This window comes from Amblyomma americanum, chromosome 8 (assembly GCF_052857255.1).
Source record: "Amblyomma americanum isolate KBUSLIRL-KWMA chromosome 8, ASM5285725v1, whole genome shotgun sequence".
NCBI lineage: Eukaryota > Metazoa > Arthropoda > Arachnida > Ixodida > Ixodidae > Amblyomma > Amblyomma americanum.
Genome location: NC_135504.1, coordinates 93497584 through 93641762, shown reverse-complemented (window position 1 = coordinate 93641762; position 144179 = coordinate 93497584). Strand labels below are relative to the sequence as shown.

Here is a 144179-nt window from a genome sequence, read left to right as displayed (position 1 = left end):
TCCTTGGCCGTACCTCACCCCTCTACCATCAAACTATAAGGAACGGCTGGAGATGCTTAGATTAGATCGTAGAATATATCCCCCTCCCCATATTAAACTCACCACAGAAGAAGCCACATTTTAGAGGCGAATACAAACAAATACCTTCCCTAACCTGTACTTGTACAGCTTCATTCACCCTTCCAAACACCGCCCCTTCTGTCCATGGTGCGGAGAAAAGCCTACGCTGTTTCACATTTCCTGGAATTGTCCCCAAAAACCACCTCATCTAAAACATTACAGACATCATATGAGCAGCGGGAGGAAGCCCTGACCAGCAATGGTCTGGAGGACCAGTGTCGCATCATCATACTGGTCCACAAATGTAGGTCACAAATGTATCCACGGCGCTTTGTAATAGAAGAGGTAATGTGAATAAAGCGGGATTTGGGTTCAATTGAAAATAAGCAACAGCAGTTGTGAACAACTTGCTAATTCATTACGGCGTGAAGAGGCAGTAGACGACAAAGAAAATCGAGATTTTGCTCAGGTTAAAAAATACGCAGAAATTCATGAAGCCACAAAGAAACGGTGGCTAGCTTTTCTAATGCGGTAAATTTTTTAAGTACTTCACTGTGCTTTTGAATATTTTGTATTCATGGCCCTTGCTTACGTTTTTACTGATAAACGTTGCCCTTTTTTAATGCATACCGTACAATTCAGGACGAAATCACTTTTGAATGGGAAACCATTTAGTAATGCAAATTTTTCATCTAATGTAAGATTTCACTTTAACAATCAACATATCTGCAGATCACCCGACGGCAGTCTTGAATTTTTTTGTATTAACATTTTTGCTATCGTCAAAAGCATTCCCTATTGGCTTTCAATCCGGACTTTAAACTGTTCGATGCGACCGATGGAAACACCTAAAAAAAGACTTTGCTACTTATCATAAATCACCTTCAATATTGCCGTACAAGTCTCACAATATTCCAATTTTCAAATATTTTGTCCGAATTGCTGATTATGGAAATATCGAAAGTCGTTTTGAATCTTTGAATCGCAATTATACTCTTTTTTAAACTTTCTTTCTGCTAAGCTTTAGTGGCAATATATCGGAGTAGGTGCATTGCTCAGTAGTGTTTCGCGTCATTTCAAGCTAGCGCAGACAAGCACGGACGGGCCACATGACCATTGTACAGGCTGTCCTCTTTAGCATTGTTGTGCACAATAAATATACAGGATTCTTCGCTCTACCAGCGAATTATTGGATGCATACATCAAAGGTGTTGCTTGGACGTGTGTTATCCTATTTTGTTTGCTACATGTAATATATAAAAGACTCGAAGAGCAAGAATTTTGCACGCTAACTTTAGCTACTGTTTTCTATTAGTATTTTCGTAGTAAAGCTTATATACCACCTTGAACAAAACAAGCACACGATCGCTTTGGTGAAATCGATGTGGAGGTTCCACGGTTTTCGTTTCCAACGTTTCGAGCAAAGAAAATAAGACTGGCTCTTAACACTTGCTTTTCTTCTGGCAATTAGGCAATAGCTTGACATCTTCGCGCTGTCTTTTCCTTTCCTCTTTTATCCTTCACAACTGCCTATGACACATTCCCCAAGCATTCCAGAAGTATATCACTCGGCTCACCCATCCCCTTCTCACTGAAGTCCCATATAGTCGCCTTTTGCACTGGCCCAGCACCTTTCTAAGTAGAGCGCTGGCCCCCATCGCGCAAGGCGCTATTTTGTTGTTTTTGATTTTCGTGTGTATTCACCTGATCTAACCTCTTTCTCTCGCGCAGGGCCACTCATCCAGCCTCTCTAGATTACTCTGTACCCATTTTTCAGCTGCTCTTTATCCGCAAAAAAAAACAAAATTTACTAAAACATTGCCGTATACATCCCCTCCTCCACTTCTCTCCCCGCAAGTCGGTCATCGCGTACGGCCTGTGGCTGGCACAGCGGTGAACAGCCATACAGCCAGTGCGCCGAGGAGGAATGCACGCTCAAGATGACGCCCTTCAGTCTACGCATTCGAAAATCCACATCTGATACGTTATGAGCTCTATGACGTAATTGTCTCAAAATTCGGCGCATATTCGAAACAAAAACCGCGCTACGCATAAGCAATCGCGCCCGCGCGCGGTAAAATGAAACAAAAAAAAAGCAGCGAGGAAGGATCCCCGGAGAGCATGTAACTTTGCGTGTGCTGCTCGCCTTTCCACTCAGCTCGCCGGCGCGGCGCCAAAGGAAACATGGCCACTCGCGGCGTCGATTTCTCTAGAATGTCCGAGTAGTTTCTACTCATAGTCGATGGAGAGGGCGTAACCTTGACCGCGCTAAGGTGATACCCTCTCCCCTTCGCTCTCGCGCCGGCGGTTTCGCATCGCGAGCAGGCCCCAGAAAGTTCTCGAAGGCTGTCTCCGCGCTCGACTTATGCGGTCGCGCGCCCGGTGCGAGAAGGAGAAGGAGCTTGTGCAGTTGATACTGCGTGTATGTGCGCGCCTATCTTGGGGCAAAAGACGAACAGACGCGGACCGCGCCTATAAATGAGGGCTTTAACCGCTGTGTGTCAGCCCAAGCCACCGTTTAAGCTTCCGAGAAGCGCACCCGCTCGACTCCCGGGAGAACACCACTCGCCCAGCCACGGACCAGCGAGGCTACGTACGCCAGTCTGCGGATCGGCCCCGTCGTGCTCCTCAGGTCGTCGGACAGTCGCAGTTCCCGGTGAAAAAATTGTGTTTTGGTTGATTGTCTCTCTCTGTGTCAGTGAACTTTAGGTGCAAAGATTCTGTTGAATTGTAATCTTTCTCAAGTGTTACTTTGCACGAGTTGCATTGTATTTGTAAATCACTTTGTATGGGCTCGTACGAGTGATTGTGAAAGCCTCTGTATCGTCTCTTTGCTGTATAAACTTTGTTTTGTTTAGTGAACCTTTGGCTCCGACCCATTCCCTGGCTTGCGACCGGCGAAAGCTTGGCACCAAACGACCAACCCCCTTGTCACTTGGTAGCTGGTCTCCGGCTGAGCTTGCCAAGCTGAGTCGAGGGCATCGCCTTTGTGCCCGAGACCGCTACCCCACACGCTCTAAGGGTGTCTGGGAGTGCACGCAAAATTGCGCGAATTTATGACAGTAATTAAGTAGCTTCGCCTACAAAATTGTATTAGTGACTACCACTGTTCTTTATTCTTGAGACGCGTTCGGAAATTAATATGCTTATCGGAGTAATTGTTCTTATGAATAAGCGCCAACATTTTTTCTCCAAAAGGAAAAGAGAGAGTGACCTTGTCGGGACGCGAATATCAGGGCTATTTTCTATATAAACTTGGTGCCCATGGGCTTAGTCCTGGTGCGAACGTTCGGGCAATGTTGACAGCCTGGCTGAGCATTGACATTGTCTTGGCACGAATATCGGGCCATAGTGCATATATTTGCTGCACATGGCATCATCTTGGCACGGAATTTCAGCCACTTTCGACAGACTGGCTGAACAGAGGCACTGCCCGGGCGTGGACGACGGGCCGTAGCCGATAGACTGGCTGAGCATAAGCTATATCTTGATATCTTGGGTTTATCCTTTTGTGTTAATCGTCTCTCAGTTTTTGTGGAAAATATTTTGTCATGGTTGGCAGAATCCATGAGTAAAAATTGCTTTCTTCTGTTAGCGAGTAACCAGAATTTTTTTCAGCCAAGTAAAGCTTCTCTCTTTAGCCTGCATTTTAGTTCGGTTGTTGTAGTGAAAAAAGCCTTTTCTTTTTACTGTTAAGATGCTTCAGCGGGGTGTCGAGCGATGCTTATGATTCATTTGTGCTTACAGTGATATTGGGAACCAGTTTTATTACCACCTCATGCAATTTTAGTCAAAAAGTAGGTAGCTAATTTCTATGCAGTGTTTTCAAGTCCTCAAGAAGCCAGATGTAAAAATTGCACGATTGCATTCCCAATTATACTCCATTCACATAAGGCGATGTTTTCTTTTTTTCCAGTAGACAGGAACCATGAATATATATGTAACCATGTAAAAAAGCGACATCATTAAGCACCGGCATGTGTTTCAGTGCAGAAAGCTATTTAAGATAAAGCACCACAACGATTCGTTTGCTCTGAAAGGTTTTTTATTATTTCAAAGCTTATGTGTGTCTTCACAAAGTTACTAGTATTGTTTGATTAAATTGAAGAGAGATTGTACGAGGTTCTTACGATCAAGTTAGTCACCGAACTCCGGCATAACTGAATTGTTCTATGCATGGCATAGCGCAGGCAGATAGGAGGCGTTACTAACCACAAATATAATTTATAAAGAACGTAAATCTTAATATTGAGTGCATTGAACGCTTCGATGGGTGGCGATTAGCCCGACACTATCCAGTATGTTCGTTTGGTTCTGATGAAAAACCTTTAAGTGAGAAGAAGAAGAAATAATTTCACAGTCAATGATTGACGAATTGCGCTAGGCTTCAGTAAGAATGATCGGATTAGATTCTGCTATGAGAAATAATTTGCGGAGCTCATCATGTTAAGTAAAAAAGGCTTGTGGCATTAGTGCAAGTGTACAAGCTGCAGCCGCTCGAAAGCAAACGGTTAGCTTTGGTGATATTCAATTACAGCTTGGGACGACCTCTTAAACGCTTATATCAAAATGACAAGTTTTCTTTCCGATGATCAGGTTATCATGCTCGAGATCAATATTTTCGTTTTGTGCCTTGTCCTAGCTAGTAGTCCTCAGAAATGCAGTACTCTGTACCTATATTACTCTTCATACAAAAAAAACAACTGTTTCTTTTATTTTGAAAGCCGAAACTAAATATTTGTCGAGTTGCGATCCGTCCCAAACATTTTTAATATGTGGGGTCTTTCAGTGGCACGAAGTGCACTCGTGACTTTTAAATATGAGCTGCAGAGTTCAAGTCTTAGGGCTTCCGGTGTAGCCCACGTCCCGAGTTCAAATTATTTCTTGCCAAAAACAAGTACATTCGATCGACCTGACCTGCCCTCTGTGCCATATATCCTTGCTATGACAACGGCAATTTTTTCGCGTTTTGTATGGACAACTGGTTTATGTCATCTACTTGGTCGTTTAGTGTTATTATTGATGGGTAGTCATATTAAATTTTAGTTAGTCGGGTTCTACTTTTAAAATTCTTGGTTGCTCCCTCTCAGCTTAAAGAGAATGGTTTCATTCAATTGAGAAGTGATGCTTGGCTAGGCCGCATTTTCTTGAGTGCTCGTCAGAACGACCGCAACAGTTAGAACGAGTGTTAGGGCCAGAATTTGGTTCATTACCACCTGGCAGATTTTGCAGTTGCTCGTTAACATTGTAGCAATAAACGGGAATGTGAACAGAACACCTTTGGTCTCACTAGCACCAGCCAGGGAGCATAACCTGTGCGTTGTGCAGTTAAGAACTGTCATGTGTTTAGCTACAGAAGAAACAAACGTCACAGCTGAGTAATGACTGTCATGGCTGCGGAGTTACCGAGACCATAGAAGTCGGTGCAGGATGTTGTCACATTTACGTACCTCTAAAGTGGCCAGCAGGTTGACTTCCGGTGATTAACTACCACCATAGCCTATAAGAGTGGCGCTAACTTCTATAAACATGAGCTGGAGTAGCTATAAGGGACCGCTTTGCCGATGGGGTCCAAGAGAAGTGTCATGGATAGTGAACAGAAATGGAAGCACAACGTTAAAACCAGAAAAACTTTCAATATATCTCTTGCTCGAAAGACATACGAGCATATTAATCATTTCTGATTCAAAACACTAATGAAAGCAAAATGTTAACTTGCAACAGAGGCAAATGGTCTCCGTTCACAGCAGCATACGTTAGAAAATTTAACTGGCCAAGAATCTGTACGTTACTTTGATGAATCTTACTTAGACATGCCCGCAGTTTTTCGCGCAGCTAACTTCATATTACTGTTGTATTCAGCCAAAGGGACCATTTGTGAATGGCTGTGAAATAGAGGATGTTAAGATAAATGAAATGTTTTATCTCTTTTTCTCACAGCCAAGTACCTTACTCTGAAGTTTTTGGGTGAAAACTCGGAGATTTGCTTCGATGCAGCAATCTAACAGCAGGAGCGTGCACTAGCATATATTGCGCTCTCTGGGAGAGCTCAATTTTGCAATGAAATCTGCACCCAGGACAAGCTGTCCACTTTTGTTACCGGCATGTCATTAACACACAACCCTCTCGATGCACTTTCCCATTATGACATACGTTTACCCAAAAGATAGTCCTCATGTGTTTGTGGGCATGCCTGGATCTACGACAGTCACGTGGTGGCCCGAAAACTATCCTTCCGGGTCCCGGAAAATCGCACTCCCAGACTATCGCAGGAAACCTTACGGACTGCACCCACAAACATACAAATCACTGCTCATAACAAAAACAGTCGCTACACCCTCCCAGCGGCTCAACGTACGCCTAATACAAAATAGAGCGCGGTCTGGAGGCAACTGCAGACAAACTGCTACTTCCCTTCTATCTCCTGCATTTCTGCCACCCCAATTAGACTTTTTCTGCTCAACATGTGGGTCGTCCAAGGCCACCCTGATACACTACCTGTGGTAGTGGCAGTACTGCGTTGATCCTCCTCGACAAGGGAGGCCGCTCTGAGAGTTGCGCCCAAAGCTGGCCAAACATGACTATAGCACAGAGCTTTCCGTGAAGCCCAGTCCCGTGAATCCTTGGACGCGTAGGAGCCCATTTTTGAGGACCTTCTATTTTTGCTTCAAAATAAGTGGTTACTACTACCATCAATCTCGCATCAACTGTTGCTCTTTTCCAGTGTTCAGTTTCTAGAAAAGATAAAAATTAATCATTCGATTCAATTACCATGCTTGAAATGCCGTCACGGAATACAAAAGCTCCATAAATCCAGATATTTGACCTGTCTTCATGTCTGAGTCTGCACAAAGAAAGGACCAATGAATTTATTGGGATTAAATTTAGAATTCAAAGTGAGTGTAAATCAAGCAAGTGTGAATTTACAGCTACAAATCAGTAGTTTTGATAACTATTTACTCTCAAAATAGCTCACATATGGCCACATCTTACCATTTTCCCAGTTAACTAATAAATCTTCGGCAAGAACCTGGTAAACGCTGTAAGACGGTTCATTTAAAAATATTGATACTACTGCCCCTGAACTTGTTTTGAGACACATTTTAAAATCCGTTTGCTCCATAAAATAAAAGTACAACCGCGGTAGTCGGTCGTTTCCTCTATTTTACTTATTGTTCTCAACATGACATGAACTATACAAGATCTATAAATTTTTATTTTTTGTCTGCAACGGCGATGTAAAACGTGTTTCGTTTCTTCCCGCGACTAGGCTAAGCCTTGAGTCGAATAACTTCTTCATATTTTGTAGAACATCGTGAAAACAATCAATGCGTCCTAAACTGGACTACAGTTTTCTCAAAACATTTGTCGACAGCCGCAATGTCCCTCCTTGTTGTCTCCGTTTTTCAAATGTTCAGCATTCTTTGTTTTGCTTCTCATTTTCTGTGTCTATGTTAAAATGTTTAATTAGCAGAAGAAATCACGTATAGTTGCGTGCGTCCTTATTCCAGGAGGCCAATGGCTTGCGCCGCCGCTCTTGCCCGGTTCACCAGCCAAAGCTGGTCGCCCAGGTGCGTGCTGGCTAGCGCCGCCGTCTATCCTCTGTTTTTCTTGCACTATCTTGATTCTTGCACTATCTTGATTTTTTGTTGCAAGCCAATACCACGTGATAGAAATTATCCACTTCGTCGCAGAAGGCGAAATGCGGGTCGTAGGCGTTTGGAAACATATAGCTAAATTTGACTGGGTAATATATGTATTTGACTACAATTTTCTTAGGATCACCACTGGCTCTCTGTTTATTTTGCTGTCCTGTTTGACGTATACTTCGCTTTTTAATTTCAAATGTTTGAGCAGTACTTCAAAGGGTAATTCTGGTCTGAATAATTGTGTTTCAGCGCACGTTGGGGGACGCAGCATAATAGAGCTTGTGCAGATACGTGAGTGCCTTCGTTAACTAAATCCGCAGAGTGTCCTCGTTTCCATATTACTATGGACTCAAAGTCTTTGTCTTCTCAGCTATTGAGTATTCGTCTTGCGTGCTTACCAAAACTCCCCCTGAAATGGTTGCCACACGAAGTCTAGAAGCCTTTAATTATATATAAGAGCTAGCGTAAAACCGTTTCCAAAGCAGCAGCCGCCTGCTACACCGAGGCGATTCCCTGGCATCGAATTTATTCCCCATTTAATAATTTTCCATCCGCATCAGAACATGCTATGTTATTATCCCGTTGACCGGTCTCGCCGCGTCTACGTAAACTGCCTCTTGAATCGGAAGCCAGGTTCCCCTTACGACATTCGCCTTAGCCTCTATTTTCTCACCATTTCTGTTGTGCTCTTCTTCTAGACTCCTTTCTTCTCTTCCTCTTCCTACATATCGACCACTTGACTTTCCTCTTTATGTCCCGCACCCGTCGCTAAGCTATAGCACTGCTTTCCTTGATGGCCATCTGCTTGTGCGCCAACTAAGGCAAAGGAAAACTTACTACTGTCAGTTGAACAACGGGCTTCATCTACACAACGACTCTACTTTGGCTTTCATTAACGACTCTTGTCGTAAAAACAGCTAGCCATGGAGAAAGGTGGTTGGTCGATTTCTGCGTATTTTAATGAGTGGCCGCCGTCAAGTGGGTGATGCTCCCTTCCGTGTGACTATTTCCTTTCCTTCGATGCTCTGAAGCTAGTACACGTTTTACTAAAATTATTTCCAAGACTACTGAGTGACACTGCTAAAATAAATTGCGCTCTTGCTATGATGTCCGTTCTGTGTTTGCTGATTGAAGCCCGTGCGCAGGACATGTGTCATCCGGCATTCTCGTTTTCAGAAACGTCGGCTCTATTATCGGTGCTTGTGTTTCGTCTGCGGATACCCCATGATAGAGGTAAAAGCATTTATCTTAACACACACACGCGCACTCGTGTTGCTATGTTTAGGAGAAAATGCAAGAGAACGGTCTCTCGGCGCGCGGAGCGGCCAGGAAGTGTGCGGTCAGTGAAACAGAAAGACAGCCGGAAGCGAGCAAGTCGCATGCGATCGCCCAATAACGAACATTCAGGGTTCCAACCAACGAAAAGGTGGAAAATATAAGCACCCCGATATTGCAGTTTTACACTGGATGTCGATACGTACCAGTTCTTCCCATTTGTCGAACCACTCATTTTCCTGAGAGGCGCTCATTGTATGAAAATGACTCTTTTAGGTCTTAGTGCTAATTCGTGGATTACTGCACAAGTTTAGGTTGACCAATTCTTCGTAGTACAATCAGCAGCAATGAGAGATACTGTTTTAAAAAAGTGTGAAAAACACCTGTGATATATTGATGCCCTGTATTAATACATGCTTAATACATTTCATTATTACTTCATCATTTATGTTTTTGTTTACGTAATATCTTCAACGCAATGTTATTTATCAGAGAAATGGTTAGGGAGAAATGCTCCAAAATAAAAGACTACAACAAACGATCGGGAAAGCGAGACAACCGGTAAATAGAAATATAATTGTGACTTATAAATGTTTCCTAGAGGGCTGTAATACTGTTTGTGAAACAAAATGACCAATTTTTATGCAAGACGGTTCCATTCTTTTCATGTTAGAAAAAAACGGTAAAACGCAATTACTTGCGTGCAGTGAATTTCCGAGCTTTAGATGTTTGAATGTGTAAAGGAGATAGTGGATTGAGCCGATGTGACTACAATATCCAAGAAAAAGACATTTCTTCGCAACCACTGATGTTATCATGAGTGTTAAGTTATAATAAAAAACTTTTGTAGGTTATTTCCAGAGAATAAGCGTTTCGAGATGCAGCAAATTTAGCGAGAACGTTTAAAGCGATTGGTTAGGAAAGATGTGCCCACGATTGAGTTATGTTGCCTAACTATCTGTGAACTTTGCATTCCTTTTTTTAATAGACTCGGCTATACAACTTTAACGAATCTCTTCCTATCAGTTTCAGCATGTCTACGGTGCCAGGCTACGTGCAGTGGCTACATGCAGGTGGACGAGGTACACTCGATAGACGCAGCCTTCAAGCAACCTGGATCACGGCTTGCTCAGCCGCCTTGAAGCCCGTAGGCTGTAGGAGCAGACTGGTGGAGGCCAGTCTAGATGATCGCGGCGCAACTTTTGTATGTAGCTGACTTACTGGCAGACAACGCCAGCCCGAGCTCGGCACACCGAAGCATTGGTTGCTTTAGTTCTCAGCCAATTGTATTGTGCAGCCGCAGCAATACTCTCTTCTAACGTGCCAATTTCGTAACACTAGTGCGAAACATCAAACGGTTTGCTTTATGGTTTATGGGGGCCTAATGTCCCAAAGCGACGAAGGCTGTTTGGGATGCTAAACATCAAACGCAATCCTGCAGTGTTGTAACATAATGAAAACCTCTCCCTTCGGACGTTTACCAGCCAGTAAAGGGAATGTATGAAGAGAAGCTGTGATGTTACTTAAAAAAATTTTAAATATAGCCGAAAGGCCCAGAGATTGGTGTAGAGAGCGTCGTAAACTCATTGTTACTGTGGCTCAAACAACAGGATCTTCAACGTCTACGTCGTTTGCTACTACTTCTGTCGCCTGAACTGCAGGCATTCGCGTCTAGGCCTCTTTGCTCGTGCTTTTCCAACGTTCACAGATGCGTGTTCTCGCTTACGTCGCTTTGCTGCTGCCAGCACGTCGCTTTGCTGCTGCCAGCATAGCACGTAGAAAGGGACATGTGTTGGCGGGCTTGACATTTTAGCTCCCAATTTCGAGCTTGCCGAATCGGTTGAGTGGTAGGAAGATCTTGCTTCCAAAATGGCTTTTCAGTGACTATCAACATAAGTTGTAAAAGGAATGTAATTTCTTCCGTTTAACTGTTTCCTCACTTCGTTTGCTCGTCTCGTGCATGGGAGATCAGAGAGGACGAAGAAGTGGGGTGGCCTCGTACGCGGACGCCGAGGCAACTAAACTTCAGAACAAGGTAAGAGGAACTAGCGTTCTTAAACTTTTTGGGGACAATAGGCTGCGGCTTAGTGCTAACTGTCGACTAGACCCGCCATTGGTCGCAAATTTTATGCAGAGGCAGTAGCTGCTTGGTAGTGGCGTTTCCTACACTCTCCTTGCTGCACAGCCTTCCCAGCACGAACATCATCCGAGTTGGCATTTCAAGGTCCTACTCATTCGACGCAGAAGCCATGGTCTGTGTGTGCGTTTTTGTATATATGAACAATATAAAGAGAGGGAGGGGAAGAACGGCAGGGATGTTAACCAGAAAGACTTCCGGTTGGCTACCCGACACTGGAAAATGGAAAGAGGGGATTAAAAGGGAAGAGAGGAGGAACGGGAAATACAGTCACAATCTGTCAATCAAGGCACTCGTTCTTGAACATCAAAACAGTGTCTTTTAAGCCTTGACAGCAGTCGACTGTTGTGGCCACAGACCGAGGATCTTGTCCTCTATGAAAGGGCGAGGATCAACACGGTCCAGAGCGCAACGCAGCTTACGTCTTTGGTTCACAAAGACAGGACACTCACACAGGAGATGACTGATTGTTTCTTTGCAGACACAGTTTACACAGGAAGGGCTGTCGGCAATCATGATCCGGAAAGCATATTGATTTGTGACGGCAATTCCGAGCCATAGACGGCACAGCAATGTTGCTTCGCGACGCGCTATGTCACATGATATAAGAATTCACCGAACCAAGCAGTGAAGCTGTTATTGATTGGATGTTGTTAGCTATTCTGAAGAATGCTGGTTGGTGCGTGGGTAGCACACCCAGCGACCTTAGGGGATCGCAGTGAATCCAGCAAACGTCCGAGCACCTACCAGGCACGGAAGATACCTCCAGCGGAGAAACTATACGGTGAGAGCTCCTCCAGGCGCCTGCCAAAATCTACGAACGACGGCTCCACAAAAATTCAGGTTGGTCTCTCTGTAATGGCTCTCGACGTAAAGTGTCGTAAATGCCAACACAGTTGCTACCGCATTGATGCTCTGTTTGAATCGCTGCTTGTTTCTAAGTGCTCGTCGTGTGTTCATTGAAGTGTCTCGTCTGTTTCTGTGCTGTCTTTCAATCAAGATGAACCAGTATCAACATGCCCATGTTCTCGCTCTGCTTCCCTGCTTGCTTGTGGCTTTAGCCTCCCGCATACGTGCAGCGTTCAGAATACAATCCACCTCCTCGGCTGTGTCCATTGCCAACGAGACCCATGTGCCGCGTAGCAGCCGGCATGCTTGCATGAACAATTGCGGCTTCCGCCCCTCAGGAACGCATACTGCTACGCCATTCAGTCAGTAAAACATATGATACCATACTACGGTCGTTTGTTTTGTCTATCCACCTTGGCGGACATCAAACTTTTCACACTTTCGATACGTCCGTCCAGTTAGCAACAATGCTTATGGCAAACCAACAGCTGGTGACTACGCTGCTGCTCTGTTGAAAAACCTACTCTTAGATTTGAAATGAGGTAATTTTTTACTGCCGAAACATAAAATTCCAAAGTTGTGATTAGTACCTGGCACAAATGAAATCCTGCGTTTTTTTGTAAGTTTAAATTTTCATTGCACTATCAGCGTAGCTATTACATAAATTCGGTTGTACTTAAAATTATAATATAACTTTAAACGTAGTTATTTTTTCTTTTTACTTAAAGCGTCATGCATGGCGTCAACCATGGTCACTCATCCATCTTATAAAGCGGTAGTCCGGCGCGACAAGTGCTCAGAGGCGGCGCGATGGAGAGTGGAGTGAAGTATAAGGTGCGCCGGGTGCGCTGCACGTAAACAGCTACCACACAGTTTCAAAAACGTTTGCCAATTACAGCATTCGCTGTAATAAAGAAATGAGGAAGTATGCATCTCAGTGCAAACTAATACATTTATAACAGCGAATGCTCTCGTAAGGAACCTTTACCATGAGATCACAGCGTAGCACATCACAAGCACGTCACATCTGCTGCTATTCTTTTCGCTTAACGGTCACCTTAAACAAGTGTGCGGCTCCATGAAATTGGCTTTCGATTGTCATACGCTCATTCAGGCCAGATATTACTTTAATCACAATGAATCGCGCTTCTTCTACTTCTCTCGTTCTGCTGTTCAAATATCAGTTATTTTCGAGAATCTGGGCATAAACATTCGAAATTCACTTATCGCTTTACTCCGGTTCCAAAACCGGGCATTAACTGTTACCAATCCTAATTTCGATCATTTTTAAAGTAAAATTTTAATCATGCGCTATTTTCCGGTCCTTGTGCAACTTCAAATTTTCACTTTTCATAAACAACGTAATAAAGTCCACTCATTCCTCTTCATATGCCTCTGAGCCCTACCTTCTCGCAGTACAAGGCACTATCTAATTGCAGTTTAACCTTCCCAAACGTAGCAGCGTATACGGTGAACGCCTGATAGTGTTCAATATTGCTAATTTTGCAGATCTATAATTGCAGATCGAAATCAAAGTACCCATGTACTGTAAATGGACCTGTAATCTGCATTCGAAATGAATGAAATTCTGCCTGAAACACTCGCTTTGTGATTTCTGCTTTGACACTACGTTTATATGATTACGTGCAAATTTTTTTCATTTTCTGGGTGCATTTTGTAAGCTTGTACTCTTGTATATGTGTACTATTGTTATCGTCTGCAGCTGAAACTGCTGTAATTTTTGCAGTCGAACAGACACTAGCCTTCGAAGCGATTGGTACAAATAATGTTGCACATATTTCTTGTTTGACCACAATAATGTTTCTCTTTAAAATAGTTTCAATCCTAAGCCAAAATTATACATGGTCTTGCCCTGATCAAAAGAGTTTAAGAAGTAAAGCTTTCTACGTACCTTAGGAAAACAACGAAAAGTGAACCTGCCCTCCATTCGTCAAAAAGAATGCATATTTGAAAACCGCCCGGATGTTGTTCTCCTTGCAAGAGGTTTGACGATTGCTTGTGGTTAATCAAGAAAAAAAAATGCTTTACATTGTTTTCACCCTAAAACATACGTTCCGCTAATTTGATACTTATTTAACCTCTGCTGCGGTAACAATTCAATCAATGCACTAACATTCCGCACAATGCGTGCACAAAAAAACTCAGCAGAGACTACCGGAGACAAGAAGAAGCACAAAGCGTCTTTGGGGCTCTTCTTGCTCTGGTCGTCTTTGCGAAGTTTTTTGGCAATCACTATCAATTGACCAGCCCAACATGATCTCTTTTCCGTGAAAAGTTGCGAGTTCATTTTGCAATCAGGGAAATATTTTTATTGTCCTGATAATGGCTCTATAAAAGAGGAATAATTGTCGGAAAAAATCAGAGCCTCCTGGTTAATTTGTTGGGTAGAAAATGGGCTAGGGTAGCTCAGGTTATCACAAGGTCTGAGGCTTTACTATAAGCCTTAGGGATTGCTAGAAGCCAAACAGGAATATGGCGAAGAGTTTTGCTCGCGTAGGGCTGTTATCCAGTGGAGCACAAACACATGGTAAGTTTATTTTATCCTTTAATGTGCCATAAGAAACTGTCTAAGTCTGCATTTTGAAGATATTACACGCGCTTTTTGCCTATTTCACACCGTGTTGTATATACTTCCATTTTCGGCCCATCACACTTCGAGTTGAATGCCGACATACAATCTTCGTTTGGGTTTTTCATGGTGGTTACTGTAGTCCACAAAGCGCACGATGTCATAGTATCTGCGAAAGATATGAATGAAATGTAATCTGAGACTGGCCAAATGCATTCATTTATTACCGATCTGCACGACTTAACATGCCTGTTTAGGACAAAAAACCTTGGCTGCGCTGATAGCAATTTCTCTGAAATTTGCAAAGAATGGTTGCAATAGATTTTCAGTTATTATTGTTTTCGCAACGGTCTGTGCTACATTCGCTACAACAAAACAGTAGTCAGACATAAGTTGTTAGACAACACTTCTGTTTTCAACTGGTTGTAATATCCAAGGAAACGTAGTCTCTGTACACACTCCGGCTTTTCTTCTTTCGTATGAAATTATTCCCCAGAGGTGCTATTATACGCTCTCCGCCTTAGATGTAGATTTGAAAAAGCGCGTAATAATCTAGGCTAAACAACTGAGGAGTAATCTTATATGAATGAATAAAATGCAATTTTTGCAACTACGCCATTAACTTTCCATTCAGTTCCATGACAAAATACTTTTTTTGGCAACACGAAGCCCTTCCCGTGCTCTAGCCCGGTTTGTTATCCCCGCCAAATTGCCCCATGCCTGCTCAGATGCAATGATACCAGCATATCTTTTATAACCTCACCTTAAATAAGGTTTCAATGCCAGGCTGTGGGTCGTTCCTTAAAGAAAAAAAAGCCTATTGATGCAATGCAAATAGATTTCGACATTCCTACGTTCAGCCCGTCGCCCAGAAGAGCAGGCCGCCTTTGTGGCTGAGTCGTTTGGGCGCGCTCGGTTCCTTATATGACATCGAGCTGGTACAGATGACTCTGTACATTTCTCTTCACTCAAAATTTTTCTATCCTGGCTCCTACAGCAGCCAACGCCGACATTTCGGTGCAAGTGACAGAGGCACACGACTTATCTGACTCTACCTCACTTCTTAGATATTTCGGCCTTGTATACCGTTTAGGAAGTGCCTGTCGGCCTTTTATTTCCAGTCCAGGGACCGCGGCATTTCAATTTTGTTTTATTTCTGTACGCACACTCTCTTCCTGACCAGGCTGCTGAGCCCCATGACGCGCATGATATGCCGAACCCTTCGGACGCGTCAGGAGTATTAAACTTTCGATACGCTTCACTGTCCGTCAGCTTCAGACGTGATTTTCACCCATGGCAGACAGAATAAACCCAACTGCAGCGCTGTATCGTTGTCATGGTAACGGTATCCAGAAGAAAAAATCGTCTTTCCCGCTCGAGTTTCAACCCCTGCCAGCTAAACTTAGCAGCTTCACTTTGCGGTGCTTCAGACAATCTAGCCAATGCCACAATCTCTCGCGTTCCGTGCTTCTATAGGAATTATTGTTATTCACACATCTGTTACCCTCCTCTCACCAGGTTCGCTGATGCAGTTAAAACCGAAATTAGCCTGAGATTCCTACCCCTGCCATCTGTGTTTTGATGCCAGCGAAGCACGGAATAGCATGCGCGCTAATAAGAAGCCCTCCGATGGAGCTCTTCCTTTTTGTCCTGTTTGCATTCCTCCATCTTCCCCTGCTTCTAGGGGCAGTTCGGGTGTGGCGCGAGAAATGAGCCGAATACGGCGCCCTGAAATCTTGATAACTCTACTCGAATACGGCGCCCCTGAAATCTTGATAACTCTACTTGATAACAGATCTGCATATTATATACTCAAAGATTATAATGAGTGTGCAGTGTGTTTTAAGCGAGAATGTTACTGGAGTGCCCCAATCATACGAAGAAGTTGTAATTTATTTATGTATTTTTAAATACTGCAATCATCAGACGGTGATTTTAGCAGGGTGGTAACAGCATGATTTCAAATAATGGAATATACAGAAAAAAATCCACTGAGCACTTGTTATACAATACAAAGCGCAATAAACACTCAATGCACAACGGGCTCAACAAGAATAAATAAATAAAAAGGTTAAATTATCACACACGCGTTTAAAAAAGCGAGCTAGCAAAAATACATGAAATAGCATTATTGTGAACTTGATCAAATCGCAGTTAACGTTGGTGCAGAGACGGCATTGCTGATTCAAGTGCGGGGGAAGAATGAAAACTTTAAACTGTTGTTACGCGAGGAAAGCGGGGCAAGAGTTAGATTATGCCTTTGGCGAGTCGCGTACCCGGAAGAGAAAGATGTGATATTAGTTATGTCAGTTTACAGGAGCCATTAATTAATTTGTACAAAAATTCCAGTAATTAGTAACGATTTCTTGGCGCCAAGAAAGAAAGATTCGCCCTCTTTAAATGGTCTGTAACAGAAGTTCTTGTAGATATGTTGTAAGAAGTGTCATACTAATAAGCAGAATTGAACTTTTGACGTTCTTCTCATACATTGTAAGCTTTGAAAAAGCGCCGCGGTTTAGTGGTCGCCTCATCAGAAAGAATGCGCGTTGGTAAGACGCCGGTGCACGTTTCAAAATGCCTCTGAAATATTCAGTTTGGTCTCTGTAAGATTTAGAAGTGTGCGTACATTACACAGATACTATCCTAAGAGGCGCTTCAGGTAAGCTAATCACTAATTTTTAAAAGTAGCGTGACAAGCAGTTTGCGGCATGGTTACAGCAGCCTTTTGATGGGTGTCAAAAAACAGACGAATCATGCTAAATAATGATGTTATTACCTAAGTTATGACTGCTAAATGTTGATTTGTAGCCATTTGTATGTAGATTTGTAGCCACCTGGTTAGCAATAGTCATATAAGTTTTTAGGATTTAAAAAACGCGATTACCGCAGACACTTGTCACGGCTCTCTCTGTCTCTCTGTCTTTCTCTCTCTCTCTCTCTCTCTCTATATATATATATATATATATATATATATATATATATATATATATATATATATATATATATATATATATATATATATATATAAAAAGGAAACAAGGTAAATGAAATGAGCGGCTCGTTTGACAAATATGAAAGGAGCCAACCGTCAGAAAAACCAAGGTGAGCAGGGGAAAGTTTCCATATTTTTATTTGTATCGTTGTTCAGTGGGAGATTAATACTTCCATTAATATATATGTATATATATATATATATATATATATATATATATATATATATGTGAAAACATGAGGTACCTGACTGCTTAAAATAATATACATCGATGTGTACGCTTCATTTAAGGAAACATTTTTATTTGACTCGACGTTTCGATCGGAGGATCGATCTTTTTCAAGAGTGACCATACAGTGCATGGGCGCGTGTTCTTATAGCATGGGACTTGACACAGAGAAGGCTTAAGAAGAAAAGAAATAAAGAAAAGTAAAGAAAAAAAAGGGGAGGGGGCGGCCGGCGTGCACCCAAGTTTTGGGGGAGTTTCGTTGCTCGCCTGGAATGTCTTCAACATTATCCTCAGTGCTCGCCGGCAATACTTGGCCCCATGGCAAGATCACCTACCATCAGAGAAGATTCACCGACCCACCATAGAGCACATCACCCGAATAGCTGCCAGCGATTTTGAGGTCACAAGCGAAACCAATGAAGAAGCCGGGGCACCCACAACGGCGGATTTCCCGACCATTGCGGAAGCTGAACAGATAATTAAAAATAAACGAACAGCTGGGTTGCAGAACCGCCGTCAGAAGTGTCATCCGAAAAACACGTCAAGAATTTCATGTGATGCCGGACGCACGACCGAAAATGCGACCACTTACCAAGCACTTCTACCCACGCCATCACAAAGATCACCGCACTGCACCATGTCAAGAATTTCAAGTGATGCCGGACGCACGAGCGAAAATACGACCACTTACCAAGCTTTTCTACCCACGCCATCACAAAGATCACCGCACTGCACCATGTCTGCAAGCGCCACCGAACCATCAAGAGTTCCGGCACCAGACACTACCACCAGGAACCCATACTCAGCACCAAACCACCCGACACCCGCTGTGGTGGGCGATACGTCACCGGATGCCACTCTGACAAGCTCAGAATCACGGAGGATTCCCATATCAACAGCAACAGAACCAACTCTGGGCTCCCAACAAGCTTCCGTCACCCTGCAGAACTTCGGTCACGAGGTCGCCACGCCGAAACAAAGGTATGACCTCAGACGACGCTGTGGCTCAGCCCAACGGCTGAAGTTAAAGCAAAACTGACAGGCCGACCAGGCTCACGCGACCACCATTTCTCATTCTGCTAATGTCACATGCTCTAGAAATTTTTTAAATTAAGAAAAATTACTGACAAGCTAATCAGGCACGAGCTCCACATAAAATCTCTTCAAATATATCATAAATCAGAAATTGTACCGAAGGGACTTCTCGTATCCCTATCGCCATCCATGAGTAACCTTTCAGAATCCCATCGAGAAGCATGGAGCAAAGAACTACTTAAGGCTTCTTTAAACCTCCTGAAAATAACAATTGAGCACTTTAGACAGATGTTAGCATCAATAATACTCGAGGAGAGGCGGGCGCGTCACAGCATGATACTCTCAGCATCCGAGACAGATGAGCTTGAGGTCTTTCAGTTGAGCAAAATTAAGCAAATTTGGACGAAGAAACTTAAAAAGTTCTCTCGTGATGGCATCGTTGTTTAGGCAGGTATGGAGCGCACAATGGTATTGCAACTGGCAACGCACATATCCCCACACGACAATAACAACGAAACGATAAACGAACATACAACCACATTAGACCGAACACCTGGAGAGCCACACCTTCGGGAAAATATAATCAACCTATCAAGCTCACAACTCACTCCCGATGAAAAGTCCCTTTTATCACGCGGCCTAAAATTCTGCCCGAATAATGGGCAGTATAATGAATACCAATTACTCAAGGATCTGAATGACTTTTCCCGAACACTTAGACTACGGGAATACTTTTTCGACAAACCAAGCCAAAATAATGCTTGGTGCCCGATATCTCAGGAACAGTGGACACCCAAAATTGGCAGAGATAAATATCTAGACCTATATATTAAAGCGGTACAGAAGGACATATTGCAGGCTTTCGGAACACGAAAATCTCGTCCACCCAACCTCACAAAAAAACAACGTAACGCTTTAGACTCACTCGGGGAACGAACCGACATCGTCATTAAGCCCGCCGACAAGGGTAGAGGTATAGTTATTTTGGACAAAGATGATTATATTCAGGAGGCCAACCGCCAACTCAACGACTCAAAATTTTATAAGAAACTATCATCTGACCCCACCTCTGAACACCAGAGGATCATAGCAAAAACTCTGAATGAACTAACCGATGAAGGTGATTTACCATGGCGAATAGGTAAGGCGCTGACGCCAAAAAATGCCTCCACGGGGCGCTTTTATATGCTTCCGAAAATACACAAAGAGAACCATCCGGGCCGCCCTATTTTTTCTGGTGTCGGCACACTGACAGAACCGATCTCCGATTGCATCGATTCCCTCATCAAACATATACCTCCGAAACATCCATATTACATACGAGATACTAGCCACTTCCTGAGAGAATTATCCGATGTCACCTTCCCTCATGGCGCTTTCCTAGTTACCATGGACGTGGTGTCACTTTACACTAATATCCCCCATGACGATGGAATACAGGCCATGGTCGGAGCCTATAAAGAACACAGAATCCTAGACTCTCCCAGTCCAAGTGCCATCGAAACGCTTGCAAATTTGGTCCTTAAACATAACACTTTCGAGTTCAATAACTCATATTATCTTCAAACCAGTGGTACGGCTATGGGCACAAAAATGGCACCAAATTACGTCAACATATTTATGAACAAAATTGAATCAGACTTCCTTTCCTCATATCCAACCAAACCGGCTTTTTACAAACGTTTTCTTGATGACATATTCATAATTTGGGCAGAGACAGAGGAAAAACTAATTCAGTTTATCACCTCATTCAGCAACATACATCCAAATATCTCTTTCATACACACGGACTCAACTAATAGGATTAACTTCCTTGATGTGCTTGTTCGTGTTGACAGGGGTGCATTAATCATTAGCGTTTATAAAAATCCCACAGACAGACAACAGTATCTTCATTTCAACAGTTGGCACCCACGTCATTGCAAAACTTCAATTCCGTACTCACAGGCTATCCGATTCAAACGCATTTGCTCTCGAGCAGAAGATTTTCAAAAAAATGCTAAACATATGGGCGAAATTGTAAAGAAACAGCGCTACCCGCCTTCAATCATCGACGATGCCATTAAAAGGGCGGAAGTTACTAACCGTAATCACATCCCTGCGGAATCCCCGCCAACACCGCATCGCTCTAATTTAGTACTGACATTCACAGACAACCTACCGAATATTAACAAAATCCTTCAAAAACACTTCAATATCATAGAACAAAGTGAGCGGCTCTCAAAAATTTTTTCATTGGTCCCCCGGGTAATATACAGAAGGCCAAAAAATTTGCAAAATCACCTTGTGCACTCAACGGTTAATAAACCGAGGCCGGTGGGTTGCACACCTTGCGGAAAGAGCAGATGCCAAGTTTGCAAACACATGCAAACCACAGCACTGACTAAAAGTACCCATTCAGATTTCAAACATGTTATCAGAGAGGACTTAAACTGCGATTCCAGTAATGTTGTTTACATGCTCGAGTGTGGCGAATGTCAGATGCAGTACATAAGCCAAACAGACAATTCCTTCCGATTAAGATTTAATAACCGCCGCTCACATAATCTCTCCCTGGCCTCCCACTATCGAGACACCTCCGCGAAAAAGGCCACGAGTTTGACAAACTTAAAGTAACGATATTGCAGAGTAGCTTTAAAAACACCCGGGAGCGCGAACAACGCGAATCATACTTTATTTTCAAATTTAACACAGTGCAAAAGGGCATCAACGAAAACCACGGCACCCTATCGTCTCTTTCGATGGCAGAAACCAAAGAAAATTTCAGCCCTAATAGACAAAGTACCACCACTGACTGAGTCGTCTGAGGTCATACCCCTGTTGCATGCCAGTTTCGGCTTGTTTCCAACTGCCGTTCAACTCATTCTTTGGTCCCGCGAGGGCCATATGTCCCCTTCCCTTTCTTCTTTTTTTGTCATTATAAATTTCTATATATTTTTTATTTTTTGAAATTTCTCTGTGCTATATCTCTTATTTTTTTTGCATTCCTGTCAACAAGCCTTTCCATCTGGTCCTCCTATGGGAAGCTCATCTGGTTTTAGCGGCTCGCGTGTCACCATGTGGAGCCACTTTGGGCGGTCTCAACCTGTTCCGCCTCGTCCGGGCCATCTTTCGGAGCCGCTCGGGGCCGCACATACGCGGACAGAGGCATACCGAAATCCACAATTGGCGGACGCATCCCTTCTTTTGTTAAGCCCCACCACGTTTCTTCTTTGCTTTCCCCCTTTTCTCTGCTTTTGCTTCTCTCTCTCTTTTTCTTTTTTTCTTTTTTCTTGTCGCAGTAGCCGCGTGCGCACCCAGCCCGGCCTCCCTCTTTCGCTTCGTGTGTGCGTGTGTGTGTGTGTGTGTGTGTGCAGTGAGTTCACATGTACGCAACGCGCTGCCTTTGATTCCCTAATATGCCATAGGTGTCAGCTGTGTTCCGTTCTCCCGGCCGCCCCCTCCCCTTTTTTTTTCTTTACTTTTCTTTATTTCTTTTCTTTTTAAGCCTTCCGTGTGTCAAGTCCCATGCTATAAGAACGCGCGCCCATGCACTGTTTGGTCACTCTTGAAAAAGATCGGTCCTCCGATCGAAACGTCGAGTGAAATAAAAATGTTTCCTTAAATGAAGCGTATACTTCGATATGTATGTATATATATATATATATATATATATATATATATATATATATATATATATATATATATATATATATATATATATATATATATATATATATATATATATATAATGCCGCAGCGCTGAAGTTCTGCCGGCGCCACCTGGTGGCCGAACCTTGTCTCCCAGCGCGGCGTGGTCGAACGTCTACTCTGTCTTCAATGAGCGCGGCGGTTCGGCAAGCCTCGCTGCAGTAAACGGATGTGCTTCCTCCTACGTTTGCCGGTGACATTTGGTGGAGATGCGAGGCCTGCAACCCGAGTTTGAGCCTCTGACAAGGCCTGTGCGAGCTATGACGTCCACCACTGGCAGCCAGACAGGTCAGTACTCCGGCAGTGCCCCGCCGGTCGTCTTTCTCGCACCTCGGTCGCCAACACCCTTCCACAGCGACCAGTTCGAGGATGTAGAAGATCGGGTGGCCAGTTTTAACCATGTAGCCACATTCAATCAATGGGACGACGAGCGGAAGCTGATGAATGTGTATTTCGCACTGTAAGACTCGGCGTAAACGTGGTTCGAGAGCCACCAGGCGTCCGCCAACTGGGCAGCTTTTCGCCGTGGGTTGCTCGCCACATTCAGCTCGAGCGAGCGAAATGGAAATGCCGAAATTGCCCTTCGCTCCAGGTCACAGCAGTCCAAGGAGAGCGTGGCCATGTTTATTGAGGACATGACCCGCCTCTTCAACCGGGCCGACAAGGCCATGCCCGAAGCTACAAAAGTGCTGCACCTTATGCGTGGAGTAAAGGAGCAGCTGTTTGCTGGCCTCATGGGCGACCCTCCGAGAACCGTCTCCGCCTTCGAAAAGGAAGCTACGTGCATGGAAGGTTCATTAAAGGAACGGATTGCCCAATACAGTCGTCAGGCAAATGTAGCAGCCGCTCCCTACTGCACGTCCTTGTTGCCAGCCCCCGGTGATGAAGCTATGCGAGAGCTTGTGCGGAGCATTGTCCGCGAATAACTGCTACACCTCCGCTTGGATGCTCCGTCGCCAAGCATAGCTTCTAGAGGCGATGTCCTCCGGGACGAAATCCGGCGAGCGGTGCAGCCACCACCAGCCCCATTTATCGGAGCCGCACGTCATGTCTTATAGCGATGTCCCGCGCCGACCTGTCCTCGCGCCGCAAGCGTTGCGCCCCGTTGTCGGACCACGAACCCTCCATCGTTACCTGCGCCCCGTCGAGCAGCAACAGGACCTGTTCCTTCGTTTCAGCGAAGCGCACATATGGCGAACATCTAACAATCTCCCGCTTTGCTACCACACCTTGGAGCCCGGCCATATTCTGCAGAATTGCCCGTACCGGCGAATGGGTTTGAGAGGATTCCCACCGGACGCGCCTCGACCGCCCTATAGTTAAAGACCGCAGAACATAGCGGAGTACCTGGCCGCTCAGGTGCTGCCCTCGACCTCGCAGCGGCGACCGTCGCGATCGCCATCCCCGAGGCGCTTTGCTTCGCCCAGTCGGCACTCATCCTCCGGTCAGTTCAGAGGCACGTCTCCTCGTCGGGAAAACTAGACGGCGTCCTCGGAAGTAGGGCCGCCTATGTTTGTCAAACGATCCTTTCATTTCCTTTACCTTTTCTGCTAATATCTTAACGAGGGTCTTGGTTCTGGTGGTCTTGATGCCATAGGTAGCGCAAGAGGGCTCTTGCACAGTTTCCGCCCTCCCCGTTAGATGACGTTTCACGTCACACTCGCGGTAATATAGGACGTACTGCGTCCGCCGCTATGGACGAGGGTGGCGCCGGTGAACGCTCTCAAGGTTAGCTTGCACGTAATAAACATAAATACCCACGAGAGCAGCATATTGGGCAGCCGTCACCGTAGCTCAGTTGGTAGAGCACCAGACGCGATATTCCGAGGGGTGAGTTCGGATCCCACCGGCGGCATGGTTGTTTTTTCTGTTGCTTCATAAGTACTTTTTTTATCCAACTGATTAATTGAAGTATTATTCTAACACTAACCAACCCTTCAAATATAAAAATAAACACTTTCCCCTATGCACCTTGGTTTCGATGGCTGTTGGCTTCTTTCATAAGTTTGTCAAACGAGCCCCTCGTTTCATTGTCCTTGTCTGCTATATATATATATATATATATATATATAGAACTGTGCGTGAGCCCTCTTATGCTACTTATGGCATCAAGACTGCCAGAACCGAGACCCCCGTTAAGCTATTAGCTTCCGCCATCGCCGTTACATGACGTTCTACGTCACACTTGCGGTATTACAGGACGTGCTACGTCCACCGCTATGGACGAGGGTGGCGCTGGTGAACACTCTCAAGGTTCGCTTACACGCAAAACATAAATACCCACGAAAGCAGCAGATTGGACAGCCGTCGCCGTAGCTCAGTTGGTAAGAGCACAGGACGCGATATTCGGAGGTCGTGGGTTCGGATCCCACCGACGGCATGGCTGTTTTTTCTGCTGGTTTATAAGTAATTTTCTTTAAACAAATTGATTGGCATTAGAAATTAAAAAGAAAAGAAAACATTGCCCTATGCACCTTGGTTTCGGTGACTGTTGGCTCCCTTAATATGTTTGTCAAACGAGCCCCTCATTTCATTTGCCTTGTCTGCATATATATATATATATATATATATATATATATATATATATATATATATATATATATATATATATATATATATATATATATATATATATATATATATATATATATATATATATATATATACTACACCAGAGAAGAAGGCCGCACCAGCGAAAACGTCGATCAATTTCTGATGTTTCGGCCAAGGCCCGGTCTTTGTCTGGGACCTTTAACTTTCAAGACCTTCCCAGACGAAGTACGGGCCCCAGCCGAAACGCCGAAAATTAATGACCATTTTTTTGTGCGGGCCTTTTCTTTCCTAAATATTTCTGGACCCGGCGTACCTATATTATACTTTAGTAAAAGGAACAATATAAGATGTATATTGCGTACAGCACAATTTGTACTACTTTAGCGCTGATAATGAGGACGCTCGCACGAGGGGTGTTTGGCTCAGGCGATGGCGATGGCGCACTATTCTAATGCACGAGGCAGAGAAGCTAACCTGATCGTGTAACCCCAAATGAAAGTTGATGAAAACGACGGCACCCAAACCCGTCGCGAGAGACTGGCACCATAGTTCCAGGGGTATTTGGATGCAGTGATGATGGGTAAATCGGCCCCAGGCCGAGGTCTTCTTATGGCCTTTGCCGTCAGTACTTCTTATCGCACTGCTTTGCTCGTCGTGCCTGCTGGTAAGCTGAGTTTCAACTCTATTTTTCTGCATATAGGACGCTAATGGCCGTCGCTATCTAGCCCACGACTTTAGAGATGGCTTGCATGATGTCATCGACCAAAGTGAAATCGGTTCCATGGGACTCTTCCAGACGTTAAACGTGTAGACGGTAACTTTCATAAAAACGTTAACAAAAGCTGAGCTCGTTATCTCTGGAGAGTTACTGTTGAAAAACCATCGTAGTCTGGTATTTTACCCAGAGCACAAGTCTGCAGTGTCGAGCTCCAGTTTCTTTCGCTACTAGGATGCCTAGAAGTTTTTTTTAAATTAGTGATGCCCTTCTAGCTTGTGTAAAGGTTCCTTCCATCTAAGTGGAACACTGCGGAGTATCATTAAATGAGGCGATGTGTACATTGAATAGAGTCTTTGCTTTGACTCTTGCTTGTGGCGTCACTGTTAACAAAGTGTCTCATCTTTCGGCAGTTTATAGTCTACAGAGCCTGATTTTAGTTCTCGGAAGGCCAGCCTTGCGTCGCCTTTGCCACAAGGTTGGGTATCTGCGCCGTCACTATCGTAATCCCTCGTGCGACGACTGTCAGGGTGTCGGTCAAACTACAGAACAGTGAGAAGTGGCTTAATATGCCGATAAGCTCCGTTTTGGCACCCATGCCGTAGACGGTATCCAGGGGGAGCATTTGATGAATGCGAAAGAGGTTTTCGATACTTCTGCTGACATCTCAACCATTGTTTCTAATGGGTCTGCAACTATAGGCTCAGTACCTGGTCCAGAGGTCAGTGTATTGAATTTCCAGCTCCGCAGCTTGAGCCTACCCAGCCTTTTCGGGCGTATCAGCTGCATTCAGATGTCGACCATTAATGGCTGGGGGAACACTGAACGGTAATACACAGGGTCAATGATGACACTACTGACGCCCGTGGCTGCGCGGCGCTTTAGCCGGAGGAAGAAAAGTATAGTGTTGCGGCTGCGGCCCCGAATGTCTGCACTTCTTGGATTCCTCATGCCATTCGGAGGTTGCATATACAGGCTGCTGATTCTCACCATGGCATTTCACGGCCCGGCGGTAATACAAATGCGCATGTACGATGTTCAAATACGGCCCTGAAGCCTGGTGTGCCGCCGTGTTCTGCCACTCTAAGGACGGCATCATCCCTGCCAAGTACAAGTCACGCCGTCAAACGTTTAAGTGCAAGAAATCTCCTCGGTCCTACAGATCGAGGAGAAATGGTGTCAGCTTCAGGGAGGTCACACCCTCCGAATTGGCTCCAGACATCACGGGTAGTTGACTTAAGTGCACGTTGGTTTCCGTGACTGACGTTCAGCTGTGATCGTTGCAACATTCAGTATCTGCGGGATGAGGCCCAGGCAGAAATAGGTACAGTGGCGCCTATTGCTTTCTGGCAATTTGAGAGACATTGTTGCAGTTCAAGAGACTTAGATAGTGAATTGGACTCAGAGGGGGCCTTGCCGCCCTTCTTAACACGTCACAATGCATGTTTGTCTCACTCGATATGCCTTTATGTAGGTTGCTTTCTGTTCTTTAAAAAAACTGTTTCTGGCTTTATGTATCACGTCGTCACAAGTCGGCGCCTGTTACCTTGAAGCTTCCGGCTCCTTGACGAATCGCGAAGGTTCTTCAAGATTAATGCGTAATAATATCGAGTTCAATAAGTTGTTTTCTTTCAGCGTACGGCAATTCTCGTATAGTGTGATTGGTATGGGGTATTAATGGGTAACTTCAATTGCGTGTTAGACCCAGCCAACAGTAGAGGGCCTTGAAAAAACTGCAATAACAGCCCTGGTCTTTTTAGCTATAACTGTAACCATAGACTTAATCGGTGCAGGATTATCACCCTCTGTCACATATATTATAGAATCCTCACATTCACGTCTGTATCGAAATTACGTTTTCAAAGATCTCCTTAAATGAGCATCACGTGCAATGTCACTGCCGTTACTTTATATGATCTTACCATGATCATTGCAGGGAATGGAGAATGTGCCCTTCCCAAGCTTCAAGCGCAGTCTGCTCTGTGGAAGAATAAATCTTTGTGGCTAAACGAGAAGGACTTGCACCAGCGAGTGAGAATAGCTTAGGAGTTTTTCTTGACCATGAGAATGCCATCATTTGCAGCTTGGAAACTGTTTAAGAAAGAAGTTTGTGGCATAGCTTTCAAGTTCGAACCCATAAGGCCTTACTTTGCGCATGCGGAGGAGAAACGGCATGCTTAAAAGCCTTTTTGATTTCCATGAACATGAATGCGACGCTCCAGGACTGTACAAAAAGAAAATTGCAGCTTAAACTGTCACCTTCGGAAGTTCGATACAGAACGCTTTCGGGCGGTCCGTGGATGATCCTGCAGCAATTGTGTTTCTCAGTCTAAAGTGCTAACAAAACAAGCCTAGCTTGATGGGTGTTGCCACGTCAGTGCCAATTGGGTCTCGAAGTTCTACTCTGATGGCACCCTGGTCACAAGGGAAGAAGAAATAGCCACAGAGTTTGCTTTTCAATACATACGACTGGATTGCTACCACTGGAAGCATTACTCACGATGTTCTTGCAGTGCGCTTTATGTCAGTGATTAAGCCGCTCTCTGAGAATGAATGTGCGGTAAAAACTGGTCCTTTCAAATTGGGTGAATTTTAAGCTACAACTGATCGATTGCCACTTTCGAGAATCCCTGAACCTGCAGCCTCTCACAAGAATTTTACAAGAAAATTAAACCTGCTTTATCTCCTCTTACTACAAAATTTTAGACAATTATTGACATTGGATATTTGCCACACTCATTTACCAGAAGTCATATTGTCTAATTACCAAAACCTGACGAGAAGGAAAGCTACAATTTACAGTTAACTACAGACCAATTACTTTATATAATTTTGATTCATAAAATTTCCGCTAAAGCTCTGTCAAATCTACTACAGCTTGCAATGTCTGCTTTGATTGGACATCACAAAAACGCAGCTTCAGGAGATGGTCAGCAGTCAAATCTACATGCAGCACGAATAGTGTTGAGGTACCGCAGTGACGCTGAAGAATAATTAGCGGCACTACAAGCTGGCCTCGCTAAGGCGATTGATCGAGTGTCTATTTTATCCCCTCTTCTATTCTAAATCACGTCAATCATGGTCCTATTCTTTCTACTGGAATATGACTTTGTTAAAAAACTGTTATACGCGCTTGAAGTAAATCGCTCTCGCTCACAACGAGCCCACATTCAGTCATCTGTAAAACATAGTTACACACTGTCCCCGCTCAACTTCCCTCTATATCTGGAACTACATTACATAAGTGTAATCAACAGTTGAGTCGTCCGTGGTTTTCCTATTACGGGTAACGAACTGACGGTACTAGCTTAAGCAGATGATCTTGCATTTTTCTATGCTGATAAGTCAACCATAAATGAAGTTATCAATTTAGCGGAAGTCTTCGGTTCAGTGCCAACCGCACGAATTAATTGTTCTAATAGTTGCGTTCTCTGGATCGGTGTTTGGGGCATGACGCCTGGTGAATGTACTGGCATGCAATAGACATGTAGGCCACCCAAGTACATTCGCGTCCTTTTGAGTGCCCACAAGCATAGTGCACATTACTGGAAACATCTCTTTCCAACTCTCGAGCGCTAAACACTGACTTTTGTCCTGCGTGGTCGCATGGTTTTAGACCTATACCTCTACTAGACGCAAAAGTTGATCTTTTCCAGGACTGTGTGACCTGTCACGCTGACTGACTTTGACAATCCGCTTAGCAACAGCCTTAAAGCCAAACGTTAGATCACAAAGCATAGTTTACCGTGTCCGACATGATGGCCTCTTAGTTTGGCCTGCGCCATTGTTCAAATTTGGCCCAGCCACTCCTGCAATTTTACCTGCGCAAATTTCTACCAAATCGATGCCCAACGACAACTGAGAGTGCCCGACACTATGGCAACCTACAAATTTGACCCAGGCAATTTCCAAAAATTTCGCCAGAGCCATCCGAAAATGTGACCTCGGCCGATATGCAAAATAATCGATGTCCAATCATAACTGATAGTACCCGCCATAATGGCGACTTCAAAATTTGGCCCGGGTCACTTCCAAAATTTAGCCCGAGCCGCCCCTGAAACTTTCTCTTGGCCGATTTGGACCAAAAATGATTTTAAACCTTACCAGAACGTGAGCGGCAAGTTGGGTAACCCCAAATTGCCGCGGGCCAATGTAAAACTTGGACCTTGGCGATGTGAGAACACTTTCGAACTATCCTAGGTTTAACCAACTTAAAACCCTGATGTGTACCATGTCTACCAAAGGTACACCATGGTTCCACATGTCCGCCGTGGTGCCTTGTCCTATGATGCTTGACCTTTGATCTTTCACGTTGACGTTCGACCTTTGACATTTAATCCTATATGAGTTTCGTTCAGGCGGCGCTACTGTCATGTCACATGACATATCGTCAACGTATGACGCGTATATAAACGACAGGTAGCCATGCTTTAATCATTATTCAAAGAAGAAGAATCGGAAACATATGTTTAGCAATACCATAGCTATCGCTCAACCTTTGCGTGGTTAAACCCTGCCGAACTCTATGGTAGGGAGACTGTATGTAATCTCTTTCTTGCGATTAAAATTAATTATGTGCTCCAAATCATTCATTGCACAAACCTTATAGCCAGTGTTTTCGCTGAGTTTTCTCTACTTTTTGTGGAGTTCGTCTTTTGAGTCACTGGAGCGTGATAGCCTTTCCGCCCCTGTAATAACTGGGGGCGTTCGTGTAGTCCACCTGTGTGTGCGAAAGGCACTGTCACGTTTCGGTTTTTAAAGCGAAAGCTTTAATGGCTGCGAACTTGCGATTTCTCTGTGGCGGTGCTCCGGGGAGGCACAGACACAGACCTTGAGCCGTTGCCTAGCATCCCGAGCAGCTGGGCGGACGCCGCGCGCTCGCCGCGCCATCTGGCATGACGTCACACCGCGCGCCTCAACTACAAACCGGTTCCTACCCTCACCTGCACAAATTACACAAGATTTTCCCTGCACAATATGTAGACGAATGTCCTTGGTGCCAGGGTAAACCTACACTAGAGCATGTCACAAGGACCTGCCTTAAGGCAGAGTTAGAGCCTTAAATAGACCACCCAAGTGTGACGCAGTGGGAGCACTAGCGCTGGCCAGCCAGGACGAGGAAGCGCAACGATTTCTCGTACGCCGAGCTACGCTGGCAGTGTCAAGTGCGGCATCCTGGACAGAGCATCGACCACTGCGCTCAGTGACGCGTAAGGGTCAAGAACACTTAAAATTTGTCGGAAATAAATTTTTTCCATCTATTCGTCGCCGCAGAGCCGAACCAGAATGGCCAGGCCGGCAACGCCTGAAGCACTCGTCGCGAAATAGAGCCATGATCCAAGTCTCTGCCAGTGCGGCCAGAGTGTGTCGAAGCCGCCGAACGCGTCGGCGGTCAAGCGCAGTTGGAGTATAGAGGGTCTCGCTTTGGCCGACGTGACGTCGCCGTGCAGAGCGCACGCGTTACGTCGGAGTTTAAAGGCGCGTTAACCGAGCCAGCGCTTGTATCATATCAGATGAAAGCACGCAAGCTATCTCTCTAGGCTTCCTTACCACGTGCTTATCCCTCGCCCTCTATTTTCACTAACCCCTTTCCACCTCCGGCTATAAGTATCAGCGCGGAATAAACAAGCACGTTCTTTGTTATCCAGACACACTGGCTGTCCATTCCTGTCGTCCCGCTCGAGGACGATACAGCGCTTAACCGCTAACCAGCGTATTCGGTGGTGGCATCCATGGGCGCCACTGAAGCCCCCGCGTACGCACTTAATAAAAAAACTGTGTCGAGACTGGGAATCGAATCAGGGCCTTTGGCGTTTGAGGCGGAGACGCTACCACTCCGCCACGACGGCTCAAGGCTTTTAAGAGACACTACACACACAGTAGTGCGGGCAGTCTTGCAAATCACTTTAGCACATGTTTTACAGAGCCTCATTCTGTTTTGCAATGTTTCTGAGGTGTATTTGGCTGCTCGTTTCCTACATGTTCGTTTTTCCTTTGAGCTGCTGTTGTCACGTCGAGGAAACGGTTGTAGAAGGGTTTAATTTTTATGAGGTTCCCTTCGCTTGTGTTCCGTTCGCTGTATTCTGGGTTACCTCTACATGACGTACTGAGCATAGTATGTAAAGTGCCACTCTTGCCATGTGCAAAAAAATTTTTTTCTGGGCTACGCATCAGGACATCGCCCATTAAAACAAGAATACAGAAAAGGGGTGTTTTTGGGTTTACGGTAAACTGACTTCATGAAGCTCCCGAAACGATTAAGGATTGTTCCGTCCATTTCAAGGACTCAATACTTTTCTGGCATATCATGCAGCCCACATTGAGAAAAAGACAACTTTACACTGCAATTTAATGATCTCACTGCATAACCATTGGTTTATTAACACTAAATAATGTCTTTATAATTGGATTATACAGCTGCTTCAAAACACTCCTGATGAACCGGAACTGTAAATCTCCTGTTTCTGCAAAGTACCACGTCAGTCGAATGACTGTCCGCCTAAAATAAGTGCGTCCAACGAACGAGTTCGAACCGAAACAGAGTGGCACTGATTCTTAGCGTTGTGGGCTTCTTTCGCTTTTTACTAGCCCATTCTTCCTTAGGTGTTTCGCATTATGATGTATTAGTTATGTGCTCAGCGCTACCTCTTTCGCGTGTTTGGTTGCTTATGTGTGTCTTGTGCATTGTGTTGATTTCTCACTTTTTCCTAATCTTCGTACATTATTCATGTACATAAAACATCGCATCAGTGTAAGAGGTAAATACCACGCTGAACAAAAAGCGCTCGGGGCGTGGTGCTCTAACGAAGTGGCTAGCCGAAATTATCTGTTCGAAGCGGCCTGGATCCAAAATCTACATCGCGCGAAATTTTACTTATATTTCTTTGTTCCTTATTTCTTGATGTAGTTGAGGTCACGTCGGTTTTCGAACAGTCTGGCGTGAACGAGTAAAACGCCGGGTTTGCCGACTCACAAGCCATTTAATTCATTCGCAATTATAAAAAGGGGGCAAACAAATAAAATTGAAGAACACACTGAGACTTTCCTTTAATGTCGTTTGTGACTTCAGCAACTTTGGGCCTAAAGTTTTGTCTTTTTTTCCATTTACAATAAAATTTTGCAAAACCTTCACTCAGCATTTTTGTGCCTTGTAGGCGTGAGTGGAAAGAAGGCCTGCTGATTTTGTTTTCTTACAGCGGGCTTGGTTCCATTTGTAGAGTCTTTTTCATCCAAAGGTGTATGCCCAATTCGCCTGTGTACGTATAGAAAGATTGCAGCAGATAAAATTTATCAGTGTTAATTGTATACAGGGCTTGACCTGGAAAGTTGAAGCAACAGGTCCCAGAGTCCCAACTCGACTTTGAACTTTTTAATCTTTTAGTTTTTGGCGTTCTACTCGAAATAGTGTATAATTGCATTATTTACCAATTCGCACACACCGTAGTTGCCTTGCTATTGCCGCAATAGACAGCAGACAAAAGGATGTAACTCTTGGCAACAGCAAACAAAACCAACTGGAGTCAACCCTCAGTCCGCCATCCAAAATTTCGAGAAGGCTACTCCAGAAGAACATTTACCCTCCTGTCGGAAAGTCGTCAAGCGCACTGAAGCTCTCGGTCGACCTGTGTAGACTCTCTTTTCTGTCATCTGCTGCTCGAAGGTTGATTATTATTGCACGATAATCAAAGGGAGATGCTTCGTCGTGGAGCTGATGTGAGTCTTCTAACGATGATGGTAACATGCGTATTGTTATCAATATCGCCATCAGCTTCACCCATATGATACCTCTGGATATATGGTTGTGAAAAACTACCCTGGTAGGCTAATATCTCGCGATGTAATAGTATTAATTGCCCGTACGTTTACCTATATACATACCAATGGACCCGAACCTCAAACGAAGACTGAACTGTTTAGGTCGAAGGAAACTGAACGCGTGCAGCTCATAATTTTATTTTATCTGCAAAAGAGAAGATTGATGCTCCAGCTGGTTTGTGACTCAAGCCAGAAAACGGCACCAAGACCGGGACAAGACAGAGAAGCATAACACACAGCACCGAATTTACAACTGAGTGTATTTCATGCGAAAGCGCAATCAAGACAGGAGATACACATAAAAACTAAAAGAACACCATGATATAATATTGATAATATTGCAGATCAATATCTAAACAGGCTATCTCTTTTCTTGATAAGTGAAGAGACGGCACGCTCAAGCACTTGTCACCTCTCGTGTGGATGACGAAAGCTTCGCACAGTTCTCGTTTTTGTTGGCTTGCTTACGTGCGCAACACTTTGCTTTTGTTGAACTGGGGAGTGCATTTGCATGTTGCCACTTGCTTGGCGAGTGTGATCCCTCTGTCTACTCTGACATCATTAGCGTGATCACTTAATCTGTCATTTAAGCAGCGGCCAGTCGGGCCAACATAAGTGGCACCGCATGAAAGAGGGAATTCATAGATAACCTTGCTTTGGCAGTCAACATATTGCATCACGTGCTGAGTGCTGCAGGATTTTCGCTTTTTCTCTGCCCCGTTTACTTGCGTGCACAACCTGCGCAATTTGTTGGGTGCCGAAAACACTACACGCACACCGCCTCGTCCGGAAATCTTATTCAGCCGGTGCCTGACGCCATGGACATAAGGGATGGCCGCTGTCTTGACCGAACTTCGCTCAGGCTGTTTGGAGTCGGCTGGTCTACGCAGTTCATTCAAACGATGGTGGGCAATGCTGTTGATGATGGCCTTCGAATAACCAGCAGCACTGAGTCTTTGAGCTTGCGTCTCTACACTTTCGAAAATGCAGTGGTGACAGAACCTGTTCAGGGCATTCCTTAAAGCACTCACAGCTATTCCATGCTTCACTCCTTTGTACTGCGCCAAAGAATAGGGTAGAAAGCCGTTTTGAAAACGTGGAGCATACTTCCAAAAGAGGTGCCTGTCGTCCAAAATGAGCCTTGTATCGAAGAACTGCCGTTGGTTCTCCTCGGGAACTTATTTGGCTACTTCAAATTCACCCAAGATGCTAGTAAACAAGGTATGAAGGTCCTCAACTTCCTTTGAGAAGCCACCGCTTGAATGCCTGAAGATTTTTAAGTAGTCGTCAACGAACCGAAAAACCCGCTCGACATTTCTGTCATGAAGGGCCTCGTTCAATCTTATGTCAGCTCGTGCAAGCAAAAGGTCACTTAGCAAGGGCGCAATATAGGATCCTATGCAGACCCCTTTTCTCTGGACGTACAGGTCTCCCTCAAACTCAACGAAGGTAGTACGCAGGCAGAAGGACAGCAGCTCGAGAAAGTTTTCAGTGCTGACGCCGCGGGAATTTGGAAAGCGAATGGCTCCTTCCTCTTCAATGCATTCTCTGACATCACACAGAGCGGCGTGTGGCCGTGAGTAATACATATCCTTCAGGTAATACATACGCTAAAAGATCACTCAGTTTTGTGGGTTTTTCTTGGCTTCGCGATTTTCTTTTCCGAAAAAACCAACAGGGCACTCTCTCTGAGCACGGCACATGGCAGCACTCTGTCTGGCTATTCTTGCAACGATCGTTATTAATGCTAAATGTGAACGACTCGTTTCTCGTTCGAAATAGTCGTGAAGTCACAGATTTCCTCAGAATCATGTCTCTGAAGGGAGTAGGTGCTTTTCCGGTTGACCTGAAGGATATCTATCACTCACTGCCACACGACGCCCTGTGTGATGTTGTCAGAGAATGCATTGAAGAGGAAGGAGCCATTCGCTTTCAAAATTCCTGCGGCGTCAGCACTGATAGCTTTCTCGAGTGGCTGTCCTTCTACCTGCGTTCTACCTTCGTTGAGTTTGAGGGAGAGATGTACGTCCAGAGAAAAGGGGTCTGCATAGGATCCTGTATTGCGCCCTTCCTAAGTGACCTTTTCCATGCACGAGCTGACAGAAGATTGAACGAGGCCCTTAATGACAGAAATGTCGAGCGGGTTTTTCGGTTCGTTGTTGAATACTTTATAATCTTCAGGCATTCAAGCGGTGGCTTCTCAAAAGAAGTTGAGGACCTTTATACCCTGTTTACTAGCATCTTGGGTGACTTTGAGTCACCAAAGAACTTCCTGAGGAGAACCAACGGCAGTTCTTCGATACAAGGCTCATTTTGGACGACAGGCACCTCTGTTGGAAGTACGCTCCACGTTCTCAGAAGGGCTTTCTACCCTATTCTTTGGCGCACTACAAAGGGGTAAAGCGTGGAATAGCTGTGAGTGCTTTAAGGAATGCCCTGAACAGGTCCTGTCACCACCGCGTTTGCGAAAGTGTAGAGGTGCAATCTCAAAGACTCAGTGCTGCTGGTTATCCGAATGCCATCAACAGCATTGCCCGCCATCTTTCGAATGAACTGCGTAGACCAGCCGACTCCATACAGCCTGAGCGAAGTTCGGTCAAATCAGCGGCCATCCCTTATGTCCATGGCGTCCGCCACCGCCTGAATAAGATTTCCGGACAAGGCGGTGTTGCTTGTAGTGTTTTCGGCACGCAACAAATTGCGCAGGTTGTGCAAGACAGTAAACGGGGCAGAGAAAAAGCGAGAATCCTGCAGCACTAAGCACGTGACGCAATATGTTGACTGCCAAAGCAAGGTGATCTATGAAATCCCTCTGTCATGCAGTGGCACTTATGTTGGCCAGAATGGCCGCTGCTTAAATGACAGATTATGAGAGCATGCTAATGATGTCCGAATAGGCAGAGGAATCTCGCCAAGCATATGACAACATGCAAATGCACTCCCCAGTTCAACAGAAGCAAAGTGTTGCGCACGTACGCAAGCCATCAAAAACGAGAACTGCACTTAGATTTCGTCATCCACACAAGAGGTGACAAGTGCTTGAGCGTGCCCTCTCTTCGCTTATCGAGAAAAGAGACAGCCTTTTTAGATATTGACCTGCAATAGTATCAATCTTCTATCATGGTGTCCTTTTAGATTTATGTGTATCTCCTGTATTTATTGCGCTTTCGCATGAAATTCACTCAGTTGGAAGTTCGGTGCTGTGTGTGTTTCTTCTCTCTACCTTGTCCTGTTTTTCGCGCCGTTTTCAGTCTTGATTCATTTTATGTAAATGCACGCTCTGTATGATTACTGGCATGCCGCACTCGAAGGTGATTTAAACGTAAGTACTTACCTGCCGTTTTTCCCATTAAAGCCAAAACAAAACACGTTTTGTTAGCGTAAACAATAGTGTAAATATCGTTTATTTTTTGCTTTCTCAATTTATCTGCAAAAATTGGAAAGTATTTGCTAAGTGTGCGAAACATATAACATCTGCCTTGATCTTTGTTCAGGTGGCAGACACTTGCATAACGAACTGTTAGAGCTCCAAAAAGGTTGCATTGAATGCAAACTCCCCTAAGCCAGAGTAAATGCATGCTTTAATGCGCAAATTTTCGTGCCTGCATGGTAATATTCTGCCAGTGTGAAACAATTCCACAAAGAAAGGATACACGAGACCAACAAAGGTGCACCAGCAATATTTTATTTTAGCGAAAGTTGCTGCTTCTCATGCAGAAAAGTCAGTATATTGAGTGCCTTAGACAAAGTGCTTGCTAACAGCATTGCACAATGATTTGTTTACACAACTAATACTTACGTTATGTGCGTATAAAATCTTTTACAAAAGTACGGGCATAGTACCGAGTACTTGCAGTATTTTTTTTGTGTTCCTGCTGTTGACATAACAGGCGGTTTTGCCGAAATCTGGCTTGCCTACACAAGGTCCTCAAGTAAAATCATTTACCTGAAGCCTAAGAATATTGGCGAAAAAGATATCAAGAAGTAAGTACAATTTTGGTGAGATGACAGTAGTATTTTTTAAATTATATACTCGGTGAATAGAAAAATGCACTAATTCGTTTTTCTTTATTACAATCTGGAAATTAGCCGCCGGGTTGGCTCAGTGGTTATGGCGGTCGGCTGCTGGGCCGAAAGACGCGGCTTCGATCCGGGATCCGGAGGTCTAATTATGATTGAGCCGAAATGATAGAGGAGTTCCGTGCACTGTGCGATGTCAGTGCACGTCAAAGAACCCCAGGTGGTTGATATTTCTGGAGCCCTTCACTAAGCATTCCTCATGGCCTGAGTCGCTTTGGCACGTTAAACCGCATAAACCCAAACCAAACCACAAAACAAGCACTCTGGCATTTGTAGGTAGTGGCGAGTTTGTAGCTCCGTGCAAGACGATGCCGCATGAATTTCACATTATAATTGCGCCCCTATGACTTGATGTCCAATGGAATCTCCGCGAAAAAAATAAAATCCTCCGCATGGTGCACAAGCAATGCTATGCTGACCAACTGTCCACTGATGACGCGTCCAAATGTCCAAGGGTGGCAGTTTCATCCATCAACGATAGTTCACAGTGACATGTGCAACGGTCTGTTGCCTGTTCTCTAAGCGCAAAAAACAAGCGCTACACACGATTAGTCTTTAGAGAGTTAATTTGTTGTCAACTCTATCGCGCCTTCCCTAGCAAGCTCCTAAAGGTCTTACAGTTGTTTCCGATGTTTGGGATTGAAACATTGTCATTGTTGATCTACATTTCTGCAAAGGGGCACGCGCTTTAGAGCATAGTCTCAACAATCATGGGCCGCTGGCTCATGGACACATAATAGCTTGCTTCCTGAATTACTCTCATGATTTCATTCTGGATGCTCTTTTGAAAAGCCCGGGTTTAGTCCACCCATTACTTTTTGAGCTCATGTCACACTGAGAGAGGCGGCCGGGCGGCGATACATACTGCATTTGTTTATGGCGTGAGTTAGCACGTTAATCCTACCGCGAGCTTTCAAAGAAGCAGACGATACGATCAGTGCCCAATTTTCTATTAAGTGCTGGTGTACAAAATACTAAATTGCCGTTCTCGATAACAATCTCATTTTGAGTAGTCCCGCGAGAAGTCTTTCCGTGACAAAGTACTTCTGCGCTTCTGGTGTATTCGAGTAGCTAGAGTGTGCCGTTGCTTGGCATGCTCTCATGAGCCGCTGCCCAAGACGTTCGTTTGGTCGTCGTCGATTAGTAAACGTGAGAGTGCGTTTTTTCCGACTTCATAAAACCAATGCGATCTGCTCACAATTTTCGCATTAGTATTATGCCGTGAAAGAATACCCATCATATACTCAGTTTCACCTTATCTGAACATTGACTGTTTTTTAATAAATGCCGTCGAGGGTTCAAACTATGCGCCGCTGATATTAAAATGGATTCTTAGGAGATGTTGTCACATATATTAAAGAGCCTAAATTAAATTTTAAAGGAAATAGTTGTGAAGAAGACGACGTGAATTAACCGAATAAAGAAGAGGAAGAAGAAGCATTCGGTGAGGTGGAGAGAGATGCTTGGTGGAGAAGAGAAGAAAACGACGACAAGGCTCACGTCGACTAACACCGAGGCTATAAAAGGGCTAGTGAGAGCGAGGCACTGGGGGAAACAGCAGAGAAGCGGAGGCTCCGGCGGGTCAGGGACACATCGGCTGAAAGAGAGCGACGCCGGCTACTGCTCCGGTGAGCTCGCGTTCTATGGCATCGCATCGTGGACTTCCTGCCGTGCCTGAGCCCGTTCCGGGGAGTCAACGGAGGACGCTACCACCTGCTAAGGCCAGGTGTATCTCCAGCGCTATTGCCACCCATCCGTGTGGTGCCCTCAACGCCAATAACACCGGCATCACCTCCAGGGGCGCTTGGACCCGGAGCTTGTACGGCACTGCCAGCGACGCCGCCAGCGACGCCAGCCCAAGAACGTCGAACGCCGCCAGCAACGCCAGCCCAAGCACGCCGAACGGTGCCTCGACGCCGGCTACGGGAGCCATACAACGCCCCAGCCGCACCGAACCAACCGTGAGCACGAACGCCGACCACGAATAGTAGAACGCTTGTAGTAGACGCTGGTGGCAGTGTGCCCGGGTCGTCTGTATTTATAGCCTTTGTGTGTTGTGTTAGTTTTGTTAGTTTTGTGTTCTAGTGTGTGTGTCACGTAGGGTGTATTAAATGTGCGTTTGTGTGGGTACACCCGTCGCCTAGTCCATTCTTTCAGTCCGAGTGTTATCCGGAGAGATTCGTGACAGATGTTACACATCAAAATAAATTCACGCCCAGATAAAGCACTTTTTTTCTATTTTCTGTCTAACAAAGCACAAGGTTTGATCGCACTGCAGGAGTTTTTTTTAATTGTGAGAGTGTGCCTGCAGGCAATACATATTACCTTAAAATGCAGATACGCACAAAACTCTCGAGGAAGTGCAGTAACGTCCGGTGGTGCTGTCCAAAATCCCAGGTGGTCGGCCTGGGGGAGGTCAGTGCCGGTGCACTTGCATCTGCCGTATGGCACGCAAAAAGGGTCGGGTCCGAAGCAAGTGTTTAGTGTCCTCCTAGCAGACAGGAGCTGACAGAAGGGGCAGGAGACGCAGACTGGGGCATGAGATTTTGCCGCCCACGACCAGATTACCTCTTGGGTGAGGACAACATGGAGCCGTAACCATCGAAGCAAGACTTCTTCCAAGCGCGCAAGGCCTCCATGGAAGTCGGTGCCACACGGTGGGAGGAGTACTCGCGTGGCGCGCCAGAGATTTCTGATTGAAGAGTACGGAGAGGAGCTGATTCGTGACTTGCTCTATGCACCAGTGCTTGTGTGGGGTGGACATCTCGACTAATCTATTGTTCACATACCATGAGTGAGAGTTTTTTAATTATAACCTGAATTTCCGGTGCCAATACGTCAGTGCTCAGAACGCGCCGCAGACTGCGGACGGCGCGTGAGGAGTCTGTGAGGAAGTCAAGAAGGCTTCTAGATTACAGAAGTTGACAGAGGATGCTTAAAGCATCCCGAATGGCCAACAGAGCCGCCTGTATCGACTGGCACGCAGAGAAGCAAGCGTATGAGCATGTTGCAATTTCTGTTAACAATTCAGGAGAAGCGATAGCCGAGGTCAAGTGATCTGCACTCAACACAAGCGCCGACATACGCCACGTGGCGCCGTAGTGAGGTTTCAATCGCGGACGAGACTCCATCTGCCCTTACATTAGAATAACTCAGGTGGCCAACAGACCGTGAGTGTATGCGAGTCATGGGCCGATAGTGCTAAACTTGCTGGTAAAGCCGTGGTGGTCGTGACGGGCACGAAACGATAGGCAATACAGACCCGTCTTCCATATATTTTTCGAGAGCTGTTGCTTCAGGGATAGTGCGGCCTTTTCGTGCATCATGGTTGGCGACGCTGCTGAATGAGTTCGTCAAGTGTATTTATTTGCGCCTCGCAGTGGGGGTGTGAATCGGTGTAATTTGTGGGCTATTACGCATTGCTCCCCACCTTATAGGTTACAAGTCATCCCAGCCTGCGCGTGTCATGTGGCCACGTTTTTCTCTGAAATCACCAATTCGGCAATGACCTAACCATGAAGATGCAATTTTTAAAGCATAATTGCGACATTTTAGCCTCATAAAGCAAATTTGGTTTTATATGTCGAAGAACTTCACGCTATGCCAGAGCATAGTATGTGCCCGACATTATTTTCTTTTCTTTCTTCGACCAAGCTTGAGTTTAGAAATTCTTACAGGGCTTATTTTAAATCTGATTTTTGGGCTACTCAAAGAAGAACAGCAGCTTCTTAACGATTTTTTTATTTCAGCTCAGAAGGTAGTTTTCTTAAAATTTTGAATTTGATATTCGTGAATGTATTTTTCCGTGGCAAAATATACGTATTGCGCAGGTTCTACACAGAGAGCGGTGTTACCAAGAACACCTGGGTGCGTGGTCAAGTGCCGGAGTATGGTCCACGTTTTGGGGAGGCTCATTTGTTTCTCCATGTCGTCACATATCTGGAGCCAATTCGGTTTGCATGCTTGGAAAGCGTGGTTTTCAATTTCCTTGTCGCGTCTCTGCATTCGCCTCCTAAGGTCCCTGTTCCATCTGTGTCCCTTCAGTCTCTTTTCTGTGCTCTTCTTGGCTTCCCACATATGGAGGAGGCGCGAGTCCATCGGGATGGGGGCACCTTCGTCCTCGAACATTTTAGCGTTATTCTTGACTTTCGTTCGTATTTATTCGCTCCATTTCTGAATGGCTTGGATCTCGTCTTCTGGTTGTGACTTAATGCCCGCGTATCGGAGTTTGTCCCAATCCCTGATTTGTTGCGACCGTTTCCTGTTCGATTCGAGTGTTTTGGTGAGGAAGAGAGAGTGACTCAGTACGTATTGATCGCTACCCAGGATACATCCGGTATTCCCCCTGTAAACTTTTAGGTTTCTTGTGAAGGTGAGGTCCGGCGAAGTGTCCTTAGTGACACTGTTGCCGTCCCTGGTTGGGGAAGTTGGGCCTGTGTGGAGAGTGAGATTGAGGGCGTGTGCATCCTCCCACAGCCTTCTGCCCTTCGCGTCTAGTTTGTCGCATCCCCAGTCTGGATGCTTGGCGTGAGTCTCCCATACTAAGTAGTGGACACTCGCCAGTGGCTTGAATTGCGCTCTTAAAGACGGGCTTGAAACGGTCCCTGTAGTTCTTTGGTGGGCTTTATACGTTAAGTTGGTTTGGTTTGTGGTGGTTTAACGTCCCAAAGCGACTCCGGCTATGAGGGACGCCGTAGTGAAGGGCTCCGGAAATTTCGACCACATGGGGTTCATTTACGTGCACTGACATCGCACAGTACACGGGCCTCTAGAATTTCGCCTCCATCGAAATTCGACCGCCGCGGCCGGGATCAAACCCGCGTCTTACGGGCCAGCAGCCCAGAGCCATAACCACTGAGCCACCGTGGCGGCTGTGTATATGTTAAGTATAAAGATGCTGGGTGTGTGTTGGTCCCCAGTGACGATTTCCACCAAGACGGATTCTACGCTTTCGCATCATGCCATTTAGCAGTGACTTCTTTTTGTATTAGTGTTCCTACCCTGGTGTCGTCCCCTCTGTTGCTTCCATAGGCCCTGAAGTTTCTGCTTTGGCCATTCTATATTGGTTTCTTGAAGTGCGATGGCTAAAGCAACCTCGCCAAGTAAACTCATGCACCAAGAGGCTGCTGTAGCAGGAATCGTCGTATTTGGTGCGATAATGATATGAAGCCCGCGAGACTGTGCTCAAGGGATATGGTGCACAGTGAATGGCGTGCAATAATGCCTGCACTCAAGCATCTACCTAGTAGTTAAGACCAGAAACTAAATATATTCTTTGCTGTCGCTCAAGCATTCGCGTTACACGTAACCAAGCTTTAAGATATTTTCAACATGTGTTTATAGATTCGACAGTTAGTAGTCCTAACAATGCATTTCATTTTGTGGCGAAAAAAAATTCAGAGAGCCCAGATGGCGTAGACCTGAGTTATCGTCGCTGCTGAGTTTGGCTATTACTACAGTCAATAAATGAGCGCATTATACATACGGCGTAAGGCCGCGCAAACCGCTTGCTTTGACTCTATGCATAATTGCGGACGCTATTCTAAATCACCTTGTTTTCGCCATGGGAGCATTAACGTGGCCGCAAAACGTTAGAAGCATTAGTGCGTCTCACTCGTGCGCATTGCCGCCCGCACCGATGACATTAGGGAGCGGCCTACCGCCCAGCGGGCATATTTAGCTAGGCTGGATTAACTAAGAACCACTGGTTTATTGATGTAGGCTGTCTCACGATTGCCGCCGGATGCTATTGGCCGTTCCTTCTTCAGGAAACTGTTTTATGCGAATAGGACTGAAGGCGCTGAGTTCAAGAACTTTTCATATCCCGTGACGAAGCCGAATTTTTCTAATCAGAAGCTCGAGCGCACTTCCTGGGAGTGCGTGAAGTTGATCACCGGCTGCTGAGACATATCTATATTTATATGGCTCGCATGTAATAGGCAACGGTATTCAACGACTCTACTTATAGCGACGCCCTCGAGGTCGACAACATCACTGTGATACCTAAAAGTATATTCCAAGTTCGGCGATGCCAAATGCTGCAAAACTGACTGAGGTGATGCAGAGTTTTATAAATTTCTTCTCAGTTTTGGGTCTCAGTCTATTATAAAAAATTCACGCAGGGAGAGGGTCTGCTAGGAACCGACGTATGAATGCATAACATTCATACCTCTCCTTATTTCTTCTCAGTAGTAGCAATACCCACGTTTTCCGATTCAGTGTGTAGTGGGCAACTGTGCAGCTTACGGTTTGTTTTTGCTAATCAGTTTTGCTTTTCGTAGCAACCCGATGCACGAATCTGACTACAGTCGGCGAACAATCTGTAAAGCTTTGCTGCTACGATTTTGCTACCGAATATTTGTACTTTTCTTTGTAAAGTTAATTTTTCCTTTATCTTATAACTGAGTGCCTGTTCTAAACTTTAAAAACTTTTTTTTACATTTGGTGAAGTTACTTGAGCTAGGAGAAAAACATTTTGTATTCTTGAAACACGAATTGCATGTCAAACAAATTTCCAGTGATTACAATATAATATAGTAAAGAATTATAAATATCTGGGTGCTGCTGCATGATAACAATATAAAATTCAATGAAGATGTAACTTTTTATTTTTGCCTGCTTTTTTAAGGCATACAAGGCGTGATGATGTGCTCCAATTTAATTCTGTCAATAAAATATTCATTCACGCCTGTCGGCTGGTAATTTGCATAAATGAATAAATAAATTATTGGTTGGGTTTAGTTTATGGGGGTTTAACGTCTCAAAGCGACTCAGGCTGAGAGACACCGTAGTGAAGCGCTCCGGAAATTTCGACCACCTGGGGTTCTTTAACGTGCACTGACATCGCACAGTACACGGGCCTCTAGAATTTTGTCTCCATCGAAATTCGACCGCCGCGGCCGGAATCGAACCCGCGTCTTTCGCGCCAGCAGCCGAGCGCCATAACCACTCAGCTACCGCGGCGGCCGAATAAATAAATTAAAATATAAATCAATCTTTTTATTTTCCTTTTTAAGTACGAATGCGGGCTTCCCAAAGCCGCAGAAGGCTTGAGTGGCAGCGCCCGGTAGCAGACAGCACACAAGGCACATATTGACATGGAAAATTTGAATAGAAAATAAAAAATAGAACGGAAAGAAAAACCCAAAATTCAAGTACTCACAGAAGGGGACAGCAAAACATGAAAATAACCAGCATCTACCAGAATACCGAAGCCAGCAAAGTAAATAAACTAAACAGGTTTTAATTTTCCTCCTCTGTTTCAAAACTCTTATTTGCCCGATTAGTTACTGGCGCCGTTGCTGTTTTTCTCTTCCATCTGCTTTGATGACTACTGGTAGCTTGTAGCAGCATTAACATGCTAGTTTATCGCATTGCCATTTACCTTGAAATCGCGTTGCTGATTGCTGCTGCTCGCGATTCTTCAGAAGTAACCAGTTAACATACCTCTCACCGTTACTAACCAAGCTGCGTTAGCAGCAAGAAATGCACATATACTCACTGTAGGCGTGGACTACAACCGATGGAGTTTTGTTCCGTGGTCCCACATAATAGTAGGCGTCCCATGTAAACAGTTGCTTTATGCAGCGGATCCTGAACAAAGATTCTAGGCGTAAATTATTAGGTAACGGGTTCTAATCAGCAGCACATTGGCCACCAGGCAGATATTCCTCTACTGATATTAGCACAAATGAATGACACGAAGAAATATTGTTTCCAGATACACATTGTGGAAACCTGTTTCCCCCCTCCATTTCGATGCGGCCCATCTGCATCGTCGGCCGTCGGGACGGACAGCCCGGCTGGGCGAGGTGGGAATTCTCCCTCATGGGGGAAAGGGAACGGCGACGGGAGTGCCACCTCGTAAGTTACGCGGAATTCTGCCGGTCCGGTGAGAGGCGCTTGGGGATCCGGCCAGCGTCGTGACCGGTTGCAGCGGCACGCTCTCGTCACCTTCCGCGGCAAGCGCACGGGGATCCGTTGTGCCTTGCCGCTGGACTTTTGGTTCCTGGCAGCGAAGCGAGCGCAGCAAACGCGCGCTCTGGTCGCCTTCCCCGGCAAATGCTAGGGAATGGCTTTGCCCCAAGAATGCGGCGCGCACGGGAAAACCCGGCCGCCATTATCGGCGCATACAAACGTTCGCCGCCGATACCTACGAAGTCGCGCCCCTGCCCCAGCCGGTAAGTCGGAAGACCTTCTTACGTTGCCTTCTACTTCCGAGGAATGCCTCGTTAATGTTTTGTAGCTAGCTGGCCCGCTCTGTGCATTAATTGCAAGTGTAATAAATAGCATACGAGTGTTAACGCTGTGTCATCCCTTCCCTTTATCCCTCGAGCACGAACCCCATCCGCGGTTAGCGAGCGGGAACGCTGCATCCGCGGAGCGGGAGTGCGGGCAGGGGCGAAAGGCTGTCCCCCGCTATATTTCCACAACATGTTGCAGTTTTTTGTCGGCTCCTTACAGGAAGTAATATTAATCAATTGCTGTGTGATGACTCATATTTCCGAACATCATCTACGTTTTACAAAACTAAATAGTTAAATGTACCCGGTAATTTTTAAAATGACTGCTTATATCAGAACTCGAATAATGCTCACGAAAGTGAGTTACGACTGGAGCCTGAGGACAAGGGTGCACTGGGGCTGATTTTCACCCACAGAGAAGTGAACAAATGTGCTCGGCGGTCGTCGAAGTAAAGAATCACCGCCGCTCTCGGTCGCGGTCATCTAAAACCTGTCAAAGAAATTTTCAGATAAAATCTGAAGAGCATCTATGATAGTCTCGAACAACACGCAATCAGTTGCACACCGCTGCTGTCATCAAACATAAATTTGGACTGATCTCTCTTCACACGGAAAGTGATAATGCCATGCTCCGGCGGATTCAAGCAGAAACAAACACGACTAGGAGAGTCTAGCGCCATAACCACCCTGTTAAGAAATATTAGCCCGATGCCCGAAAAAAAAATAGACAGAAAACAAACACTGCAAATGGAAACACTAATTTCCATTACCACGCGCAATAATGTTTCAAGCACTAAAAATGCAAGATTACAGAGCACGTTAGCTATAGCGCATTATTACAAAGTTCAGATCACAGACAATGATCAAGAACCAACCAGTCCCTGTTTTAGCACTCCAAAGCACGATCGGCGTCATTCGTGTGCTATCGCTCAATCAGAAACAACTTCACAGTTCAGTTACCTAGTCGACGTGTGACCTCGTAAGGGCCTAAATAACACCGCAAACGTTTCTCCCTACTGAGTAGATCGAGGAGCCAAAGCTCCGCTGAACAAATATGCCTTCAAAACTTCAGGCGTGCTTCTTAAAATTCAGGAAGCAGACATACGACGTGACAGGCATTCATATTTCTCATATCGACGTCATTTCTTTATCCCCGGCCGTGCGCAGTAGTTTCGCTTCCAACACTACCCTTGCCTGGCTCATAACACGATTTTGCCGCAGCTTTAAGCTGATTGCCCAGCCGGTACACACGCACACACTGGTTTCCGTTGTAGCCTGCCCGGGTGCGTTTGGCCGTGCGTTCACTGCAATTTCTAGGCCGTATTTCTTCGTTTTGGGGGTCAACACTTTCGTTGGAAAAGATCACAGGAGATTCGACAAACTACTTGGTCTATGCCAGACTGGGGAGCTCGCCGTTTTCGACTTCCGGGGCGAGTACACGTTACCTATTATTGTGTTATAACGGTGTGCTGCGTCCAAGGGTAATCACTTTATCTGTGACGTAGCGCATAGCCTGAATACATATTAATGGGAAAACATTTCATGCCTTATGAGTAGCGTGGAGACGATGTGTCACGCTTTCACCAATCGATATCCAACCCACAATCCACTGCATAGCCATCCAACAAGCCACTCCATAATTAAATCTATTATCCGACAAACCAAACCATTATACAGCAGGGTGCGAACTGTCAATGAAGGAAATTAGAAAAGACAAAATGCGGCCTAGAAGGGAATCGAACCCGGGTCTGCGCCTTGCGAGGCAGGGTTAGATGCACTGCGTCACAACAAGTACTTTTTGCAACATTTTATTTATTACAATGATGCGATGTTTTATGTACATGAGCTATCTACAAACATTAAGAAAGCAGTGGAAAATCAACACACACACAAGCAAGGAGGCACGAGAAAAGAGTCAATTCGAAGCACATAACTCATACATCATAACACGGCACATCTATGCAGCAAAAAGCTAGAAAACAGGCAATGAACAACACAGCACAAAGAGTGAGTATCATTATGGTTCAAACTCGTTCTGTGCGTACAATTTTTCTAGGTGCACAATCATTCTAAAGAAATTTTCTTTAGCAGGAACAACAGATTCGCAATTTCAGTCCACCATGCGTGTTTACCATGGGCTGCGCAATCAAATGAAAAATAATATATGTAAGTGTTCATCAGGAAATGGTAGAGAAGTGAGAAATCGTGCACCACTAAAGTTGCAGCTGCAGATAGTGGCCTGCCGGACTAGGCAACCACTCCCGCCACTTCTCAGTACACCTCCTTTTTTGTAAATAAAATTTTACTCACTGCCATACTGACTGCGAGCTCGGCCACTTACCCATGCGCCAAGACACAAATTCCGAACCCAAACCGCGCAGAGCTTTCGCATTTCCGTGAGCAAGGAGACCGATGCGCACCTCATAATTTTTTGACGCTAACAGCGCCTTCGCTTGTAAGAAGTACGCAGTTGTTATAACGGCTGATGTCATAAGTGGCGTAGACTGTATATGCTGAATGCAAGAAGTTTAGCAATGTCAGAATAGAAATTAGACTTTCATGCTAGTAGGCGCTGATTAAGAACTGCGTAGAAAAAACTGTTGTAATGCTTTGTGACGGTGTAATTGAAATGACCTGTAATATTGAAGCTCAATATTGGTATGGTAATTTAAGGAGGAGCAGGAAAGGACCGAACATGCTTTCGATTCGCCTTCGGCGCTAATGGACTGTTTTGTTATTACTTCATTTCCACTGCCATTCAATACGCATACCATTGCTCGCGAGGACGCATTTATCCTAACACATTCATCTGAAGTACTGTCGAAGCTAATAGAAGGAATGAAGTCATTTTTGGGAGACCTATTTTCGTATCGAATAACTGAAATCGGCGGAGAGTCCCTTCTGAATAACGCCTCTAAAATTTACAAAGGAGGCAACACTGCTAAAATAGAGCGCCCCTCCCATTTCTAGATGCAGAAATAAACTGACTAGAATAACCAAGTTGTTTTAGGAATCCATGTAAGTCTTCAGAAACTTTAAGTATAAAAAATTTTCACTTGTACTTTGTAGCGATAGCTACATTACGGTAGCATTTCGAGCCTTCGGCGTGGCTGGTCACGGGGTGCGGAGCAGCTGCCGGCGGCGCCGCGCGCCGGCGAAACCGAGCGAGGGGGGGGGGGGGGGGGGTAGAGAGTGAATCCACGTCCAGGGACGACGATGAAGAAGGAACACCCAGCGAAACGCAGCGGGTAAAGACGGACTTTGCAATTCGACTGAGCGAGTTGCACGCGGCCAGCTAAACCACACCTATTTTTCTCCTTTTTTTTATAACATTCAAGCTACGTATTGAAAGGGAACGAAGAGCTTCATAAAAAACTTCCTCACTGTGAAGATATTTTTCCGTTTATTCTTATATAGCTTGCGAGTACACCTGGCTAGTTCACTGTTGATTAAACTAAATTTTCCTGTATTATATGTCCGGCTGTTCACTGAGCACTTTTGAAAATTCCTGAATAGAAGAAGTGCAGAATAGAAAAGATGAGTTTTCAGGGACGCACTCTGTTGTGCGGTGAGTATCAGCTGTCTAAAAAGTTGTAGTAATTAGCTGGTTCACGTACAATAATCTAGCAATGCATTTGTAATTAACGCAGTGCAGCGGTTGGAGCCAATGTCGAGTTGATGTTCAAAAAGAAGACTATGCGAGATGAATTTTTGAAAAGAAAATAAATTTGTTCTCTATAACACCCAAGTGCGAAGGTATCCGCTGATTTTATTCTGATAAAACCCGAAAAAAATGCGTCAGGCACCCAAGAAACCCGCTGTAATTGCTACGTTGGCTGGACACACAACACTGAAGCAGCCGGCACAATTGCACCAAGCTATGCACTTTGTTTTGTTTTGTTGTTCGGTACAAGGAAACGTATATATACTCATCTTTAACATAGTGACCGAGTGTGACGAGGCAAAAGGGTGTGCATACGGTGGTACAATAAAGCAGGCAAATCAAATATGGCGCCATATTTACTGTAACCTTCTCCAGGTTTCGTTGCATTTTGAACTATGCTTTCATATAGTGTAGAGCGCAGAGCTACTATTTTGTGCAGAAAAAAAAACAGTTTAGATTACGCCGCTCCAGGGCTTCAAAGAACCACCTCTGATTGGCGTCGTTTCATTAGAGCCTACAAACTCGGTACTCGCACCCAGCGCCAGAGTAATGAAGAGAACTATGTATAAATCCAATTTTGAAGAGATGGCTAATTAGTATCAATTAGTACAATCTCCGTTGCATCTAAGAATATTCTTGTAACTATAATTATTCATCGAACATCCCCTTTTTAATTTTTTGTAAGGAAGAGAGGAGATATATTTATACTTACCATATAGCCAGTCTTTTGTTTCCTTTTCCGGGCCTTTCCGTCTCCTGAAACGGGAATGCACTTTAATTTGGAAACAATGCACGAGACTCCGCGTCATTTCGCTGTAATTTGTAGCGGTATTTGATGTTTAAAACAGTGCAGCAAAAAGGCCATTTAAGGACGGACGGATGCTTGTGCTATAATACTCGTCACCCTGTATACTCAATGCTGTATGAGCTCGAGCACCCTGAAAGCTTGAAAGAAAGCTAACGCCATGTTGATCAACAAGAAAGGAGACATCAAGAACTTGAAAACTTGCAGACCGATCGACGTACTAACTATTGCCTCTAAGGCAACCGTAATGGCACCCTAATGGCAGCCTTAAACTTCAGTCAACCAAATGATCAGGCAGACTTTAGTAAAGGCCACTCGGCAATAAGCCATATTCACCCTATCAATCAAGAGACAGAGAAATTCGTTGAACAACAACACTTAAGTATAGCCTTCAAGGATTACAAGGAAACATTGGACTGAGTCGAAACCTCAGCAGTCATACAGGCATTACAGGCTCAGGGTGTAGATGTGCCGTGTGTAAAAATACTGTGCTATATTTTTAGCAGTTGCGGAGGCATCATATGGTCAAGAAAGTAAGCAATAAGATTCTAATAAGCAAGGGTATCCGTCTGGAAGACTAAATGTCATCGATGCTATTGGCAGCCTGTTCACTGCGGTCATTCAGAGGCCTGGATTCGGAACAGCAAAGAATGCTAAACAATCGACAATATTCAGAGTAACAAACAGGTGATAGAGAAATGTGCTGAATACAACACACCTCTATATATAGCCTTACGAGAAAACAATATACGAGAAAGCAGTTGACTCAGTGGGAACCTCGGCAGTAATGCAGGCATTGCAGAACCAGGGTGTAGAATAGTGGTAGTGAAAATGCTGGATGATATCTATACAGACTGCAAAGCTACCATAGTCCTCCATAAGATCAGCAATACAATTAGGAAATTAAAGGTGTCTCGAATAGAAGCACAACCTGGCCAATGCTATTAACCGCCTGTTTACAAGAGCTGTTCGCGTGTGAATTTGCTACGATGTGTAAAACGAACAGTGGAGTTCACGAAATTTGGGGCGCATAGCTCACGTGTACCATACCGGTCACATTCCCAGCAGTGGTCAGGCGGGTTAGAGTGCTCTTTGTTAAAAGATATTGCATGCTCCATAAGGAGCAGTTTATGCAGCGGCCGGCTTGGCTGACGTAAGCATGGCTTCACGTCGTCGGGATTTTGTAGATATTTTTAAAATTCACACGCGAGTTAAAGGAAAATTATTACATCGCAAATAAATTGACACGTGTATTAGCGCCCCTTCAGTCGCTCTAACATGCCATGAAATGGATTTCCTTCATGACACTTGGTTTTGGCTCGAGTAGTTCTTTTTTTGTGCCCATATTCACTGCTTTGCTTTAGGTCTCATGTTGATGCGCGTGTTACCCTTTGCTGATTAGGTCCCATGGTGTGGCGTCATAGAATTTTAGTTTATTGTTTCTTTGTATCTTCGCCTTCTTTGTGCATATGTTGCATTTTTTTCGAATAAACGTTCATTTGCGAGTGAGCGATTGTGTCGTGTTATCGTCGTCTTCTCTCCGTCTTCGGCTTTTTTGCGCTCGTTAACCGGGAATAATGAGTGAGTTAGACAGACAGAGCATAACGACGGGTCTAAAGTTAACATGTGGAAAATCAAAGTAATGTTCAACTGTATCGCAAGAAAACACCCTTTCAAAATTGCTAGTCAGGTGCTGGATGTGTTAAGGGAATACATCTACGCAGACCAAGTAGTGACCGCTGATCTGAATCATGAAAGGGTACTAACTAGAAGAATAAGAATTTGGTGGAGCGCATATGACATGTTCTCTCAAATCATGAATGGCAGTTTTCCAATATGCCTCAAGAGGAAAGTATACAACGGCTGCATCTTGCATGCTATCACGTAAGGGGCAGAAACGTGGAGTCTGAAGAAAAGGGTTTGGCTTAAGTTAAGGACAACGCAGTGAGCTAGGGAAGGGTATAACATTAAGAGACAGAAATAGACACAGCAGGTCCGGGAACAAAAGTGGGTTATGACACCCTAGCTGCAGTAAAAAAGAAATGGGCTTAGGTAGGGGGTGTATTGCGAAGGAAAAATAACCACAGGCCCTTAAAGGTGCACTAAAGAGGAATCTGAACTCGTCTTCTTACCGCGGTATCTCGATCTATACGTTCCGAGCATGCTTAGAAAGTTCCAATCATTGTCCTGAGCGACGCATTTCTCTAAATTTGATTCGGATTTGGAGTCCTGGCTCCCGCCTTTTTGAATTCAACGCTGAAGGTAAGGGGAGTTAACCAACGAAAGGAGTGCCTTTCAGCCAGTCGCGTGGCGGCTTCGCTTTCGCTTTTATTTTGTTTTTTAGGTTTCTGTGGGCAAATATTTTCTGTCGCAGACAACAAAGCCGAAAATTAGGCACACGGAAATAAAAATACGCGTGAACGTTTTGTTTTACGTATCACTCCGCCGATGGCAGAGCGGCAAGCCGCCACGGGACTGGCTGAGAGGCAACCCACGCGTTGGTTGACCCCTCCTACCTTCAGCCTTGAGTTCAAGGAACAAAGGCGGGAACCGGGACGTTTGATCCAATAATCCTATTTATTTAGGAAAACCGGCCGCACAGGACAATAATTGAAAGTTTCTGAGAATGCTCGGAACGTGTAAATCCAGTTCCCGCGGTAAAAAGACAGTACAGATTCCTATTTAGTGCACCTATAAGGGTAACACGATTTCAAGAGTACAGGAATCATACCAGATGCGGCAGAAGGTTAGGTTTATGGATGAAATCAATATGCTTCTGGCGATATGGTGGCCGCGGCAGGCAAAAGAGAGGATTAATTTACTAGAGAGGCATGGGAGAGACCTTTGTCCAGCATGGACATAGTATGCACATTATGATGACGTTTGATCTCGCTTCGCTGGTGGCTTTGTCTTGCTAAGTCGTTCGGGGGGGGGGGGGTAGATTACAATGAATAATCAGCGAATTAGACCGGCAGAGCTCAGTATGCAGAAAACCAAAGCAGTGTTCAACAGTGTCAGAAGGGAACAACAGTTCACATTTGTTGGCAAGGCGCCGCAAGTTTTATGGGAATGTGTCTTCTTAGTACAGGCAGTTACTGGAGATCCGTATCGCGACAGCGCAGTATGAAGAATAAGAGAAGGGTGGGGTGCATTCTTCAGGGTCTCTCTGATCAAGAAGGAAAATTAACCAATATATCTCAAATAAAACTATACAGCAGCCCTGTCCCTAACGAAAAGGATTAAGCCCCAGTTGAGGACAACGCAGCAAAGAGTGAGCTGGTGTACAAACGCGGACTAATGTCTTTCTAGTCGAAATCAAGAGGAAAAATTGTGCTTTGGCGCCGGCATGCAGCGCCAATGCAAAATAACCGACGGTCTTTAAGGGTAACGGACTGGATTCCTAAAAAGGCAAGTGCAACAGGCCCTAGAAGAAAGGTAGGCGGGCGGATATATAGTTTGCGGGGATAGAGGAGCAGCATGTGGATGAGGACAGGGTGAATTGGAGAGATATCGGAGAAGCCTCTATTCTGCAGTGGGTGCAGTTTGGTGGATGACGATGATGACTTAGGCCGTTGGTGGCACATGTTTGCTTGAGCGGAGAGCAGTGGTCTGAGATTTTTTTGCTTGTTTTGTGAAGTAGTTTTTGTCATCTCAGCCTCTGAGTAGGTTCAGCAGAGTGGAGTTCCTATTTGAGGCTTCGACGAAACTCTGCCAAGGATGCGATGTTAGAAAGCACCCCCTCAGAGCGTAAACTAAGTCTCAGGCTCTAGTTGTGTGCAGTATACTGGCACATGTTCTAGAACAAAAACTACACTCCAACATTTTGAGATAGAATAGAGTGGCATCATCGTCGCGCATTAAATTGAGCAAATTTTATTGTTTGATCACGCCGCGTCATGAGCAACGCTGCAGGTCGTAGCGGATATGTCTGGTAATTAGGGCCTCGCAAGCGACATTTAGAATGGATAGGTAATAGAACGCTTATGATTTATGGTTTATGGGGGCTCCCCTCCAAAGCGTCTCAGTTCATGAGGGACGCCGTAGTCGCGGGCTTTCGGAAATTTATACCTCCTGGGGTGCTCTAACACGCGCAGACATTGCACAGCACAGCGACCTCTAGCATTCCGACTCAATTCAAAATTCGACCGCCGCAGTCGAAACCGCACCCGCGTCTTTTGGCCCAGCAGTCGAATGCCAGAACCACTGAGCCACCACATTAGCCGCATTACATACCTCCTCCCATACCACATACTCACTCAGCGACAAACACAACAGGCAGACATCCTAATAAGCACGGCTGTCACCTCCGCCCTACGTCTTCCACGGACGGTTAGCACAAGACGTAGCCTGGCCACCGGTGCCCACAATATCGTGATCGAATTAATAGAGGCTCAACGTACCAACCAATTAGCCCGCCTGAGTAGCACAAAAACAGGACAATGCCTACTGCGACAGCTCCACATCAGTACACCCATTCCCACTCCAACAAGTCCTACACCTTACATGATTTCTCTGCTCACGCAGGATCACATATAGCAAAAGCCCCTACCGCGCATTAGGAGCGCTAGCCTCCATCAGGGGAGGCGGCAGGCTCGAGCGAGCTATTACGCCAAAGCCTACAGCAACCACTCCGATATCCTTTACGTTGACACGGAAAAAAATTCTAAAGTACGATTTTTCATGGCAGTCGCAGACTATAAAGACTGCACAGTGGGGGGCCGCCGCCACTATCAGAAATAAATTGCTTGCCAAGGCGGAAGTAGCCCCATCACATTTGCGCTGGCCCAATCCACAAATGACAAAAACACAATCGAAATTTGCACAGGTTCCCAGGCCGCATACCGCCACTACCTACAGGGCGTGGCGACGCCGGCCGCACACCGGTTTCTTGCCACAGCCACCTCTCTCGACCGAACGGTTACTCTGTCTTGTATCCCTGGGCATGCGTCCCCAGTAATGAGCACGTTTATGAGCGCTGGCCCGACAACTCTCCTCCGGGACCCCGAAAGATTAGGTGCCTAACCCTGACCAAGAGGCCCCATTGGTCCTTTATGCACTTCATCAAATCACCACATTCTACAAAATCACCCGCATGGCATTGCCACCAGCCCACAATACCGCGTTGCCCTTATCCAGGGCCACATGGTGACAGTCACAGACGAGCTGCTTTATTTAAGCCAGCTGTCTCTCATGCTTTCACCCCACCTTTTTTCATCATTTTAAGACTCGTGGCGTGTCCAGATCCAAAAATATCCACTACCTTTGGGAATGTACTTCCCCACAGGCGACAAACACCACCTTCCCACCATCCCCAACCCCACTCATTCTTCCTGGGAGGCCGTTTTACGAACCACTCAGCACGCCGGCCAGAAATGGCTGGTGGATCGGGCTTTATGTGAAGCACAAGTCCGCGGATTTTTGGGCCAGTAGGAGACCGCCGTGGAAAGTTTTTTTTGTCTATCAAAAGTTGTTTCCATCCACCGCGGCAGCGGTAAAAGAGTGCTGCGCTCGTTTGTGCGTCCCCGTCTATAAAGCCGTGCATTTGTAACTCAATGTGATATTTTTTATGCTTTATAGATCCCCAAGCACCGAAGATCGTACCACCGCCACTGGTGCGCTTCATTTATGTGCGGGTGTTAAACGCTCAGCCTAAGCTTTGAAATATTTTAACCATGTTCAAGGACTGCCTTCACTTCTAGCAACGGAGATGTATCCCGTATTTTGTGTGCACCCATTTTATACTTCATTCATTTGGTCCCCAGCCATTGTCTGCTCCTCTCTTACCTAGACCATGACAGAAGACCTGACGCTAGTCACGCTTCTAACACACCCGCGATGCGCCGACGCCAAGATATGACCGAGTGAGAGGAAGATTTAGAGAGGCCGGAGGACCTTTATCGGCGCTAATCCAGTTTCGGGGAAGAAGCGATGTCAGTTATGTAGCTAATTAGCTCTGCGTGTTTCTGACGCTTTTTAGCTACGAGAATCACGGTTGAATGAAAAAGAAAAGGAAATCAGTTGTTAGTAAATAGAAACCCCTTTATCAGAATTGTAGAGTGAATTATAAGCCCAAGAGCGATTCTTCTTTCTACGGAACTTCAGAATAGCTCGCCCGGTATCTATGTCCTGGACTACCAAGGCGCATAAGCACGCATAGCTATGCAAGGAGGCGAAAATGTGCTGTTAAGCAGTCGTGAAGAACTGATTTTACAGTGGCACATGCGTCAACAACTTGTGTAATCAAACTTTCTCAGTGCCGAGAATAAAGTGGTCATATTTTAACTCAAACATGTTGTATTCTGGCATTTGGCACAACATGCCACACACTAACAGGCCCCCGTAAGTTTACTAATTTAGGAAAGATGAATTTTCTGCTACGCTTCTGCTATATCTTCGGTTATATTTCAGTCAGGTAGCAAAGACGCCGCCAGTGAGCGCTACATGCGACCACCGAAGTCAACAGTCCTGGATTATACAATGAGCGCATCTGTTTAACTCCGTGAAAACACTTTTCTCTTGCCGCTGCGTTGGCTCAGTGGTTATGGTGCTCGGCTGCTAACCCGAAAGACGCGGGTTTGCTCCCGGCCGCTGCGGTCGCATTTCGATCTAGGCGAAATTCTGCAGGCCCATGTACCGTTCAGTGCACGTTAAAGAACTACAGGTGATCGAAATTTCTGGAGCCTTTCACTATACGGCGTCCCTCAAAGCCTCAGTTGCTTTGGGACGTTAAAACTCCATAAACCAAACTTTTCTTTTGTCCCGTCCTTTTTGCGCAGGTATTTATTGTGCTTACCATGTCGCACCAACAAGACCCACAACGCACTCTTCTAGAATACACCAGTTGCCCAGGTCTATTTTGAGCTGTGCAGAACGCCGCATTATTCGTCCGAACAATTCAATAGGAGACGTTTTGGCCCATATATTAAAATGCATTGACTGGAGGTAATCTTAAAACGTGATTACGACCTCTTGCGCATTGGTGCTAGTCGAAGTTTTTATTATCTGTAAATTCTAATGCCTATGCAGACATCGTAAATACTTAACTTGTTTTCGCTGGGGTGTGGCAAACAAGTACAAAAGAGTGCGCACACGGCACGAAGGAAGAACGACACAAGCGAAACGGTGACCAACTGCAGTATGTATATTCACAGTCCAAAGCGCAAACATATATACACAGTTAATAGCACAATACTAAGAAACTGAAAACACTGCCAAAATGGTGATGACTCAAATATGTATCACAAAGCTGCAAGACACGCTAGTTCTTCTGAATGTAGCGCGATCAGCGGAACTCTACTTCTGCTTTAGATACTTCTCATTTGATCGCAATAGGTTAAAAAATTCTCTTGCTCTTCGGCATCAATACACTTTTAACATTTGGCGTTAAAAAAGCCTACGGAAGCATTCCCGCTTTTCATGTCATTCCCGCTCAAAGGTAAATCTGCCTAGTTCGACAGGTAACCTAGTTTGGTTAATCTAGATAACTCAGCTATGCCTGTTTAACTGCTTGTTTTCTCTATTTTTTTTCTGCATACGAACTGCCTACACAAAGCCAAATCTGTAACATGCAACATTACAGCACTGTATATTATTGTGCATCCGTTTCCTGTTTTGTGTGCACAGCTACGCACTTTTTTCCAGGTTGCTCCCGTATTATTTTTGTCCTTTGTAACAGTTTGCTTTAAAATGAATTGGAAAAGTGGAGAGTTTATGCTTACAGTTTTGTATATAATGGGGATCGATTGTCCACCGGGCATCCCTGTGACTTTTGTACCTCCTATCCTGGTACACTAACAATGAAGAAGAAAGAAACATTAAAAAAGAAAAAGGCACGTCTGCAAATAGCACATGGATCCTTTCAGCGACTTTGCGTGCTCTATTAAACAAATCTTTCGGGGCACCTTCCCGTTTTATTAGCTTAGAAGTGACCACAAGACTCAGTTATGCTTAACTTGAAAGAAGGAACACTATAAACAAAAGGAGTAAAAATGGAGTAAAACTGTCCTCTAGCGCACACCCTTTTATAAAAGGGTATTCTTAAAGAAACGCTGTTTCGGCCTTGCCACGAGATGACTAGTTCACAATTACAGATTGCGAACAAGGCCCTTGTAGAGGTGCCGAAATGACCTTTATTTCAACAGGCCTTGTGGGCGCTCGATACTTCAAGCCAGGACCTTTTTCTACTAGATGGGTTTCCGGTAAACCGTTGATTTCATTACACCACATCGCCCCGGCAGTCCAGCGAAGGCGGCATGCCATTTGGCACTAGTTATCTTGCGGTAATATTTGATATTCATTCGTATAGATAATCCCTAAGTTCCTCAGCTGCCGAACACCATCCATTCCTGTCGAATTTTTGCACTTTTTTGTTCAAAATGTGGGGAACTTTGGGCACGACGGGGATAATTGCATTTCGAGACTCCGGGATCAAGCACTTGGTTGTTACTCGTCCTTCTATCCTTCATTTAATCTAGTGAAACTAAAACGCCTGCAGAACAGAGGGAGGAATTGTTTTTTTCGTTTCTTTAAACCTTCTGGATGTATTTGGAGCGAAGGGTGCGCAGAATGCTGGGAGCAATTGGTAACAAAAGAAGTACGACACTTTTCAGCGCTCCAAAGGAGCTGACCTGTTTTCCTGGTAAGGCAATCGTTGTTTCGCAATTGGCGATTTTGCCAGTTTTGTATTTTCTACTCTTACCTTTTCGCTTCCTGCCTACTGTAGGCTTGGACGATCAATGAATATTCGCTTGAAAGTCAGCGCTTCTCTTCTCTTTTATCTACCGTCGTTCTGTCGCAGCGCTGTTTCGTAGTTGTTTATCCCTCATTTACACGAGGGGTGCTATGTGGTTTCTTCAGTAGGCAACTATTGACGACGTCGAGAAACATGGGAGCATTTGTGCTTCTAAATGATGTATGTTACGAAAAACTCTGGGCAGAACATCGCCCTTCTAGTCCATGTTCATTCTTTGGGGATGCCTCCGGCGTTATTCACATAGCCTTGAACTGCCCCGAACAACTGAGGGAACCGGACAGCAACGAAATCACCAATTAAGAGCGGGATATCAGGCTGGCTGTCACAGAGCTTTCTTATCAGTGACTGCTGATCTATCAAGGCTGCAGGGCTATCTACAACGACGGTTTCTCGACATGGACGAAGCACCCGTGTAACCACAAGGCACCAGTAAAGTTTGTCCGCTCTTTTTCTCAAGCCGATAAGTGCACTTAACACCCATGTTATAATTAACACAAAACAGGCAAATATCTGGAAGAAATTATTTCACAAGCCCCCTCCATGCCTAAAGTGTGCCCTGGCCGTATGTTTACCGTGTGGTAGCACGCAAATTTGAGCACTAGAATCAGGAGATAGCTTTTAAACCAGTGCCTTCCTAGCAATCCTGTATTCTGTTTTGAAGAACGCAGCCATATTTTTCACAAAACATGAATACCGCAAATGCAGATAGACCTCAAGCATGTAGTGGTTTCAAAGAGCTTCTAAAGTACAAGGCACTAAGTTACGAATTTACATCTAGTCGAATATAGTCACGCAAAGTGGAGAGGCTTACTTGCGGCTGGCCACTGAAATAGTCCTCCCTACACCTGTTTTTTGTATTGTTTGGCTATGAAACATCTGAGACATATGCCAGCAAGATGCCAGTTCCAGCGCTGTCTTGCCTTACTTGAGGAACGGCACTACGAATGCGAATTTAAACGATGGTATCCACAAACGAACGATAGGATCACTAAGTTTGCTACAGTGTCAGCATCAGCTGCACGTGCAGGTCGCGGGCTGAACGGGACTGCGTTTTGTGCCCTAAGCTTTAGCCCCATCTAAATGACAAACAGACGGAACAGGAAACAGACACGCCCCAGCTTTATGTTGGCCGTGCAAAGAATAGATTTAGAAATTCTTCTCCCGAGCACTTCCGTCTTGCTTGTGAAGAAAAAATTGAGCGCAGTTGAAGAACTACGTTCCTTATTTGAGAAGTTTCTGAGTTTCAAACTTTATTAAGAAATATAAGCAAAATTCTCATGTAGAAAACGAATACAGAAAGCGGTCTCTAAGTTAACAAGATTAAAGGGACCCCTTGCAGTAAAACGCAAAAATGAAATAAAGCACCTTAAGCATCTCTACACAAAGGTAATTATCACAACATAAAAAAACCCAAAATAATTAAATAATAAATACACTGAATTGCAAAGGCAGAACAAAGGCCACACACGCACGCGCGCACAAACACACACACACATACAATACGCACATACATATATACATATATATATGAATATATATTTTTTTCTACAACCTTTGGTGTGTATATAAGGCCGGAAAGCATGGCGCAGACACAAGCCTTCTTTAAGTGGTGCAGTTCAGGCAAAGCATGGATTACACTGCAGATTCTGTATACCCCAAAATGATTTTCAGAAAGAGGTCAAAAGACAATTGTTTGATCTTCCCTCAATACCAGCTCTTTGATACCCGAGGAAGGGGTTTACCTATGTTTGTGGGAAGACGTTTAGGTTAAGTATTTGGGCCTAGTGTGTACATTAGCATGGTCCCCTTGACATGATCCCGCCGGTAGACACTATGAAAGAGAGCATATATGCGCTGTTAAGGTATTAATATCACTATGTTCCAGTAGCTCATGCTCAGCAATTGTATTTGTAAGATGATCATGAATTGCCCCTTAATGTAACTTGAAAAGCAAAGAGGTGGCGAGATGTGTATTGCAGAGAGTTGAAAGAAACTTAAGCCCTTTTGGACAAACTCCACTCACATTTAGCAAAACAGAAATTTCATCTTAACTAACTTGACAAACAATAAGGCCATCAGATTTGAACCACGTCATCTTTATCACCGTGACTTATGTCAAATAATCGAATCATTATTTGCAATGTATTGAAACGTACCGTATTAATAACTGTTCTCAACTACGATATCATGATGCCCTCATGCTTGTCGGGTGGTGTATTCCATCAGTGACGTATAAATATCCTGGCTTGTCAAGCAATTAATTTTAGATAATGCGAAATACGAATTTCTTCAGTGCTGGTCTTTTATAGAGAATGGCTCATTTTGAAGCGTTTCTTCTACCCATTTTGCTTATGGCACTCGGCTGCTGACCCGAAAGACACGGGTTTGATCCCGGCCGCGGTGGTCACATTTCGATGGAGGCGAAATTCTGGACGCCCTTGTACTGCGCGATGGCACTGCACGTAAAGAACACCATGTGGTCGAAATTTCCGGACCCCTTCACTACGGCGTCCCTCATAGCTTGGGTTGCTTTGGGACGTTAAACCTTCATAAACAATAAACCGATCATCTTCCCCTTTATTCCTTGGCCGAGTAAAAACTTGATTTATTTGCTTTACTATAGCAGCCAATACGTTCCAGTATTTTCAGCTCAGCTCACAAAACGCTTGTGTGTTAATAATACCTTCATTTAAAAATTCAGTAAATGCCAACATACAATGATGCCTGTAACGTAATTAAAGCGCGTTCTCTGTCAAGAACTTGTCTCAAAATGGCCAATTAATTATTTATTACGTGCCTTTCAGCTGCTGCCTCAATTTGGCAGTTTTCTTAAACAAAGGCCTAAACCAGTAGTGTTGGATACCGGTGTTGTGGCCGCTTAAAATTGACGCAACCTTTTAGAAAGCTGTGAACGTTTTGATAATAAACCATCACCGCAATTTGCCGTTATTCGCCAAGGAAATTTCGAAATGATGAAGCCAGACAGTGAGATCACCGTATTTAGAGAAACAAGTTCTGCAAAATACATGCACCGTTTAAGACGGTCTCTATAGATTTCTTTCTCTTGGGAGGTACAGCTGTCGACAGCCGATCCCCTGAGTGTTTTCAGGTACTCACGTTGATCCGATTTTGATGAGACAAGGTATAGCGAAACCCAAGCCCGCTGTATGGAATTTTTTTAGAAGTCCAGCAGCTCGTTTTATGTAGGGACTGTGGTCCATTCTTCGCAAACAGCAATACCAGCTGTTCTGTTCCATTCAGCAGCTGCACGTTTGATAAAAAATTTTACGAGGTGCAAATTTTGTTCAAAGGTAGTTGCATAATTCCTTACCATTGTTTTGCACTCGCAAATATTACAGATATTTTTCAAAGCAAGTCTTAGTGGTGTTAGGTGGTTCTCCACATATAAAATAAAGCTTACTGAAATAGCTCATTTCATTTTTAAGTTATTTAGGAACGTTTTGCGGGCTGAATAACAGTCACGGATATATGTATCGCCTCATGAAGCTGGTATTCCGCCCTTCTTGGTACCTGTTACAAATGGCGTTGTTTTATCACAGCATCGCGTTAATACGAATCCTCAGTGTCCTGATATTTTATGCTGCATATCATCTCAATCTATGATAGATGCATTTTTTTCTCTGTCATAATTTGATTATCTATAATTTGGAGTTAACGAAGTGCTTAATGATCAAGAGGAAATAGTAGAGTACAGCGCACGTAAGCACAGAAGCTAACAGATCAGCAAGGCTCCCACTTCTAATCACAATTTTTTTGCTGCCAGTAAACGTCTTCCGCTACAAAATAAACATGTCATATCGAGACAAACGACAAATACATCTCCCAAACTCTGTCGATAATTTTACCAAGTCAAGAGGTGAGAGAAGAAATTGGAAGCTTAGGGAGAAAACGGTACCGCAGAAGAGGACTACTTGGACAAATTTTCGTTTTTTAACCAGCTGCGACATTATAGAACACTCTTACATTCCCCTTACGTCGAAGTTCTGTCACTACAACCGGCATGAGATCCTGAGTTTTCGTCGTTGAAAGACACCCATAGCTAGTCTATCAACGCGAGCTCTGCTGATTTATTGGGCGCTAGGAGAATTTCCTTCTGCACAATAATGTGGTAAAAGTAGTATTATGTCTTGGATTTTCGAACCACAGCTGTACTGAACAGGATAAGATCAGACAGTTTGTCCGTGTCGTCAAAATTTCTTCATTACCTTCAAGATTATCATCAGCCGGATAGCACCAACTGCAGAGCAAAGGACACTACCACGTACCTCCAATTAACACTGCCCTGTGCCAACTGCGGCCACCCTTTTGCCGCAGACTTGCAAACTTCTTAATGTCATCAGCCCAAGTATTTTCTGCCGCCCCTGCTGCGCTTGCCTTCTCTTCGAATCTGGTAAGTTTCCCTTAGGGACCATCGGTCATCTCTCCTTTGCATGATATCCCCTACCCCTTGTTATTTCTCGTCCTGTTGATTTCAACTAGGATGCCATTAACACAAGTTTGTTCGCTTGCTCCCTCTGCTCTCTTCCGGATTTTTAACGTTACACCTATGATTTTCATTTCCATAGCTCTCTGTGTTGTGCTTTTCCATGTTTCTGCGCCATACGTGGATGCCGGTAATATGCAGGTATATATGCTGAACTCTTGAGGGGTATCGGTAAACAGCCATTTGTGATCTGCTATAATGTGACAAATGAACTATGCCACATACTTGTTATTCTAGTTATTTCACTCTCCTGATCCGGATATGCGCTCACTACCTGCACTATGCAGACGTACATCCATTCACCACTTCCAGCACCTAGCTACCGATTGTAAACTGCGGTTCTCTTCCGAGGCTGTTGAAAAATTTACCTTTCTGATTACTGATTTTAGGCCTAACGTTCTGCTCTGCCAAGCTCACTGATCACGAAGAGCGCATTTGGTGTCCTGTTGGCTTTGTCGTGCCTGATCGAGCGCTACTTTTCGTAATGATACAAGAAATCGCCCAAATAGCTACCGTCGTGATTGATTACGCGTTGCAGTTCATCTCCCGAATGATTTAGAACCGCAATTTCCTCGGCAATTCTGAGATTATTAAGGTGTTCTTCATTAAATCTTATCTGTAAAACTGTAACACTAGTCTTGTGGAAAGCTTGTGTAAACAGGCGAATAGCAATGCCATGATCGTATCTCTCTGCCTGACAGCCTTCCTCATAAAATTGTATTGCTTAATATATGGTGGAATATTGTGTGAGCTGCACAAAACTTCTGCGGAGGATTCGCACATACCATTCGCCTGTGCGAATAGTATGCGCGAGGCGATGGCGACAGAGAGAGTCGCGAGCACGAGGAGCGGAGAGCCTACGTGTCAGGAAACCGAAGTGGGAAGGGAGACAGCGCAGCAGAGGTTGTGTCATTTAAGCGTTGAGGTGGCAGCCATCGGACGTTGGGTCCGTGGACTGCCTTGGACTCTCTTGGATCACTGACGTAAGCCTCCTGCGTAATTTTCAAGTGTGCAGGCAGCAGCCGATGGATTGAGAGTCCGTGCTGCCTAAAGGCACCCTTGGATAGCCTGCTTTGAGCCTCTGGCGTTTCGTGACGCCGTCGACGGGACCTGGCTACGTTTTTCCGGCTGCTGCCAAGTTCTTCGGGCTCTTGAAGGGAGACCACCGGCGTCTCTCTGTGCTCCTCTCTGCTCCTAATACTACATGGCTCCCTTCCGTCGCTTCTTTCTACGCAGCGCCAGCGATGCGTCGCACTACAACCACTCGCATCCGCCATTTCTACAAGGCATCCCCGCTTCACCTGGGAGGCACAGTACATGGTGAACTCTTTCCTTGTATTCAGTAGTGTTGTACGCTTGTTGAGTGTGTGTTTTTCTTGTTTTCGTGTTCGTTTCTTATTGGCCCCTTTTTCTTTCAATTATATATACGGCTTCATTTTGTTTCCTTCGAACTCTTTGCTCTCTTGTCCTCTTGTTCGAATCTGCCCGCGAATGCGTTCCCCTGCAGAAAGTCGGGGATGAGTTACCAATTCGCGACAATTGGCGTCCGCGCGAGAGGACGAAGCCGTCGGTTTTTTCCGCCTGTTGTGGTTCCGTAAAAAGAAACGATGAGCACAGTAAAGGAGTTAATTTATTAGGCAAGGAGTTGGGGTTGAAAGACGCCAAGCTGCGCACGCGGAGGCAGCTGAGCAAGAGACGGAATGCGCTACACGGGCAGCCGAACGCGAGCGTCTCGAAGGCGCAAGCAGAGGCTGAGGAGCGCAAAGCACAAGCCGAACGCGAGCATGCGAAGTCATTAGCAGAAGCCGAAGACCTTAAATTGTAGCTCCAATTAAGGCTCGCAGAAGCTGGTGGGAGTAATCGAGAACCCGCACCGGGGCCCTCAGCAGCGGTTAGGCCTCACAAATTGATCCCGCCTTTCGACGATCGCAGGGATTACTTGGCTGCATGCCTCAAGCGTATTGAGCGTATCGCAGAAGGGCACAGCTGGCCCAAGAAAAAATGGGCTACAACACTCAGTATGTCTTTGACTGGGGAGGTTCTCCCTGTGTTCGGTCGATTGTCTCCAGCAGATTCAATGGATTATGATAAGGCAAAAATAGCCCTGGTCGAACCTTTTCGGTTCACAGCAGGGGTTTATCGCGAAAGGTTTCATGAAAGTAAGCCGCTGGATAAAGAAACAGGCAAGCAATACGCAGCATGGTTGCTCAGACTTTTTGATCCATGGGTAGAGATGTCGGGAACGGCCAGAACGTGAAATGATTTATGTGACTTGATGGTGGCCGAACAGTTCATCAGGAAGTGTCATAGTCGTCTGGCGATTTCCCTTCGAGAAAGAGAGTGCAAGACGCTAGACAAAATGGCTGAGGCAGCAGACAATTTTCCAGAGGCCCAGCGGTAATGAAACTTGTCTTCGTTCAAATAATCGTTCGAGGTGGGCATTCCCAGAGAGAAGGATGTACCATCAAGTAGACGGTCAGGATGGTGTCTCATTTGTAACCGACCTGGACATAAGGCGCCGACTGTCGCTCTAAGCCGAAACAGCTTTATTGCGTTTATTGTAGAAAAACAGGGCTTGATGTAAGCTCCTGCTTAAGAAAGCACAACAACCCGAAGCAGTCGTCCTGTTGTGTTCAGCCAGAGAGTGTTGAGCATGAAACTTTGTCCAGAACAGCATATAGGCTTGAACCAGTTGAAGATAAGGTGTTGGTCGGACTTGTCGAGAAAAAGCCTGCAGACGCCCTACACATGCCTGTACTAGAGGGAGAGCTCCGAGGCCTACCCGCACGCAGTGTTCGCGGTAACGCGTTACAGGTAACGGCGTTACCCGTAACGCGTTACTACCTTCGGTAACTTAGTAACGTACTGGTTACCATTAGGTAACTGCAACGGTTAACGTACTTACGTTAACATTTTTCGGTAACGTGAGGTGTCACGTTACTAGTTACTTTTTTTCTAGTTGTGTCCGACTCTGCCCCCTTTCTTAGGAAAAAAAAGCGCAGAGCACCTAGAGTGATGTTGCAAATAAACGAAATATACAGGTGCTCTCGACGACCTTTGTTGCGGCTCGCATGCATGCCCGAAAACACTTGCTCTCGACAACGCACCTAACTAAAAATTAAGACAGAATAGCAACAAAGCACCTAGCATGCGCACGAACACGCATTCACACACTTGCCTTCACCTACCTTCCCGAACCACTCGCACACACGATTCTCTACAGAGTGGAAGCATGCCGAGCATTTTGGAACAGCACATTTTTCAGAATTACTGTAGATTTGCTGAGAGTTCAGCAATGCTTACTTCGTGAGTTTAGAATTGATGATGAATTATCACTTTGTGTTTAATGTCACATTTCTGCAAATTATTCTCATTAAATCAGGATTTCGCGTAAAATGGTTGTTAAGGTAGAAGTTTTATGCGAAATAAGAGCTTTATAAACTTATCATGAGTTCTTAGGAAGAAGAAGCACTAATTAAAATTTTTGGCCATGAACTAACGGCAAAGTAACGTGCGGTAGTTTTTTTGGTAAGGGTAACTCGTTACTTTTTTGTAGGTAACGTAGGGCGGCAACGTGTTTCTTTTTTTCTTGCGTAACGAGTAACGTATGTAGTCACTTTTCTTCGGTAACGCCCACAACACTGCCCGCACGTGTTTTACGGGACACGGAGAGCAATACAGTGGTGGTTCGGAGTTCCTTACTCAGCTCTTACCGGCTCGATATCTACGTTGGTCCTTGTTGATTGCTTCCCCTTATTTCACTGACATGGGCCTGGTAAATTGCATGGAGACACCACTGTGCGACGTCATAAATGGGAATATACCGGAGGCCCGTCGGCTATCAAATCCAGACATTAATTGGAAGAAATCGGTGGGGGTTGCTGAATTATTTTCTGGCATAGACAATGACGAGGTCGCCAGTGAAAATGGTGAGGGCGAGGGCCGAAAAGTGGTGTTTGCTGGAAAGTAAGTTTCTGGACAAAGGAGGGAAAGAACTGCTTTAACGGTTTGTCCCATGAGGTTCACCAAGAAAATGCTAGAAGCAGAGCAAATAGACGATGAGTCATTGAAGGCTTGTTGGGTGAAAGTAGGAAAGGTGTTCCATGGCAAGCACGGCACTTTGCACTCGTATTCTGTTGAAAAGTATTTACTGTATCGCCTCTATCACTTCGCTTCCGACAGAGTGGCTCGACAAGTAGTACTTCCAAAGTCTTGTAGATCACAGGTGTTAAGTCTCGCCCACGATAGCTCGTTGGCGGGGCACCGGGTCATTAAGAAGACCACAGTTCGAGTTCTGGAAGAGTTCTACTGGCCGGGAGTGCAGGAGGAGATTAAGAGGTATGTCAGGTCGTGTGACAATTGCCAAAGGACGTGCCCGAAAGGCAAAGTACGGAGGGCTCCTTTAGGACGCATGCCTCTTATCGACACTCCATTTGATCCGGTAGCTGTCCATATTGTCGGTCCGCTGTCGCCCACATCAGCGAAAGGGAACAGATTTATTCTCACCCTCGTCGATTTTGCCACGCGGTATCCCGACGCCGTGGCTCTGCAAAAGACAGATTAAGCAGCCGTGTCAGAAGGTTTGGTGCAGATGTTTTCACGAATAGGTTTTCCGAGAGAGATCCTTTGTGACCAGGGCTGCTGTTTCACTTCCGAAATAATGAAAGAGCTCAACGATCTCTTGGCGGTGAAGCATCATAGCAGGACCCCTTACCATCTAATGTGCGATGGGACGGTGGAGAAATTTAACGGCACACACAAGCAGTTGCTGGGGAAGCTCAGTCAGGAGCAGCCTAAAACATGGGATCGCTATATTGCTCCGCTTCTGTTCGCATACAGAGAGGTGCCGCAGGCGAGTGTGGGGTTTTCTCTCTTTGCGTTGATATTTGGACGTCACGCGTGAGGACCGCTCGCAGTTCTCAGAGAGGTCTGGACCAGGGAAGAGCCGGGAGAAGAGACAAGCCGACTTATGGTTACGTTCTCGATCTACGAAAACGTCTCGAGCAAACTGTGAGAGCGGCACTTCAAGATTTGTTGCATGCCCAACCGTCTCACAAGAAATACTATCAGAGGAACAGCAAGAAGCGGCATTTAAGGGTTGGAGATCGTGCCCTCATTCTTTTGCCAAGAAGTCACAATAAACTGCTAATGCAGTGGAAAGGTTCATTTTTGGTTTGTGGAAAAAAGAATGACATGGATTATTGGATCCACTTGGGCAACCTTAAGGAGCTTTCTCACATCAATATGCTGAAAAGATACGAAGAGCGTGCGTTCCAAGATACCGTGCCGGCATCATCTTTCATTGTAACCGAAGATGGTGTCTCAGACGAAGTGCCTACCCTTAGCACGGACCCCGGTAAAGCAATTGAAGCCGTGCAGATCTCCACCAAACTCGATGATGAAAAACAGCAGGAGATTCCGAATAAAGAACGTATGGCAAAGAACTGCGTCGCGAACAACCAGCGGTACAGTCCTGTTAGAGACCAGAGGCAGCGTTCTGTCCAGAGCACGCACGAGGGACAGAGCGTTCGGCACTTGTCGTCGTCTTCTTCGTTAAGCGCCAGCCTCTGAAGATTCCGGAGCCGAAGTCCAGTCTTACAATTTCCGCCGGGCGAAAACGCGCCGTCCAGGCGGCCTAGGAGAATGTGACGACGCCGGGGTCGTAGTATGGTTTGAGGCCGGTCGTGTGGACACTGGGGCACCCTTGGCGACGATTATCAGGGGATGGCGTAAGGGATTCGATGAGGTAATTGACGGGGAATGTCTGCTTAAGAATACGGTAGGGTCCCTGGTACAGCTAATATGTTTCGAGCAAAGGCCGGGACCTGAGGAGGATGCCGAGAGCCAGACCAGAGTTAGGAATGTAAGTTGGAGGTAGTGCAGGGGGATTACAGGTGCCTTTCTGCTGCTGCTGCTTGGCGTTAGAAGTGAAGGACCGGGCAAGCTGTCGGCTCTCTTCGGCATAAGTTGAGGCTTGAGAAAGAGTTGTAAATCCGGAAGCATCAGCGCGGTAAGATAGAATGGCGTTCATTGTGCAAGAAGGCTCACGGCCGTACGGGAGAAAGTACGGAGAGAATCCGGTGGTGGCTTGAGCAGCGGAGTTATAAGCGCATGTGACGAAAGGGTGAACGCGGCCTCAGTTACAGTGGTCGGAAGCAACACACATCGCCAGCATGTCACCAAGGGTGCGCTTAAAATGCTCAACCATGCCATTTGTCTGCGGATGGTAGGCGGAACTGGTGCGGTGAACAATGTCGCACTCCAGAATGAGAGCTTCTGCAACTTCAGAGAGGAAGGTCAGACCTCTATCACTGAGCAACTCGTTGGGAGCACCGTGGCGAAGAATGATCCGATGGAGGATGAAGGATGCAATATCGTGGGCTGTAGCAGATGGTAAAGGCGGCGTTTCAGCGTAGCGTGTAAGGTGGTCCATGGCAACGCTGATTCGGCGGTTGCCAGTTGATGTACTGGGATGAGGGCCGTAGAGGTCAATGCCAGCACGCTCGAAGGGCTGCGCTGGGCAAGGCAGCCGCTGCATAGGACCGGCAGGTCGGCGAGGTGAATTTTTTCGGCATTGGAATGTGCTGCAGTATTGAATGAACTGGCGAACATAACGGAACATCCGACGCCAGTAGTACCGCTGTCGTAAACGGGTGAATATCTTCAAAAATCCGGCATGGGCCCACTGGGGATCATCTTGGTAGGAATAGCAAATGACGGAGCGCAGATGGGTCGGAATTACAAGAAGCCACTTGCGACCAGTTGCGGCGGTAAAGAAGCTCATGTCTGACGACAGAGACGAGCTGGACTCTGACGACAGAGAGCACGGCAAAAAGGTCGAGACGCTTCGCCAGATAAGAGATCTAAGAGGCAATGACCCATGGGTCTTTGCGTTGCTCTCAAAAAAAGTGGACTCAAACGTCAAAGGCAGGGCGTATATACACGGCACTGCCTTAGATGGCACAGGGGAACGTAAGAGGGCATCAGCATCGGCATGTTTACGGCCGGAACGATAGACAAGGCGATTGCCGTAATCTTGGAGTCGCACAGCCCAGCGCGCCAGTCGACCAGAGCGATCTTTCAAACAGGACAACCAACAGAGGGCGTGGTGATAGGTAACAACGTGAAAAGGGCACCCGTACAAGTAGGGGCAAAATTTTACGATCGCCCAAAGGATGGCTAAACACTCCTTCTCGGTGACAGAATAGTTGGCTTCAGCTTTTGTGAGTGTCCGGCTGGCGTAAGCGACAACGCATTCGTCAAAGCCTTGCTTGCGCTGAGCGAGTACTGCACCGAGGCCGACGCCGCTGGCATCGGTGTAGAGCTCCGTCGGAGAACGAGGATCGAAATTACTCAGATTTAGTGGAGTGGTCAGGAGACGACGGTGTGTCGTAAACGCTTCATCACAGGCTGGCGACCAGGCCGAAAGGTCCTGGCCGGAAAGCAGCTTGGTTAGGGCGTCGCTGATAGTTGCGAAATTGCGGACAAAGCGGCGGAAGTAGAAGCAGACGCGGGCGAAGCTAGGGAGGTCTTTTACAGAAGTGAACTTCGGTAAACCTGCCGCAGCTCGCAATTTGTCCAGGTCCGACAGAACGCCATCCTTCAACACGACATGTACGAGAATGGTGAGCTGCCGAGCTCCGAAGCGGCACTTTTTTAATTCAGTTGGATGCCAGCATCGGCCAGGCAGCGAAGAACAGTCTCAAGGCACTGGAAGTGAGTCGAAAAGTCTTAGAAAAATATCACCACGTCGTCTAGATTACAAAAGCATGTGTACCATTTGAGCCCTCGGAGCAGGTTGTCCATCATGCGCTCGAATGTGGCGGGTGCACTGCAGAGGCCGAAGGGCATCACATTAAATTCTTAGAGCGCGTCGGGTGTGACGAATGCAGTTTTTGGGCGATCAGCCTCCGCCATCGGTACCTGCCAGTAGCCGCAGCGCAGGAACTCAGAGCCCTGCAAGCAGTCGAGGGCATCGTCGATACGGGGAGAGGGTAAACGTCCTTGCGTGTAATCTTGTTCGGACGACAGTAGTCCACGCAGAACCGGATAGAACCGTCTTTTTTCTTGACCAGGACCACTGGCGATGCCCACGGGCGGTGCAACTGCTGTATCACGTGGAGCCTGAGCATGTCGGTTACCTGCTCGTCAATGATGTGGCGCTCAGCGGCTGACACGTGGTACGGACGTTGGCGCAAAGAGGCATGGGTGGCAGTGTCAATATAGTGGGTAACGGTGGTTGTGCGGCCCAAGGAAGGTTGCTAGTAGTCAAATGAAGCTTGAAAACGGTGCGGAACGGCGACAAGCTGGTCTAGGTGGGTAGACGCCAGGGCGGCGTGGACGGAACGGTGAAAAATATCTACAGAAGACTGATTGGTGATGGGAACAGGCGTAATGGCGTTGACGTGAAGGCCGGCCGTACTATCGACGAGGGCGTATGCTGGGACGGGATCGAGAACGGCAACGCTACCAAGCGATTGGCCACGGAGTAAAGTGGTAGTGCAGGAGAACGGGTTGCCCACATAAATAGCGCTGGAACCACAAATATTTGTCGGCACGGCATGAGGCAGCAAAACAGAGTTCTTTGCAGCGCATCATAAAGAGGGGATATAAGTGACAGTTGCATCTCAGAGAGCAGCACAAGAAAGAGGCACCAGCACTGAAGAGAAAGGCTGAACGTCTGTGTCCTCTGAGACGACCTCAGTAACGGCAGCAGCGCCGGGTACGTCCAAGGGAGCGTCACTGTAGGGCGATAAGTCAAATTGAGCATCGGCGTTGTGAATAACGGCGTGATGTGTGGAGAGGAAGTCCCAAACAAGGATAACGTCGAGAGAAAAGCGGGCGAGGACGATGAATTATATTGTGTAGGGAAAGTTCTCGATAAGCAGGCGGGCGGTGCAGGCGGATAACGGTCGAATGTCATGAGCGCTGGCGGTGCGGACAGAAACGGCAGGAAGAGGCGTCGTCCCTTTTTTGAGTCTGCGGCAGAGGGTGTAAGTGAGAATGGAAATGGCTGCGCCAGTGTCAATAAGTGCTTCTACGGCGACTCCCTCAGCGAAAACGGTAATAATATTGGCAGACACGGAAACAGGTCTTTAGCGAGTCGCCGGCGGCGCAGTTCTTGTCTTCGGAACTGCGGCCGTTAGTTCTTCCCGTGAACGGCGGGTTGGCGGCGGAGCATCAGAGAACGGGAACGCCGGCCAGGAGACGGCGAGAGGTGGGAGCGGGGATGGTAACTGGGAGGCACTTTACACAGTGACACATGGAGGCACATGGAAACGCTAACAGATCCAACACAGGGTCAAACAATATACATCTAGAAAAACAAGAAAACCGTACAGAACATCAAAAACAAACTATAAACACGCCTGTTCTATAAAAGCGAACATGTACAGGCTTAACAAGACATGACCGGAGAACGAAAGGAGAAAAACAACCTACAAACACTACCCCATGCGTTTGCCTATTGCAGCTGTGCAGGCAAATTAGCTGTCTTCAAGTATTTCGCAAAGGCTCTTCTACAGCCTGATTCCGCAATGGTTACATGACTGCTGAGGTTTCGAAAAATTCAAATTTTTTCTGGTAATCTTAAATAAAACGCCACAAAACACGGTGGATGTAGAGATAACAGACAGTACAAGCGCTGACTCGCAAATGATCATTTATTCACCAAACCAAGAATGAATATATTGACACGGTGCATTCCGAATGTTCGCTTAGCGGTGACCTGAAGCACGCGCCGCCTCAAAAAGAGGAAGTTGAAGTGACAGCGATCCGGGGCTGTGATCCGAAAGACGTTCGTCTAAGCCTGCTGCTGTCTCTTGTGATCAGTGGTCTCCCGTATTCACGCGTGACATCATGGTGTAGGTTTGCTGGGTAGCGTAACCGATGCCCAGGACCCCTCTAGGAATCCGGGACTCCCGCCCGCTTGAATCGTTGAAAGTCGAAGTTACGCCTACCCACCTAGGTAGTCAGCGGCTGCAAGGACTGCAACCAGAACTCAAGCCTGTGCAGTCTCGTCCGACCGTGAGGACACTGACCTCCGGCTCAGCGCGACCATCAGTGTCCACACAAACCCCCGTCAGCATGCCGGATGCCATCCCTTCGCCGACCGTCGTGCTGCAGCAGCCACGTGAGCCCCCACCTTTCAAGGTTTTCCAGGCAAGAACCCGGAGAACTGGCTCAAGATGTTCGAGCGCGTAGCCCAATACAACAGGTGGGCTGACGTCTCGAAGCTGCAGGACATGTTGTTTTCGCTGGAGGGTGCAGCTTGTACTTGATTTGAGAACCGAGAGGCCACAATAATAACGTGGGGTTCATTCAAGACCCAGTTTTTGCAGGCTTTTACCACCGTCCTCTGGAAATAACGTTCCCAGCTGCTCCTCCAGATTCGCTTCCAATCACAGAACGAGACCGTCCTCGTTTACTCCGAAGACATGAAGCTCTTCCGCCGGGCTGATTCCAACATGTACGAAGAGAAGAGGCTGCACTTTCTTATGAGGGGCATCAAGGAGCATATCTTCGCTGGGTTAGTTCGAGGCCTGCCCATAACAGTCGCCGAATTTGTTTCTGAAGCCATTACGATGGAGAAGATACTCGTCATGCGATCCAGACAGTACTAGCGTCCGCCCTCGCTGATGGCTACTAGCGGTGTCGATACTTCTAGCGACGACGTCCATCGGGGAACCATACGGACCGCCGTACGCGAAGAGCTTCAAAAGCTCTTTCCAGCCCCGGAGGCGCCGCAGGTTTCTCCCATTTCGGACATTATTCGTGCAGATGTCCAACAGGCGTTCACGCCGCCAGACCCTCATCAACCGAACACAACACCCCAGATGATGACATCCGCCGCCGCCGTTGGCCGTCCACCGCCGCCTCCAAATCGCCCCGATACACCTGTCCATATTCGCCGCAAACCACTTCCTCCTCACCCTTCTCAGGTCCCTCTTTGAAAGAGCGACCTCTGGCGTACTGCCGATCATCGCCCTCTGTGCTATCACTTCGGCGGGCCCGGTCACGTCTACCGCAACTGTCGTTACCGACGAATGGGTCTGCAAGGGTATACTGCCGATGCACCCCGACCGCGGCGTGGTCAATGGCCTCGAGAAACAAGCGATTACCTGGCGGTCGCACCCGAAGCACAATACTACTATGCTAGTGGGTTATCGTGCCAGCTTACTACCTGACACGGTACGCGGAAACATCAGCTCTGCCGAGCACCATAGCCCTTGACGGGGCAACATTTTTCATCAGATCGTTTTGCGTCACAGTACACCGAAGATCCTAATCACGGACAAGGGTACAGCATTCATGGCTGACCTCCTACAGCAGATTTTATGCCACAGTCATACAGACCACCGAAAGACTTTCTGCCACCCTCAGACGAAAGGTTTTACGGAACGATTAAAAAAAACGCTAGGTGACATGCTTTCAATGTATGTCGACGTTCAGCACAGAACTTCGGACGAAGTGCTGCCATACATCACCTTCGCATACAATGTGGTCGTACAGGGACCGACAAATATGCCACCGTTCTGTCTCGTTTACGGCCGCGACGTGACCACAATGATGGACGCCATGTTACCGCATATGGATGACATCGACCCGAATGCAGATCTTCACACCTTCCTGCACCTCGCTGAAGAGGCTCGTCAGCTGGCCAGAGTGCGAATTCTTGACCAAGAATGCCGGGATGCCCAACACTATAACCTTCGACGCCGTGATGGTCGGTACACATCAGGAGACCGTGCGTGGGTCTGATTTCCCATTCGCCGACGTGGACTCAGCGAAAAGCTCCTCTGTCGGTATTTTCTACACTACAGAATGATCAGGCCAATAGAAGACCTCAACTATGCGGTCATTCCTGATGGCTTTCAGAAGTCTCGGCGATACCTGCACCCTGAGGTGGTGCACGTTGTCTGTCTCAAGCTTTAGTACGAGCGGTAGAGCTGGATTTTTGCGCGCATCATACTTTTCCTAGTGAACTTTCTTTTAAACACACAGGCTACGCATCGGGACGAGGCTCTTTCTATCCCGGGGGCCCAGTGACGCAGTGCATTCCGCATGCTCGCTTAGCGCTGACCTGAAGCACGCGCCGCCTCAAAAAGAGGAAGTGAAGTGACAGCGATCTAGAGCTGTGATCTGAAGACGTGCGTGCATTAAAGCAGCGAGGTTCCGAAGACAGAATTTGTTAAGAATTTAAGATCTGCTGATTACCTGCACCTGAGGAATTCGTGGAGCAGGCAATCATTGCAATTCATGGTAGCTTGAGGTATCTCTATGAAGGCTCCGCTGCCGGATCCCACTCTTTAATTTTTATCCTGTACAAAAAAGTCCTATGGGCGTCTATGGAAAAAATTGTCCGTCTATGGCCTTTTATGAACGTCTACAAGCACCTATAGAGGTGCTTATTGTCAGCTATTGAAAAATCTATGCCACTAAAGCTATAGCTTTGGAACCATAAAATTGTCTTAAGCTCTCTATAGAAAAATATATCAGCCTGTATAGACAGCTATAGACAGAAATAGGAAAGGTCTATAGCTATTTGGGCCAAAATTCTATAGCCGGCCATAGGACATTTTTGTATGGGATTTGCACAGGCCTGGGTTGGCTCTTAATCCCGTCTGTGTATTCTGTGGTGAGCACGAAACCATAGACCATTTTTTATTTTATTGTCGCCGGTACACCACGATGAGAAGATGGCTTTTAGAGAAACCACTACCACAGCTTGACCTTGGTTTGAGCAGCCCATACATGTTTTTTGGAGCCACGGTACTTGGGTACAGCCTAGTCGTTTTACCGCCGTCCAAAATTTTTTAATGGAATCAAATCGGCTACCTTGGTAATTTTTTTATTTTAATATTTTTATTCTTACACTTATCATTATCATTTAACCACTCGGCTATAAACATCACTCAAGATCTCTTGCGTGCGTTATGCAATTCCCATTTCATTTCGCTGTTCTTTTTTGTTTACTCTTTCCTTCCTTAGCATTCATTTTATTTTCGTGCAGGAAATATTTACCTGAAAAACTCTCCGTGGCCCTCAATTCTTGGTCAATTCCTCTATGTGGGCATGTGGCATTGTATGACGGTAACATCAACAACAACGTTCGTCGAAGCCCGCCGCTGTCTCTTGTTATCAGTGATCTCCCGCATTCACGCGTGACAATATGCTCACCAACAGGCTGCACCATCTCCCTCAAATCCCTGTATTACTTTCTAGTGATATATGAAGCTTATATATATATATATATATATATATATATATATATATATATATATATATATATATATATATATATATATATATATATATATAAATGTGTGTGTGTATGGTTTGGTTATATTCTGCGCATTTTTCTATCACCTCACTGGTAGTATAAATATGGTTTGTTCTCGTGTACCCTTAAAGAAAGCTTCAGGTCTAGTGTTGTTCTGTCTCTATAGGCGATTACCTTTGTGAATACAGTTTAGGGGACTGAAAGGAGAGCTGATCGGCCCATATATTTTCAAGTCATTAACGTCTCCTTTATTTTGAATTAACATGACATTGGCGTCGTTTCAAGCTTCTCTACGCTCCAGATAATAAGGCATCGCGTATTCAGGGTGGCTACTTTTTAAAGCACAATATCCATTCATTCCTTCAGCAGATCTGCTGATACGTGGTCTTCACTAGCTATTTTGACTCTGAACTATTCCTAAAGCTTCTTTCAGTCCTCTTTTCACAACTTCTGGGTAGACCCATTACCGTGCATTACTGTCTCTATCATCATCTTGAATAAAGTTACTATTTTACATTTATGTTCGGTTGTTGGACAACTTTAACTATCTCATCCATATTGCTTATGACATTGCGCTTTTTGTCTCTTAATGTATACATCTGATTTTTGCTAATATCCAGTTCTCTCTTCGCCGCTTTCAAGCAACTTTCGTTCTCTAATGAATGCCCGATTCCATCCATAATAAACAACCGTTTGATGGTAACATTGCGCTTATTGGTTAACTTTGGCAGCTGTGAAGTTCTGTTCTGTCTGTGGATTTAGATGCTGGCATGCTTTGGCGTTACTTAAGCAGATCTTTTGTCTCCCGAGAGAGTTTTCCGATACGATGGCAATAGATACGCATACCCGCCTCCTAGTTTCGTACCTGAAAAGCACCTGCCAGAGCCTTACCCGTGATTGTTCGCTCACAACGCTGAAAACGCCGACTCAAGATTTAAAAAAAAAAAACGGAGCCTTTAACGCTAACGCGTTAAAGCAAGCAGGCTCATGTAGTGTTACTTTAAACTAGCTACCTTGGTAACATCATGAAAGCGCGCTTCGTGTCGAGGTTAGTCTGGCTATATTACCGTGAAAAGCTTCCCCGCTTAATGTTCACCTGTCACGAGCGCTCCTTTTCAGAAAAGGGGAATACAGGACGCATGTCAAGGGTAAAAATCTGAAAGAATAAACACTAAAGCCGGAAGTGATTGTGATTGTCCTCTTGGTTTTCCATGATTGCGTTACCTTACCTAATTCTTAATGCGTTTGAGTGTATATCGTCTTCTGGTAACGCCTAGAAATTTCTTTTCATTCATTTTTTTAATTTTTAATAGTGAATAAAAGAAAATATCCTATTCCTTAAATTTTAGGAGTGAAGTACCACTACATCCTTATTTCAACACTAATGTTTGAGAAGCATTGATAGAATTTCAATTCCTTTATAAAAATTTTATGCATTATAGTAGGTGGCCATAAGAATAATTGAAACTTGTATGGCTCTCCAATCTCGAATGTTCGCCTTTTCTCTGCAGTTTTCTGGAGCCGCCATCGAGACTCGGTGGTTGCGGTGCTTCGCTACTGATGCGAAAGACGAGGGTTCAATCTCAGCCGAGGCTGCTGGCATTTAGATGGAGGCGAAATGAACCCTAGGACGCCGAAATTATCCGGAGCCCTCCATACGGTGTACCTCATAGCGTGAGTCGCTTTCGGACGTTGAATCCTTATAATCGCATAAATGCATGCACGTTTCCAGAGACTCTGGACACTGGTAATTTGGGTTGTGTGAAGTAATTTCTTTCGCATCTTTCTCTTCGCACAACCCAGCTACGTGCATGCAACGTATTGGTCAATTCGCTTGATTTAATTAATGTATGCAATATTTTCTTCCTGAAATCAGCCGCGAACAGCTGCCAACCGTTGGTGCAGTTGAGGAGAAAATATTTTATATCTTGAAATCCAACAGAGCTCTACGTCATGCGCTGTACAGCACTTGCTGGCTACAGATTATGGAACGGGCTAAGGACTTTCCTTGAAATTGTAGGCCTTGAATTAGCGCAACCTTCGTAACTATTGTAAATATAAAAAATTATATTACTTTTAGTAATAATAGCTTCTTATAATTGGTTTCTGAAAAAAAAGCATCCATTACTCAACAAATAGAACTAATTTTACAACATTCGTATTGTTAACAAGTAGACTCCGAAAAAAATTATACCATTTTAAAGAAACTCCAACAGCTGAAAAATATGTGCGCCTGTTAGGCGCCTCGCTACTTTTTAGTGCATTTGTGTATAAGCTTGTTGAAAAGGAGACGTGGACAAAGGTTGTTTCGTTCAGCTACGTTACGAGAAAAAATGTGAAGGTGTCGCAGCAACGGTGGCCACATCTGGATTCATGCCTAATTGAAAACACATTGACTGGCCACCTGTTAACAGCCTATCTTTCCGCCGACACCTTTCACAACATAATTCATTCCTTTCCTCGTGTTAAGGTTCGGGTCGCCATCATGAGCAGCGCAATACAAAGGGCAAACAAGCATAATAATAATAATAATTGGTTTTGGGGAAAAGGAAATGGCGCAGTATCTGTCTCATATATCTTTGGACACCTGAACCGCGCCGTAAGGGAAGGGATAAAGGAGGGAGTGAAAGAAGAAAGGAAGAATACGTGCCTTAGTGGAGGGCTCCGGAATAATTTCGACCACCTGGGGATTTTTAACGTGCACAGACATCGCACAGCACACGGGCGCCTTACCGTTTTTCCTCCATAAAAACGCAGCCGCCGCGGTCGGGTTCGAACCCGGGAACTCCGGATCAGAAAGAATGAAAAATAAACTGTCTGTGCCTGTGCCAGCGGGTAACCTAATGGAAACAGCGTACCGTTCCTCTTTTCCCGAATAGCTAATATTAATTTGTTTTTGTTTGTCTCATTTGCTCACAAGGCCTGGTTATAAGCTTTCTCTCCCTTTATTCTTTCTACTGCCATATGCGAAAAGTGCCCCGTAGGTGGCTCGCTCCAACCTGTGCACTCCTTGTGGTCATGCCGAGTTCTTTAGAGTTTTACGTGTGTTATTAGTTTTTTGATCTCTTATTTTTAATATTGTTGCTCATCCGGTTCGACCACTTCTTTTTTGAACGTTCATATTACTGTGAAATTTTTTGCCGCTTTACACATTTTCTTTCCTTTTGCAACCATTCTTATTTTTTGTCTTAATTTATGTGCTGTTATAAGTCCCTTTCGAAATCATGTTTTTTGTTGTGCCATGTTGAGTTGGTGTTATACTTGACATCTTAATTATTCCTATTATGATTTATTTGTGGAAATACAGTCGCTGGGCGCTAATATTTATTCACTCTGTCGTCGTGTTCACAAAGTGCGCCATGAGAGAGGCTCACGCTGTTCTTGAGTACCATATTATAACACATTATCGAATGATTAAGAGTTGTTGATATTAACATTTGCATAACAAAGTTGCCGGCTACATTATAGGATACAATTTCGTTGTTATTTGGTTGCATTTATGGTTAAGTTGACTACGCACGATGTTCTGATGCATAGCGCACGTTATAAATGAGAAATTTGTAGTAAATATGAAAATATCAATATATTTGACGTGCTCATCAGTCGCTAAAAATACTTCACGTTCCATTTGTGCTTACCAGCTCGTCTAGCGCATCGGCTTATGCAACAGATTACAAATCTAGGATGTCTTTTACAGTGTAGTATTTTCATATTTGAAGACTGGTATGCTTACGTTGCGCATATTTTCTTCTTTTTCCTTGTCGCCTTCTTCCCTTTGCGAAAAGTCCACTTTAGGTGCAGATAAAGATGGAAACAAAATAAAAGATTGCATGTTGGTTTGTGAGCAGTATACATGTGCAAGTTGCCTGAGCGGCGTATATAGTAACGGCGTAGCACACCAAGCGCCATGGAAAGTACACAATAGCTCCTCTTAATGCCAAATATGTTTCTTCGAGCTGTAAAAAATGTATTTAGTCGTTTATGCTCACGTGAACAACCTTTATTACAGAACGTGACGTCTGTTATTAATATATGACTGCCGCTGAAGTGCGTTTCATAAACAGGAAAGAAAAGATGGCAGTATATTCATAAGGCAGTTGGCAAACCTAGAAGACAACTTCCCCAGGTATTCTTCCCGTTACAGAAAGTACTGGAATATAAAAACCTACTGCACGATATATGCGCTACAAACACTTCCAAATTGGTTGCCGAAAATATTGAACTACTTAGAGAGAACATGCTGCTAGAAATATACAGGCTCAAAGAATTCAGAAAATATTGCATGTCCAAATCATCCTGTCTGCCTTTAATTATCACTGACAGTCCGCAGCGATACCACTTGATTTTCTGCTTGTTACTTCTTGATTTTGCTCTTTATCCACCTCCCTTTCCATAAAGTGGTTTTTCCTTGCTCTGAGGGATCGTGTTTGCTTTAGCAGTACTAAGCCTTAATACACCGTCATGAAGCATACGAGTGAAGTGATAAGAGGTGCATGTTACGGCATATCCTGCTTTTTAGGTACACGGGACACTAATGTCCACGGATTTCAAAATGGCATAACTAAAGGACTACTGCGTGCTGAGCATAAAGCTTGCGCATTTCACTTTTCTGTGCTGCCTTTAACAAAAAATTAGGTCTCGGTCTGTAAAAGTTGTACCAGCCCTCCCCCTCCCCCTCCTCGCCCCCCCCCCCCCCTAAAAGGAAACAGTTATGCTCCCAGTGAGCAGCGGCTTTTGCCCGATAATGTATGTCTATTTTTCTTATATTTGTTATGTGTTGTTAATTGAACTGCGGCCGAAATAGTTTAGTTAGGATTTTTAATTGCCCAGAACAAAAAATTCAATGGTTATCCCAGTGCATGTCGGAATTTAATAGCAGAAAAAGTGGTTTGGGACATTTGTGTTCCTATGTACCTTAAGAGAAGTTCAGTTCCGCTTTGAATTCGTGAACATGAGCGAAGTTGTTGCCCTTTCGCCTTCACAAATGTGGCATATTACAAACGATTGCTACTTTTTTTTCGCCTAATGTGTGCCTGTGAGCGGTCCCGACACTCCTTCTTCTAACGGCTGCCTTTTGCTTCGCAGGAAGATGGTAGAGGCAAGTTTTAGCGTATGAATATGAGAAGCTGTATTCTTTTTCTCCCACGACAGTGGTCATAAGGCCGCGTGTCAAATCCACGGCTAGGGTTTGCATTTCTTGGAGGACGACATGGATAACGTTGAACCACAGATTGTCACTGAGCACCTATTAAAGCAGGAGCCTTCGAATCTATATAGTAAACGCGTCAGGTGAACTGAATTGGCAGCGCTCAGCTGTACTGACATTCCCGGGGTGAACGCTGAAAAGGAAATCACATGAAGAATGTCTCACAGAGCAAAGAAATTTAGAAATGCTGCTGGTGTGGAGTACGCGTTAGTGAAATGCATACCAGGCCAAGAAGAACGTGGCGTCATAAAACTTGAGATTTCTTTTGAAGCGATGAATTTCGATGCGCAGGTTTCTGACGCACTGGTAAAAGAAAGTATTCAATAGACGCAGGGAAACTTTTTTTTTTTCGAAAAAACCAATGAAGTAATGAAAGCGTTTTAGGAGTAAATTTCATATTTTCTTCTCGACATGGAAATGAACAACACCCAGATTTGCTACCACATGCTGCAAACTCAGAATGCTGATACGCCTGCTTTCACCTCGGTGGAATTTCGACAGGCTGTGGTGCATTTTCGCACTCCTAGTTTTCATAACCTCCAACGAGGCACAAGTCTTGTTCAGACGCAGTGACTCGTCGAGACATTCATGCAGACCGTAGCCACCACACGAAAAATGCCGAAGGTTACTCTCGTAAGCACTGCGCGAATTGCGTAAAGTGGATGGTTTATAACCTTCAGTTCATTCATTGCACCGATTGTGGAGTGGACTTTGGCTTTGCGGCGGCAATAAACCGTTTTCCAGAGTTTGCAAGCACGTAAAAAAAGGGCTATGGGCGGAGAAAGTTTACTCCCTTGGGGTACATAGACGTGACCAAACCGATACTTTCATTGTATTAGTATACAATTGGTTTATTCGTTGCTTTCTTGTTATTTTGGAGCTCTTACCAAACGATAAACTTTATTGCATTGATTTTCCCATCCGTCATTTTCCTGTGTATCCGATAGGGACAAATGACGGAAGCCAGCAGCCACTGAAACTAAGGAGTACAAGGGATGAATTTTTTTTAATTCCAATTTTTCATCAATGGGAAATTTAAATTCTGATGGTACTTCAGTCTACTTGCGTGGAGATATGCGAGAGCAGCAACTCAACCACGCCTTCAAGCATGTAACTGGAGTTGCATACGTCACCTGTCCGAACCCCTGTCGCAGGTCGCAGAAAGCATGCAATTAAAGGTGAATATGTCGTTTGTCCGAACCCCTATGGCAAGCTAGCTTCTCACTTTACTAAAATGTGCAAGATATGTGCAAAGAGTAATGCCGTGACATCAGCCAGAATGCTCTACGACGAGGTGTTGCTCAAACATTAGGTGAATGTATATGGGAATACTGCCACCATATTGTGCTTTACCAGAGATCACATGACTGGGATTTCATCTGCATATGCCATATCTGTCGTTCAAACTGGCGTCGTCGCTTCGTCGGACGCTGTTTTGCGCCTCGCGTCTTTTTCCATCATTAATTATTAATGGCGTCATTTTTAATTCAATTAATTTCAATTTTACTAATTAACTCATTTTCCTTAATTGAACGAAGTACCCTATCGTTGATTTTATTGATTGCCGGTGCGACATCTTCATCACAGAATATAGCAACATTAATTCCTTACTCATTATCATTAAACTTTGGCACATTCAGTCGTCTGGAGTGACATCTCCATGCGGACAAATTTTTCGGAACAGTTTTTCGGACACAACTGAGGCATATCATGTTTTCGCAATTATAAAAGCAAACTAAAAACAGCCACATGCCGCCGGTGGGATCCGAACGCATGACCTCCGAATTTCGCATCCAGCGCTCTACCAACTGAGCCACGGCAACGGCTGTCCAATCTGCTGTTTTCGGGGGTATTTATTTGCAGTGCAAGCTAGCCATGAGAGTGTTCACCAGTGCCACCTTCGTTCATACCGGCGGACGTAGTACGTCCTGTATTACCACAAGTGCCACGTATAGGAATGTAGCCTTACGGTGAGGGCGGAGGTGTACTAGAACCCTCTCATGCAACCTACTCCATCAAGGATGCCAGATTCGAAGCCCTCCTTAAATTATTACGTATACAAGTGAAGAGAAAGTGGTGCCAGTTATGGTATAAATGACGCGATTTAGTGGAGGACCAATAATCAAGAACGAGTTCATGCAGCAATCGGATAGAGGAAAGGTTTGTACCTGAACAACGACTCCACCACGCCTGCGATGCCAATCTAAATAAGAGGAATAAATGCGAATAGTGTGCATTGCCAAGGGTCTGAGCAACTGCCTTGCATACTGGAGGAGCGGGATTCGATCCCAAGTGCCGATGGGTAACAACCGGTGACACAATGGGAACAAGCTTTCGCTGGCCTAGTGCTCTGCTCCCCATTAATGAACTGTGCAGAAATGGGTCTCGCGTTCCACCTTGGGCAGATGAAATTTACTTGCACGATGGCGCTCTTTCTTCAAATGCGCCTTCGCTCCCAGGAAATTCTATATATACTTCGAAAATTTGATACCAGCTTCCACCTAGCCTTTCACTGTGCTCGACTGGGGGGAAATACTTCGGAAACGGGTTTTCCACGGCACCTTGTGGCGACGAAATTAGTTTGTGCCATGGTGCTCTTTGGTCAAATATGCCCTTGCGCCATGAAAAAAAAATGGAACTTCATGATTGAAAATTCATGTGGTTATACGAAACAGTTTTGTCATTAAGCCATTCACGAAACAATCTAAGACAGAGGACAAAAGTAGCCAATCCTTTTTTTTTTTGCGGGCTGATGCGTCGCCATCAATAAAAGATATGATAAAAAGTCATTTACTAATAAGTATTTGCGACCGCAGAGCAAGTAGTTGCTCTTTGCTTCCTACAGTATATCACAGGGCGCCCCGAACACAGGCATAGCTTTGCTGTGTAGCGTCAGTCCAAACTTTATTCTCACTACTGCTCGTTCTCCTTTTTTATCGGTTTTGTTTTCGTTAAGGCAATGAACTGGTGTTAAAGAATTCGGCGCGCATTCGGAAAGTCAGCGCGGCGTGAAATGAATCAAGCCCGCACGCGCCGTCGACGGTTGAAGAGCAGTTATAAGGATCGTTACCGTCGCACGTATTGCGGTTGTTGTACCCAAGCTTCGTATTAATCGGACTTTTCATTCTGCAGCCGGAAATAGGAAGTCCAACAAAATTTGCGTTTAAAAGTTGTGTAAGATACGAGTTTGAGGTCGCATTTTTTTCACCAGCTCTTGGTCGAACTCAACAAGCCACTCGGCGAACAAATCGTGCGCAATTACTATCGCTCCATTCGAGCTTAGGCCCGGTTGCAGGCTCGTCTCATGGACACAAAATTCACGCGTTATCGAGGCCTTTGTGTTTGGCCTGCAGCGTTAGAAAAACGTAGTTTTGAAAACATGGCAGGGTGAGAGCCTTGGTGATGAAAAATGATCGCCGCCGGTCACTACCGATTCTCCTTATAAAAAGCAGGAAGCAACGACAAAGCTTACCGTGTCTTTCACGATTGCAGGTGTCGCCTTTCAAGGCATGCGTTCTCTAAGGCAGCATTCGGTGATAATGTGCCGTATGGTCGGCAAATCAGCAATTGACTCGCCTGTTTTGTTTGCATTTTTTGTGTCACCACGTTGTTTTCGGAGGAGGATGTCACGTGCGCTCGGAGACGCTCTTCCAACTCCGTGTTTATTGGAAGCGTCAGTTCTTCGACTGTAGGGCCGAATTTACAGCGCAGCCTCGTCCGCTATAACCGAGCTACATCGCCACATTTGCAGGTTGAATCTCATGCAGATCTATTGCGCGAATGCATATTTTGATGGTAGCACCTCCCTCTTCCACAAATAAGCAATGTTCGTTATTTTTCTGTCATTATATGCAGGCTATACTCTGTGGCTCATTGCCGACGGAGACCAAGTAGTCGCGAGCGCGCTGAGTGACGTCGTCTCCACTTGACTCGCGCGCCAGCGGCTCTGGGTCTTGAGGGGGAACTCGAATTCTCTGGAAGCCCCTCTCCACGAATGACCCATGGCGACACGCGTCAGGCGGGAGGATGACAGCGCAGGTTTAGGGATAATAGTGAATGTATGTGCGCGCTGGCCTTGTTGCGAAGAAACAGACGTGGCGCGGCCTGTATAGAAAGAACGCCTAACGCTGTCCACCAGCCTGTGCCGAAATTTAAGCTTCGAAGAAGCGCTTCCGTACGAATACCGGATCAGCACCACTCGCTCACCCATGGTCCAGCAATTCAAAGCTCGCCAGCCTTCAGGACGGGCTCGTCGTGCTCCTCCGGTCGTAGGACTCTCGCACGGTCCAGAGAGCAAACTGCGTTCTGCTTTGTCTCTCTCTGTTTCTCTTTTGATAGCGCACATTGCTTGCAATATCTTTCCTGTATTGTATGTCGTATCGGGTTATTTTACATGTATTTCATTGTAGAGCAAATAACTTTGTATGTGCTCGCACGTGTGTTTAGAAACGCACAGCTTTTTCATGTTTGCTTCTTCATTCTTCAAACTGGCAGCACGCGAATTTATCGACGTGTCTGCGATGCAAGACACGACCAGATTTATCTCGATTGATTGCGCCCAGACGTAGCCGGTTCTGTGTTGTTCCAGACCTTTTTGTTCACTTAGTTCGCCGTATCTCGAAAGTTCTCTGTCGACTTTAAATTGAGTGCAGCCGAGAGCGGTGTGCGTTCTGTTCTCGACCGCCTAGCACTCTTGTTGCTACCGCGCCACCGAGTCTTTCCCTCCGTTCCGGGCGCAAGTCAGCCCACATAAATAGTTTTGTTTGGAAGCCTTTACCGATGTCTTCATGCATGGACTGCCGTCACCACTCAGCTACACCTGGTGAAAAGCTGGGTGGCCGTCCATGTACAGTAAACCGTCAAGTCAGGACCCCCCGCTCTCTGCGTCCCTCACTGGAAGACCTGACTACAGTTCACCGAGCCAGCCGACGTCTGCAAGAAGCCCAACATGAGTTCGGGACTCCTCCGGGGCGCAGCTTCAGTTCAGGACTCTCCAGGAGCAATTCCAATAGCCAAAAAAAAACTGCAACGTCGACCATGACCTCGCCACAGATGCCAACCCCGACCGATCATCCTGCAGCGGGTGCGCATGCCATCAACATTCAATGGCTCCACAAGAGAAGAGCACGAGGAAGTGTTGGACCAATTTCCGCGCGTGGCATCCTTCAACAATTGGGTTCATGAGACAAAACTCGTACCCGCCTTTTTCACATTGGAGGGCTCAGCACGTACGTGGTATGAAAACCACGAATCTTTACTAACGACATAGGGGCTATTCCAGAAGGAACGTTCGAAAGCATCCCCCCTTGTCGAAAGGAGAGAAACAGGCATGTGGCTCCTCGAGTCCAGCATCCAGCTCCCGAGCACTTTCGCCCACGGTTACGGGGAAAAAATGAAGAACCTTTTTCATAGCGCCGACCCTGAGATGGACGAAGAAGAAGTACCACTTTTTAATACTTTTTGGACTGAGGGATTGCCACCTGGACGGTTCTGAACGGCTGTTTCCTATGGTGCCTGTGGTTTCCTGGTGGCGTCTGCGTGCTCATCTCTGGTGAGGCCGTTCTGCGTGGGGGATTTGGCCAGGTCTAAGGTTAAGTCTGTAGGCGCGGTTAATGCGCACTTGAGGGAGCGTTTGGCTTAGGCATGTCGCTGACCTCCCCGGCGGAGGGTCGGCAGCCTGGTTTGCCAGCCTGCCCACCCAAAGCTTGACGCTGGACCCTTTTAGGAAAAATGGAATTGACGTCATCCCAGTGGCGCCCGTACCGATCGGTGAAATAATGATCAAAATGAAAACCTCTAAGGTTATTCAGGAGGAGCTAAGGCCTCTCACTACCCACTACCTCCAGATCTCTGAGGTGCGATTGTTTGGCCATAGAGGCATTGTTTTCAAGTCCTCTGACATTGCTTGCCTCACAGACCTGCTCCAGTGCAAAAGTCTTCAGTCATTAGTGGTGAAAGCATTCATCCCTTAACAGCTCGCATGCTCCAAAGGTATTGTTCGTGGAGTGGACCCAGCATCTTCCCCACAGGAAATACTGGAGGAGTTTCAGGATGCAGGTGTGGGGGTTCTTTCTGTCTACCGGTGCAGTAGAGAATTAATGGTGTGCGTGTAGCGACAGAATCAGTTATAACTACTTTTGCTGGCTCCTACGTTCCTTCTGAGCTCAAGGTCTGGCCAATAGTGTACCGTGTGGATCCTCTGCAACCCCGTCCACTTCAATGCACCACCTGTTGGCGGTTCCGTCACAATGGCAAAGCGTGTAAATCGGCGACCCGCTGCCGTGTTTGTAGAGAATGGCATTCGGATGACAGCTGCTCCTCTGATCAGCCCCAGTGGTGCATCTGCAAGTGTAACCACTCAGCTGATGATCCCAACTGCTCGAAGTGAGCTGACGAACAAAGCCTGCTAGATATATTGCAAGCGAGGCGATGCTCGAGAGCAGATGCGTATGCCATTCTGGATCGGAAGAATAATCCATATGCCAGCCATGCGCGAAGCTTTGTTAATAATAATAATAATTGGTTTTTGGGGAAAGGAAATGGCGCAGTATCTGTCTCATATATCGTTGGACACCTGAACCGCGCCGTAAGGGAAGGGATAAAGGAGGGAGTGAAAGGAGAAAGGAAGAAAGAGGTGCTGTAGTGGAGGGCTCCGGAATAATTTCGACCACCTGGGGATCTTTAGCGTGCACTCACATCGCAAAGCACACGGGCGCCTTAGCGTTTTGCCTCCATAAAAACGCAGCCGCCGCGGTCGGGTTCGAACCCGGGTACTCCGGATCAGTAGTCGAGCGCCCTAACCACTGAGCCACCGCGGCGGGTAGAAGCTCTGTTGCAGATCTAGAGTCAAGGTTGACTACTTCGATAGTGTCCTCAGTAGAACAGGCTCTTTCTGTGGTGGTAGAGCGAATGCTGTGCAACTTCACCGAGGCTTTATCTCAACTTGTTGCAGGCCTGTCTCTGCCTTCTCAATCATCTGTTTCGGCGGCGACGCCTGCATAGCTCCTAAATTGTGCTGCTAATAAGAGTGACTCCATGTCGCCTCCTGATGCACCACAAGTTCCGCCTGCCAACAGCGCTCCTGGCAGTGGCTCTCACTTACATATCTGTAAAAAGGATGACGAAATGCTCTGTCCTTCCCAAAAGCGTCGAGCTTCTTCCTCACCCTCGAAGTCAGCTGTTCCGGAAATCAAAGCAAAGAAAGAACCCCCCAAACTAATCCCCCAGACTGATGTGCAGAAGGAGGCTGTTGCTGCCTTTTTCCTCAGTCAATAATCATGGCGGATCTAAAAGTTCTGCAATAGAATTGTCGTTCCGTGCTTTCTTCTCTCACAGATTTTGAAATACTTCTTCATCAACATAACTCACTTATAGTGATTTTGCTAGAAACGTGGCTCTCTCCACTTAAATCATTTTCAATGAAAAAATTACACTTCAATCATTTTCAATGAAAAAAATTCCGTGTTTTCAGCGTAGACCGCATTAACGACAGGGGTGGTGGGTTCATAACTATGATCTCTACAAAAATATGTCACCGGGCATCAATCTCGCAGAAAGTTAGGCTCCCTGATTGTGAGTTGTTGGCGGTTGAAATCTCCCTTCCACAGTGCGCCACAGTAACTATTGCTAACGTCTACTTTCCTGTAGGTGTTCACAGGACAGACTGTTTGGATGTCTTACTGAGCGGAGCAAACAACACGGTCATCGCAGGGGATTTTAATTCGCACCACAGTGTCTGGGGTAGTCGCTCTGACTCCTGCGGCCAGCTTCTCTGGTCATGGATGTCTATGAATGCCGTGCGCTGCTGCAATTTCGGAGCAGTAACCTTTATGCGTGGAGTTTCTCGTTCAGTCATAGATTTAACATTAGCATCTCGTTTTTTTGGAGTATCTGCATGGCCAACAGTAGACTCAGGTACATCTAGTGACCACTTTCCGATAACCTTTACTATTATGTCCTCTCCTCAATGAAAAGGAGGTGCAGCAATGAAATTTGTAAATCGCATTACGTATAAAATATTGATATCTCCCTCGCTTCTCTCCATAGTTAGCTCAGGTCGAGCTGAAAGAGCTCCGCGGGCAATTTCCTTTCTGCAGGATGCTGCTGAGAGCTCTGTATTCTCTGTGTGCGTTACTGCCCCTGCCAGAAAGCCGTCTCCTTGGTGGACGGAGGAGTGTGAGAAAGCTTATCGCCTTAGAAAAGCAGCATGAAAAAGCCTTTCTTATAATCAGATTCCAGCTAATTGGATAAATTATGTTCTACTCTGCATCTTTCAAAAAAGTTGTTAAAAAGCAAAGGAGATTATAATCAAAATTTAAACACATATCTCTCTAAACCTAAGAATAAGAAGGCGCTATATAGATTCATGGCGCAAAATAACAACTCTCCGGCATGCAACCACATAAAGTCAATGGTATTGTCTCCGCAGGAAGCTAAGCAGCGCCTTGAACGTATCGCTCAGGGGCTGGCTTTACGTTTCCAAGTGCATAAAACGGAACCTTTGCACACTCTCACCCCCAGCTCGGACTATCCCGAAGTGGACGTGTCGGAACTCCTCCCAATTGTTTCCTCGATGCAATCTGCTGCCCCGGGATCTGATGGGGTTACTGTGGGCATGTTAAAGATTTTAGCGCAAGACTTTCCAACTCACCTACTGGATATTGTAAATGCGTCATTGGAAAACTCTTGGATTCCTTACAGTTGGAAAATTGCGAAAATTTTACTTTTGAAAAATGCAGAGAATGGATTTCATTTAGACAATATTCGGCCGATTGCTTTAACCTCAAAGTTAGTAAAGCTAATAGAAAGAGTAGTACACAGTCGCCTCACAGAGCATGTTCATCACGTTACGACCTCAGCACCGCACAGATTGACTTTCGTCGCGGTTGTTCCATATGGTCCGCGCATGTGGATCTCGAGAGCCGAATACGACTATCAATGCGCAAGAGAGAAGTTGCGACCGTGGTGACACTTGATGTTGCTAAAGCCTATGGCAGATGATATAGCTTTTTTCGCATCAGCAAAGGATATTCATGCACTATACGAGTCTGTGAAGGCATACATGAATGCTATTGAAGTCTGGTTGAACCAAACGAATTTATCACTTAATGTCAGCAAATGTGGCGTGCTGGTATTTCCGCCCGACACTCCTTTGTACATCTCGCTAGTATACCGCTCCACTCCAATTCCGCAGGTAGAGTCGGTTAAATACCTGGGCGTTACTTATGATCAAAGCTTGGACTGGCGACGCCACATTAAGAATAATGTTATTAAAGGGGAACGTGCTATGAGCCGGTTGACACTAGTTGGCAATAAAAAGTTTGGCATGTGTCGTGACACGTTGCTGTTGCTCTATAAGGCTTCTATGAGACCGATTCTGGAATTTGGTTGTGTCTTGTTCTCTGGTAGCGCAAACTGCAAGCTGCAGCCATTAGCCTTAGTGGAAAGGCGTACCCGACGGCTACGCCTCGGGCTCCCAAAATCAGCTTCAAACGCTGTACTTTATCTGGAAGCCCGTATCCCCGATCTCCTTTCCCGCTTCCAACTTCTAACAGTGCGTACTTTCCTCAGGTCCTTTGACCCGGCCCCCGGCGTTCGTAGTCCCATTTTTCTATCCCAACCACACCTTTTTTTCACTAATGCTTGGCCACGCTATCAGCTTTTGCAAGTTAGGTTCACGCAGAATCTATTAGCCTCGCTTCAGATTAATCTGATCTCCTTGCAACAAGTTGCAGATACGCAGGCTGACCCCGTCTTCTATTATGACCATATTTTCCGTGCCATGCGAAACTATGCACGCAAATATCTTAAATGGTATCCTTTCTGAACACCTACAGAAATTTCCTCTTCATAATGTTATCTCCACTGATGCTTCCGGCAGCTGTGAGAATGCGGAGGTTGGGATGTATTCGCAGGAGCTGGCTTGGAACTATTACATTCGTATCCTAGATTATACTCCTATATTCTTCGCACAGTTTCTGGCCATTCGTTTGGCTTTTCTCAAACTTCCTAGGCATGTAGCACGGGTTCTTATTCTTGCAGACTGCCTTTCAGTTTTAGTCTCTCTACAAAATTCTGGGAAATCTTTATTGAAACGTTCGCTTAGGTTTTTTGTTCTGCGCACAGTGCGTGAGATCCGCTTTGTCTGGGTACCTGGGCATTCGGGCGTCTATTTTAACGAGTTGTCTGATTTATTTGCCAGGTCAGCTCTTAGCGCTGCTGTAGTCTATCCCGTCCCTCACCTCATTCTGTTAGAAACTTGACGTTTCCAGTGCTTCCAACATATTTCAGCCAACCTGAGTGATCCATTGCTCAATACCATAGATTTTAGCCACTTAAAGTTCCCATGGAATATCAGGTGGTGTAAATCAAGGCTTTGTGAGGTGTCAATGACGCTTCTGGGATGCAAAATCCTTTACTTAAATTTGTACATATGCACATGTGGGTTCGCTGCGACAAACCTTTGTGTATCACGTGGGCAAGATGAAACCATAGATCATTTTCTCCTCTCATGCCGGCGGTTCGCAGTTCATAGAAAACAGTATTTGGAGGTCTCTCTTTGGGGGTTAGGACTCCCACTTTCTCTTCCAGTTATTCTTTCGTTCGGTGCGAGCGCAAAGGGATTCCCGTTAAGCAGTGTCTGTGGCTACCTTCATGATTACATAAGTGCAACTGATCGACTACGTTGTTAGCTGTATGCAAAAGTTTGTCGCATGTCCAAAAATGCTCGATTCTATTCCTGGTAATTAATAGTTCTTTAATTCGTTTGACTGTTCTAATTTTTATATTTATTTAGTTTTCTCACGCCTGTTTTTCCCCGAGCAAATACCTCATTGGGATTATCCACTGAACCTTGGCCAATTCCCCTGCGTGGGTATGTGCCATGCTTACTAAGGAGAAGAAGAAGAATACGCGGCGTCAAAAAACAAACCTTTTCCCGCCTCGTTAGCCAGCCGCCAAAAACCGTCGTGGAATTCATGGAACTAGCCTTCACGATCGAGAAAACCCTCGACGTCCGGACTTGACTGTATAATCGCCCTGCTTATGTCTTTAAAACTCGTTCGAACTCGATCACCAACACCAGCGACATCTTGCGGGAAGTCATCCGCGAAATCGGCCGCGAGGATTCTGCTCCCAACTTCCCCGCAGCCACAAGCAGCAAACCTCTTTGATGTGGTACAAGAATTACAAGTCACTTAGCTCCGTGACTCCGACGACCAACAGCCCCAGGCCATGATTTACATGACTCAGGGCACTGCGGTGCACAAAGGCGTCCTGCCACTCTGCGCCAGGAGCCGTATACACCGCCCCAAGCATCCAAATCACCAGCCCACCCAACTCAGTTGCAAGATCAGCCAAGAAAAGGCGACCTCTCGGGGATCCCCGACCAGCGCCGCCCGCTTTAGTTCCATTTCGATGAACCTGGCCGCATTTTCGGCACTGCCTGTACAGAAGAATGGGCCTCTGTGGATTTTCAATTTGAAGCCCCTTGACCCCACGCCAGCCAACGACCACAGGAGATCGACTAGTACCTGCGCCGAGAGGGCTACGCGTCATTTAGCCATCTTTCCAGCTCACCATCACCATCCACACCACGTTGTGCGTCGCTGGGTCGCAGCTGCGCAGCAGCTCGTCGCACCAGGTCCCCCAGCTCCCGCAGGATAAACTAAACAAACCAACCTGTGGAGGTTACTTCCCTCACCTGGCCGGTGCCGGACACAACCACGAGCTCGACTGCGACGGGACCGGACTGCAGAATGACGACGCCATCCAGAAATGCCCTGACGACAGGCCTTACTCACGAATCATAGACTCGATGAAGCCGTGACTCGACGGCCAGGTCGACATGCAACGCAAGAGCCATCCGACGTAGACGTGGCAATCGACGGCGTGAAAGCTAAAGCTCTATCGACGCAGGAGCAGATTATTCACTGATAAATAGTACATTCGCTGTACGACTGAGGAAAGTCCCGGCCGCTTGAGACGGCCACCCCATTACGCCGTCGGTTCGGTCTACAGCGCAATTGACTATAAAAATCGTTGTGTTTTGGGCGAGGTTCTTGCTCATAGATGGGGGAAGTTTGCGCACACAACAAAACATGGACAAGAAAGAAGGCACATAGGCGGAAACCTTAAAATATTGCTGATACTGTCGGCGGGGCGAGAAGACGTGTAGAAACCACCAAACAAAGCCTTTGCGGACGGAGGCTGCAACCCTCGACGAATGCAGAAATACAGAGATCGCGCTTGGCACGCAGCACTGGTGGCAAGAGCACTCATGGCACACGGATATAGATAAACACATAGAAAATAGCCCACTGTATTAGAAATGCTGTTAAGCATCTTTTCGTTTTGTGTGAGCTGGATGTTCATAGTTGATGGAATTATTGCGCACACAACAAACATGGAGAAGAAAGGGCACACACACAGGCGCAAGTCCCAAAATCTTGCAGATCCTTCTGGCTTGGCCAGAAAATGGGTGAAAACCACCAAACATAGCCTGGACGGTAGTAGGCTACAAGACATCAATAATGCAGAAAGACAGAAACCGCGCTTGGCACGCAGCATTGGTGACAGCCGCAGTGATGGCACACGGATGTATATAAACACAGAGAAAAAGAGTCCGATGTATTAGAAATGTAGTTCAGCATTGTTGCGTCTTGGGCAAGTTGGTTGTTCTTAGTCGCTGAAAATTATGCGTACACACCAAATATAGACAAACAACAAAGATATTTTTTATTTATTTAATAAAAAAGTTTTCGCACACCTCACCAGCCATGCAGACATTGCGGAATCAGGGTATAGCAGAGCCTTACGTCAAAATACTCGAATACATATACAGCAGCTGCACAGCTACGATAGTCCTCCATATAGTCAGCAATAAAATTCCAATAAGGCAGGGCGGCAGGCAAGAGCACTCGTCTCACCAATGATATTCACCGCCTGTTTACAGGCGGTATTCCGAGGCCTGAATTGGGAACAGTTTGGGACAAGAAGTTATAGAGAATACGTAAATAATCTGCGATTCGCTGATAATATTGTCTTGCTGAGTAACTCAGGGCGTTAACTTCAAATCATGATCAATGAGTTAGACACGTAGAGCAGAACGGTTGGTCTAAAAATTAACATGCAGATAACCAAAGTAATGTTCAACCGCCTAGAAGGGAACAGCAATTCGCAGTTTGTAGCGAGGCGCTGGAAGTGGTAAAGAAACACATCTAATTAGGGCAGGTACTCACAGCTGATTCGAATTATTAGAGGGAAATTTACCAAGATTTACCAACTAAACCCCTCTTCTTAAAACAAAATCCTTAAACCTAGTCAGGTATGCTAATACAAGCTTGCACAATACATAAAAAATAAGCTATATGATAACGTCGGGCCTAAGACACCAAGTCGATACTGCTTACAAAAAGAAATACTTAGAACACCACGCATACGTACCAACTATGGCACGCAACACTTAAACTACCAAGTCCCCCTATCTTCGAAAAATCTAGGAAACAGGATTGATTTCAGGGCACGTATTTCAAAGAAGTCACTCAGAAGATCCCTGCCGGAGAGTGAAATAATAAGTGATTAACTTTAAATCTCCTTATGCTGCTTCGTTAAAATAAAATATTTTAACTTTCTGCTTAAACGTGTGCTACGTACATTTCATGTAATTTATACGCTTGTTAGTGTTTTTTAGTTTTATTTTCTGCTCACTTTCAGCGTTTGCTGTCGGTACAAGATGTATCGCATATGCTTGCAAGTTTTGTTTGAAATTGCACCTTATCTGCCTTTACCGCTCGATAGGGCAGGAGCCCCTGTCAGGCTACGCCTTTACCTCCTGCTTTATTTAGCGTATGTTACCTGTTTAACAATGTTTAACAATGATAATAACTAGAAGGATAGGAATGGGGTGGACAGCACATGACAAGTTCTCTGAGATAATGAATGGCATAACAGTATCGATGAGGTTCACTGGTCACTGACCAAGGTCAACAAAATAATGACATTTCGGGAGCGGTACGACTCCCTTGTTCACAATGAGCAACCAGCTGGACGTCCCGGGCTTTTTGCAGCGGTTACTATCGTTCTGAGGCATTTCGCGTAGGTAGGGTGCAATGTGCCGTCATTCTTATTCATTGTTCTGGGTGTAGTCTGGATGATTAATGACTGGAGAATTCGGCGGGCTGATACATTCTTTTCAGTTGTCACTACACCTGCTTCATCCTAGTTAATTTCCTGACCAGTCTCTTGCGCCTGCTCCGCGATTGCGTTCGTTGTCACTTTTTCTTTTCGTACATCGTACTGATGTTCTTTCAGGCGTCTCTTGAAATCTTTCTTTTCGCCTATGTAAACTAATGAACAGTCGGCGCAGGCAATCTTGTAAACCACGCCGGGAAAATTGGCACGAGGGAGCTGGTCTTTCAAGTTTATAAGCTCATTTCTTATCTTGCTTGTTGGGACAAGTGCAACATATACGCCGTGCTTGCGGAACATCCGTGCCAGCGCCTCGCTGATCCCTTATACATACGGGATAGCGGCTCGTTTCGGTTTCGCTGCGTTAACACTTTCGTCTTCCCGGGCAGTAGGCTTACTTGATAGAGCCACTCTTTGCGTGTTCCGAATGAAGGGAAGCGGGTAGCCGTTTCTTTTCAAATCTTTTTCCACGGTCTTCATTTCGTGGTTTAGGGCGGCGTCTTCACTGCATACTTCCTTGGCATGGTTCATTAGAGATGCAACCACTGACCGCTTATGACTGACAGGGTGTGCTGAATTGAAATTTAGGTACCTTCCAGAATGCGTCAGTTTCCGGTAGATGCGAAATCTAAGACCTGTCGTAGTACGGTTACCACGGTGTCGAGGAACGGAAGGCAGCCGTCGGTCTCTTCCTCAACAGTAAAGTTTATTGAGGGCTCAATGGCATTAAGGTTATCGAGGAAAGTTCGGGTGTGCTTCCGGTCTATGACGCATAAGCAGTCGATGTGCCGTAGAAGGGGCAGTATGACTTCTGGAACGAGATGGTCAGGACGAAGTTCGAACGAAGGCGATAGGTGTGTTGTCACGCATGAAGAAGACGTCATCAAACCGCCCTCTTGGTCAAGATGAACGCTCAGCAATCCGAAACCTCCAGGCTAACAAGGATATAGCCGTCCTACCGGCAGATAAAGGGAATGTTACTGTTATCCTTGACCGGTCTTCTTAGAAGGAAAAAATGGAGGCCATGTTTCAAGACGAGACCACTTACTGCCGGATCCCGAAAGACCCTACTCCCAAAGTGCAGACGTCTCTTCAAAAAATGCTAGCAGAAATCTTCTAGGGCATTCCTCCGTCTATGAAACGGCTTTATTATCATTTGCTATGTACAAACGGCTCAGCGCCCGTCATACACGGACTACCAAAGGTGCATACACCAGGGATTCCCCTGCGCCCAATAGTGGATTTTAGAGTCTCCTTATACTCGTTGTCACAGTACCTTCATGGCGTTCTTTCTCCGCTGGTGGTCAAGACAGGCACAGACATCAAGAATTCATCCGACTTCATCAACAAGTTAAAAGAGGTCGCCCTAGAAGACACAGATGAGATCGTTTCTTTCGACGTCTGCTCGCTTTTTACAAGCGTGCCTGTTGATCTCGCAGTTGAGAATGAGAATGACACCTCGTTGCAGGATCGGACACCATTCGGAGCAGCGGAACATTGCCAACTTCTGCAGTTCTGTCTCGCCAACACATATTTTACGTACAGCGGCAACTTCTACCAACAGACCTTTGGCACAGCAATGGGGCAGCCATCTTGGTCACAGCGGCTAAAATCGCTATAGAAGCCATCGAAAGCAAAGCTTCGGCCACCTTCCAACCGCGACCAAAAGTATCTCTGAGGTATGTGAAAACGACTGCTTCTGCATTATAGACCGGAAGCACACCCGAACTTTCCTCGATCACCTTAATGCCACTGTGCACTCATTCAACTTTACTGTTGAGGAAGAGACCGACGGCTGCCTTCCGTTCCTCCACACCGTGGTAACCCAAGCTCAGACAGGTCTCAGTTTTCGCGTCTACCGGAAACCGATGCCTTCTGGAAGGTACCTAAATTTCAATTCAGCACACCCTGTCTGTCAGTTATAAGCGGTCCGTGGTTGCATCTCTAATCAACTGTGCCAGGGAAGTATGCAGTGAAGACGCCGCCTTAAACCACGAAATGAAGACCGTGGAAAAAGATTTGAAAAGAAACGGCTACCCACTTTCCTTCATTCGGAACACGCAAAGAGTGCCTCTATAAAGTAAGCCTACTGCCCGGGAAGACGAAAGCGCTAACGCACCGAAACGGAAACGAGCCGCTATCTCTTATGTATCAGGGATCAGCGAGGCGCTGGCACGGATGTTCTGCAAGCACGGCGTCCATGTTGCACATGTCCCAACAAGCAAGATAAGAAATGAGCTTATAAACGTAAAAGACCAGCTCCCTCGTGCCAATTTTCCCGGCGTGGTTTACAAGATTGCCTGCGCCGACTGTTCATCGGTTTACATATGCGAAACGAAAGATTTGAAGAGACGCCTGAAAGGACATCAGTACGATGTACGAAAAGGAAAAGTGACAACGAACGCAATCGCGGAGCATGCGCAAGAGACTGGTCATGAAATTAACCGGGATGAAGCAGATATAGTGACAACTGAAAAGAATGTATCAGCTCGCCGAAATCTCGAGTCATTAATCATCCAGACTACGCCCAACACAATAAATAAGAATGACGGCATATTGCACTCTATCTACGCAAAATGCCTCATAACGATAGTAACCGCTGCAAAAAGCCCGGGACGTCCAGCTGGCTGCTCATTGTGAACAAGGGAGCCGTGGCGCTCCAGAAACGTGATTATTTCGTTGACCTTGGTCAGTGACCAGTGAGCCTCATCAAGCCATGATTCCTGACCAGACGGTATGCCGTCGAACCCTCGACTACATCGCATACCGGTATCCCTCAACAGAAAAGTATACAACCGCTGTATCTTACCGGTACTCACCTACGGGGTAGAAACTTGGAGGCTGACAAAAAGGGTTCGGGTTAAGTTAGGAAACAACGCCGCAAGCCATGGCAGGAAAAAAGCGATAGGTGTAATGTAAAGAGGCCGGAAACGGGCAGAGTGGATGAGGAAACAAACGCTGATTAATGAGATAAAGGACATCCTAGTCGAAATCGAGAGGAAGAAATGGGCTTCGGCAGAACACGTAATGTGAATTCACTGTAACCGGTGGTCCTTAAGGATAAGTGAGTGAGATTCCACGAGAAGGCAAGTGTAGCATGGGAAAACAGCAGGCTAGGTGAAAGTTTGCAGGCATACGGTGGGCGCAGCTGGCAAAGGACAGGAGGAGGAGGAGGAAAGGCGGGGAGGTTAACAAGACGAATAGCCGGTTTGCTACCTCCACGGGGGGAAGGGGTGAGGGATTAATTGGAGAGACATGGGAGAGGCCTTTGCCCTGCAGTGGGCGTAGACAGGCAGGTGGTGGTAATGTTTATTATTATTATTATTATTATTATATTATTATTATTATTATTAATATTATTATTATTATTATTATTATTATTATTATTATTATTATTATTATTATTATTATTATTATTATTATTATTATTATTATTATTATTATTATTATTATTATTATTATTATTATTGATGATGATACTCCTGCCACACGGCAACCCCGAAGTGCTCATCACAGTCGGAGGCACAGCGTTCACAGCGGAGCTGGCGCCATCCATCTTGCACTACAAACAATTCATTGGAAGACAATTGTCTATCATTCGCAGACCAACGGGCTTACTGAACGTCTAAACAAGACTGTAGCAGACGCGGTGGCAAAGCATGTCGATGCTGAGCACGGGACTTGGGACGTCATCCTGTCTTACGTCGTTTTCACCTACAACATCGGTGTTCAAGGGACCATCCAGATGACACCGTTTAGGCTCGTCTACGGCAGGGAGCCCATGACCACGCTCGACGCTATGCTGTCCAGCATTAAGGAAGAGATAACCTCGACGTCGCCGCCTACCTACAGAAGCATGACGTCTAACCGCCTGTGCAGTGAAGACCAACAGCGTACCGGCGTCCGATGCTACAATCTGCGCCGAAGGCACTTGGAATGCAAGCAGGGTGAGTGCGTATGGGTGTGAACTCCAATAGCTGCAGCGGGCGGTGTGAAAACCCTTTTGCGCCGCTACTTTGGCCAGTGGAAAATTTTTCATCGACTTGGAAAGCTCCACTACGTAGTAGCCCGCGACGGGGTCAGTGCGCCTCAGCGCCGCATTGCACGGGCAGAAGTATACATATTTTGCGCCTAAAACCTTGTTATATGGGATAGTGGACACTGCTTGCCTTTTCAACTGTTGTTTTTGGACTCTAGGTGTTGTTGCCCGCATCTGTTTTTGTTGTAAATCATTGAGTCGCTTCTTCTTTAGCAGGAATATAGGGGAGCAAAGATTTTTGATGTTTGTTCATTCTTCAAAGCCGCCGTAACACGGCTGTATTGCTCTGTTTGTCATGAAAATAGCAACTAGATTTATCTCGATCGATAGCGCCATGGCGGGGCCGATTACACGTTCTTCCAAACAGCTGTGGTTGCTTTTATCACCCTATATCGAAACATCCTAGTCAACATTAACCTGTGCACGGCTAAGTGTGGCTGGCATTCTGTTCGACGACCGCCGAGCACGCTTGTTGCTACGCGGTCACCGATTCATTCTGTTGTTTGCGAGAGCACGTTAACCAGAATAACGAGCTTTATTTGAAAGCCTTTTCTGCAGTCTTCTTGTTCGCCGGACTGCCGTCACCACTACGTGATATCCTCTGTCTTGTATTCTATCGCCTCTCTTGTGTTACTTTGTATGTGTTGCATTGTATTGTAAATCACTTTGCTTGTGATCATATGAGCGATTAAAAATTGCTCTGTATCGTTTCTTTGCTGTATATAGTTTGTTTTTGAACCTTTAACTCTGACCAATTCTTTCGGTTGAGACGTGTAAGAGCTGGGCACGAAACGACCACACCTATTGTCCCTTGCTGGTCGGTTGCTGGCTGAGCTTGCCACGCCGAATTGAGGGCATCTCTGATACCGAGACCGCTACCCCCACACGCTTCAAGGCTGCCTGGGAGGGCATGCATCAAGCGCAGAAAGGTGACACCAGAAAAGTGCGCTAGACTGGAAGCGACAGGGCGGTTTTTGGGATGGAGATAGAGGGCGCTCAACAAAGCATCTTTGCTACCAGACTACTCTTGCCATTTACTTTAGCAGGTTGAGTGGTACAAGCTGTTTTCAACCATTTGCAACTCTCTGTCTTCAGACTCCAGCATAGGCGAGGAAGATGCAGAAAAATGCGGCGCGAATTGCATTTGTGCCCAGCTTCAGAGGCGTACAATTTTTTTTTCGGAAGGTACCATCTAACCGATGGGGCAGTGTTGTAGCATTCTGTAGATGCAGTTGCTCTTAAATGGCAATTTGCCCCAGCAAAAGAAAACCCCCTTCAAAAATGTGGTCTGGCCTGGTTTGGTTTGGTTTATTGGGGATTTACGTCCCAAAGCGACTCAGGCTATGAGGGATGCCGTAGAGAACGGCTCCGGGAATTTCGACCACATGGGGCCCTTAACGTGCACTGACATCACACAGTACACGGGCCTTTGGAATTTCGCCTCCATCGAAATTCGACCACGGCGGCCGGGATCGAACCCGCGCCTTTCGGGAAACCAGCCGAGCGCCATAACCACTGAGCCACCGCGGCGGAAAATGTGGTCTTGGCCTTTCGTTACGCTTTTCACGAATGTGCCTCTGAAATGAGTGGAAATTACTGCTGTCTCAGCAGCGAGACAGCAGACCTCAATGACCACTTCCTCTTATTCTGTTCCAATCTTAATCTTCTCCAGTTTGCCCAGCCATCTTTGCTCGCTCAACCTTTTAAGCACTTGCCTACACGGTTGTGCCAGTGAGCATCTGTGCGGCGCATTTTAAACCGTAATCATTGTGTACCCTGGAGTCAGACAAATAAAATGAGAGAATACGCTGTGCAGCGTGTAACTTGGCTTCGGCTTCTGTCCGAAAAAGTCGAAGCTGCTTTTCCGCCTCTTATGACAGTCAAGATGGTTGCATTTTGTGGTCTTATACAGATTACAGTGGTCTAAGCTCGTGTAACACATATATGTGCAATTGATAGCTGAAGAGATAGGCTGCTTATAACTGAGTCACACAATAATACAAAGTAGCTAATAAGTCGCCAAGGCGCCACTTGAGATTCGGAGTCACTCCCGCGCCTTTGAAAGTAGCCAATTTCCTGCAAAGTCGCCACCAATGGCAACACTGTCATGGAACGCGAGCCCTAAATCTAACATCCTCATCGTCATAAAACTCTGGCGGTGTTTTATCTCAGATAGTGCAAGTTTCATTGCTCCCATTCCGTGGCTAGTTTATTTTATTTATTTATTAACTTGAAACATTCTTTCAGACACAGACGGTCTAGGTTAACAGAGCAAAAGGCAGATACTCTCTGCCTGATGAGGGCCCTGTCACCCATACAATGCTCAAAAATGTACAAAGGTTTACAACATTATACAAGTGCTAACGCAATAACAACAAAAATAACATCCAAAATAAAGTTTAGTCGGTTTTCAAAGCGTGTGTACTTAATGCTTTGAATTGGAGAGTATGTACGTTATGAAAGCATTTGTTAACCTTTTGAATGCTCTACATTGCTTCGATATGTCAAGAAAAGGTGGGTGTATACTTAGAACGTTGGGGATTAAATACGACAGTGTTTGTGTACCATTGCTCGTTCTTACGGTGGGTAGTCTCCCTGAGCAGCTGCGAGCGAAACGGGACCTAGCCCAGCATCGAATCCCCCGTCCTTGCAGGCGGTCGGGAAATGTGGTGTATGGGATAAAGTTCTTTCGAAAGTTATACCGTGTAGTACTGGGCTGGCGCAAGTTGCTTAACACTGCAGGATTTCGCATGATTTCGTTCCTAATATGAGTAGCAAGTTTCAGCTCATATAACTGGTTTATTTTAGCACATTATGTCTTACGAACACCGGGGCCGTGTGTTCCAGCCGCTCAATGTTTTTGATGCATCGCAAAGCTCGTTTTTTGAAGAACGATAAATTTTTAAAGGTTAGACTTGGTAGTAGAGCCCCAAATTAGTATGCAGTAATTAAAATGTGATTGAACAAGGGCGCACTATAACCGGCTCTTTAGCCAGGCAAGAAGCAGGTACCTAATTTTGTACATCGTACCAACGGATCTGCATGCACTCGCATGATTGCTGTCTACTTGAGGCGCCCAGTTCAAGTGCTCTTCAAAGTAAACGCCAAAAAATTTAAAACTAGAAACCCTGTATATCTCAGTATATTTAAGAATGATGTTTTTGTCATCAGGTTTATTTCTTGGTGTGAATATTATGTAATTTGGTTTACTTAACTTAATTGCAGTTGATTTACCCTCAGCCAAGTGTATAATCATTTAACCATGTATTAGTTCGGCATGCAAGAAAACCCAAGTCATTGCCAGAGCAAAACAAGGCAGTGTCATCAGCGTAGATAATTGTGTGAGGGGTATGTGGAATGCGTGTAAAGTCATTAATGTGGATAATAAACAACAAGGGTCCCAGTATAGAGCCCTATGGAATACCATATGCGGTTCCTTTAGTTCTGAACTATTACGGTACCTAAAAGTGTCGAAAAGGACATTGCCTCAATTTTACAGAGCCAACAAGTTCCATAAAATATCAAACACAAGTTGTAGTCTTCAAGAAAAAATTAACGCGCGATTTACTTTTCAAAACTGTACTGGTTTTAAATGTGCTAGCATAATGTGTACCGACTCTTCACATAGGTTATTTATGACGGCATTACGCGCTATGTAATCGATAGCACTGGCGCGCCGCGGCTTCTGCATGTCCATTTACTACAGCTGCCACGAAATGGGTTTTCCTCCTTCACCAGGACACCTTTACGCTTAACCAGGACACAAATGATTTTTTGCCAATGGCCCACCTATTTGTAGCGCACGAAACTGAAAGAGGGATTTCTCTCTATATATTGCCACCCGCTACCCTCATCACTCGCCCCTGAAAGTGTAGATCGCATTTTTCATTATCTTGTTCTCACCTACTAACCGCGGCAGGTGGCAGCAGGCAGGTGAAGGCTTCACCAGGGCGCTTAACACCCTTTACATGAGTGCCCAATCCACCTACACACCGTGTCAGATAGCTGGCGAACGCTTCATACGCAGACAGAACGCCTTTTTTTGCTAGTGTAACATTTGTTGCTAGCGCGCTAAAAAACCTTAATCCGCTCAGACATGATACACTTTACTCGCAGGATAGAAAACACCCACTTGCTTTCGATACCGACGCAATTTTGCTTTTTTTCCTTTCTGAAAACATGTTCTTTGTATATTAAATAATTTCTGAACCGTTTCAGCAATAAAGTTGCAATCATCCATTGATCTTCAATCATACTATTCTAAGCCGGAAATATGCTTATCTGTAATGCACAATTCTATTGAACTTTAAGAATTTTTGATAGTCAAGAGACGCCATGCATTGACCATAACTGATTATGTGCCAGTTTCGAAGAGCAAAGCGGGAAGGGAGTCGAGGGCACGGCTTTATTTTTATTGTCACAAATAGTGAAAAAAAAAACATGTGGTAGTTGGCCACATCTAAGTAGGTATGTGTTTATTAAAAGCGGTCCAATATAGGTGCCTGCTCATTGCTTTCATAGTGCAAGGTTTTCTGCATGGCATTATGAAGGCCTGGATAATGTAAGTTCGGATGGGAAAAAAACGTACCATCAGACTGCGTACACAGTTTGTCCAATATAATATGCTCCAGTCGGCTTTTCTTGACTGCGACGAAGATATGGCTAAGAACAAGCCTCAAGTGAGATGGGGTGACACTGAACGCTGTATGAAACGTGAAAACTCAACTATTACTGCTACCGCTACAATACATCTATTCGAACACAATGTACGGATGCCAGAAAACGCGGAAAACCTCGCACACGAATTTATAAAAAGACGACGAACATTCAATGAATCATCGAGGGGAACGACTGAGAGGGAGAACAATTTTTAAAAGCTTAATTACGAAAGTGGTTCAGTTGTATTCATAACTCGTATTATCGTTAAAGGGTAACAAGGGGTAAGCGGTACATAAGGAAAGAAAACGCTGGAAACGTTTGTTCGGTCTGTGATGCTCGTCCCTCCGCGATAATTCACGGAGGTGGAAGCAGAACAGGACATATTACAGTGCGGCGTATAGTCAGTTTTATGCCTAGAAGCGCAGAGCAAAACGTCATTTTTAAAATTTTCACAACTGCTGCTGTTATCAGTCTATCGGATCGTTATGTCTACTTAAGGTCACCTGCATTACTGAAATGTTTTAAATTAAGTATTATGTTTCAACCAACCAGATTAGCACTGTAGAAAACTGCCTTTTCTGCCCTAGTCTTTCTCCATGTTATTTGGATGACCCATGGTTGCTTCATCCCCCCCCAAAAAATTTATCATTAAATCCAGATGGCGGCTTCGTAAAAGTTTAAAGGACGGTGCAATATGCAAAAATTCAGGCTGCGGCATTCAGTTTCTCTATTGCTTCTGAAAAAACCCGCTCTAGAATGACCAGAAATTAAAAACGATGTTTGCAAAAGTAATTGAAGCCTGACATGAATATGCCGAAAAAAAGTTCTGAAAAGGTACGCTAAGCATTCGATCTTAGACACTGCTTCATCAAATTTCTCCAAAACAATTGCTCGTGTGTGTGTGGAAGAAGAGGAATTCGTTTTACGCTCACCTAATTCTAATTTTACTCAAGTAGTTTCCGCAGCAATATCTTGATTTTTTCTATCCTGCAAAAATACTACGGAACCGCTGCATCACACCTTTTCTTTGATATTACTTCGCATTTCTCTCTAACAAAGGACCTGTGTGCTGTTCTCCGCCGCGCAATATCGATAGAAACAAGGAAGTCAAACATTTTGTTAAGGTGTTGTGTGAGAAAAAAAACTACCGTTCTTCCAAAAAATTTGTGAACCTGTATAATGTGTATTTCTGATTGAAGCACCGTAAAGTTTGTTTTTCTTCATCAATTCTCATGTCTCTTTCAAGTGGTTTCCAGCTTTGTCTTATTCGCGCGCAACTGAGTACGAGTTATACTGTTTATGCCACCTGATGAAAACCGATGTTTTGGCGAGAATGTCTGTACCGCGTCCGACATGCTACAATACTAATAACGTTTTCGGGAGAAATGTACACTGTGTCTAGACCATCACCTTTTATACATCAAAATAAAAAGATGATAAAAATTGATGAAGGCGACGACAAGATCTAGAATGTACACAGTTTTAAGCACAGACAACATATATGTGAGGGCTTCCGTGCAATTCTAATTATTTTACTGGATATAAAATGTATTCTACACAATTAAACCATGATCCAAGTAAATGAGACACATAAAATTCGCTTCCGGTCTAAAATACCCGAGACGTTGTGTAAGGTGATGGGGAGAAGGTGATGGATAATTCCGTCTAATCCACAAACGTCTCGACAGAGGGTTGAAAGTTCTAGAAAATAATAATATGAATTTTTGAACGGGACACCTTGAAGCAATCAAAGGCCGTTTGAATGCAAATTTTGAAAGCAAGGATGGAGAATTACGGAGTCAACACATCAACTTCGAAACGAAGCCCATTAGGTCAAAGCAGTGCATCGCGTTAGAATGTAAATTTATGCGCATCACTAATTCTCTTTCAGGAGTCCTGAACATCCATTTCCCGAATGAAGCCGACTAGGGAGCATTTAAGCGAATTGGTAAAAATCATCGCGCACCGAGCTGGAAGTTAAAGCACGCATGGTAATCCGTGTGATTTCTGAGAGCAGCTAGTAGACGCTTGGATTCTGTGCACGCTGGTAGTACATACAGTACGTTGTATGAGGCCGCGGTCAGACAATAAAAATTCGGAGAGCACTTCAGTCTGCTTACGTGGAGGAATGCCAAAGCATGTGTTTTTGAGAAAAGAAATTGTTTTTGAGGAAAGGAAAGGGGGCCGTAGCTTTCAGATCTCGACATCTTGGTGGACACCTCCACCCCGCCATAAACTTGTTTGTTACCCATTTTGTGACCCATCACTCAGCCCTTCTTGGTGACAAATTTATGGACCTATGACACAGATTTTTTTGTGGCCCATGTTCAGCATTTCTTGTCACCAATTTTGTGACTGATGACTCATACATAATGACTTTCGTCACCTACGACTCACCACTCTTTGTGACCATGACTAATCTTCTCTATGACCATGTCTATTACTCATGAGTCACAGGAACATGACACTGTATGATGCACCATTTTTATACCATGTGTCACACACATTCGGTCATGACCGCTGATGCCGCCACCTGATTATGTCACATGAGACTGCACATTCTGCGGATATATTTTGCGTCCAGATTTCGCGTCCATGCATTGCGGACATTTCCGGTGCCGATGTAGCCTAGTAGTGCTTTCGCATTAAAAGTAATTGTTGCAGCTTCATCGTCATGCAGAGAGTAGTTTACTGAAGAGTTTTCCGAAAGCGCTGCAAAAAGCTACTTACCTTGGCAGTTGCAGCTCAGAAACCACAACGTCAGCAGTGCAGTTAATTGGACGATTTGGTAACGATTCATAATGGCAAACAGTGAAGACGACAAAAGCCTACAAGAAAGAGCAGGCATTACAGAATTTTCTACTGCACGAAAGTGGAAATAAAACAAATCATTTGCACGTGCATCGCCGCATTTGTTGTATGTTTAAAAATTGAATTCTGTGAAAAAGGAGTGCGACATTCATCTTTTTGTCAGAAGCGCACCATTTGTAAGACATGACAGCGTGATTAAAAAGAAACCAAACTTTGGAAATAGCGCACCAACAGGCCGAGGGAGCGCGGTGCTGCTAGTGAGCGCACGTAGCAGCAGGCTAAGCCGACGAAGTGCTATTTACCGCGTTTGGTTCTGACCGCTGGCGATCTACAACCATCGAAGTTAGCTCATGCAAAAGCGTTCGGTCAGAATAGTGGCAAAGTTATAATGAAAGAATTTGGAAGAAAAACACGTTTGTGAAATTTTCCTAAAAATATTGAAAAACTTTCACAGAGGCATCTCAAATGCTTAGGAAAGCGTACGGGGATGTCTGTATGAGTCGCACGCAGTGCTATGAGTGGCTTAAGCGGTTTAAACACGCAAATATGTCGGTCGGTGACGACCCCAACCCTGGTCGGCCTTTCACATCAACACGTGATGACCACGTCAAGAATGTTCGTGTTGTGATTCGTGTAAGTCGTTTAAATTTTCGAGAAGATGCTGACTGTCGCAAAATTCGGCGCATGTTCTAAACAAACCGAACAAACCGGCGCTGCGCCTAAGCAATCGCGCCCGCGCGCGGTAAAGTAAAACAAAAAAACAGCGGGGGTTGTAACCTTCCACTCAGCTCGCCGGCGCGGCGCCACTGGGGGCATGGCCGCGCACGGCGTCGATTCTTCTCGAATGTTGGAGAAGTTCTTGCTTGTTGTCGACGGAAGGGGGGTAACTTTGTGCGCACCAATTGATACCCTCCCCCCCACTTCGCTCCGGCGCCGATGACTCAGCGTGCCGCGAATGACCTAGATTGTTCTAGAAGGTGGTTTCCGCGCTCGACCAATGGGGTCGCGCGCCCGGCGCAAGAAGGAGGAGTTTGTGCGGCTAAAGCTGCGTGTATGTGTGCGCCTGCCTTGGCGCGAAGAACAAACAGACGCGGTCCGCGCCTATAAATGAGGGGCTGTAACCGCTGTCTGTTAGCCCGGGCCGCCGTTCAAGCTTCCGAGAAGCGCGCCCGCTCGACTTCCGGGAGAACACCACTCGCCCAGCCTGGTCCAGGGAGACAACGTGCGCCAGTCTGCGGATCGGCCCGTCGTGCTCCTGAAGTCGTCGGACTGTCGCAGTGGCCGGTGAACAAATTGTGTTATTTGTCTCTCCCTGTGATAATGCACTTTAGGTACAAAGATTTTGTTCAATTGTATCTCTCACTATTGTGACTTTGCATGAGTTGCATTGTACTTGTTACTCACTTTGTATGTGCTCGTACGAGTGATTATAAATTTCTCTGTATCGTCTCTTAGCTGTATAAACTGTTTTGTTTTGTGAACCTTTGGCTCCGACCCATTCTCTGGCTTGCGACCGGCGAAAGCTGGGAGCCAAACGAGCAGCCCCTTGTCACTTGGTAGCTGGTCCCCGGCTGAGTTTGCCGCGCCGAGTCGAGGGCATCTCCTCTGTGACCGAGGCCGCTACCCCCACAAGTTCTAAGGGTGTCTGGGAGCGCACGAAAAAGTGCGCGGAGCGGTGACACTGACGATGTGAGCATGAGCGTAGGATTACGCTTTTAAGAGTGTTAAATGAAAAACGAGAGCTGCGTCGTGTCAATGCAAAATTCGTGCCTCGTTTGCTGACTGACGATCAGAAACAGACCGGTATTTAAATCAGCCAAGAACTGCTTGCGACTTCCAATGGCTATGTAAATTTTCTTAAGAAGATAATTGCAGGCGATGGGACATGGGTTTACGGCTACGATATCGAGACGAAGGTGCAGTAACCACAATGGGTTGGCAAAGGGTATCCTCTCCTAAGAAATGGGCTTATGTGTGGAGCCAAAGATCGAGGTGAATTTGGTTGTTTTTTTAACTATAAAGTCATTGTCATCAATAATTTCACCAAGTAGACAGGTAGTAACCAATGAACTCAACCAGGAAATTCTAGAGCGTTTATTGAGGAGGAGGCTTGAATTGCTGGAAAACCAGATTTTATGTTGCATCATGATAATGCGCGGGCTCACGCGCCGCTCCTTGTTCGTTGCTATCTACCTAAACATCACACACTCCCGTTCTGGCCCTTCTACAGTGTTTTCAGGAACTAGGCTCGGCGCACTTATTTCTGTTTCACAAAGTCCACAAACAACCCTGAAACGATGTCATTTCCAAACCATAGAGGCGATTCAGGACAACATGACTAGAGGCGTGCGAGCCATCCCAGAAACTGCGTTTCAGGAGTCGTTCCAAATATCGGATGAAACAATGCTAACAGTGTGTTGCTAGTAGAGGGAACTACTATCGGAAGGATAATGCCTAAGATGTTGTACAGTAAGTAATAAAGATGTATCAAAACTTCGGTTTCTTCTGGAACACGTACACCTCGTATATCCTAATATCCGTCATTGTAACACGTTTGTAGGCCACCTGACTGCCCTGAAACAAACTGGCTTTTCATTTTATGTTTTCCCGAGAAATCATGGAGTCAAACCACGCGCGCACAGCCAACGTCGTTCAAAAACACCTGGAATCTAAAATAAACACCACCAAGGAAGCGTGTTGTGGAAAGGCACATGAATGTTCTGTAAAGACAGACGCTGTTAGGATAAAATTTTATTCTGATTGGGGCGTTTACGGGCGCTTAGCCTGGATGAGCTACCCTTTAATTTGCCAAAAGCTATGCTCGTGGATTTAGTACAGAATACCAGTCAATGGCGTCACCAGATAACAGTACAGGCGACGCCACAGTTGCTAAAACACCACACTGATAGGAGGGCTACGTGAGCCTTTACTATGGAGACTTCTTGTGCTACTCTGTAATTCTAACACAGGCGTTTCTACAGTTCGAAAGCGTGTTTAGTTGTGTGACTTTCTGAACCTCAAAAAGCGTTTTTTGGGGGGGCTAAAAAACAAGCTCTTTCCTAAACACCAAAAACATGGCAAGGCATTAACCGAATACTAGAAGAAAACTGTGGTTCTTCCTCTGTTCAAAGTTCATACATAGGCAGATCTTCGTCAAGTTGGCTGCGATAAACATTTGCGACTCACCTCATTGGACAGGAGGGGATACGTAACGAGACCTTGATACCTATATGTAAGCTTGTTTTTATTTTTGTATTGCCAGTCTTAATCTCGCCGCTCATTTCACTTATGTAGGCAGTGCTCCAAAAATGTGATCTGCTCCGCTAAAACCAGGCAATTGCCAGTGTAGTCGAATTTTGACGGAGACCCGTGTAACGCGTGATGTCACTGTACGTTAAGAACCCCAGGAGGTCGAAACTTCCGGAGCCCTTCACTGCGGCTTCGCTCATAGACTCAGGCGCTTTGGGACGTTAAACTCCCATAAACCAAACCAAAACCAAGAAAGTAATCATTTACTTCAGCATAACATTGCAGCTTGGTTTGAAAAGCTCCGCGTCAAAAATTGAAGATGTGGTGAAGGCCACAAAAAAAAAGTCGGTATTGTGAAAATGCGTCTTATTCTGCTAGCCAACATCCGGGATTTTGCATTGGCTGTTATTGTCTAGGTGGCGTCTCGCTTTGCTACTTGGAGAGCCGGTTACGCCGACTACGCTGACGATTACCGCGGCTGTAACGCGGAAGCCAGGAACTGGCATCGAAGAGCTGCGCTCTAATATTGAGTACGAACTTTGTTTGAGAGCTTTTAGTAGGTTTGGTGTGTGTTTAAGAGGTTTGCAGCACTACGGAAATAGAAAGCTCGTTGCTGATTTAGTACGTTTTTTTTTTGTTGTTGCACTGTAAAACGTCTGCACGTCATCACTCATCCCAGAGTTCAGTTGTACTACATAGCAAAAAAACACTACTGCCTGGCTAGAAAAGGTTTCTTTCTGGCGCCGGGCCACAATCGCTGTCCAATCGGAGATCGAAAGCTTTCTCTAGTCGCCTTTAAAATGAATAGAACTGCTTGATATGCTGTAGTTTGCAGCAGTGCCAGAACGGAAAGTAAGTAGCTCAGTTCCTCGAAATTTTGCAGGTGTGCCATTAAGCCCCTTTTCGTTCAGTACATACTCGTAATTTGTTGCCCATTGCTGCAAAGCTTGAACGTTTACCCAGAGGCTTCTCTACCGTTCTTGTGCCATGGCTTTAGAATATTTCAAACGTAAGGTGACGACTGAGTTGCATTACATCAAAGATAGGTTGAAGGTCTGCAGCGACACCTTTAATAAGAATTTTATAAGCTGCGAAATCAAGGCTCTTAGAAAGGAGCTTAGTCATCCTTTAATTTTCAATGGAAAGCATCCCTAGCGCAATGGTGAACTTATGCAGAGAATTGCACACTGGTTTTAGGACACAACCCCCGGCGCTTGCCCCAAAGGAAAGAGCCAGATTAGAAAGAGGAAGCCCAAATCGAGCGGGGCGAATCATCAGACAAGCTTTTCACAGAGGAGAAAACCGCCGACAGGAGAGGAGCGGATGATCAAGTGTTTCGGTTCCACCACGTGCTTCATGAAGTGCAGCAGAGAGAACCGTGTTCGGAGCAAATGAAGGTTTAGTCGTAGAATATTGCACCGCAAGAGAGTCATAGTACCCTGCATTGCCGTGAACTACAAGGGTGCGCACTCCAAGGGAATTCCAAATGTTGAAAAACGTGTGCGCCAAGAGCTGATTGTGACTGCGAGTTTTCATAGCAGAGAATTTGGGAACATGATTTAAGGGAGCTTATACGTAGGGCGAATAATACTGGAGAACTGAGTCGAGTATGTCGTAAACGCGGTGCTAGCCGCTCCTTGATTTATGGGGGTTTAACGTTCCAAAGCGACTCAGGCTATGCGAGACGCGCTAGCCACTCCTAGAGTAGGCTGTAAGGCTCTAAAGAATGTTCGCACACTGAGAAGCTGAAACCGTGAGTTTGAATCTGATATTCGCGGCTCCAAGAGCACCACAACATTTGCATAGTTTTTGGTAGTCTAGGGCAAAAACGCATCGCACCTCTCTAAAAGAATCAAAGGTTGAACCTTGCACCCTGGACAACCATAAAAAAGAACGCAGCGAAATTAAATCAGTGGTCTTACACATGAATTATAAAGAAATAACGAACTGTCACAGCGCATGCCAAATTTTTGTGGCTGATTCATACCAACCTGCCAAGGGCGCGCTCACCTTAAAGCACGTTTCTTCGAGTTTGTAGCCGCCACTATAATTACGAATCGTAGGTAATACCCAGGTATTTTATGGTAACAATTTGTATGAAAGGAAGGAGATGTAAAGAGAGGATGCCGGCGGTAAATCTAAGAGGGCGCTTTGATTAACATATACAACCAACCATACGCGGTCAGCCAGACTTCCAGAGCGTTGAAGTATTCTTGCAACTCCAGATACAAATTATGGACATCCTTCGAAGAAGCTAAGAATGCAATGTTATCCGCATACACATAGACCTTGACAGCCGGGTGTTCAGGAATATCTCGCATAAGTATATTTAAACAGTAACGGCGAGAGCACCGAACCTGAGGCGCACCCCTCCACTGAGCATATGGTCTGGAATTGTACAGACTATCCATGCAAAAGAAACGTCTATCGTTCAAAAACTTTCTGATCCATACAAAGAGGTAGAAAGTAGGTCTGAGGTCACGTATTGTATGAAGTAATACACTGCTCAACACTGTCGTACGCCTTTGCAACGTCTAATTCAGCTAGAGCTGAGACCTCCTTCTTCACAGCAACCTCAATTCGGCTCTCCAAGTTTATGTGAGTCGACGACATTGAACAACCACGGAGAAAGGTAGTCTGAGCCTCACAGAAGGCACATAGAGTCGATACATGATTCCTGAGGCAGACGACTCTGTACGACCCCCTGTATGAGTTTTGTCACCAAGTTTGATGAGTCTCATATGTAGCCTAGGCGCATCTGAAATCATTGTCTTTCTTAGTCCAGACTACTCACCAATGCTGAAATGAGGAGGGAGAAATGTGATACCACTTTGTTGCTTTATTAATCCCATCAATGAGGGGTGAAGCTTTTGAGGAATTATATTCAAGTTCCGTGCTGCACATATGGGAAGCAGTGCTTAAACCCGTGCGGGCAGCAGATACAAACTGGTTCTGCAACGAACACTGATTTTCTGGCGGTGTTTATTTCTTTAATGCAGAGAAAGGTTACGAATATGCATATATAAACATGAAGAGATTAGTAGAGAAGCAATCGACTATGTATCGCCGCGTCCATGCAGCATAGAACACTCCAAAGTTCAGTGACATAGCCACCGCCTTGAGGTGCCGCATCCTCTTTGTCTTCAGAGCTGGGTGGACCCACTGCACATGAAGTGTGGTGGGTTCGACTTGGGGATGAAGAACAGCGTCCGTTTCGACCGTGTCTGTTTCAGCTCTTAGTATGATTCTTTTTACTAACAACTAATTGTGCGGCAAAATAAGGTGATAGTATGCTGCAAGCCTAAAGAACCTGACCACCTCGGTAGCCGCTAAGTCTAGCTTCAATACGACCACATCCGAGGTACCGTCTTTTACGTTTGACCTAACGGAACTGGATGCGTCACTGGTTGCGACCCAAGCGCAATGCAAGTTGTTTCTATCACTTATTCGGAAGACCAGAACAGTAACCAGCTTGCCACAATGCAGCAAACTTCTGGATAAAAGCCTCAAGGCGCACAATTTCTAAAAGAATTGAGGGGGCGAACCGGCGGAGAACTGCACAGAGACCAGGCTAAATGCCCTCACATCCATGAGCAAAGGCAGAGGTCACTCACGACCAACGGGCTTGCAGATAAAAGACCTGATCGCGGTCGTGTATCGATGAGGTGGACACAACCTCCAGAATTAAGAGCTTATGTTGTGAAAGCTTACCGGCGCTCTTGCATTCGCCACAGGGAGACAGCGCCCTGTGTCGAGATCAGTAAGCAGAACCAAAAAATCGCTAAACCCAGCGAAAAATGAAATCCTGCCTTAGGGAATAAGAGACGTACTAGACGCACACCTCGTGCGTCGCACAGCATTTGCCAATGCGTGCTGTTAGTAATCAATGTGGAAGAAACACAAAAACGCAAACATGGATTCTTGCTAAATGCCAGAAAGTTCCGGAGGTAAGCAAATCGGGGAGAACAAACACAGTGGGCTTCCCGTTCACGGAAAACAAGGTGCCATTCTACGTATTTTAGCACAGAACCTATAAAGCGTGCGGTCTAATATGAGAAGACTAAATTAGTATGCGCATGGCTGCGGCAAAGCTGGACACAAAGATGTTTGCCTCAACCAAGAGAAAATAAGTAGTAAACTGTGTGGTCTGATGGACCCAATCAAGAGCCATAACTGCGCCGTCACTTGCGCGGCTTGGGCAGAGGATGCAGGGCCAACATGACCGTAAGCAAGGAAAAAGTGAAGACTCCATGCATCCTAAAAAAGAAGGAAGCGGCGAAAAGAAACCTGCGGAAACCGACATATACCTAGGATCTCAAGATCAGAGAAGAGGCAACAGGAAACCAGCTACCAGTGACGGCAATGGTCCTGCCGCTCCAGGTCAGCCTACCACACATTCACAGCCTGCCGCATACACAGCAACGATGAGGATGATCTTGATTTTTACTTATGCCTTTCGACTTCTTAATGTTGTAGAAATCACTAAAGTTGCCTTCTAATCGTAAAAAAGAGCGCTCTTAAAGCAGCACCATGTGTTAACGGTGCAAGGCCCAACAATTGTGCATGAGGCGACCTCTGCACTGTCATTGGTTTTCAGTGCCGCCATCTGATGTCTTGCAAGCGTGGTTTGTGTCATTGAACTCTAGGAAGGTTGGCGGCGGTGGTCGAGTGGTCACTACCAAAAAGCTGTGTAAGAGAGAGATATATATATAAATAGGAAGAAGAAAGGAAGCGGTGTAACCAGAAAAACTCATCCGGCGCAAAAAAATAGACCGCGTTAAATAGTTCTGCTTTGCGGAAATCAAAATGTAGCACAATACAAAGTATAAGCGGAATGACTTTGATCCCTCTAGCTTGTCTATTACATTCGAACATAAAATGCAGATTTCGTTTACCATTGTGAATAATAAAGAGAGACATAGACAGTGTTGCCATTTGAGCGTTTTGTCCGCTAAATGTACCGACTTTTGTTCCCTCCTAGCGGGAAAAATGTTCCTCTAGTAGCTAGCCGAATTTGTAGCGGATTTTGAATCTTTAATAGGCAGGTTTCTATGTGTTAGCGGATTTCAGGTTACTTGAGTGGATTTGAGTGCATCTGTATGAACTGAGAAATTCGGTCATCGAGTTGTAGCAATAGAAAGTGGCCCGTGGATTATGTGCGAGGAAGGAAGTTTATCAGCGTCGCCGGCAGCCTGCTCCTCATCCGCGATGTAAGTCAGTTGGCGCGGGCCGTTACGTGACACGCCTTAAAGAAGCCTGCGGGGAGATGCGCATCTTGCACTTCTCCGCACATGGCTGCTGTGGGGGGCCAATTCATCCCATGCATGACTCCATGCGGCGACAGGCGACACGCCAGCGCCTAGGCACCTGGGTCACAATTGTGCGACCCTACCTCGCCTCAGCACTCCGTAAAAGCGCAGGTTACCATGGCGCCAGCATCTTCCAACAAACAGTCGCTCTACAAACTGAACGCTCTCTTTCAGTGCTTCCTCCCTCCCCTTGATTCTGCTATGCGCGGAATAAAGCAGTCTGCTCGGAATATCGGCATTTTGTGCGGCGCTTCGCACGCAAATAGCCTATCCCACAGTTAATTTACTTCCTCGCTGCGAACGGGAATGGGAGATTATCATGTCAAAAGCGCCGAAAGTATGCTCAAAATTTTCGAGAAGAATGGCTTAAACTGAGCAGCTTGCTCCTCTTGAAAACTACACCCAGTGAATTGAATGTTCCCGAATGTAAGTTTTGCCGGTGCCAACTTAGATCCAAATACAACGACGTGAAGGCGCACAAAGATTGAAAAAAGCATCAGAATGCTGCTAATATATTGGGCTCGTCACTAAAGCAGATTGCCTTCCCGAAAAGAACGGAAAGCGATGCAGCGAGCACAGCCGTAGACGGGGCGGCGTGGTTCAATGCTTAACATTGCAGCATTATGACTGCCGACTATTTGGCAGAATTCATCATTGAATCATTGCCAGACGGTGCGGCTGCTAAAAGCTGCAGGATGAGGAGGACAAAATGCGCTTCAGTGCGAAAAAATTTTCTCTACTCGAAATCTAAAGAGGAACTTTCATCGGATATTGGCAACATCGAAAAAAGCAACATTGTTGACGAATCGACTGGCATATTGGAAACAAAGGATTTGTCAATAAGTGATTTACCACAGAGAAGCGATGTCGTCAGTTGTAAGAATATTCCAGTTACTTTGCGTGCTCGAATCATGCGATGCATGCGGCATTGTTGAGAGCATAAAATGTGCACTGGACGATCACAGCCTGAAATTAAAAAATCTGGTTGGTATCAGAACAGACAACGCGAGCGTTGTGACAGGTGTAAACAACGGCGACCACACACACCTCACGTCTCATGCTCTTCATCTGAATTTTATTACATACGTCTGCCATTCGCTCCAGCTGGCGACATCAGCCTCTGTGGGAAAAGGGCTCCCAAGAAGCTTAGAATACCTTGTGAGGGAAACTTACAACCTGTTCGCTGGGTCATCATCACGGCAGCAAGCGTATAAGAAACAGTTTAGCCTCTTGAACAGTGGAGACGTACCTGTGAAGATTGTGTAAGCTTGTTCGAATAGATAACTTTCTTTCGCGACAGCAGTGGAACGAGTGCTGGACCAATGGGAGGAGCTGAAGGCGCACTTCGAAACGGTTAGGTGGACGGAAAATGGTTATGGCGCGGAAGTGCTTCACTCCATGTACTTAGAAGACGCGAGCAAAGCTTATTTGCTATTCCTAAATCCAGTACTCCTGGAAATACAAAGAGCGAAGAACTCTATTGAAGCGAATAATGCTGACCAGACAAAGATACCGGAAGACATCGCGCGAGTTTGTCTACTCTAAAAAAAGTTGTGCTTCCAAGAGTAAACGTGGACGCAATCAAGACCAAAGTAGAAGACTACCTAGACCCAAAACCTCACGTGGGCTCCTTGTTCGAAAAGCACACGCAAGAAATGATGGAGCGGGCTTTAGTCCAGAAGACGAGGACGTGTTAAGAAAGGGATGGATAAAGTTCCTGTTTTCCTCATCGAGCAGATATGGCAGAGGCTTCGCCAACATTGAAAACGTTAAAAAACGTGGGGCAGTTGCCAGTAGAAAAAGCCTTGAGTGTATTGAAGCCCTCTCTTGTGCCACTGATGAAAGTTGTAGGTGTACCGCCAGGCAAAATAGATGGGGTGGAAAGCCAATGGAAGTGCATCACAACTGTCACACGGACGAATACCTCAACGACTCAGAACTCCTAATGCGAAGTGAAAAATTATGCATTCTTCTGGCAATAATCCAGAGAACTAGCGGAGTTTTCTATCTCAATGCTGTTCCTACATTACTTTAACGCGGAAGTCAAAAGATCATTTAGCCAGATGAACCCGCTCAAGACAAAGCTGTGAAACAGGCTTGCGCCAGCTACAATCAAAGCCATTATGATGATCGTCAGAGCGGGTCTGAAGAGGCACGGCAAAATATGTTTTGACTGCCAACTTCCAAAAAAAGTTGCCCTACTCGTTGGAACTGATACCAGTTAGTTGAGAGAAAACTGACGCCAACCAATATTTTAACTTTGCCCAAGGTTTCGGGACGAAATCGTTCCCTTCTTCAGCGGTGACTAAAGTGTGCCAGCAGCAGCAGCCTTCCTTCTCCCTTTGTTAGCACGTGGCGCAGTCCACTAACGCACGTGGAGGGGAGCGTGCCTGGAGTCCTCTTCATCGCCGCCTTTGTGAGCCGGATGTGCCAGGAATCAACATGTCGCCTCTTGAACAGGTTTGACTCCACTGCCAAGACGCTCACCTCCTCGAAGGCTCTGCCGTGGTCGGCCAACACTCCCTAACTCGCAGTGTCGGCGGGGGGGTTGGATTCTGAATTCATTAGCCGGATGTCATTTTTGTGTTGTCTTATTCTTTGGTGGAGGTTTTTTGTTTCGCCGACATATGAAGCCGGGCACTTGGACCATGGAATTTTGTAAACGACACCCGTTTGTTTTTCTCTGGGGACGCGGTCTTTCGGTCGTAGTAAGAAGCGGCTTATGGTCGAAAGCGATTGTTCAGCCACGTAGATTTCATTTTTTCCCAGAATGCGTGCAAGTGCCTCGCTGGTTCGTCTCACGTATGGAAGCACAACGCGCGTGCGTTTCGTTGTTTTATTGTTGGCTGGTGCTCCTGTCCTCCGAGCCTAGCGGCACCAATGCGTTGAATAAAGCCACGTGGTAACCATTCTTCTATAGGTCGGCGAAAACGGTGGCTTCTTCTACAGAAGCTGTTTTCGCCGACCTACAGAAGAATGGCTACACACGTGGCTTTATAAAACGCGTTGGTCGCCGTCAGGCCTGGAGGACAATGTGACCAGGCAACAATGAAACAACAAAACGTGCGCGCGTTGTGCTTCCATACGTACGTGAGACGAACCAGCGAGGCGCTTGCACACTTTAGTCACCCCTGAAGAAGGAACAGAGTTGGTCCCGAAACATTGGGCAAAGTTTAAATATTCTTTGGCGTCAGTTTTCGCTCAACTATCTCAGGACCCCAACCAGACGGACTTCCGTCGAATATGTTTTCTAACTCATATCATTACGCCTTGACTTCTGCCAGCGGACAGCACAGTTGGCCAAGCGCTTTGTCACCTGCTCCCGCACAGTGGCCACGTACAACCCATGTAGCACATGACAGCGGGCCAATATTAGAAAGCCACTGGCAAAGCGTGGCCCTAAGAAGGAAGGCCCATAGTTGCCAATGAGGATCCGATATTGGCTGGGCCATCAGAAAATCATGGCTATGATGGGCCATGTTAGCCAGAGTTCTCCAATTCTTTGCCAGAATTGGCTAAGCCATTTTCGAAACCTGGCTATCATGGGCCATGTTAACCAGAGTTATCCCACTCTTTGCCAGAATTGGCTAAGCCATTTTCGCAACCTGGCTATATTTGCCTTAGCTTGCCATCCCTTATCCAGTGTTAAAAGTATACTGGCAGGTGTTGGCGAACATGCACCATCCATTATACTGGGTAGAAGATTGATTTTTTAATTTAATATTTATAATAGTTTATAATTTTCGAACGCGCTAAAACTCGTTTGAGCTCCTGGGCTGCGCTTGTGTGAGTTCAGGAATTGGACGTTTTATTAATCTTTTTCTTACCGAATACTTTCGCGGTATATGTGTGGGGTTGGATAAACAGCGAATATTTTCCGACCGCGCAGTCGGAGATAGAGGCATAGTTACGACGAAAAACTCAATGAAACCAAATTACGCTGTCAGCAGATCGCGCCGGCCAGATGGAGCTCTCGCACAGGAGAAACTAAACGAGGAGCGTGTCGACGCCGTCGAGGCGCGGCGCGGCGACGTCTGCCGCGGGTTCCGCCGCTGATGAATTGTGTTCTAAGGTGCTTCCCAAGAATTTCCAAACGCATTCCGAAGCATTCCGAACGCATTCACTCACTGTGTGCTGCTGCCATCGACTTTTGTTCGGTTCGTTCGCTGATTTTGAGTTGTGCAACGGCGTGACGGCGACTTCGCTGGTGGTCAGTCCAGTGTGCATAGTCCGCCACAGAGGAACCGCTCTTCCGCATATAAGGCCCGTTTCACATGCTGCAACTAGAACAAAAACAGTCGGCCAAGCCGGTGATGCCGCAGTGCGATTTTCGGCCAGTGCTTTCCCATGCAACTCCGCAGCGAATTCGGTCAAAGGAATAGTCAAGGTTTCTTGATGTTTGCAAAGCCAATCCATGATTAAACGCGACAGAAACGCTACACGAAATGTGTTGATGATGTTATGACGAGTGTATTTTTAGATTTGGGGCAATATTTCAATGCTTTGACTAAAATAAACAGTTTTGCTTCCACCGCGGCAACAGCTCCCACGTGACCGCACGTCGCACGCAGTCTCGGCGCTCCCCATTGTTCAGTCTCTGCGCGAACGCGCCGATGCTGCGACTGAATACCAACCGGACGGAACTCGATCGCAAGCCGTCTGCGACTAGACCGACGGCCCTCCCCAGTCGCAGACCGATGGAGTTCGCAGTGTCGCAGGCGAAAATCGCATGCATGTGAAACGGGCCTAAGGCCGACGACGACACCATCCAGACAGACAAATACGCATCTGTAGAGTTCTATCGTTAATACTGGGAATTAGAAGCGGCTGCAACTAAGCACTAAAATTCCTGTGAAAAGGCCTGGTAAATTTGGTAATTAACAAATATGCGCTGGCATGACCCAGTTGTAATTATTAGTGTAACTATAAATGGCTTAGCCACGCCGCTAATAAAAAAAAAACACTTTTTTGAGAAGTGCACAGACAGAGGTCACGCTGTTGCCTTTGTCCGATTTCTGGGCGTAATAACCCGCCTATTTGTATAGAATTTATGTATTTGAAAGCGTTTCTGCACGCGCTTGCGCGAGAATCTGAAAACCAGCCTAAGAGGGCTTCCTTCTAAAAAAATATCAAATGACCTTCATTTCATGATTTCTTTAAATGAGAAAACAGCTTTTTTGCTTCACTCTAGAGATTTCACTGCCACACTGCGCAGTGGGTGTCTGCTTAATAGAGATACTAAATCAAACGTAATAACTTATTGCCAGTGCATTCCCTAAGCCGACTTTGCGTGCAATTTTAGCAACGTCCAGAAACGAAGCTGTGGCCTCGTTAATTTACAATTATAAGTTGCACACACACGAAACATTAGGCTGCCGCTTCGACACGCGGTAAAAGATTCCTACTCTTCCGTACGTCGTTCCCTGTGATCGCGCCTTCCCCTGTGTTTTCCTATTTGGTTTTTCTTCCTTTTCTGGACATCGTAATGTGTCAAAATGTCGTTTTTTGTGCATTTTATTGTTTTGTTGCGTAATTTGCATTGAGGGCTATAGCTCTTGCAGACGTCTTTACTTATTTGCTCGCATTTTTTTTTCTTTCGAATATTGCCTTTATTGATGAAAAGCATCGATCTGAAATAGTTGCGAGCCACCGTTCAACACAATTTTGTTTTTTTAGCTTTTTGTGTGAAATTTCCACACCAAGAAAACGTTGGAGGATTGTTCGACGACCAGCAAATAAATCTACTGACAAATGGTGCTAGACGCATATTAACCTAGCTTGTTTGACACATGTCCCGTACGTAATACTATGAAAGTGTGCGAATTTGCTTGCATAATATTTAATTTATTGTTTTATGTTTTTTGTTATTTCATATCATTTAAGCCATCCTGAACTAACACACGGCCCCACAGAATGCGCGAGTGCCTGAAGTCGTTTTGGCGAAGTGCATCTTGAGCTCCACGTTTTTCGCTTCAAAGTTTTCGGTCGCCAGACATGATGCTTCTCCTGCGGCTTTGCAAGAATACTTTGACGCTTACACGTTTTCCACACACTTACCTTCAAAACTGCTTATGACTCATTCTCGGAGAATTCCACACCTCTTTCACATGCTTCGGCCCCCTCCTCTTTCTCTTTTGAATTCTCCTATCTCCCCAACTCATCTCCCGGACGTGTCCTTTTCAAGGTAGCGCGCTAACCCCTCCCCCCCCCCCCCCCCATAAGCGCTTTTTTTTACTCACTTTCTCCTAACTGTTTCTCCCATCCGCAAGTACGCGCTGCGCCTCTCGTTGCTCCCCCCTCCCCCACCCAAAGATTTTCTTTTCTCTACCTTTCAGCTCGAAACTTTTTTGGGGGGGCCACAAAAGCTGTGTAAAAGAAAATGACTCCCCTCCTTGCTGCCCCGCCTTCCCATCACCGTCGTCTCCCCTGCCATTCGTCGCAGCGCGATGCATCGCCACGACACATTCCTGACCGGAGGAGTCTTGGCTTGCCTGACACGGCGGCGCCCAACCGCACAACAAACGCGACGAAAGAGCATGCACACTCGAGCTGGCCCCGTTCGTAGTCTGCGGAAGCGAAAGCCCACATCCGATACTATGGGCTCCTACCTCCATGCCCGATGCGTTCGCGTCAGTCCGGCCGCATAGCAGACGTGCACTGACCGCGATGCCATTCTGAGTCAACGCCTGCTTCTCTGCGGATTACCACGCATTGAGAGCCTTGACGCCACCGCTGCTACATTTCGTTTCAATTGCTTTCAGGTTGGGTTGATCACCGATTCCGAGCAACCATGACTGTTTTGCAGTCCCGACGGCACTGCAACATCCGGCAGCTCAGTTGAGCTTATTGAGATTAATTAAGTAATTTCATAGTTTGAGAAACAAGTCTGATTGACGCAGATAGTGAAATCAGCTATGTAATTTACATCCACTGTGACATCCACTACGTGAATGGTCGGCTAGAAATGCGAAAAACGCAAACTTACTACACATATCCGATGATAGCGCTCTACATCCTCTAGGATCGACACTGCTTTACTTTGTGTATTCCCCTCAGAGAAGCGTACAAAAAGACGATGGGTTTTTTGCTGATTATGCTCCACAGTTAGAGGACTTTCATTTCAGGAATTTCATGAAGGCACCAATTACACAAATTATTTTGGTCGTATTTTCTTTTTGGTAAATACTTAACTCTAGAAAGGCCGTCGCGGGGGCTCAGTGGTCATGGTGCCCAGCTGATGACCCAAATGACTCGGGTTCGATCCCGGCCGCGGCGGTCTCATTTTGATGGATGCGAAATGCTAGAGGCCCGCGTACTGCGCGATGTCAGTGCGCGTTAAAGAACCCCAGGTGGTCGAAATTAACTAGCCTCATACTATGGCTCCTCTTATAGTCTGAGTTGCATTGGGACGATAAACCCCATTAAAATCAAAATATTAATCCCAGAAATTAAGGGTTTATCGATGTTGTGTAATCCAAGGAATATTTATATAGGAAAATTTGAACCACTCTCTATATTTTTTATTCGTCCAGAACAGGATTTGTGATCTCAGAAATGCAACTTATAAAGATACAAAATTTTAAACTACTGTAGGAAATAAAATGATGCGAATAAATACACAAAAGCTTAGGTGGAACAATGGGAAAAACGACATGAGTACTCTCAGAATTAAGACGTCGCTCTCACAGCATACACACACGCACGAAAAAAAAATAGAAACAAAATTGACACGCTGAACCAGAGATGCGCATAGCAAACGAAGACTTACACTTCAGATGCTAGCTCCAAGAACATCACTGTAGACCATTTACTGTGACTGACTGAGCGCATTCTTTCCCTCTATGTAAAGACATAAAGCAACTCCTACCAATGATGCCACGTTCAAAACACCCCATTCAGTGTAAACCCTTTCCCAGTTCACACTCATGAATTTAATTCCACAGTGCACTCATTTTCAGCAGACCCTCTGTGCATGAGCGAGCATGCACGATGTCCAAGGAACGCCTTAAAAATATATTCGGTACCTTTACTGCAGTGTTTTTATAGCTTTTATGACATTGGTAAACACAGCAGTAGGTTGAGCACCCATAATTATCCATGTTTGTTTTCGCCTTCGGACGAAACACCGTTCGTCTCTCTCACTGCAAACTGAACCAGAGAGCTGCGTTGGCTGCGTACGCCTTTCGCCGCCGCTGTTAACCAGGTGGCGCCACTCGCGCGCGCCAAACTGCAGCGCACGGAGCCTATATGAGAGCTCCGACGCGGTTCACTGCCCTTGCCTGCAATACCTTTCTTGTAAGTACTAGAAATACTTTATCTTGAGATACGTTCGGAATTCAATGTGATTTTGGGAGTAAGTGTTGCTCTGACTACATGCGGCTTTATTTTTTCCGGCAGGAAAAGAGAACGAGACAAAGCACGAGGACGACTTCTATGTATCTACTCTCATTGCCAAATGTCTGGCTTGGCGTCGTGCGCAGTGCAGATCTGCCCGAATGGTGAGAATTTTATTTTTCGTCTTTGGTACAATGAATTCACCAAACATTCACTACTTTCTCGAACAGCAGGTTTGAATTCTTCTTACATTTCATCCAATTCATTCAGGAATACGTTTGTCATGTACAGCTTATGCAGGATAGGAACCAGAACTGTTTTGTGTTCCACTACAGACCAGTCGGTAAGGATATGTATACTACTTCTGCGCTCTTTCTCTGTGGTTAACACACTTGCAGGTCCAATTAAAAATGCGCAATTTAAGGCAACTGTTTTTGCCAACTTATCTCACAATGAAAAAAAGCCATTACTCTGGACGGTCAGACGGGTGTCTTCTGTGGTTTTCAAGTCAGTTTCGAATGTGTATTACACGCATTGGAAGCGACCAAGATAAACTTTCGGATTTAAAAAAAAGTTGTTCTCAGCTTTTTTTCGTCCGGCGTATTTATTTTTAACCCCATCAAAAAAAAAAAAGCTTTGTTCAAAACTGCTGTTTTGATGGATGTTCATATGGAGGAGATGCTACAACCTGTGCATCTTTACCTGAATAAAAAATGCGCTCTCAGTTTAGAGATACGTATTTATGATAATAAAACAAAATAAAACATTTACTTCCTTTCAATATTACATTACTTTGTTTTTTTTTTACATTGAATACCTTACTGAAGGTGCGAAACAGCGCAGTTAACTAAAAATCAGCAATTTGGGACAAGGCAAATTAAATTTCACTTTGTACGAAAAATGCGGCGCTAGTTACAAATTATCCTTTAAAATGTGTGTCGAGTGTTTTCACGCCTACTGTGCCTCACAAAATTCAGTGTTATTTAATGATTTCTGTTTTTGTCCTGTGACGGCCATATTTAGGTTCATCGTGACATCTTGCCTCTCTTTGCAAGCTCGACGCATTGTGAGGTCATCGTGCAAGAGCTCGACAAGGAATTTGAGTGCAGTGGGAAATACCTTTCGCAAGAGGAATGCAACAATTACTTCAGATATGACTGAGCAGTTCACAACAGGATGGCTTCGTTAAGAACTTTATATATCTCTTAGCTGTGCTACAGCAGATTCCCGAGCTCTGTTGTCTAACCTGAATCATCGGCGCGCAGCAAACATGAAAATAAATGTACCCCAAAGCAAGTTCTGCCCAGCACCTCACCACAAGTTCAGCCCAGGGCCCCACCACAAACCCGGCACCCCACTCCATGTCTTTACCCCTGCCCGAGCCCTGCCTATAGGCACACCACCTTAAGCGCCTCACAGCTGCTTTAAATATATTTTTTTAATACTTTTGGTTGGCTCTTTTCTTGCTTACCTTCCTGCGGGCTGGTAGGTGGAATAGTGCCATGTTTGCGAAAAGTAACCAGGGTGCAAGGTTTGCATCTTCGTTGTATAGGTCAGCCTTTCCCTAAACACGAGTGTTGGATTGTGAGGACATCCTAGGGCTCTTACCCTACACATTTTTGTCACTCCAAGCAAGAAGCCAGCCATGCAGCCTAACTAGTTTCGAAGACTAAATCGAAAAGCTGGTCAGTATCCAGCAGCCGGGTTTGCATGTGCCGGTGTTCGAAAGCTGGATGCCGTTGCTCAAAAACTAGATGACATGGTTCGAAAGCTGGATACCATTATTCTAAAGCTGGGTACCAATGTTTGAAAGTTGGATGCCAGTCCGAGACCTTTACTGGCCCATGTTGCAGAAAGCTGGATGTCATTGTTCGAAAGCTGGATACCAATGTTCGACGGCTGGATACCAATGCTAGAAGGCAGGATGCAAATGTTCGAAACCTGGATTCCGATGTTCTAAAGCTAGATGCCAATCTTAGACCTTTACTGGCCCATGTCGCAGAACGAACGACAGGCCTACGTTGGCCCCTTGATCGGCCGTACGTTGGCCCTAAATTGGCTTTAAAGTAGGGCCAATGTGTCAAAATGGTAGCGCTCAGCGTAATTGCCAGTGTAGGACCGATGTTCGTGACAATTTTTGCCAATGATAGCCCAACGTTCGACCAATGCTATTGTGCTGCCTGGGGAGACTCTCCTGAATTTTACCATGACCTGCCGAGATATGCAACTAGTTCTACAAAGCCTTCGATTGAAGCGCCTAGTCCGCACTCCGGAAGGCAACAAGATTGTACCCCAGGCTGAACAACGACTGGTGCGCGCAAGGATACATGAGTGCTATGACATCCTGATGCGCAGGGAGCTGGACCCGTTTCTTGCGCCGACAACTTGAACATCGACTCGCGGACATGTTCTACTCATTGAAGGCATTCACCGTGTTTACTTCAGCAGAGCAGAAAAACAGAAGTTAACTCACGCAGAAAAACTCTGGAAGGTGCGAAAAGAGAAATACAAGGCAACTAGACCGCCTGGTGACGTCTCCAACTTTGTCACCAACTTATTATCGAAATCGCTGTCTGCAAACGAAACTTGTGCCTTAGCGAATGGCCACGGGTTCACCACCACGTCAACAAAGCCACCCCTCGCAGAATTAGTGGCAGCTGTGGAGGACGGTATCAAGCATGTTGAATCTTTTGCCCGCGAAGAAGTTCGGCTAACAGCTATCGGGGTTCAGTCCAAGATTACCGGCCGCCAGCCACAGAGCTTCTCGCAAGGAGAAATGTCAGTTCTCCGCTTCGCAGTGACCTTCGCAGCGACCAAAACATCGTCATCCTCCCGGGAGACAAAGGACGTGCAACGGTTGTTCTCAACCGACAGGATTACGAGGAAAAAGTCAAAAGACTCCACGACGCCGCAGCTTGCGAAAAATTAAGAAATGATCCAACTTCGCATCTTCAGACCATAATTAACATTTTTAGCGTCCACCTTCAAGCACCGCGTGGAATCAGAACACCTCTAATTACGTTCAATCTGCAGGAATGGCTGAGCACCGGACTTTTACGGACTGCCAAAAATTCATAAACCTGGTGTTCCGCTCCGCCCTATCGTCGACTTCACCATCTCACCGCTTAAGGCACTCTCGGCCCACCGAGTCCCATCGCCTCTGACAGGCAAAACACCAACGCACGTGCGCAACTCCAGCCACTTCGTCGAACATCTTTCCCACGTACAACTGGAAGCGGACGAGTGCATGGTTCTCTCTCGCTCGTGCGCTCGAACCACTTAGGGACCGCCGCAGTTTTCCGTCTCTGCTCCGCAGGTTCTCCTTCGCGTTGCACGTTACAGTTTGGTATAGCAGTGCTGGGTCCTGACCACCGCACTCCGTACAGCATCACTACGGACCTTACACTTGTTCATCAGCGACCCAGCGGAGAGTTGCCTGAATTTGGGCCCCTTTCTCCGCCTACAAGAACGACGCAGCCTCGGCCACCGAGTTCAACTGACATGGCCACTGACAACAGGTCCCCGGCGCCAGCCCAGCCTAGCCCTCTGAGTCGAACTGCCATGGTCACTGACACCCGGGCCCTGGCGCCGATCATTTGTCACTACCGCAAACATTGCCATCTTTTCACGGTGACGTGTTCAAGAACGCTAAGAATGGGCCAGAGACCTTCGAGTGGGTCGCCCGCTACAACGGCTGGAGCGACGAGCGCAAGCTCCACAATGTATATTTTGCTCTGGAAGACTCTGCACCGACGTGGTTTGAAAACCACAAGACTACTCTTCCCACCTGGGAGACGTTTTTCTGGAATCTCCTGGCTACATTCCCCAATGCCGAACACCGCGAGAAGGCTCCAGCTGCGCTGCACTCCCGAAATCAGCGCACGGACGAAAGTGTGCGCATGTACATCGAAGATATGGCCCGTCTTCTAGAGCGTACCGACCTCACCATGACGGAGGAGAAGCTTCGCCATCTCATGCGTGGGGTTATGCAGGAACTCTTCGCAGGCATCGTACGCAGCCCACCCCGCACTGTAGCCGAATTTCTCACCGATGCGACCACCATGAAGACGACGCTCCGACAACGGGCCCACCAGTACAATCGGGACATCAACAGCATTGTACCCGAAGCCTTTTTTTCGCGTTCCTGGGTGGCAGTGCAGACGCCTTGCGTGAACTGATTGGGTCAGTTGTCCGGAAGGAGTTCCAGGTTGCGCCTGCGCCGCTGGCAGCGCTGACAGAAGTCGTCAAGGACGAAGTGCGGCAGGTTGCGCAGGCAGCTCCTGTCCCGAAGCGCCGCCCCGGTTCGATGACAGACACAAGTACGCATTCATTGCACGTCGTACGGCTGGCTACAGCCCCGCTACTCCGACCCCTGCCATCAGCAGGATCTGCACATGTCACGCAACCGGACCAGGCTACGGTATCACCCCGACGTCTCCCGTCAGTATCACCGCCCCATAATATTCCACTGCCACTTCCACTAGCAGAGATCTCTGCCGGATTTTGGAGTCATGCTTCAGCAGCACAGCTTTTGCCTTCAAAGGAGAATATTATAAGACGAGCAGCGGCACTGCCATGGGCGCTGCGATCTCGGTGAGTGCTGCCAACGTGAAGATGGAGGCCATTGAAGAGAAAGCACTGATGTCATGTCAAGAAAAACCAAAAGTTTTTTTTTCGTTACATTTAAGACGGCTTTTGCATTCTGGAGACATCGCAGGTCGAAAATTTCCTTGCCCACATCAACTCAGTCGAGCCTTCTATTCAGTTCACAATGCAACGAGAAGTGAACGATACACTGCAATTCCTCTAGGTCTTTATTTGAGGAAAAAAGGCAGATCTAAAGTTCGGTGTCTATAGGAAGCCAAACCATAAATGCCGCTACCTAAATTTTAATTCCAACCAACCTACTAGCCACAAGGTATCCGTCTCCTCTTTTCTGAGAAGAGCAAAGTCAATCTGCTTCTCCGAAGCAAAAACAATAGCAGAAACTAACGTTTTTGGCCTACCTACTGAATAATGGCAACACACGCTGCTTTATGCAACGTGTTGGTCGCCGTCAGGCTCGGAGGACAGGGGTACCAGCCAACAATGAAAGAACAAAACACGTGCGCGTTGTGCTTTCATGCGTGAGGGCAACCAGTGAGGAACTTGCACACATTCTGGGAAAACATTGAATCCACGTGGCTGACAAACCCGTTTCGACAATAGGCCGCTTCTTACAATGACCGAAAGCCCGCGTCCCCAGAGTAAAACAAATGGGTGTCGTTTACAAAATGCCATGCTCCAAGTGCTCGGATTCATAAATCGGCAAAACAAAAAAAAACCTCCACCGCAGAATAAGGCAACAGAAAAATTACATCCGGCAAATGAATTCGAAATCCAACCCCCTCGCCGAACACTGCCAGCGCGCAGCCCACCGAATAGCCTTCGAGGAGGTGAGCGTCTTGGCCTTGGAACTAAACCTGTTCAAGAGGCGACATGTGGAGTCATGGCACATCCGGCTCACAAAGGCGGTGATGAATAGGACTCCAGGAACGCTCCCCTTCACGTACCTTAGTGGACTGCGCCACGTGCTAACAAAGGGAAAGCGAAGGCAGAAACCCGCTGCTGCTGACACACTTTAGTCACCCCTGAAGAAGGGACCCAGTGGGTCCTGAAACTTTGGGCATAGTTAAAATATTGGTTGACGTCAGTTTTCTCTTAACTCTCTCAAGAACTCAACCAGTCGGACTTCCGTCGTAGATAGTTTCGTTCAAATGATAACATTTACAGAGGACAGAGTTAACCATCAACATCAGGAAGTGATACGTGTCAGCGCATTTCCTGTAGGTCGCTGACGAAGATTCCGATGAAGATGCTGATGCATTTGTGTTTTGAGGTCACGCAGCTTTTCTATGGCTTTGCTTCAACGCTCGCATAGAGTTGCTTTCGGCTAGTCGTGAGTAGTACAAACATATTTACATTCCTCTCATGTTTTTTCTTGTCATTACCCAAGCAGTGTGATTGATGGACTCCGTAACCCTTCTTGCTTTCTCCTAATGTTTATATAGAATAAACCTATGAAGAATGTCACCTTGCGGAGGACTTTTTATTCAGGTTATTGCGGAATGTGCATTTGAATAGAGTACAATGAACTTACAGCGTACTTATGTTTCTTTTTTTTACTCACGCCTTTAAACAAGATTACTGGCAAGAACGCTCACTGAGGATGCAGCAGGCGCTAAACGATGCGGTACGAGCTGCCCTGGACGCTGCCAGCGAATGTTGATCAAAAAATAATGTGACTGCACGCCTGAAGAAAATGTTTTCTCCTAGCCAGAGTTGCGCGATAAAATATGCCACCTTGACCTCACGCTCATGGCTGATCAAGATACGCGCTCAAGCAGACGCCGCTTCAAACGCCGCTGCCCATTCTTGTTTCGTTTTTGCTTACCCCCTGTTTTGCTCATAGTTCTGACACTGAATCGCTACATTTGCTCGCCTTTCTAAGCCAACGAAAGACGCACAGCGAGTATTTTTACATCTAGCATCTCAGTGCAAATCAGTGGATATTCTGGTGTTTTTAGAAAACATTTTGCGGATTTTTAGCTCATTTATGAACCCATTTTAGTGGAATGCTCGGAAGTAGAGGTAGCAACACTAGTCACAGAAGACCCTGAACATCATGGGCTGTTTTTGCCCACTGCTATGTATTAAATTTGTAACGTACCAAAGAAAATACTTTCTTTGCTGTCCCACAATGGGCTCAAACCGCTACAACTGATGAAGCATAACTACAGATAGCATTTTAAAATTCAAGATAGCCGCTCTGTACGGTAAATATCCCGTTTAAAAGAGACTTATTGGAAAGTTAGTCTGCCTCTGAGAGATAAGACATTGAAAAATTTCTTAGAAAGCGTTTCGGGGCTCTCTAAGAACAATATTATGTTCACTATGCTTTTTTTATAGAGGAACTTTGGACGAGAGTAGTTAGTGAGAAAATAAAATTTCTTTAAACAGCAACCGAGAATAAAATAAATCTGAAGTGCATTAGTCCAATTCGTTTTAAATGCAGAGAAAGTCATTTACACTACTACTCTTTCAAGGATTGAGATATTTTTACGAAGACAAAGAAGAGCGCAGTGCCACCAGATGGAGCGCTCGAGCTAGGCCTGAGCGCATTAAATCCTATTTTCATGTGTCATCATGTCGTCCCTTTCCTTGGCTTGCCACCTTGCATCATTTGGTCTGAGGTGCGGGGTACGCATCGTCATCCTGGTCCCTGGAGCATCGGCGCCTTCTACTCCCCTTCGTCGTCGGCCGAGGGGACCTGGATTCCGCCGCCCGTCTCAACCCCATCTCGACACGACCAGAACCGACCAACCACTTTCCCCCGCCCCGTCCCCAGACCCGACCACAAGACGCGACGACCAAGACCAGACGCAGTATGACCCGAGGACGACCCAAACCAATGCGGCACCCCCTCCCCAGCTGTATGGCGAGTCCTTAACCTTGACCTTCGGCTATGGGCGACCGACCGCTGGACCTGAAGCTCCGGGGCAACCGTTCATCTGAGCATCTCGTTCATCTTGGTGGCATGCCTTTCATCTTCATCTATACTTTCTTATCATGCTCATCGCCACCTCACCATTCCGAATTCAAGCCATCGATTGCGACGATCGCTCGGAGGACCTGGGTCATGTTACGAATACGAAGAAGAGGGCAGTGGCGCGGGATGGAGCACTCGCGCTAGTCCCCGCAGCCATTAAATTATATTTTCATCTGCCATCATGTCGTCTCATTGCTTGGATTGCCGCCTTGTAACAATATTTTAAAAATATAGAAAAAGTAGGCACGGCTGCCAGTACAGAGATTGGTGGTCATGCTGCTTTGCGCCTCCACAGAGGAATTGTAGATTGAGCTATGATTTGAGCATGTGCCAATTCCATTCATATTATCACGCATGCACAACTATTCGGTTGTAAAAATAACTGCATCCAACAGAAATGTCAGGGCAGAGCTTAAAAATATTTCTTGTTTTCTAGGAAGCCGCAAGCATGAGGGTCAAATATTTTCCACTTGAAATACTTTAATTTAGGTAATTCAAATAATCCAATCAAAATGAGCATTTTCATCTCTTGCGTCCTACGGTACTCACCTGCTAGTCCGAATTGAAGGAAGAGCTTCTGTTTCGTCGTAGAGCAGTTCTTCTTCCTGAGAATCGTTTCCTTCGCGAAGCAGTGCTTATATATACATATATCAAATGTCACAATCGAGGGCAAAGTACTGAAACTCTGCGGCACTAGTATTGTCAGTTTTAGAGTTCTTTTTTCTGTACCATCCTAAATGTCAAAGGAGAAATAGCCGACTGGTGGAACATATGCAAGTGATATTTGTTTGCTTGACTTTATGAATTATATTTATTCAAACACCTGCCTGGAGAAAGAAAATTTTGCTGTAGATTCGCCTTCCTTTCCTCGAAGCATGTTTGTCATTTAAAACACTGCGTTGTAATATCGAACAAATGCACGCTTGGCGTAGGAAAACAAATTGTTGGCTGGGTGAGCTGTGAACACTATTTAACAAAGCCAACCGTACATTTTCTTCTTGGGTGAAACGGAAAACTGTGACAAATTAAAAGATACAAATTTGTTCGGGACCAAAACGCGGCTTTCAGAAATCTTAGTTGCAGCTTTTTCCAGCAGGTAACATCGGTTAATTTGTATAGCCACTGCTGGATTTATTATAGGCACTGCTCAGAACTCATGGGAATTACAGTGTTTAATTATGGTAGCTCTAAAGCTTTATTCTGCCCAGGCTACCTCAGATGCCTCAAGACCGAAACACACATACGAACAAGCAGCGCGAATCAGGTGTAATGCAAGAACATGAAGGAGGCCAAGTGAGCCAACGCGTTCAGTAATATTTGAAAACACAGTTGAAACCACTGATAGTGAACCTGACGATAAAGCAGATTATGCACGCCCCATCCCAGGTACATAATGAGTGCACTTCTGTGAGTCGCACAATAATTCGTCGGGAGATATTTGAGTCTAGTGCGTCGACAGTGGTGCGTCGACAGCGAAGCGCTACACGAGCAAGCCCAGCTTTGCGCGTGTGCACGAGCGAATCTATTTATTGCAAGTACCTACAGCGCCCATGAGGCATTATTGTAGACGGGATATAGCTACATACAATAACACATGCAAAGAAGATAATTGGTAACATGTCAGCAAGGTAACACAACATACTAAAAAAATGAAAAAAACGAATTCACAAGTAGTATGAGTGATAACATAACGTACATCGGCACAGCGCCGGTAAACGCACGAGGCCAGGAAGAAATACAACAGATCGTCATTTCAGCAGTACTTTAGAAATCAGGTGCACAAACCACATCATTCGGAAGCTTATTCCAATCCAGAATTGTGTTAGGGAAAAACGAATACTTAAATACATTAATGCGGCATTGATAACTCTTAATCTTTTTCGTGTTGTCTAGTCTCTCCGAAATGTAATTTTGCTGCTTAAGGTAAGTGTTTTTATTAATACCGGTAAAATCTTGGTAAATGCTGTGCAAGAACTTCAGCCTTCAGATGTTTCTTCGGGTTGCCAAGGTATCCCACCCAATACCGTCGCGAAGTTCTCAGCTCTTTATATGAAAATTATAATTCCCAATCACAAACCTTGCAGCGCGTTTCTGTACCCTTTCTAAGTTGTCAATGAGTGTACCCGTGAAAGGCTTCCATGCTACACAAGCGTATTCTATTACTGGTCTCACCAAGGTTGATCTCAAAAAGGTGGCCGCCTTTCCCTACCTCCATGGTGTTTCACACCGACTCAAGAAACTTGCGGCGAAGTATGACGTTGGCGTTGTCTTCACAGCTAAAAACAAGATAGGAGGCTTGTGCGCCAGCGTAAAAAGGAGGCTTGATAAAACATCAAGTGATCGTTCCCGATGCACAGTGTCACAGTGTGGTCGATGCTACTACGGGCAGACGGGTAGATGTCTAAATGTGCGCCTGACGGAGCATTCTAACTCTCTGGGTGGGAAGGCGAACTCTAATCTGGCGTTGCACGTGCAATCTCGAGAATGCAAATCGGACGATGATCTGTCTCTTTGCACGCCTGACTTCAGCGACACTACTGTAGTTGATAGAAATGAAAAACAAATCTGTCGCGAGATAGTTGAAGCCTTCTACATTGCTAAGGCTAAGGACACGTGTGTGGCTAAGCCGTCGGTAAACCTTCACGCTAAGGAATTTGCCTTTTTAGATAACTTGTTAGTCAGACCCTGACATTGAAAAATTTATTTATGTGCCCTTTCACTGATATGGCTTATGTGCGCGCACCTCAGTGCGAGTCTTCGTTGTTTTCTTCCTTTCAATAAAACTTCAGTTGTTAGTCCAGCCTCGTCTTGTTTGCTTCTTCCTTTGTGTCGCGTCTTCTGGCTGGTTTAAAATGAATACTGGTCTCACATTTGTTAAATATAATGTTTCTTTTAGTACCAGCGAGAGCTTTTGAAATTCCATTGGAAAAAATACAAAAGGCGACAAGCTTTGGCAGTTATCATGTCAACGTGGGCTGTCCAGTCTAGCGATGCTGTGAGTATAACACCAAGATATTTAACCTTATCTACAGTTTGGATAGTGTCATGGTGTTTGTAAGGCCAAGACGACGAAAAGCGTGGGGAGCACGAGGAGCGGAAAGGTAGCGTGCGAGGAAACCGACGTGTGAAGGGAGACAGCGCAGCGGGGGTTGTGTCAATCAAGCGTGGAGGTGGCGGCCGTCGGACGTTGTGTCCGTGCTGCCGTAGACCTCCCCGCGATCAACGTCGCATGGCTCCTTGGTTCGCCTGCATTAAGCCTACGGCATTTCGGGATGCCGTCCCCGGGTCCTCGCTTACGCGTTTCCTGCCTCTGCCAAGTTACTGGGGCTGTTGTCGGGAGTCCATCGGTGTATCCCTGTGGTCCTCGCCGCTCTTACTACTACCTGGCTCCGTTCCGCCGCTTCCTTCGAGGCAACACCGGCGACGTGTCGCAGTTCATCCACCCGCGTCCGCCGCGTCTGCAAGGCATCCCCGCTTCAGTTTTCACTTTAAAAATCTGGGGAATTCTTTCCTTTAACGTGTAATTTTGTGCCCGTGTTAAGTTTGTGTTTTTATCTGATTTTTCATTTCTTTTCAAGTCTTTACCTTTAAAATATGAATACGGCTTCGTTTTGTTTTGTTCGATTGGTCTGTTGTCGCGTTCTAACTTGCACGCGATAGTGTTCCCCTTTGGCAGTGCGGAACGCGTTTGAAATTGGCGGCAACTTCATGTTACAGCCAAAAATATGAAGTTGGACTGTGTAGTGTTTCTTTCTTTATATGTCTGTTATGCGAATCTGCTCATTCAAACTAGATCTTATAATGCCGCTTTCCAAGCTCTCTAACCCAATCGCATTGGTCTTTGCGGATACTTTGCGGATAAAAGCACCTTTAGTGACGCGAAGGAACTAATCCCAGCGGCAGTGTCCACGGCAACTCGTCGTAGATATCATCCTCTTTATCGTCTCGTATTCATGGCTTAAGGAGTCTGTTTAAGAATCACGTGCTTTTATTATGGCGCTCCGTAGCCAGCCTTGTCATCCGCACCAAAAAAGCAACCCCAGGCGGTATTAGGGCAGGCCAACTGTGCAATGACGACGCATTGCCCGTCCGATAACGGTGTTCAAACGCGGTGGCCTTGCGGTTAGAGCATGGGCCTGGCATGTGGGAGGTGGGGGTTCGAACCCCAGCTTCGCCAGTTACCGAGCGGTTTTTCAATGGGTTAGAAGCATTCGCTCGGCTTGGTGCTTGGCTTTTTTGGGGTGAAATTCTTGGACAAAAGGGCGACAATTGGGCATCATCAATCCATTCGTATTTGAGATGGAACAGCGAAAAGAAGCACCGAGTATTCTCCGGCTGTTCGAGAGCGTTTTGTATAGTTATGTGGTTTATAAACCCGACCCTGCGCAAGCAATTCATGATGCACTAAGCAGTCAGTTGCGTCCACACGACTTTCTCGTTCAAGAACGGAAAACAGGGATGCCCCCCCCCCCCCCCCCCGCAATGCGTCGTCTGCCTCTCATCTATCTATTGCTATCAGAATGCTTTGGTGGCGCAGCGCCGAATGTCCACCTTCAGACCGTGAATTATCCTCGTGTCAAGTAGCAGTTCTTTCTCGTCACTTTTGAAAGCAGAAAGCCAGACCATCGCCGTCAGAGCAGCACTACTTGGGAGATTTCCTAGGACGCAACACAGCTTTCATTCGCTGCCGTCCAGAAGGGCGCAAAAGTTCGGTACCGGGTAATATCGTACTGCACTTTCGTGAAGCGCAGGGCATCGCCCTTCAAGGCATGCGTTTCCGACAGCTGCGAAAATTTCGTTCGAATTCCATGCAAGTCATGAACTAAGGGGGCAGAGAATGTCACGAAGATTTTAAAAACGCTTGTCGCTTTTCGCTCCAGTAAACAAGGCTTTTCGATTGCAGCCTACAGTTTACAGCAACTTCTCGCTCATTTTATGCGCGCTGTGGACCACGGCTTGACGGTTGTATCTTGGACGCAATAACATTATCTTAGAACATTTATTTATCGCAGCATCACCTTAGTTGATAATAAGTGAACATTAGTGATAACTGTGGCCGTTAAAAGTAGGCTCAACTGTATTCTTACAATTTGGTTGTGGTCGACACGTGTCAATCGGCTGTCATCGTGCGAAATGGGGTTGGATCACAGTGTTGGTTAAAGTGTACGTTGGCGGCGGAGCATCGGCTGCAGGCTGGGTTTGGGGCAGTGATAATGGTCACTTCCTGGACATTGGTTTGCAGCCGTAGCTCCTTAGGCGCCCTTGGGCAACATGCTCGAAGATTGAGCACTGCAACCACTACGGTCACGTCCATGATCACACAGAGCTCTTCTGATGCAGCCACGTTCGCATGTGCACGTGTGGTGGCTCACACAGAATGTTGAGAGCGGCCCCGACCGCGCCGTCCCGTGCGCGGCCTCTTTGTCGTTGCGGCAGTTTCTAAATCCGTCTTAAGAACGGAGACATCGAGTACACAGCGTACTGCCAGCAACGTAGACGCTTCATTCGCGGAAATGTTTTGAAAAGACATTGGTGGAGTTCCGTTTCTTCGCAGAAACTTGCGCAAAAACACACAAATATCAAGAAAAATATTTCCGAGGGGCAGAAGAAGATACTTGGTTCACACCGACGTTCTTGACGCGATAGCTTTCAAGGGTTCTTACGGTCGCTCGAAGGTCGCCTCACGCACCTATTCGCAGACTTTGACACGCTTGTTGTCATGTAATACCGTTTTACACTCTCCATCATGAAATTTATTCGTGACGCTAACTAATAAAATCAATAAGTGTTCCTTTATCTACTTAGCCAACTGTGTGGCGTGAGGTCCTCGTACAAGGGTTCCATATATCCCACTGAAAGAATGTTCCTCAGTGATGTGGACTGAGGGCTTCTCCCTGTAGGGAACGGGGTCCACGAGCTAAGGAGAGCGCTTCGATTCCGCTTTCGTCCTTTTTTTCTTTTCTTAATTTCAGCTTCACTAGCCTCTTGACCAATCAGGGTTTTCTTGTCCCTGTGGCGCGGCGTTTCCTGCCACACGCTATCTTTAACCCTAAACCATTAAACCCTTAGCCGCATACGCACGTGCAGCAATGGCAAACGGTCTACTACCCTTCCAGCTGAACTGCACATTCCTCATGGCAGCAGTCAGGGTCCAGTGGCAATAGCAGAAATGCCCCTTTAATTTTTATTTGACATTTTTACATACAAAGTTTTCAAAAATGGCACTGATAGTGATTTATCCCTCGCAATTCGACAACATTTTTTTTATGGCAGCATGCGCACACGTAATATGTGTCCACTAAAAAAAACACGCAATCTATCTTGCCCCAGTGACACTAATTCCTCCACGGGTATAAAAATTCAACTCAGTATTCCTACACATCCGCAAGCACAGTGCATACGATTTCTCCAATTAGGCTGTCGTCGTGAGATGTAAACACAAAGCGCTCGGCAGGAAAGACATCGTGTATTTTAGGACGATCAAAGGTACTGATAGCCACACTCGATTCCTGGAGAGCGCTCCACATCAAACGCTTTTCTTGCCTAATATTTTTATAGCAGTCGAGAGATCTCCCGGCTTTTCTCGCCGTTTTTAATTTATGATGACCCGCGCAACGAGATCTCGTTACTGAACGTGCCAATGGATTATGTGCCACAAGACCTATGTCGTCGGCGAGCGCACTCATATGACGGCTATTGAAGTGCGACCTGGAGTGCGCATGCGCCTGTCGGGCTCCAGGGTGGAACTTAGGTTCCTTCTCACACGCGCAACTTTTTTTTACCGCCACGATGATATTAAGAGGCTTTTGTCGCATGCGCTGGTTCGGCGGTAGCACCACATGTAGGTGCGCGAACTGAAAGTTTCGCCACTGTTAAGGGATAAACTTCAGCCATAACTTACTGTCGATTTCACACCCATTCTATAGAATGCTTGCGCTCTCATGGGCTATCGAAGCTTTTATTATACCGCCCCATCAGGAATCACTTCGTGCACAGCCAGCCATATTTCATTCCTGTAAGCTGTTGTTCGTGCCTGTTGTCGCTATCCTGCCCATCTAACCAGCCTACCTATTCCGTTGGCGGCCAACTGCCTGCATACTAAAAACACTTGTTATGGACACTTCAGTTCTGCCTTCAAAGGCATGACGCGATAGCGTTAATGGGTCCCGGCAGCGGCTTCTCTTGTCCATGCAGACACGGACATTGTTTCCATATTCGCTGAAAGGCCCAACAGCGCACATAGAAAGTCTCGTCTTAGCCAAGTTGTACGAAAGAGTTTTCGAAATGTTGTTGCTGACAAGTTTAGTTTCCACGCTGTCCGCTCTTTAGCAATATTTCTTCGCCCTGTCAAGGAGGCAGACTACAATGTTATTAAGAGAGCCTTTATTGCCTGAGCATGTGTAACGGCAGACTTGCTTTGGGCTTATGAACTTTGCTGTATTGAAGCCAGTTCAGCGCATCTAGATTCAATCTGCCGCAAAAAAACCTTCGTTTTTAAACTTCACACTTCTGCTCTACCCGTGCAGCCCTGGTTTCGCACCAAGGCAACTTTTGAGGCTCGGATGTTGGACTGCTGCCAGTGCGGCTAACCCGAGATGATCGATAATCGTTTTTTTTAGTGGCGCCGTTATGCAGTGTTTTTCTGGGACATACTTCAAGGTACATTTGTAAAGGATATGTGGATCTCGCCTGACACTACAGGGTTCTTGTGTGTACTGAAGAACTCCTGGATTGTTTGCGATCTGTTAGGGCTGGTTGCATTTTTTCGCTTCTGAAAGAGCCACATGATGGGTCGCCGTACTCCACCGCCTTATTCAGAGTCTCTGTTCATAGAACAGTGCGCCCTTTGAGGGGGGGTTTATGCTGTGCAGAATTATCTTCCTGAATGGTTCCTGCTATTTAACGGATGTCTGTGCCTGCCGGAATTTAATGCCCGGATAGAGTGACGTGCAGGAAGGCATGGGAAAGTGCGTCGAGATCCAAGTATTCTACTCGCCTTTTTAACGCATTCTTCCAGTCCATGAGAATGAATTGTATGTAAGAAAGAGAAAATGTGCGTACGTGGCCTATGGTTAGCCTCTCTGACTCGTAACCTAAGGATCAGTGGTTTGAATATTGATTACTTGAAACATACGTTTCCTAGTAACGTTTGATAAGTTGCAACCTTTAAATCACCAGTTTTCTTATATTGTTATCACTTTTCATATCCGCCGCTTGATGTGGCATGGAGCTGCCTGTCCAGCCAACCAGAATTTTTCGCTCACGGTGCTGACGACAATGACTACGACACGAGATGTTCTGCGGTAAGAGACCCTTAATGCTGTCGCATTAAAACATTACATTTACTGCCGTCGCGGTGGATCAGTGGTTATGGCACTCGGCTGCCGATCTGAAAGACGTGCGCTCGATTCCGGCCACGGCGGTCGAACTTTGATGGGGGCGAAATTCTAGAGATCCGTGTGCTCTGCGATGTTAGTGCACGTTACAAACCCCAGGTGGCCGAAATTTCCGGAGCCCTTCACTACGCGTCCCGCAGAACCAGAGTCGCTTTTGGACGTTAAAACCCAATAAACCAAACCAAACATTACATTGTCCATGCCGTTTGTAACACCCTAGGCTGCATGGACATGCATGTCTCTTTTGTGTTTTTCAGTGGAGCATTTAGGCAGGCTGACCAAACTGGGATAGCAGTAAGAGTCGTGATCAGTTCATAAGGCTCGTGATGGGCATGGCATCGTCGAAGTACAGCCCTAGTGTGCTCTAAAGATATAAGCGACAAACACAAACTGGACAGAGATAATAACAAACAATAGTCGCTGTACTACGGGGTAGTCAAAATTTTGACGACATCGCAGGTGCGATTAGCTTTGGAAACAATCGGTAGGTCATTAATTTGGTCCCGGCTGTACATTGAAAGTGTGGCTGGGCCGCAGGATGGGCTCTAACGTTCGCCGCCAGGAAGACGCGAAAGATTCAGAAGGAAGGCCATTCGCTGTGTGTAGGTTGAGTTTGGAGTGTGTACCGAGGAGGAGGAGGAGGAAGAGGAGGAAGTGAGGAAGGTTAACCGGAAGAATAAACGGATTGAACAGGACTTGCCGGGCTAGTTGGTTGATCATAATGCAAAAAAAGACGAACTGCGCAACAAGAACACGGACGAAAGGGAGGCAGACACACACTAACGCAGACTTACAACTTTACTAAAGGAAGGAATACAAGGCAAATATATATAGCGATCCCCCACGCACTTCAAATCTGATCAATATGGCACGTGACAATCTGCCCAGGCGATAAACAGACCACACAAGAACCAACCGCTTACAGGATAATCTTATACCGGGCCGGCCCTTTCTATGAAAACAAAAAGCAAAGGACCGCTTAGCGACAGTGCACACTTGACAATTACGCGTTCTGCAAAGTAAGGAAATTCATAACAAAACCACACCACTGTAGCCATCTGATACCACTGAAGCTCGAACCGCTAACAAGCGCAGGTGCTGACACCAAAACCAAGGGACGAAGCACTCCCCCTTTTGAAAACACAACGGGAAACAAAAACAACCACATCGGTCATCGTCAAAAACAAAAAAAACAGTGAAAAAAGGCACCAGGTCAAAAAGGTAAAAACAACACAAAAAAAAACAAAAACCATGAATCACCATGATACCCTCCGCACGTCATTTCGAGTGTGTGTGAAAATGTGCTTCAAAAAATTAAGAGAGAACGCAAAGACAAAGAAGACGCCGAGCAAAAGAAGGCCCATGTGATTCCATACATCCACAAATTCTCGCACAACATCAAGAAAGTGGCGAGAAAAGGAGGCGTCAACGTTGTCTTCTCGGCTCCATGCAGACTGTCCAAGGTGTGCGTGATGATGAAGAACACTAAGAAAACCCCTTGCAAAATCAAACATCTAAGGAAGTTCAAAGATTGCGTTTCCAGCGTTGTTTACCCCATTCCCCTTAGTTGCGGAAAAGTCTACATAGGCCAAACCGGCAGATGCTTTAATGAAAGAGCAAGGGAGCACCGGTTGAGCGTGGCAAACAACGATGGAAAGTTTTTGGCTAAGCATTGTGCGGACTGCACAAAAACGAAGCAACGGGACTGTGTACCATGGTTCGAAAAGACGGAATTTCTGGCCAGATTGAATGACAAATGGGAGCGTCTCGTCGTCGAAACATTTTACATCGGCACTACGGACAACTGTGTTAGCAAGGCTTCCATTTCCTTATCATCCAAAGAATTTTCGTTTTTGCGGGGGCATGTGTAGCCTAGTGGCCTGTTTGTGCCCTGGTGATTGAGCAGTGCCTCCTGATTGCGTTTGATGCTTTCGTTGTTCATTTGATTAGCGATCTCAGTTTTGTTTCGGTTCTGTCATGGTTTGAGATGTTTTCCTACGCTTTGGATTTCATTCACCCCCCTTTTTTAAAAACCGTTGTTGTCTTAAACTGTTGTCCCGTATTTCATCTTTTTGTTTTTTTGAATGACTCGGTGCCCATTTTTCACTGTTTTTGTGACGTAGCTTCTTGAGCTGATTCATGGTTTTTTGTTGTTTTTTTGTTTTTTTTTACCTTTTTGACCTGGTGCCTTTTTTTCACTGTTTTTTTGTTTTTGACGATGACCGATGTGGTTGTTTTTGTTTCCCGTTGTGTTTTCAAAAGGGGGAGTGCTTCGTCTCTTGGTTTTGGTGTCAGCACCTGCGCTTTTTAGCGGTTCGAGCTTCAGTGGTATCAGATGGCTAGAGTGGTGTGGTTTTGTTATGAATTTCCTTACTTTGCAGAACGCGTAATTGTCAAGTGTGCACTGTCGCTAAGCGGTCCTTTGCTTTTTGTTTTCATAGAAAGGGCCGGCCCGGTATAAGATTATCCTGTAAGCGGTTGGTTCTTGTGTGGTCTGTTTATCGCCTGGGCAGATTGTCACGTGCCATATTGATCAGATTTGAAGTGCGTGGGGGATCGCTATATATATTTGCCTTGTATTCCTTCCTTTAGTAAAGTTGTAAGTCTGCGTTAGTGTGTGTCTGCCTCCCTTTCGTCCGTGTTCTTGTTGCGCAGTTCATCTTTTTTTGGAAACGGATTGCTACGCTGAACGGGGAGGGGACGGTGAGGGAAAAAATGAAGGAGAAAAGAGAGTAGCAGAAAATTGAAGTCACTATGCAAAGTCATAGCGTTCGGTACACTAACAGCCTATCGTGCAGGTCAGAAGGCTTCAAGAAGCAGAGCAGTGCCTTGAAGGCCTTCACCGCCGATGTTCGCCGCGGCCAGTGGCCCAGAATCTTCATTTCCGTGAGTGGGTGTGGACCTAGACGCTGCAGCGTACGGCAGAGAGACTGCCTTTCGGCGCTGTAGGCAGGGCATTCACAAAAAATGTCGGCTATAGTCTCGTCACACTCGCAGATGGCACATGCACAGCTGTCAGCCATACGGGGTGAGAAAGAATAATGCTTTGTGAAAGCTACACCAACCTACAGGCGACACGGCAAAGTTTCTTCCCGTGGTGGTAGGCCAGATGGAAGCCGGAGCTTCTGATCTGGGTGCACTGAAAGCATCGTCAATGCAAGCGGTGCAAAGAAATCAGAACAAAAGCTGTAACGCAGGGAAATCCTACGCCTTTTCAAGAGCTCCGTGCTTCAGAAGATTACATGGTACAATAGTGTCACATCTTCGAGCGCACCGTCTTAACTGCCTCAGATCTTCCTGTACCCTTGTCCCACCTAAATGATATTGTCGATGCGCCGTTCGGCGCCTTGTGATATATTGGCTAGGCCTGTCCTGGGACCGTACCCACCGCGCTGCTAAGCCGGAGGAAGAGGTGTGTACACAGTAAAATAAATTAAAATTGACACAGTGGCTGGTTAGTTGACCAGGTCATTGCAAGTGAT

The 144179-nt window shown here is 45.9% G+C and overlaps 1 protein-coding gene across 1 annotated transcript; it reads right to left on the bottom strand.

Annotated features, from left to right (window-relative positions):
• Positions 1-59340: 59340 nt before the first annotated feature.
• Positions 59341-132909, bottom strand: LOC144102621 (uncharacterized). The gene is made up of 5 exons (XM_077635841.1): positions 132851-132909; positions 107741-107838; positions 80653-80708; positions 62251-62397; positions 59341-59397 (listed from the first exon to the last, which is right to left on the bottom strand). Exons 2-5 carry the CDS (start codon positions 107808-107810, stop codon positions 59341-59343), a joined length of 330 nt encoding a protein of 109 aa, XP_077491967.1. The 5' UTR covers positions 107811-107838; positions 132851-132909.
• Between the last annotated feature and the right edge of the window lie 11270 nt (positions 132910-144179).

Bases quoted from the DNA above. Each gene is read 5' to 3' on its own strand.
- LOC144102621 (XM_077635841.1), bottom strand. From the start codon at position 107,810: ATGAATCGTTACCAAATCGTCCAATTAACTGCACTGCTGACGTTGTGG. The intron at 80,709-107,740 runs GTAAGTAGCTTT...CTGCACCTAAAG, and splicing joins TCTGAGCTGCAACTGCCAAG to TGGACTTTTCGCAAAGGGAA. The intron at 62,398-80,652 runs GTAAGCATACCA...TCAAACGTGCAG, and splicing joins AAGAAGAAAATATGCGCAAC to CTGCTGAATGGAACAGAACA.